Source organism: Pelobates fuscus, chromosome 2 (genome assembly GCF_036172605.1).
Source record: "Pelobates fuscus isolate aPelFus1 chromosome 2, aPelFus1.pri, whole genome shotgun sequence".
In the NCBI taxonomy this organism is placed as follows: Eukaryota; Metazoa; Chordata; class Amphibia; order Anura; family Pelobatidae; genus Pelobates; species Pelobates fuscus.
The window spans coordinates 86299333-86403191 of NC_086318.1; the positions used below are offsets into that span (position 1 = coordinate 86299333).

The following is a 103859-nucleotide window of genomic DNA, read 5'->3' on the forward strand; positions in this document are numbered from 1 at the left end:
CGGGAAGTCAGCCACAGACTTCAGGTTGCGCAGCCTCCCCGATCCCCCCTCCTGCTCCTGAAACGGAATAAAAAAACCGTCGCAAAACCCGCCAGGAGCACAGCGGCATCCGCCCTGTTATCGTAGCGGCTTAGCCACGGCTCCATCGCGCTTAGCCTCACTGGGGTTAAGCCCAGGGGAAGCGGATGCACCCCCTCCCCCGGCCGCGACAGCCGCACCGGCGCCACCGGACTTACCCTTCTTGAAGCAGCGGTTGAGCCCATGAGCGCCTCCGCAGCCGGAGCACTCGTGCTTGAAACGACAGGTGGCCCCCCATTTGCATTGGCCCTCATTATAGAGCCAACATAAGCCCTTTGGTAAGGTGGCCGACGAGGCGGACTGCCCCCTAGCGCCGGCCGAGTTCTGAAAGGGCTGTGCCTTTTGCGCCATCATTAGCTTCATCCAGAGCGGCAGGTCCATTTGGTCCCACCGCATACCCGGGTTAGCCGCCAGCCGCTGCCTAAACTGCTCGTCATACCGCCACCACCCCGTAAGTCCGGTACGCTTCCCAAATGCCATCCAAATAGCAAAACAGAGATGAGCATAACTCATAATTCTCGCCGAGCACGCTAGCCAGCACGCAAAAGGCCCTCAACCAATTACCAAAGGACTTCGGAATCTTGCGATACCGCTTCCTCTTCTCCTCCTCCTCCTTCTTCTCGTCCTTCTTATCCTCCTCTTTGAGGTCTATAAAGTCCTCTAATGGGAGGAGGGAGAAGATCTCACAGAACTCACCCTTCCATATCTTATCCTTTACGTCCTGTTTCAAATGAACCCCCAGCGGGCCCGCAAAAGATACATACGCGTGCTGTCTAGCCGCGTCGGGGATACCCCCAGTCAACTCAGCCCGCTCACTCCCAGCCTCCCCTACTTCCTGCGGCACCACCATGTCCCCGCCCGAACTAGGCCCTGTGGAATTCCCGACCCGAGAGCTCGTAGCCACAGCACCCGGAGCCCACACCTGACCAATGCCGCTAGTGTCACCCCCCGCCCCCAATGAGTGGAGTAGTGCCTGAAGTGTGGTAACTAAAGCGCTAGAGTGTAGTGACCCACTGGACTCACCGGCCAAGCCCCCCGACACCGGAACGGTGGGGGCTGCAGTGCAGATCGCCCGACGTCCAGGAAGAGGAACTTCCGCCGCTGTCTCGCCGACCGGGGAGCCCACCCGGTGACCAGCCTGCGAGGAGGCAGAACGGCTCCGAGATCTAGGACAAGGAGAAGAAGTCCTGGGTAGGGTGTAACAGACATCAATACCCCTCCCGTCACGACCCCGGGAGCGCCTGCTCTGCACCGAAGCCTCCCGCTGACCTCTACCACCACGTGGCACCTGGGAACCCCTGGGGCTACGACTCCTCCCGTCTCTACCAGCAGGCCGCCCCTGCCGACCATACCTAGGGGCTGCCGCACCTTCCCCTGCCGAGCTGTCCGAGGGGGAGCAGTGCCGACCCGACCTCCCCCGCGCATCCCGGGACCCCAGAGATCTAACGGGCGAGGGACTGCCGCTACTACTCCCAGAACCCGGGCCCCACCGCCGCCCAACCACTACGGAGGATCCCAGTCCCCGGCCTCCCCTATTCCTCTGCCTAACTACCTCCGGAACCCCCTTTCCCGCACCCACCGCCACTGCCCCCTTACCTTTTCCCCCATGCTTACCAGACCCCGTCGGCCCAGACCTACCCACCACCCCTTCGGGGGACCCGCTCTCTGACCTGGCCGCATCCCGAGAACCCCCACCGCCCTTGGAACTCACTCCTTTCGAACCACATTTACGCTTAGGGGCCCCAGGACCCTCCCCCCTTACGACCATGGCCTGGGCGCCCTCCACCGGCCTACTCCCGCCCCCCTCTGTGGCAGAGCTCCCCCTAGCGACCTTCCCGCCAAGAGGGCCCCGGCCGGAGCCCTCTGCACTTGCCTGTTGCCTCCTAGGCCGGCCATGCGGTCACCCGGATCCAGCCTCATCATCATCGTCACTCTCCGATGGGGGGGAAGCCCTCCTAGACCTCCCCTCCGTGGGTCCCGCACCACCAGGGGGCCGCCCGGCCACCTCTGACCCGAAAGCAGCAGTGCCCCCGTCCACGACATCCTTCTGCCGCCGAGTGCTCATCCGAAGCTCCGCCGCACGCGGGGAGGCAAGGCCTCGACCACGCGGCTCCCGGGCCTGCTGCCGGTCGCAACCGAAACTCCACTGCTTCCGGGGACAACTTCACCGGGCCCCGCGCCCGGGCTTAGCCTCCTCGGGGGCCTCCGGGCCCGGACCGGTCTCCCGCCATCGCCGTCCCGATCCGCCGCCTCCGCCAGGGCAGGGCCTAGCTGTGCCCGTAGCCAGTCCACACCCTGATGCCGTGCTGCCGACCTGATCCCCTCCAGCAAACGCTCCACGTCGTCCATTGGCCCTGCAGAGGAGACAAAAGAAATCCGACCAAGCAAGTCCGCGCACACCGAGGTGAACACAAACTCAACCAGGTAGAAAGTTAGAATGACTCACCTAAAATGGCTGCTCATTTAAATAGCCAATCCTACTTACCCATAATTCCAACCCTTGCTTACTTCCTCCTAAGCCCGCCTCCTAACCCCTGTCAAGGCCTTTTTCCGCTTAGCTGCGCTCTAGCTACATGGGGCTACACTATCAGTGGCTCTGGCATACATATTAAATCCCCAGCCTTCTTGTTACATAGATACGCCATTGCCCTTGTTGCTTAAAATGTATTATATATATATATATATTTAAAAAGTGCTGTATCATCATAATACTGAACAACTGTTTGGAAATTCTGTATACTACGGCTACACATGCTGTTGGGGCATTGTAAACCAATATGTTATGATTTCATGCACAATAAAATAAAGAATAAAAGAAAATTAAAAACACAGCTGACATAGAAACTTAGTAGAATAGGAGAATTTGTCCAGATCGGCTATTTTGGCCTAACATTTGAAATTCACAGGTCACTTCAAACCAATTCACAGTGATATTATGAAGGATTAATAAAGCCATTGAAAATGTTAGGCCAAAACTACTAAACTGAAAATATTCTCCCAGTTGGATAGTTTGGCCTTGAATTTGCATTCGCCGTGTCAACACATGAAGAGTGCTCCTGTTTGGTATGTATGATTCTTATGCTGCAGGAGAGTAATCAATTGGCTAATTATGGTCATTAATTTGGAATCCAACCTTGATCCTTCAATTAACTTCCCTCCAGGGCAGAACTTTTCACGGACTGAATATCACGGAAAACGGATTGTGTGATAGTGGACCTGGAAGCTTTACATAGCAACGGGTTAATCCATTGATATGTGATTAGCCTGATTGTCTGAGTGACTCGAATGATCTCCCCTTTTCCTGACACTAAGCAGTGTGACTAACTGAGCCTTTCAGTGTTGGTTCAATGTCTTTCTCTCCTTTATGATCAGGTAATCCTTCTCTTAAAAAAAATATTCATGTCAGAAGCATTGCAATGTGCCATATGTATGGTAATGTTTTAAAGGGCTGGTGTCTAAATTCCCCGTGTCTAGGAACAGCGTTGAAATCCTGTCAGTTGCGTAATGTTAGGATTTCATAATGCATGGAACTCCAGGATGTCAGATCCACGCATAAATTATACATTTCTCTGGGAGACATTTAGAGAGGGATAAGTCATTCTATCATTTCTACATAAGATTGCCAGAATTCTATTTAGAATGCACTTAACTTGGTAGTCCTAGAGAATTTACAGATTAAATTTTTTAGGCCAAAATTCGAATTTTCTCATTTAAAAATAAATACATTTGTGTGTAAATTTTTATTTTGCAAAGTCTCATCAAATCTCACTTAGTTTTCCGGGTTACACGTTGAAGGGCATCACACAAGATACTAAATAACACATAAAATTATTAAACAAAGTTATTTTGTAAAATCCTGAAACATTTGATTTCAAGTATTGTTTTTTTTTTACACTCTGCCAATCAAAATGAAAGTGATAAGACTGAGGCCTCGTTTAAGCAGAGTCCTCTTCAACCCATCGTTCCTATGTTTTCTTTAAATCTCCTATCTCATAATATTGTAAAGCGCTACGGAATCTGTTGGTGCTATATAAATGGCAATAATAATAATAATAAATGGAAATATAGAGGCTATGGCAATTCTATGTGCATTCCAAATGTCAGCTTAAATATCAGTCCAATGTCAGTTGTCATCCATTTTTCCCCATTAACTTTTATGAAACACTAAAAGTCAGACGCTGCTAACGATTCTTCCTTTAGTAGAGGTATCTCATAGCTATTACTGCTAATCAGAATCTGTGTTTTGCAGCATTTTGTGGTGAGCCCCTCCCTTCTGGGTTTTATTGGGTATTCCCCACGGTATCCCCCATTAGCGATGCTGTCAGTGTTAGCCAAGAAAGTAGAAAATAGTTTTAATTACTTACCATTATTTTCCTTTTCTGTCTTACCACGGCAACACCACTAATGGGTTAGCCCAGACTCTCAGGTGTCATGACAGGAACTCTAATAAAGCAATTAATTAAAATGGCACAGCTTTTTTTGTGTGTTTTTTTTCCTTTTGTCCTCTCTCTCTTTATTTTGGGAATGTAATATCATTTTGGAAACAGAGGAATTAGAGGTGGATAAATGGATTATTTTGGCACACTAGAGAAATGGTGGGAAAAAAGTCAATAATAACATTTTATAAATAAAAAAATAGTGCATATGCACAAAACTGGTGCAAATATAATTGCTGCAATTTTTATAAACCATCTATATTCTAATTAGTTTTTAATTTCAATTTAAATGTCTCGGCCTCTTATTTTAAATGTCCTGGTCTTTTCATGGTTTACTTAATAACTCCACTAGAAACTATGCTTGCCTATTCTAGCCTACGTTTTGCAGTTTGGTTTGCAATTCACCACAACTTGGTGTTTAATAAATAAACCCCATAGGGTTATTTACTCAAATGTGAATTCTCAGAAATTTAAAGTGAATTTCAAATTTTAGATAAAAATAACCAAATTGAAAACCTCCTCAGATCGGCTTTTTTTTTTCTTTTCTTTTTTCAGCTCAGTTTTATTGACATTTGTGTTGTATTGATGTGTAACTTAAAGTAAATACAATACCTCATAATTTGTGATATCAATCCTGCTTTTCCAAATTACTTTGGTGTTTCTTTTTTTTTTGTCAATCTTTCTTTTATTGAAGCATTTGTGATGGGGTACAGAAGAGAAGAGGGAAACGTATATTTTGATTACATTAGAGGGTGTAGACATTATCAGAGTTATACTAGTACATTTCTGAATAACAATGCTTCGTTTTTTTTTTTTATTATTAAATTATGAACTTGCCGATTGGGAACAACGTAATGTATTCAAGAGCACTGCATGACTTGTTAGAGAGTCAAAGGAATAGCAAAAGACAAGATGATTTCTAGACATGCAGTCAATAAACATAGCACGATTCAGGCTGGATTTACTCCAATTTAGGGGACATAAACACATGTGGGTTGTCGGTAGATTAAACTAAAAGTAGGTAGACATTAGACTAACGCAGCAAACGATAATATTAACGTGTTATGAGGGTTGCCATCGTAGTCTGTCATACAGTATATTTTAACTCAGGAGGTATAACCCTGTTCTGCTCTAGGAAACATACGTGGGTCACATAGTGTGTCCTGACATGCGCCAAGAGGCTAATGGAACAGTAAATGGACGCGTAGCGTGCATGCTAACGTTACAGTACGTGCTGGTAAAATTAACTGTGTGACTGTGTGGGTCAGGAATATAAACTTATCCACCACTCAGGGTGGGTAGTATTATGTAGAGGTAAAACTAATGCACCCCCTGTCTGCGGCCATATCACAACTGTAGTTGAAAGTACCCGATATAGGTCTGAGATTTATATTGGTAACATGCTACCTAAAAAAGTGACGTCTGGCTCAGCTAACGCCTCCACAAAATATTAAAACAACAGGTAAAACTTAGGTGCAGTGAGTAATAAAACAAAATATAAGGTTATGCATATCTCGCAAGTATATTGCCCAGGTAATATTGCGCCAGGTCGTGAGTGTCCGTCAGCTTGTGGTCTGGCCTTTTATGATCAGGGTCTAGGATTCATTCAGCCGATCCCTGTCGGTCTCATGGCTTGTGGTGAGCAAGGGAGTAGTCGATAGTTCATCAGCGGAGGTATCAGGTGGGTAAGCACGGAGGTGGTTGGAGTACGGCACGGAGCTTCACCCCAGCTCCAGGCTTGAAGTCGGGCCCACACCTTGTGTCCACAGACTCGGATACCTCTCGGGGCCGGGTCTTTCCCGTTGTGGGCGCTTTGGAGGGCCCTGGTGGTTCTCCGCCGCCGGCGGCGGGCGACCCTCCTGCGGTGTGGTCGGTGTTTGGGAGGAAATCTCCTGTTGGGCCCCTGCCTAGAAGGGCATTCCGCCTGTAGGCGTATGGCGGGTTTGCCCGGGGAACGCTCGCTCTGTCTCACGGCCTCCCGCCTTTCCCCTACCTCTTGTCGGTGAGGTGGTTGTTGTGCCGTCCGCTGCTCCAGTTTTTCCCAAAAGCTTTGCAGCAGGGCATCCAGACGTTCGTGGAGGGGCTGATAGAGAGCAGGCTCAGCTTTGAAGTTTGTGGGCGCCATTTTGTGGAGCACTGTTTGCTGGTTCGAAGCATGCTGTGGAGTCTTGTCCCCGTTTGCAGCATTTGTGGGTCGATGATAGCCGCTGATACGGACCGGGATAACCCCCACCGGTCCTGGGGGGGGGGGGGGGATGTCCGATACTGCGGGTGCGTCATGATTAGTCGTGCTGGGAGAGCGGCCGTCTCTCGCCAGCCCAGTGATGTGTAGGCCTCGGACCTCCGGTTCAGCGGTATGGCGGTCAAAGTGTCTCAGAAGGTGTCTCCCGGTACCTCTGCCCTAGTGTAACAAGGTAGGGTGAACCAGGGTGCAGGGTTTGCAGAGTGTACCGTTGAATTTCGCCGTTAACCGTGAGCAGAATCCGGAGCTCAGAGTAAGCACGTCTGTGCAGCTCCCCGGTCAGGCTCCGCCCCTTGGTGTTTCTTAAGGATCCGTGTGGAAAACTCTGAAAACCTCAGCACAACCTGCTCTGCTTATAGGTGTGTGTGTCCATTTTGTATTTTCAGCACTGATGTAAAGTGGGAATTCAAAGTTTAGCATCATTAGTTTTATATTTACAATTGCATAAGGATATTTCATGTAATTTAAGTGAAATAATTCACTTGCTCCTATTTCATTCAATGCAGTTTTAACATGTTTACTTATCATTTGTTTTCTTTAATGTATAATTGTCTTTTTTTTTTTTTTTACTTTTCTATTTCTAAAACTATAGCGCCATCTTGTGGCGTCTTACCTTCCAGTAGGTCCCCACCAACAGTTTATGGTTTAAGTTTAGAGTTTCTATTTCCAGAAATTACTGACCAAAGATGTGCACAAGGAGGAAAACAGGAAGTGGAGAAGAGGTTAAGCTCCTGCTGGACCATCAAGAAAGTCCACAATCCACCGATCCATTGGTAAGATAATATACCCTTTGTAGTTTGCCACACGTTCTTAAAACTCATGTGGGTTCCATGCTTTGCCTTAAACCCACCAAGAATTTAAAACTCTTCCATTTATCCACCTTACCCATAGAAGAATTTCATGTTTTTAGGATATCAAATAATCAAGCTATAGAAAATACAGATATTGGCATATTATTTTATTCGTCCTATTTTGGCCTGAAACGTGTGATTCTCTTATTAATTCATCACAATAAATATTTTTGTGGATATGGCCCATTTGTTTTAAAACACGTAGCCTTTACTGTTCCTAAATCATTCTATAATTGCTTTATTTTTAAACTGTCAGGCATGGCCTCCTGATCGTGGACAACACGATGATGATAGAGTGAATTTCTTTAGTGATGGGAAGACACAAATAGGTAAATATTTGCCTCTTTTTGATATTCTGTTTAAGTCATGGAATCGTAGAATCATTACTCAACTGAAACAGAAAGCAATAATAATCCACATTTTATCACGTAAAAAGACATTGAGCAATGCAACTTATTGGTACCACATAGAGTGGACAAAACAAGATTTAAATAAGCCAAGAGTTTGAAATACTAGTAAGCATAAGTACCACGCTAGAGCAATAGAGTGTATGTAAATAAATATATTTATATATATTTTTTAAATAATTTTTTAAAATCTGTGACTCTTTTTTATACATAATTGTACACGTTAACCATGATCTATTGAAAGGCCTTTAGATTTTTGTGGAACTATTTAGACATTTTACCACAACCGAGATTGTCCCTGGCTGCCTGGCACTTACCTCCTCAACATTAAATCTGTCGAACCTGAGAGCATTGGGATAACCCAGCCAATCCTTTTACTAGACTTATATTGTATCATGTCTGTCGTCATTTTAGTTATACAGTTGTAATCAAAATTATTCAACCCCCATTGAAAATCAGGTTTATTGTCAAACTGTACAGAACTTCCGCTGGTTGCAATGAACAAATCAAACAAAAGCATTTGAAAAAGCTTAACACAACCAAAATCAAACTTATGACGACTTCTCCAGTCTCTAAATTATTCTTATATAATCTAGCTAGGCTGCATCATGGAAGAATGATCAAATCCTCTTCTGTTCTGTTGCCATGTTTTTGCAGATTATGTGTTAGTTTGGGAGGCAAAGAAAGATGCAGTGGATGAAAAGCAGAAGAATTTGAGGAAAAAATTATTTGGTTACCTGAAAAAGCATGGACTCAGGATGGAGGAAGTAAGGCAATTCTGTGCTTCCGTCACGTAGCACGTACCATTTACTCGATTTACTCCACTTTTTCTTCGTGGAATTCGAAACTATACACACACACAGTTACATTTATATACATTTTAGTATCCATTTACTGATACAAATACATATAGATAGCTTTTATTTCATCCAGTTGTGTTCCATGCAACTTACCTAAGCTTGTTTCTAAATACCTTTGGGCCATATATGAATACACCAACAATATAACAATCAACAATCTAAAGTGAGAATTCAAAGTGACTTTTAAATTTAAGGTCAAAATAGCCAAAAGGTAAAAATTATCTAATTCAACCATGCTTTCAATTCTGCTTCTTTGTCCTTAAATTTGAAATTCATTTTTGAATTCTCACTTTAGTTGATAAACCTGCTAGAGTCTTCTGTGATGGACACTCACTAAATCTTCCATTTGGGACAAATGTGTCCACCTATTCTGTTGTATATGTCCATGGCCAACCTTCCTTGTAGTCTGGTATTGAAGCAATGTCTGTATTTCAGCTTGCACTGATCTCCTTTGTGTTTTCTCTTGGGTCTTTAAAAAGGCATCACTGGGACAACAACTCCCATTATTTGAATGTAAACATAATTTGAAAAAGTAATAACGTTGTGATAACGCAGTCTACAAATTGCAATAGTCGGGAGGAGTAGGGCCTGTTAAACCCAATGTATACCTGTAATCCTATAACCTAATATTCTGAGGACACTAGAGAACTCTGTGCTGGCTGTGGCCTAAACACGTGGGAGAAGCACGGGGGTGGAGGGTCTTGTGGACATCCTTTTAATCATCTTAACTGCATGCTTCTAACCAGTCTGTTCTTTCTATATAACTCTCGTTCTCCTACAGCACCACTTCCAGAAGAAAGATCTAACTATCCATTTCATGTTGCTCAATGCTCCTTGGGCAGTGCTGTGTTACTATGCTGAGGAGATGTCTATGAAGGTACCTCTAAAGGTATGACTCAGCACATATTATGCTTTCAATGATTAAAGCTTTGGTCTTTGGTGTCCTTGAGCCAGTTACAAACCTTTCCCCCGCTTGTCAAAAGTACCACTTGGACTTTAAGGTTGGCAGAACCAAATTACATTGGGCTCCAGAGCTGTTCTTCTGTTGATGCTAGAGATAAGTTGGTCTGGGTATCTGTGAATGCATTATAATCTTTAGGAATAACATAAAATATGGTGCTCAAAATATGCCTATACTCCCTCAAAGGCTTTAAGACAAAAACAACACCGGAACGACACAGATGATGTTTTTTGGCTTTCAAAAGTTGAAGCCCTTGAATGAGTATAAGTATATTTTGTACACCATATTTATTTTGTTTGGTTTGAGTTGACTTTATGCTACGTTCGTCTTCTTCTTCTATTTTTATTATTTTTTTATGGTTGCTACACTTTATAGAAATGTGTTTATTTTGTAGTCATGATGTGGACACTGCATGAAACAAAGCACTATATATACTGTCTGTATATCTGAACATAATTGAGTATATGCATGTTTGCCCTTGAACACTATTTGCACCAATAGCACAATATCTTTTGTTTTATAGCATGTATTAGAATTGTTTGTAGTTTTAGTACTTATTTGGTACACTTACATTTTCATTGTATTTTTATAATCATGCTACAGGATTAAGGCTGTCTTAACTGTATTATAGGCCCCCGGGCAAACCATTGCAATGGGGCCCTGCCTACACAATTACTCACAGTATTCAGAATGTAAATGATCAATATAATTAAGCTTATATTTACTGGTACCTCCAACAAAATCAGTGTTTAAACATTAAAAACCTGCTGTACAGCAGAAATTAATATACACAAACATTTGGACAATATAACATTAGCAACTGACATGGACTGTTAAGAATAGTAGAAGAACTTTGTTATAGCTTTACGGCTTCAAAACATTGTGTGTGCTGATTTTGTCTTGCTTATGTACGATTAGAACGTGTACGTTGTTTTCGTCAAGATATATATTCGCAACAGCAAGATCGCATGTACAGATAACTGCTGATACTAAACGTTTTAATAAAGAGGGTTTGAAGGTTCTGTATAAATCTCCTGGAATAATAGACTGAAAAATTGGCAAGACTCTGGGGTCCCTATGCTCGTGGGGCCCTCGGTCAACTGTCCAGCGTACCCATGCGTTACAACAATAGCCCTGTACAGGATGGCAGAGGGAAGTCAGATATTATTTAGAAGGCGTCAACAAATTCCACAGTGCCTTTCTAAAAGTGGGCAAACGTAGTGGCAACAAGACAAGTTGGATGTACAGGAATTGAAGGTGGTGGGGGTCCTGATCAAGCTTGCATATGAGTATGGATATAATCAGGGAATACTTCTGTGCATTAGACAGGATGAAGATGAATTAACAAGAGTATCCAGACATGTTCTGGTTTCCAAGTGCAAACGGATGAAGGGCTGAGTCAACCCTGCTGGGAATTAAACCTGCGACGCCCAAGGGTTGAACAAATTCTTCTGATGGAGCATTAGCCAACTGCGCTATCTCACCAACAATTAATAAGAGTATCTGTTATAAATAGTAAGGATAGGATATTCAGGCCACCAGTGCGTCCATTATCATTAGATGCACTAGGCTGCTTAGGCTCTCATTGTACTCCGTTTTTTTCTGTCAGGGTTTCTCATTGACAGGTGCGGAATCCAGCTGATGACGATTGGCTTCACAAGATGGAAGCTCAAATGAGGAGGACTAATGGAAAGACAGATTCAGAAAAGGTCTGGATGTTTTTTGGGACTTAACAGTTAATATTGACATTGTTGAAAGCCTATTGATCCAAGGACAAATCTGATTGATACATTGATTCAGGATTCCCCTTGTTCTGCAGAATTAAGTACATTGAAGTCAATGTAGACTCATCTCTGCAAACATAGTTCATTTTTCTGAGTTTTTGTATTTGTGATTTTAATGGACAGTAAATTAGCAAATATCCGCAAGTGATGAAGGACGATAGATGTGTTTTGTTTTTGTTTTTGTTTTGTTATCATTTGTGCAATAACTTTGGTTTTGTGGCTTATTTTTGTTTGTATGCTTCATTGGTTTTGTTTTGCTATGTATTTGTATTTAGAATGTGTTTTGTGTTTTGTTTTTGTTTTCTCTCATATTTTTGTTGTTGTGCGTTTCTTTCTTATTGTTTAAAAGACTGGCTAAACCTACTCATTCTCTGTTTTACAACTCTTAGAGGTAAGAACAGTGTAGGATGGATTTCAAAATATTACATTATTTCTATTCTGTGGTTAATAGTGATGGGAAAGGGAGGGAAGGCATGTACCTGCTATTGGAAGGTGGGTGTTAATGAAATGTTTGCTATGCTTTGTCAGTAGTCTTTTGAGGACACTCTGGTTCATTTTCATCTAAGTTAGCTGTGAAATGATTTGGGTGGGGGTGGGGGAGGAGGGGTGTAATTTGCCTAACTTTTCTGTTTACCGGCATCTCTAAGATTCAATATTTTATGGGAGCGCCATATTGTTGGTGTATCTGAGTGTACAACAGAGCTCTGCATCAGTAATTCCTAATAGTAATGTGTCTTTAAACTACAATACATGTGTTTTGAAACCAGTATGTGTTAATAAGATACTGTTCTTGTCCTAAATTAAATTTTAGTTGTAAATATTGTTAGCAAGTCACCTAATATCTCAAAATCTGTCCTTCCTGTCAATTTGAACTGTTGAGGGGGTACGATGGTGTTAGCATGTTTAAACTCCTGCTGTATGTCCATTGATAAGATTTCTGATCTACAACAAGTCTACTACAAGTTTTATAATAATTTTCATCTGTCAATCCAGTCTCATTCTTGCTAGTTCTTCTGCTGCAAACAGAGACTTGCTAACTTGGACAAACTATGGGAAGACCAGAAAAACGCAAACTTTTTGGAGCTATTTTGCCTGGTGTACTGTGAGGTCCATAAACTTGAGTAGAGCCATTATAAATGTATGCTAAATATACATGATAATAGGAATGCAATTGTTGACCATGCTCCATCTGTCCCATGTGTATAGCCGTGTTCTGAAAATTCTGCAAAGTCTCTGAAAAAAAAGACTACGGAATCAGTATTTTTCTATGACAACGTGCCCAGACACCCACCTGAGACGTTCAACTGTCATTTTAAACTTCGCAAACTAAACAGGTAAGAGCATGCATTGATCTGGACACCCTTGTGTGGTCTCTGCTGAATTGTACTTGTACTCAGTTTGTATCCTAGTGTGACTTATGTTATATTATTATAAATTAATTTGCACTTCTTTCTATTTGCATGTGTTATCTATTTCATTTGTATTTGACTCTATGACAAAATGTCATAAAATCACCAGTATGGTGTAGGTTGTTTTTAAAAAGCGGACAACAAATTGACCAAATATATCCCTGGCTTCCTAATTCTAAAGAGGATCTGTCATCATTCCAAATGTTTCCCTTCTGGGAGCAGTCACCAGGGATACTGCTTTATCGAATGTTAATATATTTTGCCAGCTTCAGAAGTAACCTTGAAAGGCAGGTGGGTGCTGAACCCATCCCCTCCCACCAGCTGTTGTCAAACTACATCACCCATAATTCTCTGCCACACTCTAAAACAACTTTAAAAAATAATAATAATAAACGGAGTTCAATCCATGATTTCTCCTCTTAAAGTTGGCAGTACATTTTACCTGATATCCTTATCTTCTGGATTATATTTCTTACTAATACAAAATATTTAATCTTTCTTATTGCAATAGTAGTTTAAATCGTATGTAGTATTTTATTTTATGTTTTTAATGTTTTTTATGCAGCTTCTTGGGAAGTGGAAACCAAGATGTGTTTTTTACAAACACCCAACGACACCAGATTGTACGTATACGGCAGTAGACACAGAGGTCATTATGTCTATTAAGAACCAATTTGCCCATGTAGTAACTACAACATTGAAAATGTTGGGGGGGAAGAGGGCATCTTCTGGCCTGGGGGCAGGCACAAGCAAATCGCCACTTTTTGGGGGTATGAAACTCGCATGTCTCAGTGGTGATGCTCCTCTGTGGGGCATGCAATATATAGGATTGATGAATAGAGGCTCCTGGAGTCGTGAGGTGTGACCCCATATATCTCTGTGACCTCCATCAGTATAACCTGTACAATGTGACAGATGATTCACAGAGATCTGCAAGTGCCTATGATACAAAGTTGCTATTTGACTCCATTGCCACCAAAGACAACAAGAGCATGTTATGGACATCACGTGCACAGTATAATCTCACCATAGAAGTCACTTGTAAGCACCAACATGGACATCCTACATACTTATTAGATGTTAGCAGCCTGATCAGCCCCATGTACTACTGTCCACTTGGTGATACCCCAGTGAGCCAGTCCATATCTAGAGAACATTGATACTGTGGGCCACAAGCCCAGGTACAAACCCAAATAGTGCCCAATTTGCCAGCCTGAAAAACCTTGTCTTGTTTGACTTTTTGGATAAACTAGGAAAAAAGATCATCTGAACTGCCAAATATATATTGGCCCTTCTATCATTAGCACTTAAAAACAAGAGTCTATAATGCTAAATTAAATCGCCACAGCATAAGCTCATATTTCCAGTCCGAGATTCATAGGATCATCCGTTTCTCCAACTGGAAACCTACATGGGAAAAAGTCTTTCAATCTCTGGTACCTTCTGGGTACCTTTCAAATACACGGGCATCCATGATTGTTAAAAAAAAGAATCCATCTATTCACCCCTGGGCCTTGAAGATACAAATATTTGTAATCACCTGATCTTAATAAAGAATTGCTTAAGGAGTATAAAACATGGTGATCGCTGATTTCTGAATGGAACTTTCTAGTATGTATACTATATAAATTAGTTTTTTTAACCTGTTAATGCTTTATTGCCGTTCTCTTTAAACAATGGAACATTAACGATGCACTGCTTTGGAATCCAAATAATACATCTCTGTTCTACAGTTGTATGAAATCCTGGCCAATGCCCAATATGGAGTCAGCTGCCGTGGTGAAGTTGGTGTGGAAAGATTATTGAAAGAAGGTGTTTTTAGTGATGCATATCCTCTGCACGATGTAAGAACATGCATAATCTAAATAACACAATATAAATCCAGATCCCCACAGTACCCTTACACAGATCATAGAGGAACAGTGACATGGGGCACACAAAAACATAGTAGGTCTACTGTGCACAAGGCCTACATATACAACACATTGAGGAATCATACGTTCTTATTCCATACTCCTATGTGTTCCAAGATATACAGTAATTGATTAACACTGTTTTGGGCAGGGCAGGGTTTTGTTTTGCCAGCAGACACTTGATCAACCATGATAGGAGTAGTATCTCTACAACAAATGATGAGTCCAGTAGAACACCTTTTCCTGGTTAGCTTATTAGGTGTCCATACAGGTAGTCTTGTTTTAGCTATAGAAATACCGAAGACAAGTTAGGTGGTACTTTACTGCATGGCTAAAAGGATTTTAGAGAGTAATCTTTCTCTTTATTTCATTTATTTATTCATTTCTTTATTTATTGCTGCATCTGAAGCAGAAGCCCATGTAGTCTCAAATGCTTTACCTTTACATTTATGTAAAAACGGAAGCGTCACATTTGCTCTATGTACTGGATCTCTGTAGCTTCTGTGGTACCCACTCTTTACCTGTATTGATATTTAATGTGATTAGAATAATTGTGTAAGACCACACACTAAGATTCATGAATGAAAACAAGAGGTAATTGAACATTTAATGGTAAGGTCTGATCATCGACATGCCATCTCTCTTTCATTCAGGGGGATTATACTTATGAATCAAAAGCTTCTCCAGATGAACTGACACACAGACAGATCCTGTCCAAATACTGGGCTCGCTGGAGTAAATGGTACAAATACCAGCCTCTGGACCATGTTAGGAAATACTTTGGTGAAAAGATAGCCCTCTATTTCGCATGGTTGGGTAAGCCACAGCAGAATTGTGCAGTAAAACTTTTTTTTTATAGATGGCAACAATGAAATATTATATTGGGAGATTTGTGCAAGATAATAGATGAATCTCTCCTGTACACACCATGTATAGGTAGAGTAGTGATGGGAGTTGGCAGAATAAAGGGGAGATGTCTGTAAGTTACTGCAGTTAGAGGTTTATTTTTGTTCAGTAATAATGGTGGAAAACCATTCTGGATAATTATCACTCATGTTATGGGTTTAATAGATCTTAAGGGACTGAGTGTTCCAGAACTGTTGATGGTCAAGTGAGCTGTTTATGTTTTATGCTGTGTGCTACAATCTTTACTCAGTAGCAATCGTGAGCCTCTTGGGTTATTCAATGTGTCCACCCCCAAGCTGTTTTTTTCATTAAACAGCGGTCCTCAAGAAGAGAAGGTTTTGTTGGTTAGATAATCCATTCTCTTACTATAACACTTTAACATGTGCTACATTTAGCTGGTAGAAATAGATCTCGATATTGGTCTTTTGGTCCATCACCAAAATTTAGCCCTAAATTATAAGAGCAAAAAACAAATCTAATATGGTTGTGTCTTAAAACCAGGGGATCTGCATTTATAAGCCAGTGGGGTTGCAGTGGCGAATCTTCTCCTGAGTCCTTGGGGTTCAATGAGGAATCTTCTCCTGAGTCCCTGGGGTCCAGAGGGGAATCTTCTCCTGAGTCCCTGGGGTCGAGAGGGGAATCTTCTCCTGAGTCCCTGGGGTCCAGTGGGGAATCTTCCCTGCATTTTACAGATAAGAAATTTGTAGTGTAAATGAGAACTAGAGCATTAGTTTGTTTACTCTCCAAAGCTGGCTGGAAACAATGTAATACTCGTATTGTGTCCATAGGGGTCACTGCTATCATTACGCCACATAGTGCGTTCTCCCCAAACTGTAGAACAAATGAGAACACTGAGATTAGCATAGATGGATAGCAATAATAGAATTCTACCAGTAGGGGTCTCCCTTCTATGCAAAAAAGTATTGATGCCAAAAGTCTAATTTAAAACACTAATCCTAAAGTCAAAGTGATAAGAAACATGGAGACTTTGAAAGGCTAATCTAAATCAAATTATATCTCATTGCTCCTCCAACTTCATCTAATGGGGGGATGAATGGCTTCCTATACGGATTTCACTGATGCTGGATGTCCTCATGCAGAGCATGAAGACGCCCAGCGTCGTTTAAGAGACCTCCTGGTGAATTCTGCTAGACAGCCACTGGCAGTAGTCTTGGTAGTGCAATGTTAACATTTCAGTTTCTTTAAAAAACAAAAAACAAAAAAAACTGCCATGCTTTACAGGACTAAGGGGAACAGGGACATTGCTTCCAGACCATTCAAAAAGAAGTGGTCCGGGTGCCTATATGGTCCCTTTAAGGGTGAAATGACAGGTTTGTTAATTTTGTTCTATTCAATTCTCTGACAAATGTGCAATATGCATTTTTAAGGTCTATCTATTTTCAAGTCTATTAAATGGAAACGGCCCATAAAATAGTAGCTGTGGCATGTGGAATATTAAAATGTTATTCTGAATTGTAACCACCTGTACAAGACTCCTAGTACTTAATGTTGGCAGTTTCACTTTTTGTCATTGTCTTGCTGAATGTCTTTGAATGAACCCCTCTATGTTTATATGACCATAAGCTATGTTTATGTAGTACTCTAACTCAATTCCGCAGGTTTCTACACTACTTGGCTTCTACCTGCTGCTGTGATTGGAACCATCGTGTTTATGTTCGGCTTTTATATTTCAGTCCATGACATTCCTACGTGAGTACGGTTTCAAAGTATACATGTGCTGTCTTGAATTGGGTATACATCTTCTTGGTATCCCAATTTAAGTATACGTACTAGTGTTACACTCTTCACCAAAAAAAAAAAAAAAAAAAGTATAGAGTGGTTTAAACAAATTAATGGACCATACAGTAGAAGTAACTCTTTAATTACACAAAGTCTGAAATGCTTCAGACTAATTTTACAAAAGTTATAATATCTCCAATAATGTCAAACCCCTCTATGCTTTATGCCTGAAAGTCACTACTGCTCAGGAATCTGCTGGGTATCACCAATTAGTAAACTTTATTTAATTTAAGTCTAAAATTAAAAATATTTTCAATGTCCATAATAAACAATATTCAGAACCACATATTGAAAGTTAAAGGAACACTCTGGGCATTTAACAATTTGATTGGAATGAAGTTGTTATGGTACCAGGAGGTCCCGGCTTACCTTTTAAAGGTTGAACAAGTCACAAACTGTTTAATCCAAAGGTCTTGAATCCAGCCCCATTTAGCTCTGCCTCTGTTCTTCCACTTCTCTGAGATTCTTGAAAGTAAATGGCCAGAGACAGAGGCCCCGCTGTTGTTGTTGTTGTTATTATTATTATTATTATTGCCATTTATATAGCGCCAACAGATTCCGTAGCGCTTTACAATATTATGAGAGGGGATTTAACTATAAATAGGACAATTACAAATAAACTTACAGGAACAATAGGTTGAAGAGGACCCTGCTCAATCGAGCTTGCATTCTATAGGAGGTAGGGTGTAAAACACATTAGGACAGGAATTTGCAATCAAATAAGGTGGGCTGCCCTTTAGGAGAGGGCAAGAGACAGGTATGTGAGGTAGGGGTTAGTCTTGGAGGCCATAAGCTTTCCTAAAGAGATGGGTTTTAAGGCACTTCTTAAAAGATGCAAGACTAGGGGAGAGTCTGATGGCGGTAGGCAGGCTATTCCATAGGAAGGGAGCCGCCCGCGAGAAGTCCTGCAAGCGTGAGTTGGCCGTACGGGTGTGGACAACGGACAGGAGGTGGTCACGGGCAGAGCGGAGAGACCGAGAAGGGACATACCTATGGATCTGTGAGGAGATAAGAGGGGCTAGAGTTGTTCAGTGCTTTATAGGTGTGAGTTAGTACCTTGAATTGACTCCTATAGCATACAGGAAGCCAATGTAAGGACTGGCAGAGGGGTGAGGTGTGAGAGAAACGTCTAATCAGTCTGGCAGCAGCGTTCATTACGGACTGTAGGGGTGCAGTACGGCTATTGGGAAGACCAATCAGGAGAGGGTTACAATAATCCATGCGGGAAATTACTAGAGCATGGACATTTTGGACTGTTTGGCTGAGAGCATCCGCTGGTGTAGCTCCCCATTCATAAAAGTGGTTTGAGAAAAATAAGCATGTTTCCTCTAATTTTGGAACCTTTCCTTAGCAGTTTCTCTCCAATACCCTATAACCACTACTATGTTTTATGATTTATGTGGTTTTAGTGACTGATTCTCTCATTGATATTCTTTTTATTTTTGTTTCATTTCACCCTTTTAATTTCTTTGCAGCTAATCTATATTGAGCCACTTGTGTACTTCAGCTTATACCTAAAATATAGTATTAATATATTATTAGTACAATTATCTGTACATTGCTGATGCTACAATACAGATTGACAGAATAAAAGAAGGTGTATGCTCTGTGACATGACGTTAATATTCAATGTTTCCTCTGGTTTAGGATGGAAGTTTGTCAGAGTGACAGTTTGTATGTCATGTGTCCCATTTGTAAACTCTGCCCGTACTGGAACTTATCAAGCATATGTAACTTGTACAAGGTGAGCATACGGCTAGTAATAGCTGATACTATAGTATTTATTAGACAAGGAAGAAGATTATTCTTATGGAATTTTGATGTTGCGAAGGTATGACCCAGGTTTCGATTGGAGTATAGGAGGATACATTTGTAATGTTGGTTCAGGTCCCACCGAAAACTGGTTTTCTAAATGTTAGGGGAAACACTTTCCAGTGAACTGAATTTGAACCTGATTTGGAGGAACTTCCTCCAATTTAAAAAAAAACAAAACAAAAAAACAACAACAATATGAACCAGATATGTCTCTCATATTTGATTATAATTAGTTGAGTATTTCAACCAAATCAGCACTTCTAATTCAGTACAATCAAGTGTATGCTTTAAAATCCGTAATTCTCATATGTGTATCGTATATAAATAGTTTTAAATGATTAATTGTTAAATCAAACAGTTTCGGTATTTAGATCCAGGGTTGGCAACCTTCAGCACTCAAAGATGTTGTGGACTACATCTCCCCTGATGCTTTGCCTATTTTGCCAGTTAGAGCTTTATGATAGATGTAGTAAACCACATCGGTTGTGCCAATGGTTGCCAATTCCTGGTATACACATCATACCTCTGCAGTCTAACTGCTCAATTCTCTGCCATTCAGAAGTTAAAGGGACATTAGAAGGACGTAAAGAGGTCTGGGAGCCTTGTCCCTCTAATTTTAACCCTGCAACTTAAAACTGCAGTGTTTTCATTCCAGGCTTTAAATGCCTCTAGTAGCTGTGATTCTCACAGCCACAAGAGGCTTTTCCGCAGAAATAGCCAAGTACAGCTTGGTTATGGGAAAGAACTGGATCGACTGAAACTCACCCTTTGAGTACTCACATGGCAGGGGAAACTTTAGTATTGTTAGATAAAAACTATAGCATTCGGAAATAATACATGTTAAGGTTATAGCATTCATTTAAATCATTTTTGTTTCTGGTTATGCAGCCCTTGCCACAACTCTCCTGGTTGTGACTCTCACAGCATGCATGAAAATAATGGCTTCATTTTTATTCCCATCTTACAGCACAGTGTGTTTACTTTTAATAGTTTGTATATTCTGCTGGTTTAATTGAATTTTAATCACACGCGAGGGTCATACAGGCTCTAGCAGGCAATTAACATTCTAAATTAAACCCACTGTGAAGTCTAACAATTAGATCTCACTTTACATGGAGTATGTAGGGAGATTGTAAGTCACAGACAGGGAAGGAGTGGCTATGGCTTCTTAAACAAAGTGATTTAAAAAAGAAAGTTATCCCTGGTGACACATACTAAGGATATAAAATATGCAATGAGTGTTACCCCTATTTTTAGAATTTGTTTTATCATTAGTGGAATGCAGATTAAGGCCACGATTTAGTATATACCTGAATTAAAATGCATGTGTAATAAACTAATAATGATAAACTGAAGGTAAAAAGAAAATTATATATGTATGCAATAGGCTCTCTGCATTTGACACCCCTATCCAAGGGGGCAGCAGAGGGGATCGAGACTATTCCATTTCAAATATGGCATTCTGAGCCAGACCAAACCAAGCACCTCGGTACGATAACGTTAAACACGGTTTAGCCGGTGATAAATATAATTAGTCGGGAGAACGTCATCTAATAATAAAAAAGCATGTGAAAAGTGAAAAGAAGATGGAAAAACTATTGTAAAACTATATATATATATATATATATATACAAGGAAACGATGTCAACTTCCACAGTATCCAACAGCCTAGTCATGTCCCTGTTTGTGTCCCCACCCCTCCTAGGCATAAAGGGTACTAAGTTGGTAGGGTTCTAGGTGTGGGTTTCAGGTTGACTTGCTGACTCTGTAGCAAAAGATGAAAGTCCCAAAGCCCTAAGAAAGGCAGGTGCCTCTGTATTTCAAGATATTTTGTGAACAGTCCCATTACGAGTCACCACCACCATCCACCGATACTCCACTCCAGCTAACTGGATTTGCATTTGAGAGATCGTCGCCACTGTAGAATGGACCTTGGTAGGTATTGATAAAAAATGAGGGTGTATTTCACAAAGGAGTAAGTTGTCCTGCCTTGTAACGTTGACATGATAATTAAGTCATGCACAGCAGAGGTTGGTGCCCTGGGTGACTTGGTTAAACTGTAAATACCAGCGATGGTAACATTCTTAGTCAAGCTTGGCGGTAGTATTGATGCCACAAGGCACCTGATGTAATGTGTAAGCTCCTCCATATTGATGGCGTGTGAAATACCTCTGATTTTGATATGATTCCGCCTAGATCTGTCGTCCATAGCAGTTAATTGCAATGAAAACATATGGTGGTTAGTGATGTACCGAACTGTTCGCCAGCGAATAGTTCCCGTCGAACATAGCGTGTTCGCATTTGCCACGGCGGGCGAACACATGCGCGGTTCGATCCACCCCCTATTTGTCATCATTGAGTAAACCTTGACCCTGTGCCTCACGGTCAGCAGACACATTCCAGAAAATTAGCAGCAGACCCTCCCTTCCAGACCCTCCCACCTCCTGTACAGCATCCATTTTAGATTCATTCGGAAGCTGCATTCTTAGATAGAGGAGGGAAAGTGTAGCTGCTGCTCATTTGATAGGGAAATTGATAGCTAGGCTAGGGTATTCAGTGTCCACTACAGTCCTGAAGGACTCATCTGATCTCTGCTGTAAGGACAGCACCCCATAAAGCCATTTTTAGGGCTAGAACATCAGTCTGCTTTTTTTTTTCTCTGTGTAATGTAATTGCAGTTGCCTGCCTGCCAGCTTCTGTCTCAGGCTCACAGTGGATACTGTGCCCACTTGCCCAGTGCCACCACTCATATCTGGTGTCACAATAAGCTTAAGCTTGCATTTAAAAACAAATTAATTGTTTTTCACTGTAATAGATTGAATAGCAGTTAGTTGTCTGCAAACGTCTGGGTGTCAGGCCTTCAGCGTGTACTCTGCCAACCTCTGCAAGTGCACTTTGCCACTCATATCTGGTGTCACAATAGCGTGCCTTTAAAAAGATAAAACATTTTTCACTGTAAGCTAATAGCAGTCAGTGTCCTTAAAGCGGGTGTCAGGCCTTCAGCGTGTACTCTGCCAACCTCTGCAAGTGCACTTTGCCACTCATATCTGGTGTCACAATAGCGTGCCTTTAAAAAGAAAAAACATTTTTCACTGTAAGCTAATAGCAGTCAGTGTCCTTAAAGCGGGTGTCAGGCCTTCAGCGTGTACTCTGCCAACCTCTGCAAGTGCACTTTGCCACTCATATCTGGTGTCACAATAGCGTGCCTTTAACCCCTTAAGGACACATGACATGTGTCACATGTCATGATTCCCTTTTATTCCAGAAGTTTGGTCCTTAAGGGGTTAAAAAGAAAAAAACATTTTTCACTGTAAGCTAATAGCAGTCAGTGTCCTTAAAGCGGGTGTCTGGCCTTCAGCGTGTACTCTGCCAACCTCTGCAAGTGCACTTTGCCACTCATATCTGGTGTCACAATAGCGTGCCTTTAAAAAGAAAAAACTTTATTTCACTGTAAGCTAATAGCAGTCAGTGTCCTTAAAGCGGGTGTCAGGCCTTCAGCGTGTACTCTGCCAACCTCTGCAAGTGCACTTTGCCACTCATATCTGGTGTCACAATAGCGTGCCTTTAAAAAGAAAAAAAGTTTTTCCCTGTAAGCTAATAGCAGTCAGTGTCCTTAAAGCTGGTGTCAGGCCTTCAGCGTGTACAATGCCAACCTCTGCAAGTGCACTTTGCCACTCATATCTGGTGTCACTATAGCGTGCCTTTAAAAAGAAAAACGTTTTTCACTGTAAGCTAATAGCAGTCAGTGTCCTTAAAGCAGGTGTCAGGCCTTTAGCGTGTACTTTGCCACTCATATCTGGTGTCACAATAGCGTGCCTTTAAAAAGAAAAAAAGTTTTTCACTGTAAGCTAATAGCAGTCAGTGTCCTTAAAGCTGGTGTCAGGCCTTCAGTGTGTACAATGTCAACCTCTGCAAGTTCACTTTGCCACTCATATCTGGTGTCACTATAGCGTGCCTTTAAAAAGAAAAACGTTTTTCACTGTAAGCTAATAGCAGTCAGTGTCCTTAAAGCTGGTGTCAGGCCTTCAGCGTGTACTCTGCCAACCTCTGCAAGTGCACTTTGCCACTCATATCTGGTGTCACAATAGCGTGCATTTAAAAGCAAAAAACTTTTTCCACAGTTATAGATTGAATAGCAGTTAGTTGTCTTCAAGCGGGTGTCAGGCCTACAGCGTGTACTCTGCCAACCTCCGCCAGTGCACATTGCCACTCATATCTGGTCTCACAGTAGCTTGCACGCATAGTACCACTAATCCAAAAAACAATGACAGGCAGGGGCCATCGTGGTCGTGGTGCTGTGATTCCCTTTTGCCCTAGAATAATGCCCAGTTTTCAGAGGCCACGTACCCTGAACTTGAAAAGTTCTGAGGACATAGTTGACTGGCTAACACAGGACACCCAATCTTCTACAGCTTCCGCTCGGAACCTTGACGCACCATTCTCCTCCAGCTTAGCTTCGGGCACCTCTCAAGATACCACTCACCCGCCTGCCGCCACCACCAACACTAGCACCACAGCCGCTTCACTTGGTATGTCAGAGGAGTTATTTACACATCCGTTTGAAGAAATGAGTGATGCGCAACCATTATTGCCAGAGGATGTAGATAACAGGGATATGTCTCAGGCAGGCAGCATTACACACATGGACGTACGGTGTGATGATGATGATGTTGTACCCGCTGCTGCTTCCTTTGCTGAGTTGTCAGATACAAGTGAAGCGGTTGATGATGACGATGCGTCCATGGATGTCACGTGGGTGCTCGCTCGACAAGAAGAAGAACAGTGCGAAAGTTCAAATGGGGAGACAGAGAGGAGGAGGAGGAGACGAGTTGGAAGCAGGGGGAGGTCGTCGCAAGGAGCTAGTGGCACATTCAGACAGCATGCATCGGCACCCGGGGTCAGCCCGACAGCACGCCAATCAACGCATGCTGTGTCCACCACCAGAATGCCGTCATTGCAGAGCTCAGCAGTGTGGCATTTTTTGTGTGTGTCTGCCTCTGACAACAGCGATGCCATTTGCAACCTGTGCCAAAAGAAACTGAGTCGTGGGAAGTCCAACACCCACCTAGGTACAACTGCTTTGCGTAGGCACATGATCGCACATCACAAACGCCTATGGGATCAACACATGAGTACAAGCAGCACACAAACTCAAAGCCGCCATCCTCCTCCTGGTCCAGCATCTTCAGCCACGTCAACCACTGCTGTCCTCCTTGCCCCCTCTCAACCATCCGCCACTCCGTCTCTCGCCTTGAGCAGTTCCCGCTCATCTGCCCACAGTCAGGTGTCTGTCAAGGACATGTTCGAGCGTAAGAAGCCAATGTCAGAAAGTCACCCCCTTGCCCAGCGTCTGACAACTGGCTTGTCTGAACTATTAGCCCGCCAGCTTTTACCATACAAGCTGGTGGAGTCTGAGGCGTTCAAAAAATGTGTGGCTATTGGGATACCGCAGTGGAAGGTACCCAGACGAAATTTCTTTGCACAAAAGGCAATCCCCAACCTGTACTCGATTGTGCAAAAGGTGATTTACCGAAGTGATTTTAACTTAAACGGCAGAGAATTCAACAGTGAGATTGTAGGGACATAATCTATACACCAAAAATACTCTATTAAACTAAAACATGTTTGGTGCTTGGAGTGTCTCTTTAAAGCATAGATACATAGAGTGTTACAGGAGTTAAAAATGAAAAATGTTACTTTACGTATGTAACTTGTATGTGTGCATACTAATATGGCAAAAAGACTGCAACAGGCTTTCAAATTAAACAATTTTTCAACTCTGTTTTCTGCAGGCCGGGGTGCTGTTTGACAATGTAGGGACTCTTCTATTCAGTTTCTTCATGTCCGTCTGGTCAGTTACATTCTTAGAATATTGGAAAAGATATAACGCTACATTGTCATATCGGTGGGACTGCTTGGAATTTACTGAAATCGAGGTGAGCTTTCCTATCATTTGGGCAAATTTCCCTTGTGAGTTAATGGTATTCTTAGTTTTTCTTTGTCCATAAAGATTCCATGGAGCCATCTAGCATTTGCTATTATTATTATTATTATTATAGCAATTTATATAGCGCCAACAGATTCCGTAGCGCTTTACAATATTATGAGAAGGGAAAATAGATACCTTGTAAAATGTCTGGGTTACACAGTCTGTTTCTCCACCACTCCAGATGTTTGACATATTAGTCGACTACTATCTTACTCCAGCCAAAAACTATCCAGCTTCAAAAAAAGGAGGATTTTATATGATTCTTGGCCTTTATTTGTTATTATTGATCAGTGTGCAGATAATACTTGAAGATGTGCACTGTGAGTTGGCCTGCTTGCTGTTCTTTTTCAATGAAATCATGTTAAATCGGCATCATCTTTCCTTAAAAGGTTACTCAATGTATCATGAAAACTACCGCCCGCTATTGCGGTTTTGATGCTAGGAGTACCCTAGCCTGGTTCCCCAGTAATCTGACAGCCGGTTTAGCAAAGGTCTGACCTCTTACCTGGGTCCCTGTTGGGCTCTGATACTCCTTGGTGGCCAAATGATGCTCTTAAAGTGGAACTGTCACGCCTTTCTTACCTTTACCTATCACTTCCTGTTCCCTTTCTGTTTTCTACTCTCTTTCTTTGATTTTTCACCTAACTCTAACTAAAAACACAAGACAACGTAGGGACTAATTTTTCTCAGTATTCCTTCTACGCCTGACACTTCTAGACACTGGATGGAGCTACCGCTGTCTAGAAGTGTCAATCCCCCTGCCATCACCAGCGGTCTCCTGGGATCCTCCATAGACCTCTCATGTGTAGTACATGCGCAGCTAGGGAGGACCTGCCAGAAGAAGAAGACGATGCCAACAAGGGAAAGGTTCCAGTAAGTAGAACTCACTTTAAAGGAACACTATAAGGTCAGGAGCACAAATGTGTTTTCCTAACCCTATAGTGTTGAAAATGCAGTTTAGGCCCCTGGCCTCTCTTTCCACCCTTAAATTTTTTTTAAACTCACCGCGTGGGTCCGCTGGTGCTTGCTTAGCCCCTGTGGTGAGAGCATCAGCTGAAGGCCTAGCTCAGGAGAGGTATAAAAGCGTCTTCTTAGGAACCTCTAGTTCTCCAACATTAGTATTTTAGATGGGGAGTGGCCCTAAGAAATATAACTGTCCAAACAGTTTTACTCTTTAAATGGGGGACAAGCACTACTGGCACCAAAACCACTACAGTGAGCAGTGATTCTGGTGCTTAGAGTGTTCCTTTAATTATAGGCGCAGTTTCTGTAGTGCTTTACAATTCTACATAGTGACAAATAACTGAGACACAGAATAAAGTTTATAGACACGAAAAGCAATAAAAGTGTGAATTGTCTAGGTTGAAAAAAATATATAAAAATAACTAAAGCCCATCAGGCTGAACCTTAACCCCTTAAGGACACATGACATGTGTGACATGTCATGATTCCCTTTTATTCCAGAAGTTTGGTCCTTAAGGGGTTAAACCCATTCTTTTATGCTGTTGATCCGATGAATGTTGAATTTCAGAGAATATTTTATAACTGATTAAAAAATCCTTTAATATACTTTATAGTTTTTGGCTTTTTTTGGTTTCTGCAAATATGTTCAGGGCCCTCTTTAACATTGATTAGACCCTAGGCAAGCATTTGCTTTGGCCCATTGGATCTTTCCCTTCCCCTGGCATGCATTCATGCCCTCCACCCCAACACAGTGGCAGAACTAATGTAGAGAAGGCCCTGGTGCAAGACAATTTTTGGGCCTCCCCTCTAGCACAAGAATGGAGAAAAGATAGAAATTCATCTGTTGTCCAATTCCCACGATGCTATGCCAGCTGGGGATGTACCATTTGGCCATTCTTGCAGGCTGTATTTGTGAGCAGTGTTTGTACATTTCAATGTGAGCATGTTGTTGTATAGAGTATGTGTGTGCATGTAGGGTGTAGTATTGGTGTTAGAGTGAAGGGGTGTGTTTATATATACTTTTTGAGTTTAATTCAGGGGTGTGTTTGTATGTAATGTTTGTGTTTGCAGGGATGTGTTTGCATGTTGTGTTTGATTGCTGGCATGTATGACATACATTCAGATATCCATTCACATTAGCACACTGAAACATGCACATATCTGGACACATGCACAGACTGACACAAAGCGATTGGTGTATAATCACACACACACAGATAAAAACACTGGCACATCCACACACAGAGATACACAATTACACACACTGACACAGATATGTACACACTAAGATACACACAGACACACTGGTACACATGCAGGGGTGTATTTGTGTGCAGTGTTGGTGTAGGAATGCTGGGATGTATGCATTGCCACACAGATGCACACTTACACAAACACTGAGATACATACAGGAACACAGATCCACATGCAGTGGTGTATTTGTGTGCAGTGTTAGCGTTAGAATGTAGTAGTGTGTATGTGTGCAGTGTTGGTACTGGAATGATGGAATGTATGCATTGCCACATGCATAGATACACACTTACACAAACTGACACTCATATACACACACAGGTACACATACAAAGACACGCAAGTTCACATACAAACTGATACACAAGTATTCATACACATAGATACACTGACACAAAGGTACACATACACTAACACGGAAGGCTGTTCAGTCCTGGTTGCGTGCAGGGGGCACATGGGGCAGCTGCTTTGGGCCCCCATGAGTTATTGGGCCCGGGGCAGTTTGCCCCTTGTTAAAGACTGCCCTGACTATGTTCAATGGCAGAAAAGGACAAGATTTATGACATAAAGCCAAGAGCCCAATTCTGGAATAGATGTGTGGATTTCTACATTTGAACCTCACAAAATTTTTTTTTAAACACAGGGAATAAGTAAAGATTATATTATAAATACTGGGTAGTAATAGTTCCCCTTTATGTCAGCTCAATGTCTAATTTATTGTTATGTAACCAGTTTTTAAGTTAACAGTCTTCTCTTGTTGTTTTGTTAGACACTCAGTCAGTGTTACTGATCCATTGTAGTTCTGTTCCAGGAACCACCACGGCCTGAGTTCACGGCATTAGCCCCTCTCACAATCCTGAATCCCATCACCAAGATGGAAGAGCCATATTTCCCAAAAACTCGACAACTGCGTAGAGTCTTGGCAGGATCCATGGTCATTGTGCTAATGGTGGGAACATATTTTTTCTTCTTCTCTAAAATCATTATCCATTTGTCTTGATTACTTACAATGTGAATCCAGTACTTTTCTCACTTCAAAATTATAAACAAATCAAGTGCAATAGTTGGGGTGTTAAAGTTAAGACTTTAACTTCTGGACCCGGACCAACACTATGTTGGTGAGACCCAAAGGATCAAGATTGAACAACTCATTCTTAGAATATAAAGCGGTGTTTTAAATAATGTTCCATCGCTAAGGGTGCCTGCAGAAATGCAGTTTGAAGTCTGACACACGATGCCTGCCTGTACTTTTTTTTTACGTCAAGCTGGAAAATTGTGGAAATGTGATTTCTCAGAATGACTTTGCCCAAGACAGACATTACCGAAGCTCCTGCTTGGATCATGTAGAATGTAGATGGTGTGGACAGTGAATTGCATATATTTTGTGAGAAATGTGTTGAAGTTAAGGCACTTTTAAATGGGTGATCTAACTTATCCATCCAATTATTTTTCTTCTTTTACAGATAGCCATTGTCATCATATTCCTAATATCTGTCATCTTATACCGTATCATCATCTTTTTGGTGGTGGTCAAATCAGGAATGATCTATTCATCTGTGAGTTCCTGCCATTTTATTAATATGTTTAACACAAGGTATTTAGCAGTAATTTAACTTTCTAAAGAGTTTAACACGTGTTCAGTGGGATTGTTGCCATTTTGATCATAACCGCATGGACCACCACTATCAAATGAATCACCAAATTCAGATTAGTGATTTAGGTTTAGGAATAAGACAAGGTGGTTAAAGATGGGGTGTGAGTTAAAGGTCTAAGATGAACTACAACCTAAAATACATACTAACACTATAGCTGGAGAGGAGAAACGAATAAGACACCAAAGCAGTCCACCAAATGTCCTTTAAACAACCATGTGTCCTCCCATGTCTGATGTTTTGAAGAAACTGATTTAATCCATTTCTGCCATCTCCTCTGAAAATCAAATTGACTCACAGTGATTTTTATACACTGATCTCAAATACCACAGTATGATTTTCACTAAGAACGTAGTATATGTGACTGTGTTGCTTTGAGATTTAAAAATTGCCTCACGTCCCATTAACCGTGTGCAATTTCACCAGAGAATTGCCAGTTATATAAATTAAATGAAAGTTTGGGTTTAAATTCCATTGTCCACATGTATAGCAAACTATATTTTGCTAGGCGTAAACAAGTAGCTACGATAACCGAAACATTGCGTTTTTGTTTCCTTTAACTAAAGCCACAAACCATCTTTATAGTGCCTGGTACCCTTCTATTTCTTCAATTCTCTAAATGGAGTTAATTACTGTTTTGGTCCCATGAGCACCCTTTGTTCTACAGAAGCCTAATCATCATATCATGAGTGCAACTTCCATATAGGTTTCTTGCTACTGACTGAGATACAGAAGCACAGAGAGTCACTGGCATAAGCACTAACATAAACAAAGACATTGACAGTGGCACACAAAGAATGACAAGGACACTGACATATAGACTGAAAGACACACACATACAATGGCAGAGATCATAGGCGTGCGCACGGGGTGTGCCGGGTGTGCCTAGGCACACCCTAATCCCCGCGGCACGCCTGTGAGTCCTGCAGGAACGCGTGGGAACAATGTTCCCACTATTCCTGCAGGCACTCTGCCACCCCCAAATGCCCTCAGAGTTCCCCCCGAGTTCCCTCTGTCTTTGTGGGGGGAGGGGGGGTGGGGGGAGGGGGGGAGGGGGGGTGGGGGAGGGGGAGGGGGGGTGGGAGGCTGAGGGGGGGTGGGGGGAGGGGGGGAGGGGGAGGGGGGGTGGGAGGCTGGGGGGGGGAGGGGAGAGGCAAGAGGTAATGGACCTCCCCCTGCCGGTCTCCATCTCAGCCGCGGCGAGAGAGCTGTGTGCTCTCTGCTCCCTCTCGCCGCGCGCTGTTTGCTTATGCCGGGAGCCGGAATATGACGTCATATTCCGGCTCCCAGCTACAGCAGACAGCCCGCGCGGCGAGAGGGAGCAGAGAGCACACAGCTCTCTCGCCGCGGCTGAGATGGAGACCGCCACCCGACCCACTGGACCCCAGGGACAAGTCCACGCCAGCACTCCAGGTAGGGAGGCTGGGTGGACAATTTTTAATAAAAAAAATTTATGAGTGTCTGTGTGTGTGTCTAAGTATGTCTGTGTGTCTGTGAGTGTGTGTGTGTGTGTCTAAGTATGTCTGTGTGTGTGTCTAAGTATGTCTGTGTGTGTGTGAGTGTGTGTGTGTGTGTCTAAGTATGTCTGAGTGTGTGTGTCTAAGTATGTCTGTGAGTGTGTGTGTGTGTCTAAGTATGTCTGTGTGTGTGTGTGTGTGTGTGTGTGTGTGTGTGTCTAAGTATGTCTGTGTGTGTGTGTGTGTGTGTGTGTGTCTGAGTATGTCTGTGTGTGTGTGTGTGTCTAAGTATGTCTGTGTGTGTGTGTCTAAGTATGTATGTGAGTGTGTGTCTGTGAGTGTATGTGTGTGTGTCTGAGTGTATGTGTGTGTGTGTGTGTATGTGTGCCTGTGAATGTATGTGTGTGTGTGTGTGTCAGTGTATGTGTATTTGTGAGTGTGTGTGTCTGTGAGTGTATGTGAATGTATGTGTGTGTGTGTGTGTGTGTCAGAGTATGGGTGTGTCTGTGAGTGTATGTGTGTGTACGCGTATATATATGTGTGTGTCAGTGTGTGTGTGCACTTATATATACACACACAAGTGTATATTATTTTTTTTGTGGGGTGGGAATCTTGGGAGAGTTCTTACACTTTATTCCCAGGACTTGACCCCTGCCGGCAGGAGAGATCTCCGGATCTCCCCTCTCGGCTCATGCAGAGCCGGCACTATTTGAGTGCCGGCTCTGCTCTAAGCCTCCATGGGCCGGCGGGGAGATCAAAGACCTACCACAGTAGCATGGAGGGAGGCAGGAGAGGACCCGGGAAGCTCTAGACAGAAGCTCTGCTCAGATCTCGCGAAAGTGAACTCTAGCCCCGCAGGCTAGAGTATACTCTACACTGGACCACCAGGGATGGCACATGGCAGCAAGGATCTCCCCTCCCTACATAAGGTAAGAAGGGAGGGAGGATATTTACTAATATGCCCCCACCTTCACAATCCCTCCAAACATACAGCACACACACACAAACAGCACCCACACACATAGCACACATACAGCACCCTCACACACACAGCACACATACAGCACCCTCACACACACACAGAACCCTCACAAACACACACACACACAGCACCCTTACAATCACACAACACTCTCACACACAGTACACTAACAGCACCCTCACACAAACAGCACACTCACAAATACACGACACAAACAGCACCCTCACACACACACATATCACACAAACAGCACCCTCACACAGCACACTAACAGGACCCTAACACACAGCACACTACCAGTACCCTCACACACAAACCGCACCCTCACACACTACACACTAACAACACCCTCACCCACATAGCACACTACCAGCACCCTCACACACACACACACACACACACAGCACCCTTACACACACAGCACCCTCACACAGCGCACTAAGAGCACACACACACACACACACACGCACACAAACAGCAGTGTATGTGTGTGTATGTATGTATGTATATATATATATATATATATATATATATATAATAAAAAAATAAATATATATATATATATATATATATATATACATACACATACATGCGGCGTGTGTTTGTGCTTTGGGGTGCACACCCTAATGCAATAGGCTGCGCACGCCTATGGCAGAGATCCTGACAGACACGGCAAAAGCAATTACATAGACACTAAAAGAGTCATTGACCAACGTTACACAGATGCCAAAATAGACACACACACCAAACCACCCAGTGACAAAGACACTGACAAAACATACACAAAGGCACAGATACACAGAGACCCTTCACTCACTGACACACACACACACTTACACAAACCTTCACCCCCCACACGTGCACTGACATACTCAGTGACACAGATCTTGACCGCCTTCCAAACACTGGCACACTCACACTGACACAGATCCTGAACACCCACAATCTAACACATATCTTGACCGACACACACATTTTGACACAGACTCTGCCCCCCTCCCACATACACACAAATTCTTGTGCATTGCTTACAGTGATGGTGTGGCTTTTCACTTTGCTGTAGGTCCAGGTGGCAAGTGGAGCTCATAATGTGGAGCCCTGGCTCTTTGATGCTGCTTTCCCTGTGTAGCCTAGTGCAGCAACATGTGGAGGCCAGGCAGCTTCCTATGTTCCCATGCTTCTCTTTGATAAAAATTTGGGGCGCTGGGCTTGCTCACCCTACAGAATGTCTTGCTACCAGACTGGCAGAGGGTCCTGTCAGAGTATTTTTATCGGCAGACATTTTGTGCTATGATAGAAATTAAGTGTATATTGCCTGAATCATTCTGAACAGAGCAGACTCCATTTTGTTATCTTCAAGCTAACAAAAGACACAAGATTTCTATCCCTTCTGTAAAACTAACCACTTTGCCAGAAGCTAAGGAATGCTTAGTATATACAAACCAAATTGATAAGAAATGAGAAGGGGAAATGGACAGACTGTCTAAATGCTAATGGAATATAATTAATTCTAAACCCAGACATTTATGACAGAGAAGATTAAATAATTTAATTTTACTTTCGATATTGTATAAGATCCCATTGTAAATTTAGAGGTCATACTTAGTTTACGAACTGTCATATTAGAAATTATAGCAGAATTGCCAGACACATAGTCTGAAGAAAGCCCAAAGAAACTCTTTGAACTGACAGAAAACTTAAATTATAAATAACCATAAAGATAAGGTAAATGACGTCAAAATAGCCACCAGGAAAAGTTAACTCTTTCCTGGATAGGAATGTTTAGTGGGACGAGACTGCCCTCTATAGACCAAATACTTAAATTGCGATCTGGAAGGTAACCACACCTCCAGTTTTCTATTGGTCTATCACCTAGTGAATTTTCCCTTTAAAAAAGTTAAGACAAAGGGAAGAGAGGTAAGCAAGAAGGTATGCAAAGGAAGCAAAGAGGTGAGCAGTCGGGGGCAATGCAGAGAAATCCATGACAGATATCCACTCCAGGGCACTCAGAATTTTTTACACACCATCAAACATCCATTCAGTTCCTGAGACTACCTACTCATATGATGAGAAAATCTACCTAACTGGTAATTATACTGGTTTCATTTAAATAATCTAAATTAATTAAAATTCTCTAATAGCATGATATATGACTGGATAAATCACGATCAGATTTCGATATTTAGAAATCTTAGTTAACTAAAGAATATATAGTTATAATATCCCAATCTGCTGATGGGAAAATAATAATTATGTATTTGTGATTAATCACATGTTAGCAAATCCATGTGTATTGATTTGCTCTAAAATAAGATTAAATATCTGTTTAGGCAAGTTAAAAATTCTGCTTATAGAGCATGGTAGATACTCTTATTGGATGGTTCCAGGAAATGACTAATGAGCTGGTTTAAATGTTATTTTATTTAAAATTACATGAGAATAGATCTTAATTACCTAGGAGGTCTAGCCAGCAGTGAAAGGGTTATTCTAACTGTTAGCCAAGTTTTATGGCCTTAAGCTGCAAGCTCTGTGTCTGTGTGTAAAGTTTCACTTTCTTTCTGTGAAGCCCATTGTCACGAACGCACCCTACTCCAAGAGTGTGCGTGACGTAGTTGTGGTGGTGAAAGGGTTAAAGTACACTATTTGTCTGCACTAGACCGGAAATAATGACAAAATCCCCCTTTTTAACACCACCCACACTTAAACATAATAATATAACTATTACTATCTTAACGCTGCCACCACCAAGACAATTTATAAATGGGGTGCCTTGGTCCCCCAGGTAAATCAACAATAAAAACCCACCAAATATTACTTAGCACAATATCTATGTAATTACAAAAATACTAACTAGTCTCTTCAGGTAACGTGATTCTTAACCAGACAAAGGTAGAACTTAATAAATGAATGTTTATTATGAGCAAAAATAGTCACAGTGCATATAACAATATATAATAACCAAATTATTTACACCAACAACAGATAAAAACAAAAAGGATAAAATAACAGAAGTCCTAATTACTCACTTAGGTTTTTCAAAGTACAACTTCCGTCCAGGGGGTCTCTGGCATGGAAGGATGATGGTGACTCACTCAAAATTAGATCTTGGCCCCAAGCAAGTACACCCCACCCTTCAGGATCACAGGAGATATACCCTGTGGAATTATCACACCCCACCCAGGGGCGTACCTATAGTGATTCCTAGTGACCACCTCCTTTGTTCCAGAAACAGCAAGCCAAATATAAACTTTTTGGTTTTATCTCCTCTACTGTACCTGCCACAGAAATAATAATTGCCTCTATGAATTTGTTATTGTTTTCCCATTCCATAGACATGTTGCACGCCCCACCTGCGATCCAATAGGACAGACATCCCAATTCCTGCCACACGGTTTAAGTTGTGCAACTCATGTTTAGGCTTAATTAAAAGATTGGGCTTGTCCCATTCCAAATATAATACAAATTAGGCTTTATTATTATTCTGTGGGGTAAATATGAATGTTTTTGTCCTTCCTTTGGGTATGATACTGGAGCAAAGCTAAAATGGTATTTACATTTCAAAGAGTTTTACTCAGCACTTAATGGTACAGGCCAAATGGATGAAGAGACATTCAGACTTTTCCCAAGTGTAGAACCTCACACCTTGCAGAGCCTTGATTACTTCACATCCATATTAGTAAAACCCTTTGAACCTTGCCATGCCATCCACACTTCCCCTTCTGTCATCCAACCTCTGTGGGGGTCCCAGCTTCAAAAGATGTAACCCCTGTTGACCTCAGCAATAGCATCCTTTTGTGCCATTTACTACACAAATGGCATTAAAGGATTATATTTCATAATGTAATACTAAATTATGCACCCTTGCCGTGACACCCATCATAAATCTTGTTTGACAATTGCTATGTTAGCCATCGGGAATGTATTGCCATTTGTATTGCATACTCATGTTATACTGAATATTCATTGATTATTATCACGCATGTTATATATTATTATTATTATTTAAATTGTCACAATAAATTGTATCTATTTTTATAACAAATTGTGATTTTATTTATATGGAATACATTCCACTTACACGATAACGATCTTTGGGATCTGAGAATTTAAATAGTGGGCAATTCTCAACTGTTTACTATTATTATCCCATAAATATCCCCACAGTCCCTAAATCTATTGGCACACCAAGTCACAGGGTGCCCAACACATTCTTTGACTTGGGCCAAATTCATGGGTTCCGTGAAACATATGTTTGACAACCCTGATCTATAGCTTGTCACTTTTACTGTTAATACTGATTTAACTTCTGATTAACATATTCTTATTATTGCTCCTTTTATCCCATAGGCCAGTCTTATAACCAGCGTCTCATCCTCTGTGCTTAGTTTGATCATAACCCTCATTCTCTCCAGAATTTATGTATCTCTGGCTCACTTTTTGACTCAATGGGGTGAGTGATCCAACGTGGGCAATACGATATGTATCATTACCCAACATTTCTATGATAACTCTGATTATTGGAAAGCATTTATATAGTGTTATGAATTCCTCAATACAGGTAGTGCAGAATTATTAGGCAAGTTGTATTTTTGAGGATTAATTGTATTATTGAACAACAACCATGTTCTCAATGAACCCAAAAAACTCATTAATATCAAAGCTGAATATTTTTGGAAGTAGTTTTTAGTTTGTTTTTAGTTATAGCTATTTTAGGGGGGTATCTGTGTGTGCAGGTGACTATTACTGTGCATAATTATTAGGCAACTTAACAAAAAACAAATATATACCCATTTCAATTATTTATTTTTACCAGTGAAACCAATATAACATCTCAACATTCACAAATATACATTTCTGACATTCAAAAACAAAACAAAAACAAATCAGTGACCAATATAGCCACCTTCCTTTGCAAGGACACTCAAAAGCCTGCCATCCATGGATTCTGTCAGTGTTTTGATCTGTTCACCATCAACATTGCGTGCAGCAGCAACCACAGCCTCCCAGACACTGTTCAGAGAGGTGTACTGTTTTCCCTCCTTGTAAATCTCACATTTGATGATGGACTACAGGTTCTCAATGGGGTTCAGATCAGGTGAACAAGGAGGCCATGTCATTAGATTTTCTTCTTTTATACCCTTTCTTGCCAGCCACGCTGTGGAGAACTTGGACGCGTGTGATGGAGCATTGTCCTGCATGAAAATCATGTTTTTCTTGAAGGATGCAGACTTCTTCCTGTACCACTGCTTGAAGAAGGTGTCTTACAGAAACTGGCAGTAGGACTGGGAGTTGAGCTTGACTCCATCCTCAACCCGAAAAGGCCTCACAAGCTCATCTTTGATGATACCAGCCCAAACCAGTACTCCACCTCCACCTTGCAGGCGTCTGAGCCGGACTGGAGCTCTCTGCCCTTTACCAATCCATCCATCTGGCCCATCAAGACTCACTCTCATTTCATCAGTCCATAAAACCTTAGAAAAATCAGTCTTGAGATATTTCTTGGCCCAGTCTTGACGTTTCAGCTTGTGTGTCTTGTTCAGTGGTGGTCGTCTTTCAGCCTTTCTTACCTTGGCCATGTCTCTGAGTATTGCACACCTTGTGCTTTTGGGCACTCCAGTGATGTTGCAGCTCTGAAATATGGCCAAACTGGTGGCAAGTGGCATCTTGGCAGCTGCACGCTTGACTTTTCTCAGTTCATGGGCAGTTATTTTGCGCCTTGGTTTCTCCACACGCTTCTTGCGACCCTGTTGACTATTTTGAATGAAACGCTTGATTGTTCGATGATCACGCTTCAGAAGCTTTGCAATTTTAAGAGTGCTGCATCCCTCTGCAAGATATCTCACTATTTTTGACTTTTCTGAGCCTGTCAAGTCCTTCTTTTGACCCATTTTACCAAAGGAAAGGAAGTTGCCTAATAATTATGCACACCTGATATAGGGTGTTGATGTCATTAGACCACACCCCTTCTCATTACAGAGATGCACATCACCTAATATGCTTAATTGGTAGTAGGCTTTCGAGCCTATACAGCTTGGAGTAAGACAACATGCATAAAGAGGATGATGTGGTCAAAATACTCATTTGCCTAATAATTCTGCACTCCCTGTATTTGTGAAAACAAAGCAGCCCATAGATTTATTCAGCAACTTGACAATTCGAATCCCATTTATTAGGCCAAAGTGTCCAACTCTGCTATTTTTCTATGTAAACTATTTGGCGTAAAATGTTCCTGATGAATTCCTGAAAACTTCTGGTTTAGGGAGTAACACAACATTATGACAGCCGGGGGGGCGTAGCCTGGCTGTGGAGCTGATCAGACGTGTGTAACACGAGCTCCAGCCTGAAATCCCTGTTTAAGCTAAATAAACTTGGTTCTCATGCTACAATCTCATCAAAAACGCATCACCCTGGTAGGGGATGCAGGCTGGATCGTACAGAAACAACTCCTATAACGCTGAGAACGTGGGCTGCATCACTGGGGCCTACCGCAGCAACAACAAGCCTGACTAGAGGCCTAAGTGGAGGTAAGGGTGCGGGTGAGGCGGCCGATCACCCAGCCTGGGACTCCCCAAAAGCCAATATTAACACTGCGGAGGACCACCCACAAGCCTTCCTCCCCCCCCGCCCCTGCCGGTGGGGGACATCCCGGCAACAGCAGCACACCCTCCACTGACACACATCCCAGGGACTACAAGCTTCTAGAGTTACCGACCCCAAAATGGCGGATGCAACGAGCAAGCCGGCAAACGGGGGGACTACGGGGAGCAGCTGAATAACACACTGATCAAGCTGGACGCTATCCTTGCTGCCTTCTGGGCCGGGATCTCGGAGAGGGCACTGACCACAGCTAACGTCAAGCGGTCAAATCCCGCGCCACTACCCCCGGCACCCACAGGCCCAAGGGGCGGACACAGACCAACAGTCACTAGAAGTCCCCTCAAAAGGCGCCGAAGGAGGGATCGGAGACACAAACGGACACGCAGAGCCGGCCTCAAGACAAGCACCCGCCTCCGCTTCAAGCCGCGTCAAAACCGCACCGGATATATGGCGCCCAGCCCACCGGGACGATGCCGGCCACCCGACGGAACAAACTTACCCCACCATAAGCCGGTAACCTGGTGCTTCGCAGGACACTTGCCTCTGATGTTACGTGTGATGGAGGCCCCCGGGGTATGTACCAGGCGCCCAGAAGGGATCGGATAAGCACAAGCAGGAGTGCGGAGTCTGCCAGGCATGTCTTGCTATAAATAGACTTCCACATTATGCCGTTACTCATATGAACTGCTCTCCACAAGCCAGCTATTCATAAAGTAACAATTGGTTTAAAAATGCTGTTATTTTACCTCCCGAAGAGTCTATAACCATGGTCCCTCATACATAGATCTACTATATTTACTATACCCGCTTATGTATCTTGTTATTGACCAGTCTTGTCTCATGGGACACCTTCAGTTTGAATTAACACTAGCAGTAGGGCTGCTGACATGTCGTAACCGTTGATAACGTGCAAATCACACCCTAACCACGACAGCTGTCGTTCTTAATAATGCAATGCCTTAGACTTACAAACCCCAGCGCTACTAGCCATGTTAAATGCACGTTCAGTCTCGCATGCTACACTATACTACCTTTATGTTTAACTGCCTGTATTCCTCATGTTATCCATAAAAAAAAATGTGCTGTCTAAACTGCAAAATGTTATGAAAATGCGTGCAGAAGCTGTCGTGGCTCTGCGCGCTTGTTGTGAATCTGAGCACATGAAAAATAAAGAGTTTAAAAAAAAAAAAAAACATTATGAAAGCCCTAAAATCTTAAACATATAGTCAAAAGGTGTCAGGGCACACCGACTCAGGTACTGACCTGCCTATAAATGTCTGTAATATTAACTTTTATTGTTAAGTGACTGAGCTTCCTGGGAAATGTAGTCAACTTTTAACCCCTTAAGGACGGAGGACGGTTCAGGACCGTCATCGGCATTTTTGCGTTGCCGACCGGTGACGGTCCTGAACCGTCCTAACCGTCCAATGTACTTACCCGATCGCCGTCGTTCCCCCGGCGGCGATCGGCGGTGCTCCCGGTGTGGGGAGACTGCCTGCAGCCCAGACAGTCTCCCCATGGCGGTTTAGGACCCCTGTGGCCATGTGATCGCCCAACAGGGCGACCACATGGTCACAATAGGTGTCCTAGTCTCTGCCTGCAGGGGGACTGTCTGTGCTGACAGGCAGTCTCCCTGCAACTGTAAAATCAGTGTAAAATCAAAAAAAAAATTTAAAGTTATAGTTAATAAAAAAAAAATATTATTATATATGTGTATATATATGATATATAGACATATATTATATTTATATTATATATGTCTATATATCATATATATAATGTCATGCTAAGTGTATTTTTATATTAATATGTACATATATTAATATAAAAATACACTTATAATTAATTTACACACGTATATATATAATATATATAATAACTATATATATTGTATATATATATTATAAAATACGAATAATAAATAATTTAAATTTAAAAAATTAAAAATAATAATAAAAATTAAAAAAAATTATATATCTATACGAAATTTTATTCTAACTGTATTTTGATATTAATATATATATATATTTATATCAAAATACACTTAGAATGAAATTGTATATATATCTATGTATATATAAATAAATAAAAAGAATGCGAACTATTCATATGTCCATATACAAAATTACATAAATAATTATATAAATATACACGTAGACTTCAAATATATAAATATGCATATATATTTAAATTCTACGTGCGTATTTATGTAATATTTTTACATAATTAAGTTATTTTATTGATTGCAATTTAAGGGACCTGCCTGCCAACCCAGGCCGAAAGTACAGAGAATTTAATTTGCTATCACTGTATTTTACCCTGTAACGTTCTACGACACCCTAAAACCTGTACATGGGGGGTACTGTTTTACTCGGGAGACTTCGCTGAACACAAATATTAGTGATTCAAAACAGTAAAACATATCACAGCGATGATATTGTCAGTGAAAGTGACTTTTTTTGCATTTTTCACACACAAACAGCACTTTTACTGATGATATAATTGTTGTGATACATTTTCCAGTTTTTAAACACTAATATTTGTGTTCAGCAAAGTCTCCTGAGTAGAACAGGACCCCCCATGTACAGGTTTTATAGCGTTTTTGAAAGTTACAGGGTCAAATATATGGGTCAAATATTTTTACATTGAAAATGGCCAGGTTGGTTACGTTGCCTTTGAGAGCGTATGGTAGCCCAGGAATGAGAATTACCCCCATGATGGCATACCATTTGCAAAAGAAGACAACCCAAGGTATTGCAAATGGGGTATGTCCAGTCTTTTTAGTAACCACTTAGTCACAAACACTGGCCAAAATTAGCGTTCAATTTAGTTTTTTACTTTTTTCACACACAAACAAATATGAACGCTAACTTTGGCCAGTGTTTGCGACTAAGTGGCTACTAAAAAAGTCTGGACATACCCCATATTGAATACCCTGGGTTGTCTACTTTTAAAAAAATATGTACATGTGGGGTGTTATTTAGCAATTTATGACAGATAATAGTGTTACAATGTCACTATTGATACATTTTAAAAATGTATGTTTTGAAACCGCAATATCCTACTTGTACTTATAGCCCTATAACATGCAAAAAAATAGCAAAAAGCATGTAAACACTGGGTATTTTTGAACTCAGGACAACATTTTGAATCTATTTAGCAGTTTTTTTCATTCGCTTTTGTAGATGAGTAAAAGATTTTTCACATAAAATTCAAAAAACGTGTATTTTTTTCAATTTTTCATCATATTTTTTCATTTTTTTAAAAATTAAATTACATGAGATTATATAACTAATGGTATGTAAAGAAAGCCCCTTTTGTCCTGAAAAAAACAATATATAATTTGTATGGGAACAGTAAATGAGAGAGCGGAAAATTACAGCTAAACACAAACACCACAAAAGTGTCAAAAAGATGCCTGGTCGCAAATGTACAACATCGCAAAAACAGTCCGGTCCTTAAGGGGTTAAAAGCAAACCCAAATTTTAACCATTACTGTGCCATGGCGTGCAGAATGGATTTCCTGATGCTTCTTCCTAATCGCTCTTTTTTACCTTCCAGAGATGCACCGAACTGAGACTCAATATGAAGACGCTTTCACCTTCAAAGTCTTCATATTTGAGTTTGTTAATTATTATTCCACTCCAATTTACATTGCATTTCTTAAAGGCAGGTAAGTTAACTAAAAGTCAAGGAGGCTGTACTTTGAAGCTTACACTCTGTACATGTAACATGCATGTGACAAAATGGCTTCCTTTCTGCTAAGAGGGATATTGTCAATGTTTACGTCCTTTTATAAAGGGACAATTTTATAGTAACTTATGTGCAAAGCCAGTCACTGATTTTTCAGATTGGCAGAGATAGATGGTTAACTACCAGCTAGGACAAGCCCCCCCAATTCTGCCCAGTATTCCAGTCTATTTTATGTGAGTTGTTCAATATAGAGAAAGGACATGAAGATTAATTACAAAGTGAGTTAGTGTTTTCTGTAGTGGGCAACATACCGAACCTTTTGTATTCATACGTGGTAGCAAGGGCTGATCCAGAACCCAATCTCGGGAGGGGCAATAGAGCAGAATTTAATATTCCTATCCTCACAGTGGAATTTATTGACTAAACTCTGTCTTGTAGTGAATTCAATTCAGCATGGCAAAATGTTGGCAAAATAGCTGATTTTGAGAGTTTCACAACTCTGCTACTGTCACAGCTTGGCTCTTTCAGCCTTGGTTTTGCCATCTGGATTTGAATTCACTAAAGTTTGGACCCTATGTGTGTATGTGAATGTAGGTATATATATATGTGTGGCATTTACGTGTATTAATGCAGGAGTGTATATGTGTGGAATGACCATGTAAAAATATAGACATGTGCTGCTGGTGTATTTTTCCACATCTACCCCTTTTTTATATCTCTCCATCTAACACTAGTCTTTATCTCTCCTTCACTTGTGTCTATTTCCTTCCACCACCTGTGTTCCTCTGCCTCTATTCCCCTTTCTCCCATTTGTATTACTAGTTACTAGTTCCTACTGCCAATAATTCTTCCCTTACTTGTGTCCATCTAACTATACCCGTACCCACCTGCCCATACCCACTTATTACGAGCCAAGAAATTGTCGAGACTGCCTTCAGCCAGATGGACACCCTTAGTGTTTCGACCCTTCCCCACTCCCCATTTCTTATTCCAATAGCTGCAACCAATCATTCACAGATAAATGGAAAGCTATGTAATTGAGGTGTTTCTTTGTCTTTTAAAAAATACTTAATCCTCACTGTCACTTTCTTAAAAAAATAAAAATAACATTTGTGGTGAAGTTATCATCAGGCTAGATTAAAGTGCTGTTTTTGTAATAGATGTTTAACAAAATGTCTCCACTTCTCCTAGTGGTCTCTTGTATCAAGATAGGATATGCTATATGGTTAGTATTTGTTCTTTGGCACATTTTATTTAATCCTGATCATGCAACGGACCTCAAAATTATTATTTTTTACAGTCAGCCTGTGTGTGAGGGTTAAGTAGAAATTGCCTTTACTCTACTAGTTGTTACAGTCTTATTTATTTTTATATACTTATATTTATATACTTATTATTTAACGTATTTATTTTCAGTGGACAGTGGTCATTGGAAGATAGGAAGTAACGGTTTATTGTGCCATGTATTATTATGGGGTGTTATATATTGTATCTGATGTTGTATTACTTTACACTGAAGTCCATTATTCAGTTGTGAATGCCTTTTCTCTGTAGATTTTTGGGGTACCCTGGTAATGAAACTACAATTTTTCGATATCGGAATGAAAATGTGAGTATTAAAGCATTAAAGGAACAGTTTTAGTCCCCTAAAGCACTTCAGGTTTTATTCTTTAGTCTTTTGATGTGGCCTTCAACCCTTCTTTTAACAAAACCAAACTGGGTGCAAGGTCATTCCTGTACATATTGCTGGGTACTATAGAAAAGGAACCCGGTAAAGTCTACTTTCCCAACTATTTTGAACTACAACTTACAAAAATCCAACAACCGTAGCCCGGCAGAATTATGTAGGTCAACATTAGTTGAAGTGGTTACAGTTTGACCCACCTGATGTAGTGATGATGTCCTTGTTAGCTAATGAAATACACATATTAGTTGAAAAGTTTGAGATTACTAACTTTTTGAAGAGTGCTCAGGCCATATCTTTCCTTCTGAATAGCAACTTCAATTTATGTCTCTGTTAGTCCTCTCTGTTTGTTATTCCCCTTTTGTGGGTGGTTGTTCTACTGTGTCTCTCCTGTCTCCCATTTAGGTCCTGACATGCATGACTTCTGAGTCTCTCCCATATCATGAAGGTAGTTAGATTAGCTTTCTTTCTCGGAGTCACGCATGCCAGAGAGTTAGGGGCTTTTAAGAAGTCTTCAGCAGACTCTTCTCATATGTTCAAACTCTACTTGGGAAATATATGGTTGCTTCGAAAAATCGAGCAATCGTAAATTAAATGTTAATGCTTTTTAATGTTAATGTTTTTCATGGTAATTGCCCCCCTTTTTTTTTAGAATGTTACCCCATGTTTGAGAACACAACAAAGAGATATATCTCATCAATTGCTTTGTACAAAGTAGGGAGATGATGAAATGGATATAAAATTCAGGCTAGAACTGCAGGTTTGTCCATTTCTCAACACCAGCCCTGTCTCTTTCACAGTGTAAACCTGGAGGGTGCCTCATTGAACTGGCTCAGCAGATGCTAATTATTATGGTTGGGAAACAAGTTCTTAACAACATTAAAGAATTTCTGTTTCCGTGAGTATACTGAGTTTATCATTAAATTTGCCTGAGGCCCTAAGTAACAACAGATCAGTGCCCTAAATGTCTTAAAACCTCTACATTGAGCATTCATAATGTTTCTTTTAAAATGGCTCTCTATGATGACACTTTGCATTGTAATAGGATAAGAAGATGGATTTACAAGTTTCATTTAATACTCTTCATAGTTCATTAAAACCAGAACCGCTACATATTTCTGAAAATCCCTCATTTGCTGGAAATGTAGGAGCGGACTCAGACCTCCATGACATTTCTAATTCTCCCATGTGTTTTTCTTCCCATTGGTCGATCTGTATTTTGGATCCATATGCAACCATATGAGAAAAGAAATGGGTACCCACTGAAGTGTCTATTATTTATTAGGAGTAAGTCTTTGTAGAATCTACTCCACAGCACTAGTAACCATAAAAAGTACAACACATACCACGTTTCCTAGTCCTTTCTCTTTCTTCCTATTGGAAAAGAGTGGCACAATTACAGGGCTTTTTTTTGCAAGTTGGGGGAAAACAAACAAACAAACAAACACACGTGCATCTGCCATCATGAGGAAAAAACATGATTCAATGAAACAGTCTTGTACATCTTGGGTACTTGGAGTTTCTCTTTATTAATTTCCATGATACTATAAATGGGGGAATCTACATGCATTGAAATATGGTGCCACAGATTCTTATGGCCAGGGATGTAGCATGACTCAGACATATCTTAACACTCATTCTTACATGGATGGTCATCGTAACCTGGACATGTCATAGAATGTGTGTGGAACATAATCAGGTCTCTGATCTCAAGGCTCCAAATTTTGTATTCCCACTGTATAATATATGACGTAGGTGGTTCTCTCATTTGTGTCCATAGCATTGCATATCATGTGTTGGGGGCATAGAACTGTTGCAATGCTGTGTCGTTGAAGGAGAAATTGCAAACTAACCAATCTGGAAAAGAGTTGAGTTGGAGAATGTTTTCAACTTGGCAACAATGTCTAAAATTTGCAATTCCGTTGTATAGCTACTACAATAGGGAATAACTGTTACCTCTAGTAACATAATCCACATTCCTCATTTCTCTTCCAGGAAGTTGGAACTCTGCTGGCATAGGATGACACTGAGCTCTAATAAGGGCCAGAAGAATGAGCAGATAAATCCATGGGAGAGGGATTACCAGATGATTACCTATCAAGGACTGTTTGATGAGTACTTGGAAATGGGTGAGAGGTTGCCCATATATCCTCACTGGATAATTACCCTTCTTTGGTCATTACTTTTAAACTAGACTTCTACTAATATATGTCTGAATATTACTTAGTATTTATAAAACTATAGAAGTGTTTGCATTAGAGTTGCCTAATAGTTACTCTTGCTTTGTGTGTATGCTAATTGCCTAGGTTCCTGGGATTGGCCATGCCCCAGAACCATGAATTGCATTTCCAGGGGTAGGCAACCTTCGGCACTCCAGATGTTGTGGACCACATTTCCAATAATGCTCTTATAGCCATAATGCTGGCAAAGCATCAGGAAAGATATATACAACACATAGATAGCAACACTGCTACACAATGAAGATAGTCCTAGCCAATCAAATCCTGATTTTCTGTCCAGTGACCCTTGAGTATGCAAAACCCAGGATGTGCACCATATACCTGTAGGTGTCACTGTTGTTTATGGAATTGTGTGTCCCAACCTCCTGTGTGCCCTTGAAGTATTGTTGCTTGTTAAAATCCTGTTTTTTTTTTTTTTTAATTCTTTATTTTAGTGTGCAGTATAAAAGAATAACAGACAGGCTTGCATTGCCACGACAGCGTCCGCAAGCTTATAATGGGCAAACATCTGCATACAGTGTCATGACATATGAAACAGTTGCACTTTTTTCATTTAAAGAAACAGGCTGAACCATAGATTGTTTAGTAAGACTTAGAACATTACAGGCTAGAGATCATACGTTAGTAAAAGGTAGGTTATACAAGCTTAGTACGATCATTAATTTACAGGCTTGTGTTAGAAACAGTCGGGTGCAGATTTCTCCACACTGCTTAAGATTGACCACCAGGGGGCAGCGAGTCACTGAGCTCGCCAGATTTAACTTCCATGTAAGTTTAAGAAATCAAGGAACAAGTATAGTAATACTAAATTATATTCAGTGCTCTGCTGAGGTTTTAAGTACACATATGTTTATATGTATATTCTGCTGCTTAGTTGCTCCTGCAGTGACGCTGGGTCGGTCGGCAAGTCCCTTATATTTCCCGCTGGTTGCTTAAGTGCTTCAGTGCTTGCTAGCCAGGGGTGTGTTCGCTTGTATTCTTCTGCCGGCATCAACCTTGGGTGCAAAATAAAGCCTGCTTACTGTGTTCGCTGCTCTTCTTTATATAGGCAGAGTAAGAGTGCAGTTAAAGTCCTCTTGGGTCCGCTGGTGGCGCTGGGAGTTGTAGCTTTCAATGGGAGCTCTCTCTCCGTCTGTTATTAGGCGCGGCGGCCATCTTTACTTTTGCCATGCGGTCCGAGATGTAACATGTCGCCGCTCAGGTTATGAATGTGGTCGCTGCCCCTCCGGTGGGGTCCGGGATAACCCCCCCCGGCCCACAGGGGGGGGGGGAAAACGGGGCCCTCAGTGAGCGTGTGAGAGGTCCTGCCGGACCAAGCGCGGGAGATCGGCCGTTTCTCCCGTCAGGGCCTCGCGGCAGGCCTCAATCTCAGCTGCCCAGCAGTCAGCCGCACCGGCGGTACGAGTTCCGATAGTGACATCCCCAGTGGGTGCTTGAGTTCCCTTTGCTGGCATATCGCTGTTGGATGTTCAATTCGAGGGAAAAGGTTAGTTTTTGCCAGGATTAGTGAGTTTCATTGTGGAGCCGAGGTGCCCCACGTCCGTCCGGCTCGGCGGTCAGGCCCGCCCCCTGTTTTGGTTTTTTTTCGTTGTTGTTTAGGAAAGATAAAACCTGCATTGTCCAGAAGGGCCTTTAATATAGATGCTGAGGGTCATTCATTGATTGTTGCGTTGCGCTGTAATATCCATCAGAACTGGTTTAGTTAAGAGATGTCAAGGAACAGAAGGCCAATTGATTTGCAACCTAACTCATTCTTTGCCATCAGCTAAACTTGTGAAATTAACTGACGAGTTATGTCTTCACCTTTTCTTTGACAGGGATCCAAATCATGTATTTGGCATTGGGCCAGTGACCCATTTCAAAGTGCAACGTAACTGACAATAAAATACATTTAATTGGAATGACTAGCCTGGGGTTGATGAATATATTGTACATATCCCTTCTAGTAGGGACCCAGTTAGGGCCGTTTTTAATAATTATTGGACCCTTGGCAAGCATTAGCTTGGACCCCCTAGACCCTGCCCACCCCACTCACTGGCATGCAATCACACCCTACACCCCAATGCAGTGACAATACTAAAGTAGAGAGTCACCTAGTAAAATGACAAGGGGACTTATTTTTGGATCCCAATCCAGGGGTAAGAAACCATTGGTTTGTAGTGATGTAGCTAAATTTGTATCATTCTAAACACTCTAGATGACAGACACATGAAGTGGTCAGACACGTCATGCACTCAAGGATAAGCTTTGTGTTTGCTTTACAATAAAACCGAGAAAGAGGCATGCTTTAAACTGCAACATAAGTGGTCATTTCCTACAAAAGTTGGGAATTGTGGGGGTTTGCTGAAGAATCCAAAATATTAGGAGTTCCTCTGATAGCTCTGTCCATGGCTTGAATCAAGCTCTGGATTGGAAAGTTACTCTTGGCATGATATGTCTGGATAAAGTCTGCTCTATTAGGACATAGAAAATACTTTTTTTCTTGTCTAAATTTAATGGTTGCTGTCTAACATCCTATGATAGTGGTGATCCCAGTCAAAAGTTAAAGTGACTATTTTGAGTATGTGCTTTCTTTGGTATCTCATAAATAATTGAAAGGTTACCATCTCATATTGTCAGTTTGTCCTTTCAACTTTTCTATCTCAGTCATACAGTTTGGATTCATAACCATATTTGTGGCTGCCTGTCCCCTGGCCCCGCTCTTTGCCTTGCTCAACAATTGGATTGAGGTGCGCCTGGATGCTAAGAAATTTGCGTGTGAATACCGTCGTCCAGTAGCTACACGTGCTCAAGACATCGGGATATGGATGTCAATTCTGGAGGCCATCACATCTATTGCAGTCATTGGCAACGTGAGTATCATTTATGGTTGGTTGTTTCTAATTGGAGACCAATAACCAGAGTGTTACCTAAAATTTCTGGGCATTGTCACCTGAATTTGTCACATGGTTTAAAGGCAATTTGACAAAAAAAAATAGGGCTCTCCACGGCACCCACAGACTGCCAACTTCTCTGACACATTGATAGCACAGTTTAATAGAAGTGTGAACAGTTTTGAGTGCACAGTAAATTTTTAAGTGAATTTCAATTTTTACAGCAATCTCACTGACCTGAAAGCATCATACTTAGAAAATGTTTCCATGTTGGCTATTTTGATGTTAATTTTCCTTTCAGTTGAATTTGAATACCTGACGGTTTACACGTTTATAAATAACCCTTAAACCCATTTGTGCCCACAGCACAGCTAACCATAGACCTATAATATATTGCAGGGAGGGACCTAAATGCCTACAGTGCAAATGGTTAAGTAGGAAGAAACCTCAAATTTAAGAAAGACTAAGGGGTGGAGGGGGGTATAACTATCCCCTTAATATTTTCTACATTTTATTTTAGACAAAAAAAAAATTATATTTTGGGTGCAAAGTGCTGAATATTTAGGTGCTTCATGGTTGCTATGGTGATGGCTGTTTGTCTTAGAAGAGCATCTGATTTTTTATATTTTTTGCTTTGATAAATCTCCACAATAGTGAGTCGTAAAATATACCTATGCACCAGATCCCAAAAAGGAAGAATGCCACAACTAAAGGGCCTAAAATACTGATAATGGTTGAATAAGACAAGCTTAAAACAAGTAGTTAAAACACTCTCAAACACTGTACCTACATGGCTCCCCCGACACTTTATACTTAGAGAGGTACACTTCTGTAACACCCACCTCCGATCTGCCCGTGCTCCTCATTAATGTTGGTCCTGCTTTGGGAAGGTTCCTCAAGCAGGGAACACCTCCTCCATGACACTATTCAGCTGCTTGTACACTGCTACTCCGTTACTATACTCCCAAGCCAGCGTCAGCTAGGGAGTATGCGCTGTGGTTGCTATGGGTGGAGCGCAGAAAGACCTCCATTAGGAGTGGTCCCCTCTGCGTTCTCTGCCAATCATTCTTTGACATAGTCTATTAAACCTATTTAAAAATAGCATTAGTTGTTTGGGGGTGACAGGTTCCCTTTAAGAGACTGATCAAGTCTTAGATTCAGGATTTTAATCTCTGTTACTCATACTTGGAACATTCATCATTAAGACAAACATACAGTGCACTTGTTCTGTTTAAGACTGCACAGTTAAACCCATACAATTGCCATGGCAGAATGACTGTATCAGTGCAGAGCATCACTAAGTACTGCAGAGATTGTGTTCATAAAGATTATAATGCAACAATTTTTTAATACAGGCATTTCTAGTGGCATTCACATCCGACATTCTGCCCCGTGCTTATTACCAGTACAAGATGAATGGAAATTTAACTGGATACATCAACTTTACTTTGGCTAACGCTCCTGAGGTGTATGTGAAGGACCATTCCCCCTGCAGGTAAGTGATTCCTCTTCCCAAACTAGAAATAACGGAGCTTTGAAATCTTAAAACAAGTCTTTATTTAAAAGTACCGTAGATTGGACTCTTTGCCAGAGATACATTTGAACACTGGTAGCTGAATAGCGATTATCCTATTAAAAGGACACTATAAGCACTGTTACTTATTGTAGTGGTTATAGTGCAAGGAGTCATTGGGTGCAGTCCCTCCAAATTTTGTCAAGCCACTTAAACGGGGCTGAAGTGGTCTGGGTGACTATAGTGTCCCTTTAAGGCACTAAGTTTAATTGGATACTGAGGAATTACTGTGAATACCATGTTTTACTCCAAGTTTGTGTTCCCCTTTTCAGGTATCAAGGATTCAGAGACTCGGAGGGGAATCTGTCCTTTGATTTTTGGGTACTCATGGTAATACGGTTAGCTTTTGTTATTGTGTTTGAGGTAAGTCTCTATTCCTTCATGTACCTCACTCATCACTGTTTGTCTTTGTTATTTCCCACCAGATTTAAGTGATTGTATGGATGTTTTTATACATGTGTAACAAGTCTAAATCTTTCATCCAAATTCAGAATGTCACTCTGTTATCCTCTAGAACAGTGGTTCCCAACCCAGTCCTCAGGTACCCCCTAACAGTGCAGGATTTAGGAATTACCCTGTTGTGTCTAAAGTGTTGTTTTTTTCTTTCTTTCTAAAAACACCTTAGACACAACTGGGTAATCCCTAAATCCTGGACTGTTAGGTGGTACTTGAGGACTGGGTTGGGAACCACTGCTCTAGAATGTAAGCTCGTTTGAGCAGAGCCCTCAACACCCTCTGTTTCTGTGCGTCCAACTCGTCTTGCTTCAAATACTTGTTTGTTAGTCCACCTATTGTACACTAATGCAGAATTTGTTGGCACTTTATAAACATTAATAATTATGGTAGATATCAGATGATGTACCTGCTCCTTCCCAGGGTAAGTAGTCAAAACATTTGTGAGAACGGTTTGACAACTTACATGAGGTGTGGCGGGCTCCTGCAGTTGTACGCGATGTATTGAGCTAAGCTTGGCAGTGCAGGGAGGTGCTCATTGGGTGATGCAATTTAGCTGATGTTCTCGGCCAATGAGCCATCCCTGCAAGGTTTAGCTCGGTAGAGCTAATAGAAGCTCTTGGGAGGAGGTTGGGTGCCCTGCAAACCTCATGCAAGTGGTCAAACTGTTCTCAAATGGTTTAACTGCTTATCCTAACAGTGTGGGGCAATCCTGGCCCCATACCCTCATGGAGCTAGGTATTTAGGACATCCTCCTTTGGTGTTTTTCATGTGAATTGCACTTATTTATTAACCAGTATTATAGGGCCAATACGTAACCCTATAAGACCCCAGAAGGGCAGAGCCGCTTTAAAGTTAAACTGAACTAGTTTTCTGATTTTCAAAGACCTCAATTGGTGACTGCTCCGGCTTGTATTTTGAGGTCATGGGGGGCAGGGAGAGGTAGTTTTACTTCCCTGAATCTGTTTCTCTTGTCAAGCGTAGGAAAAATACACAAGACATTGCAGTCCTTACTTTGACTTGTAATATATTTTGACTGGGTTGAAATTTCTACACAATCTTTATGAGCATTTCATAAAGAGGTTTTTTGCAACCAAATGCTCATTATGGGGGAGGGAAGGGCAGAGTCGTTTTAAATGTCTAGATTTTAAGCAGACAGGCAGAACGAACAGCTTCACTTGCACAATATGGCCCATAACAGCAATAACATCCTTGCTCTCTCAGCAATTTACAATTTACACTTTTCTGCAGAAAAGTGCTCTTTGCAACTGGAATCAGAGCAAACGCACAGCATTTCTTACAGCGTCTGGTCCTCTTGGCTGTGTCAATCTACAAGCCCTGTAGGGATGCTGGGATGAGCTATACCTGCGGTTTAATTAGCCTGTTCAGAACTTCATATGGCTAGATCAGAATTCTAGAATGCAGCTCTTTAAATTACAGCAGCCTCCCCGTTTGGGAGGAAGCAATTTTTCTTGACATAGGCACTGTCGTTATTCGGCAGGTGTTAGATTAAAATTACCTTAATAAGACTCGGACACCAGTTATTCTGTTGGAGTATAACGTCCACAGCTTTATTAAATCTCAAACAAATTAACAAATTTAGGGTCATTGTCATTTCTGACATTTTGTTACTATCCCCCCATACAATACCCCTGACAATGACCCTAGCACTTAAACAATAAATAACATTTCAATAACATTTAACTTATAACACACGGCCTACCAAAGAGGCCCCAACCAAACGTAACTGTAGGGGTGTACCCAGACACCCCTACCCCCTAGGTTCGTAGCCACCGAAGAGCTTCAACCTACCAACACTCTTATCCACCTGGCCTACTCCGGCCTAGGCCTTGGCCTATCCACTTCCAATTCCAGCCAACTTCCGACTTTACCATGCCCTGTTCCCGCCGCTGTGACCAAACGGGAACACAACCAAACCTAAAGGGAGGGTGGGTGGGACAAAGAACAGGTGAGTGAATTTCTGTTAAAATGGCTCCTCTCTAAGATGGCCGCTATTTAACTCGCTCTTAGACCACCCCCACGCTGCATTACCCTAAGCCCACCCCCAATTCTTAACCCTGCCCACTCTCTGGCCCTGTCAAGGCCCACTCCCCCTCTGCGTTGTTCCGTGGGCTTCATGACATAGGCACTGTCGTTATTCGGCAGGTGTTAGATTAAAATTACCTTAATAAGACTCGGACACCAGTTATTCTGTTGGAGTATAACGTCCACAGCTTTATTAAATCTCAAACAAATTAACAAATTTAGGGTCATTGTCATTTCTGACATTTTGTTACTATCCCCCCATACAATACCCCTGACAATGACCCTAGCACTTAAACAATAAATAACATTTCAATAACATTTAACTTATAACACACGGCCTACCAAAGAGGCCCCAACCAAACGTAACTGTAGGGGTGTACCCAGACACCCCTACCCCCTAGGTTCGTAGCCACCGAAGAGCTTGAACCTACCAACACTCTTATCCACCTGGCCTACTCCGGCCTAGGCCTTGGCCTATCCACTTCCAATTCCAGCCAACTTCCGACTTTACCATGCCCTGTTCCGCCATAGCACATGCCTTGACCCCTTAAGGACATGCGCGACCCCCACTACACAAAAACAGGGCCCTATCAATACCCTCCTGAAAACCCAGGTTCAGCAAGTCAGTCCCTACATCTGACAAATGAACCCCGTCTCTCCCGAAATAACCGGGCAACATGCCCTCCAACTCCCTGTGTCGGACAACTACTCCCCCCAAACGTCTAATAAATGCTGACATTGCCCTATTCACCTTGCCCCTGCAACGGGCTACCGCATCCAAGTCCCTAGCGTGCCTCCACGCAAATCGGGGGACCATCTCCGACCACACCACTACAACGCCAGGGACCAGCCCTACCAGCCGGTCCATGTCCCTCTTCATCCATCTCACTAACTCCCTCTGAGGGACAAGACCCAAATCATTCCCCCCGCCATGCAACACTACCACATCAGACTTTGCCCCCCCCCATACACTTTCCTGAACAAAACACTGCTCAAACCTTGCCAGCTAAATCCCCTAAAACCAAACCATGAGATCGCCACCCGCTCCCGAGGAAAGCCCAGCTGTGTTCCGCTCCTTCTAGCTGCAGCTCTCTTCTGTGCCCAATACACGAACGAATGGCCGATCACCCACACCGTCCAACCTGAAATGAAATAAAAGTTAGTACTTCATCATCCAAACCACCGTCCCGTCACCAACACCACCACTCAAAATACTTTCAAAATGCGTTTTATTTTTTTTTTATTTTTTTGAACTTACACCAGCCTGTCTGGCCTCACATACGATCGGAAACGCAAGGATTCCCACCTACCAATCCTTTTTATCCTCTCGTCACCCAGACCTAACCTCGCCGCCTCTGTCGCGGCCCCAATACGGAATGAATGAGTACCAAACTGCATGGGCTCCAGGCCCATCTTCCCCAGGCCTATCCGGAAGACCCTGGTAAACTGGAAACGTGACAACGCTGACCCGTCAGCGTGTATGAAAAAACAGCCCTTACCCTCTGGCCGGAGCGCTAAATAACTAGCACCCCGCAACACCGGGCACACTTTGGACCCCGGAAACCCGTACAATACCACCGTGCAGCCTTTTCCAAAAACATCCGTTTTTGACCTGCACAATCTGATACTCACCCTGTCAGCGCTGACCACCACGTCTTCCTGCTGCAGACCCCCAACCCCCGCCTTGTTCGCACTTACCAGCTCGCCGACTCGAAACGCCCCAAAAAAGGCCCACACAAATGCACCTGCAAATAATTCAACCTCGAAAGGCGAGCGGCATATCGAGGGTAGCAGCTCCACCAACTGTTGAAGCATCCCGAAAGACACCGGCCGCCTCGAGTCAGCCGTTTTCTTCCCTCTCCTGAAGCCCTTGATAGCCTGCCGAACCAAGAAATGTTTAGTAACATCTTCCCACCCGTTGAACTTAAATAAAAAAGCCAGAGCCGACATATGTCTGTCGACCATGGCCGGCGAGGCCTGCTTAACAAACAATTGGCAAAGAATCCACAACAAAACGTCCAGCCTCCTCTCCGCGGAAAGCTCCCCCCCTACCTGAAGCACCGTCTCCTCCCATACTTTCCAGACCTTAACATACGCCGACCAGGTGCTTGGCGCCAGCGACTTCCTTATGCACTCCCCAAGCAGGCCATCCCGAGTTGCCACATTTCGACTGGGCACACCTGCCCCACCTTCGCTGCACCAGGAGCCGCTTCCCAAAAACGTTCCCACTGTAAACGAGATAGAGCATCAGCCACCACATTCTTACACCCCGGAATGTGCCTAGCCTTAAACACAATGTTAGATGACATACAGAGCAAAACCAACCGCCGCAACAATCGCACCACCGGAGGCGAGCTAGCAGACAGGCTATTAATCGCCTGCACTACCGCCATGTTGTCTGAATGAAATGTGACCCTCTTGTTGGCAAGCTCCTTGCCCCAGAGTGACACCGCGACCACCACGGGAAACAGTTCCAGAAACGCCAGGTTTCTGATAAGCGGGGATGACAACCACGTGTCCAGCCACCCCTCCGCGCACCATTCTCCCGCCAAATAAGCACCAAAACCAATACTGCCCGACGCGTCCGTAAACAACCCTATAGCCTCAGACGACACAGACAGCTCCCTAAAAAACACTGTTCCATTAAAATTGGTCAGAAAATGATCCCACACCTCTAGATCTTCTCTCATGTCGGCGGACACTCTAATATAGTGAGACGGCCGCCGCGCCCCGCTGGTTGCCTGAGCCAACCTCCTACAGAATATCCTCCCCATAGGAATGACCCTGCATGCAAAGTTAAGGCTCCCTAGAAGAGATTGCAAGCCCCGTAACGTAACCTTCCTTGCCCTTTTTGCCGCGCCTACCACCTGTCGTAAAATCTGCAGCTTATCTACTGGCAACCTGCACTCACCAGCACACGAGTCAATCTCCAGACCCAAGAAACAAATGCACGTAGTGGGGCCCACTGTCTTATCCGCAGCTAAAGGCACCCCGAATGCATGCGACACCCACTGCAGAGTCCCCAGCAGCTGACCGCACCTATCCGAATCACGAGGGCCGACACATAGAAAATCATCGAGATAGTGCACCACCGATCCCCCCGCCGACTCTTTGCGCACCACCCATTCCAAGAACGTGCTAAACTTCTCGAAATAGGCGCATGACACGGAGCAACCCATAGGCAGGCACAAATCTACAAAGAACCCGTCCTCGAAATGACAACCCAAGAGGTGATGACAATCCGGATGGATGGGGAGCAGCCGAAACGCTGCCTCCACATCCACCTTCGCCATTAACGCCCCCCGACCCGCTCTCCGTACCAGCTCGACGGCTTTGTCGAATGATGTATAGGAGACCGAGCACAGGTCCGCGTCAATGTCATCATTCACCGAACCCCCTTTCGGGTGCGACAAATGATGAATCATACGGAATTTACCCGGTTCCTTCTTGGGAACCACACCCAAAGGGGATATCCGCAGATCCGCCAATGGCGGGGCCGCAAACGGGCCCGCCATCCTACCCAAGGAAACTTCTTTCAACAACTTCTCCCCAACCACCCCCGGATGTTCCATTACAGACTTAAGATTTGCGCTAACCCCACTCGGACCTTTTGCCTTGAAGGGGATCCGGAAGCCTTCCGTGAAACCCTTCCATAAAAACTCTGCATCTTGCTGACTATCGTATTGCCTTAGCCAAGGCAACATCACGTCGACCTTCACCGGGGACCGCCCCAGCGGTAGTCGCTGTAGCAGCGGTTCCTGTCGTACCTCCCCCTGTGCTACTCTTCCCTTTTTTAAAGCATCTACTGACCCCGTGGCTCCCGCCGCAACCGGAACACTCGTGTCTAAACCTACACGAAGCCCCCCATTTACACTGGCCCTCGTTAAACGCCCAGCAAAAACCTTTTTTCGGACCCGCCGACGCAGCGCTCCCAGTGGCCGCGCCGGCTGTCCCCGGAAAGGGAGCAGATTTCTGCGCCATCATCAGCCGCATCCATAGCAGCAGGTCCATCTGGTCCCACCGCATGGATGCATTCGCTGCTAGCCATTGACGAAACTGTTCGTCGTACTTCCACCATGCCAGCCCCCCATAAGTCCGGTACGCATCACCTATTCCGTCGAGATAGCAAAATAGCTGGGAACAGCAATCCGGACGCTTTTCGCCTATAATGCTGGCCAAAATACAAAATGCCCGCAGCCAATTCCCAAAAGTCTTCGGGATCTTCCTATACTTACGCCTCTTTTCCTCCTCCTCTTTCTTGGCGTCCTTTTTGTCCTCCTCCTTGAGGTCTAGGAACTCCTCTAGGGGAAGAAGGGAAAAGATTTCCACGAACTCACCTTTCCATATCTTTTCCTTCACCTCCCCTTTTAAATGACAGCCAAGGGGACCCGCGAAGGACACGTGCACGTTTTGCCGTGCGGCCTCCGAGATGTCCCCAAAACCTGCCTCCTGCTCAAACGCCCCTTCAGTCGATTCCACCAGCGGAAGCGCGGCATTCGCGTCCCCACTGGCAACCCCCCCCGATAACGAACCTCTACTAGTAACTACCTTACCTCGGTCCCCGTCTGTGGCCCATACTCTACCAAACTGCTGTGACTCCCTACCTTCCTCCCACGAGTCCAATAAAGATTTCAAACAGCCTATGAGTGTTCCTGGATGTAATGCAGAGCTCGACTCACCACTGTTGCCCCCGGCCGCCTCAGGCCCAGGGGATGCCGTCCTTCCACCGGCCCTGACAGGCCCCGGAGCTTCCGTAAATCGCCGACTCCTGCTCTCCCGGTCTCTCCTCGGAACCGCTGGCGTGTGACTCCGAGACCTGTAAGGAGACGATAACCTGGGCAGTCTGTTCGATCGGTCCCCTGCCCGCCCGTGCTCCCTACGCTCTTCCCTTCCGTCCCAGTCCCGGCTCTTCCTTGCCGCCCTACGGTCCCTGCTGACAGACCTCAGCCTCCGATCCCGGCCACTCCTATCCGAAGAACCGGATGCACTCAGCCGACTATTCCCCCTCCAATTCCTAGAAACGGACCTCCGCTGCCTAACTCCGCAACTGTGCCTGGAGTCGCTACGCCTGTCCCGCGACGGGCTCCTGTCCTCACTCATCCGACCTCTGTCCGTGCACCTACTTCTGCTGTGCCTGGCGCTAGTGCTGCGCCGCTCTTCGCTCCTTCCCCTCCAAACACTAGGCCTCCTATTCACACCCCCCTGGGAGCTGCCTGCCGGGCCCTCCCGCACTTCTCTGCCTCGCCTGCCTCCACCAGCTGTCATGGGCCCCGGCCCATCCCAACCCGGCTGGCCGCTACTCGTCGTCTCCTGTCCTCCGCTGACCACTACCGCCTGACTACCAGAAGCATCCCTGGCTGTTGCCGCTCTCTTCGAATTGTGGCTGAGCTCGCAGCGCCCCCTCCCTCCTCCCTCTGTCCTGCTCCCCGACCTGGCTCTCGATAAGGCCGCCCTCTGTCCACTGCTGACCTGATCCCCTTGCTCCTGAGACGGGACCGCTAGAGAAGAGCCTGCAGCAACACTCTCGCCCTGACTCCCCAAACCCCCCCTGGTGTTCGACTCACCGCTTCCCGACAATCTGGCCTCCCGGCCGCTTCCCGACCCACTCTTCTCGACAGCTGTCCCGGAAACCGGCTCCGTTCCCGCCTTCCTGCCAACCGCAGATCCGCGGGGCGCCATCTTCCCCCGCGCTCCCTTCGCCGTGGCCTTCCTCGCCTGGCTAGCCGTCCCAGTGACCGGCGCCGCCTGCTTCGACAAACCGCTGCCGGAACCAGTCGCCATTTCCCTATCCTCTACCGACGGGCTCCTCCGACGACGAGTTGCGGGTGCCACACCCGGGCTGAGACGCTGCGGCGGCCTCGTCCTCCGTGTAGGCCTCCGCTCCGACTCCCGGGAAGTTGCAGCAGCGCCGAGCTGCTGATGTAGCCACTCCATGCACCGGTCCCTGACAGCCGCTCGGACTCCCTCCAGGATTTCTTCTAACGACGCCATACCTGCAGAAACGAGAAAACAGAGGAAACCCACAGACCTGACAAAGAACAGGTGAGTGAATTTCTGTTAAAATGGCTCCTCTCTAAGATGGCCGCTATTTAACTCGCTCTTAGACCACCCCCACGCTGCATTACCCTAAGCCCACCCCCAATTCTTAACCCTGCCCACTCTCTGGCCCTGTCAAGGCCCACTCCCCCTCTGCGTTGTTCCGTGGGCTTCAATCTTTGCAGAGTATAATCTGGCAGCTTTGTATGGGTTTGTAACAGACTGCATTTCACGTTCTCCCAAGTACACTTAGCCAATGTTGGGTCAGTCATTCACATGATGCCTGCATATCCTATACATCTGTCTCTAGAATGCCTTCCCACCATTGAAACGGAACACCTGTAACTTTTCACGTTCAAACATGGTTGATAGTATTTTATCATAGGGATAACATGGAGAAATCTTCTTACAATCTACTGAACATCCTGGACCAGGACACCCCAACCAACCATAATCCTTACACTGACCTAATGACAGCAATAGCCTTACACCGGCTCCATTAAAGTGCAGATGTCTCTTCCCAAGCTTGATCTTTTTTTTTTTTTTTTGTAAATATAATTTTTATTATTTTTGGAATAAGTATTATCAAACGTAGAAATTTAACATGGAGACACGCAGGTCTCTAGCTCACATATGTATACATGGGCACGCAGGCCCGTTTATCGTCTGTTCTTAATTTTGGCTCGCAGGCCTCAAGTGATCTCCATAAGTAAAATGTTAATAGAGAGACAGACCGATCTCAGTAGGATGCTATTATATTCGACATATCTAGACGTTTCAGGTCTCTGGAACGGCAGCTCATAGGAAAACCTTTACTACCCCTGGTTTGGTTAACACTCTGTTTCATGATGTTTGTGGAACAGCTATTTTCGCGCGGCTTGGCCGTGCCTGTCCCAGTCCCATCTGTGCTCTCTCGGAGTGTCTGGTTAGAGGTGTCGGTTAGCGTCAGCCTGCCTATGGCAACCGTTACCTGTGCTAGCTTCTAGGTCGGTCCGCTACTCCCGTCAGGCCTGTCTGTTATTTCCAGGTTCGTGGACTTGGTCCTTCTTGGTCGGGGTGAGTGGGAGAGGTCGAGGATAGAGGGTTAGGGTCATGGAATAAGGGGGGGGGGGGGGTGTCGGGTGCGTCTGTAGTCCCTTATGGTTCGTTTCTGTCTATCAGTCTCAAGCGGTCCATAAAGTCTGGTTTCGAGGTCTGTAATATCCAGTGTGTCCATGTGTTAAAGTATGTCTGTTGTGTGTTTGCTGCTGTGTGTTGGAATTCCTCTAGGATTCGGAGGTCTTCCATGTGGGCGAACCAGGTGGTCAGTGGTGGGGTTGTGGTTTGTTTCCAATATTTGGGGATAATGGATTTGGCCGTGTTCAGTATTCGTATGGACAGTGATTTTTTGTATGCGGATCTTGGTACCTTAGTATGGTGCAGGAGCATTTCTGCAGGTTTAAGGGGGGGTGGGTCATCTGAGAACAGTTGCAGCATTTTGTGGATTCCCTGCCAGAACGGGATGATTCCCTTGCATTCCCACCAAATGTGCATGTGTGTGCCCCTTGCCTCTTCACATCTCCAGCATTGTGGAGAGTGTGTCGGGGAGATCGCGTGTAGAGTCGTTGGCGTGCGGTACCAGTGTGTCATGATTTTGTATGCCGTGTCCTGAGTCTTGCTATAGCTAGCGCAGTGGTGTGTGAGGTAGCAGATTTTTCCCCATGCCACTTCGTCCAGTGTGTGCCCTAGTGCCTCCTCCCATTTTCCCATGAAGCCTGGTGTGGTCGTTGGTGTGTGAGTCAGTAGTAGGTTGTATAGAAAAGAGACGCCATGTGCTAATGGTTGGGGTTCCAGGCATTCCCTTTCGAATGCTGTGGGGGTTCTCGTGAGCGATGTGCCCTGAGGGAGTGTGGCAATGTAATGGCATAGCTGTCGGTATTTGAATTGCGTCAGGAATGTGATTGGTGTCTCTCCTCTAAGCTCCCTTAGGGTTTTAACGCCGTCGTGTCTAAGGATATGTCTGAGCCTGGGTATGTGGTTTGGAATTATGTCCCTGAAAGCTTTCGGGTCTTGGCCTGGGGGGAACTCAGGGTTGTATGTCAGAGGTAGCATGGGTGAGGGGTGCGTTGACAGGTTGTGTTTACCCTTCGCCCTTTGCCATTCCTGGATGGTGGCCCTCATGTATTGTGATTGTGTGAGCGTCTTACTCCCTGATCCTGGTGGTATCCATGGTATTATTGCTGTCGGTATCCCTGCCTCCCCCTCCTCCGCCTGCTTCCAGAGCTTGTGCACCCCCTCCTTGGACCATTCCAGTATCCGCTGGAGATGGCAGGCTCTGTAATATAAGTGGAAATCCGGGAGAGCGAGACCGCCTCTGTTTTTGGGAAGGGTAAGTGTGTTGTGGCTAATCCTGGGTCTTTTCCCGTCCCACACGTATCTGCCCAGAGCGGAGCGTAATGTGGTGAAGAACTTGCGAGGAATTGTTATGGGGATGGTCTGGAACAGGTACAGCAGGCGTGGCAAGAAGTTCATCTTGACCACCTGTATTCTGCCCAGCCAGGATATGTGTGGGTATGCCCATTCCCTCATGTCTGCGTGTAGTTGGGCGTGCATCGGTGTGAAATTCTCCCCGTACATGTCCCCCGCCTTTCTAGTTAGCCAGATGCCCAGATAGCGGATCTTGTGTGCTGCCCACTTAAAGGTGTAGCTTTGTCGCATGTGTGTTGTCCTGTGTTCCGGTATGCTGATGTTAAGTATGGAAGATTTTGTGTTATTGATTTTTAAATTAGATATGGCCCCGAAGTCATGTAGTGCCTTCAAGATGTTGGGAAGAGAGACCTCCGGGTTCGATACATAAAACAGCATGTCGTCTGCATATGCCGCAATTTTGTGGTGGGTCTTTCCCACCGTCACCCCTGTGATGTCTGGGTTTGTCCTGATGGCCTGTAAGAGTGGTTCCAGTGCAAGGACAAAAAGTAATGGGGATAGGGGGCATCCTTGGCGGGTGCCATTTCGAATATCGAATGCCGTTGTCAGTGCCCCGTTCACCACTACCTGTGCGGATGGTTGCGTGTATAGGGCCTCTATCCAGCCTCTGATTCTGGGGCCCATGCCCGTTCTCGCTAGTGTTTGAAACATGTATGACCATCCGACTCTGTCAAAGGCCTTCTCCGCGTCCGTGGACAGCAGGAGGAGGCCCCCGTGAGCGTGTTTCTGGCTGTGTATCAGAGTGAGGGTGCGCATAGTGTTGTCCCGTGCCTCTCTCCCTGACACGAATCCCACCTGGTCCGGGTGTACCAGGTGGGGCACGTGTGGTTGCAGTCTGTTGGCCAGGATTTTGGCCAGAAATTTAAGGTCACAGTTGATGAGAGAGATGGGTCGGTAGTTTCCGCAGTGGTCCCCATCTCTACCTTCTTTCGGGAGGATGGTGATGTGAGCTGCGAGTGATTGTTTGGGGAAGTGGTGGCCTGCCCTGATAGCGTTGTATGTGTCGACTAGTGGGGTGTAAAGTATGTCCGCAAATGTTTTGTAGTAGCTCCGGGGTAAGCCGTCGGGGCCTGGGCTTTTGCCCGGTTTCGTCTGTTTTATTGCGAGGGCCAATTCCTCTAGCGTGATCTCCTCCTCTAGAAGGTCTGCGGTGTTTTTGTCTAGTGAGGGTAGGTCTTGTGTAGTGAGATAGTCATTTATTTTGTTCATCAGGCGTTCGTCGGCAGCCTGTGTCGGTGGGCGGGGCAGATCGTATAGGTTGGCATAGTATGTTCTAATTATGTCTTGGATCTTCATGGGTAGTCGGTGTAGTGTGCCTTTATCGTCTCTAATGCGCTCTATGTATGTCTGCTGTCTGCGTTTTGCTAGCATCCTAGCGAGTAGTTTGCCACTCTTGTCGCCATGCAGTGCAAAAAACGCTTTGTGTCGTAATGCGTCCCTGAGATGTCTCTTCAGTAGGAGTTGGGTCAGTGCCCTGCGGAGTGTAAGAAGTTTGTCTTGTAGTGCGTGTGTTTGGGTGCCCTTGTTTTGTGTGTCTATCTCCTGGATTTCGGTGAGTATTGCGGATATTTCCGCTTCCCTTCGCTTTTTCAGCAAGGCTCCTTTTTGGAGGAAGTGGCCTCTCACTACACTCTTGTGTGCCTCCCATAGTATGGTCGGTGTCGTTTGTTCGGGTGTGTTTAAGGTGAAGTATTCTCTTAGTGTGGTGCCAATGTCCGCCTTAATGTCCGGTTGTGTTAGCAAGTGTTCATTCAGGCGCCATTTGGTCACCCTTGGTCTGTGCATCGGGGATGTTATCGTGATGGAGATAGGTGCATGGTCCGACCACGTCACTGTGCCTAGCTCCGCTCGCTCCACTAAGGGGAGGTGGAAGTGAGTCATAAAGAAGTAGTCAATCCTGGTGTAGGTGTTGTGGGGGTGGGAGAAGAAAGTATAATCTCTTTCATCTGGGTGGTGCGCCCTCCAGCAGTCAATCAGTTTTTGTTTAGATAGGAGAGTTTTAAGTGCTGTTAAGTGTTGGGTCGGGATGTGAGATGTCCCCGATGAGGTGTCCCATCTTGGGTCCATAGCTACGTTAAAATCACCCCCTAGGATGAGTATTCCTTCCGCAAATTTCTGAAGTTTGCGCAACATGTGTGATAGGAACCTATAGTGTCTCTGGTTGGGGGCATAGATGTTAGCAAAAGTGTAAGTTTGGTCTACAATCTTCCCTTTCACGAATAAGTACCTGCCTTCCCTGTCCGTCAGTATCTCTTCTTCTATGAAGGGGACTCTTTTGTGCATGAGGATCGCGACCCCCCGTGCCTTTCCCCCCTGGAAATCGCTATAAAACCCCTTCGGGAATCTGTGGTCGTGGAAGCGGGGTCGTGCCCCTTCTCTAAAGTGGGTCTCCTGTATGTATGCTATGGACGCTTTTAGAGTGTGGAGTTCGCGTAGTGTAGTCGACCTCTTTTCAGGTTTATTAAGCCCTTTGGTATTGATGGACACTAATGTGAGGTTTGATGGTGTGAGTGACATGTTTGGTGCGTGGTAGTGTGTGTGTCTACGTCTGCAGTCGGTCGGTCTCGGGGCGTAGGATGGGAGGGGGGGGTGGGGAAGGTGGGGAGGGTGTCGGGGAGTAAGGGGGTAAGTAGGTGTAGGAAATAACCGTCACCTGGGTGACGTTAGGGTTACGGCGTCGAGGTGTATGTGTGGGCCCGGGCCGTTTTGCGCGCCCAGTGCCCCACTCACCTGGATGTGGCGCCTATCCCGTCGGGGTGTGGGAGGAACTCCGAGAAATGTCGTGACCACGTGGGAAACTCCTCCCCCAGGTGGTCCGGTTCTCGATCTCTTCCTAGTCTAGGTGGTCTGGGGATGTCTGCCTCCCATGCCTCCCTGTTCAGTGGCTCAAGTCGTGATCGTATGTGGTTGTCTCCGCCTTTGGACGTCTCTGTAGTCGAGTCGTCACCCTGGGCATATCTTCAAATAACATAAGAACAAGAAACAATAAATCATACATTAAACGATTCTATTTACCCTCAAGCTTGCAATGTCTATACAATAAGTAAAACCAATGCCGCGCTATAGAATTATGTCTATACAGAGCGTTATAGTTTGGTCAGAGAGGTAGCGCGTTCTGAAATGATTGGAGAATACAAATAACACAAGTAAACCTTCATAAACATTCAAGTTATTTCTGCGCGGCTTTATGGGCCGGCCGACCCCCCCGCTCACCCTCCCCTTCCACCTTAAGATAGTGGTGCCGTGATACAATAGTGTTGCTGCAGCTAATACCTACAAAGTTGGTTATAAATCACCCCCTGCCCCCAGTTATTCCCAGTGACCCTAGCTCGTGGTGAGAGGTGCCCCTGTGCCCTGTCAGCTCTTCCGTGCTCTGGAGGGGTATCTTGAGTGGTCTGGGCATGTGTTGGAGCCTATGTGTGAGGTGGTCCGCATGGGGTGACATGCGGTCCCCTTTCCTGTGTGTCCGCTCTCTAGGCTTCATGGAATGTCCCCCCCTCTTCCCTCCTCTATCCTCCTCCTCTACGGGTCGATAGCGGCCCTGTCAGTTCCCGAGTGAGCCGGGCCCACACCTCTCCTCTCCCGCCCGCTCCTGCTGGGTTCATCACGGGTCGGTGTAGGAGAAGCGTTTGCCCAGCCCAGTCGGCCCCATCTTGTGCCCGTCTCCCTCCCGGCCCTTGCGTAGTCTGTTACTTTCGGGCTTTACCTTCTTACCCTTCAACCCTCGCTCCCTCCCCAAGTGGTTGGGCTAGTCCCTTGCCAAAAGTCCAGCATATACTTGCGAGTCCCTCGGTATGGGCATCGTCTCGGTTGTGGCCGGGGGCGGCAGTCCTGTGATATATCGAATGGTTTGCAAAGTCCGGGCCGCACCCGGGGTTTCGTAGTTCCGAGGGCGGGTGTCTCCGGAGGAGGGGTGTCAAAGTTCTAGACAGAACATTAGGTATTATCTTCAAGGTGGGTATTCCTCGTGTCCAGGTATGGGGAGTCCATGTGAGTTGTGATAGTCCGTGTCTGGTTAGAGTTCTGCTATTGTGGTAGGGGAGTCTCTACTGGTGGTGGTCGGCCGATGTCGTCCGCCATCTTGGCGCGTGTCGTCGATCCCTTCAAAGTTGGGCCCCCAAGGGCCTCAGCGCCTGTTGCCGCGTAGTTCTCCGGGTCTGCGTACTCTGTGGTTGGGGTGGAGCCCCTCGAGCAGGCGTGTATGGTGCTAACGGGTCCGGCCACTGTAAGGGTGCCGGCGTGATTTGGAGTTCTGCTGCTAGGGCATTTAGGTCTTGTCTGTCCTTCATCAGGAAGGGGCCGTTTGGTGTTTGTACTTGTAGCCCCGTGGGGAAGCACCAGCGGTAGCGCAGCTTATTTGCTTGTAATTGTTTGGTGAAGGGGCGCAATGCTCGCCTGTAAGCCAGCGTGGCAGGTGCCAAGTCGGGAAAGAGTTGTACCTCGGTATCACCAAGGTGTACCGTTCCTGCGTCCCTGGCCTTTCTGAGTATGTCCTCCTTGAGTTGGTAGCTCATCAAGCAGCATATGATGTCGCGCGGTGGGGTCCCTTCCGGACCTTTGGGCCATAGAGCCCTATGTGCCCGTATAAAGTCAATGGGATCATGTTGTGTGCGGCCTAGTATGGAGTTAAAAAGACCGGTCAGCGTGGTCTGTACTGGGGCGGAGTTGTCCGCTTCCTCCGGGATCCCCCGGACTCTAATATTTTGCCTCCTGCCGCGATTGTCTAGGTCTTCCATGTGGCCCGCCATTTGTTGTAGTTGGAGGGTGTGGAGTCGTAGCGTGTCCGTGTTCGCAGATTGCGCCGCTGACATGTGGTCGCAATCCGCCTCCACTTGGGCGACTCGCTGGTGTAGGCCTCGGATTTCCTCCTTGAGCGTTTGGAGCTCCGTTGAGATGGAGGTGCGGAGTTCCGAGTTGGCCGCTTTTAAGTCGGCCTTTGTGGGCAGGTTGCGTAGCATTTCCATCCAGTCTGGGTGGTGGGCGGCTGGATCGGTAGGCAGGTTGTCCGCCATGGTCCCGTCTCCGCTTGGTGTAAGTGGGAGCGGGTCCTCTGGGGCCGTTTGGCTCGTGTAGGCCTGAGGGTCTGCGTCCGCTTGTGCGGTCAAGAAGTGCCTCATGGAGGGGTTTTGAGACCTCCTGGGGGTGTCCGCTTGTTTAGGGGGTTGAGAGGGTCTATTTGTTTTGCCCATTTTCAGGGTGAAAGTGTGCTTTAGGCGGTGATTTAGCGGAGCCTTGCAGGGAGCTCTAGGTCTATGCTGCCATCTTCCTCAGCGTCCAGGCCACGCCCCCCCAAGCTTGATCTTAATCCCTCTGTAAATCAATGCTGTCCAAAGTCTTTAATAAGGTGGGACAGATGTTTGTTTTTTGTTTTTTGGGGGGGTCCAGTGTAAATATTTTTAGCTTTTTTGCCATATAAATATGTGAAATTAACTCCTTTGAGCGAGACTCACCAATATTAATTTTAGTTTGACGGGGTCCTCCTTTTATATTTTAACCATTACTGTAATAATTCAACTCTAATGTTAATAAATGGCTAGCCAATTATTATTATAATTAAATTTTTTATGCCCACGGGCCATGGCTCTGCATGCATTTTTGTTTTCTATTTTCTTTGCACGGGGTAAATAATACATTGTGGAGTTCAGTTAATGTTTTCTGTCTGGAAAATTCTATTTCAGAAGTTTGCAGTTTATTTCCAAGTTAATCTATTGTGAGTCCCATTCACAATGAACCTTTTAAAAGGTAAGGGAAAATGTATTCATACTTACCGTAATTTGATGCTGGAACCTTTATCATAACTCCTCATTTTTGTAATGAGGAAATTAAGTCCTGAAGAGTAATTCTCTTCTATATGTCTACTGGCCATTTTTTGATTTGGAAGGATCTTAAAAGTGGCTTTCTGTAGAATTCCAGAAAATATCCTCTCCGGATGATTTCTAGAACCCAGTTGTCGCTTGTGGATTCCTCCCATGCCATTCGGAATTGAAGTAAACGGAAAAGAAAATTACTTTCCATGAAATGTATTCACCAAGAAATTACGTTTTGGCGCTTTAAAAATTCGCCTAATGTCATCGGACAATTACTGAACGCGCATGCGTGAACTTGTACCTCGCGCATGCGTGTTGTGTACATGTAGCAGGCCACCGTTCACGGGGAGAAATCAAATGCGCACGCGCTATTAGGCACGAACATCCCCTTCACACCCGTTAGTTAGGTTAGTTGGGCGTAGGATTCAATTGTGCTGTGTGTGGGTGTGTGTGGTGCCCCTTCCCATCTCTCGGAGAAAATTTGATTTTTAAGTATTATCCAAACTTGAAATTTTTTCTATTTTATTATTTATTTTGTTTTTCTTTTGTATATTTTTGCTAATACATCAGTCTTTTCAACACTTTTCCCCCCTCATTCTTTTTGGTTGTGTGTTTTACAAGAGACTGGGATGGCTCATAACTGCAACGTGTCTTTAGGCATTTCTATTTAGTGGCAGACCTAATGTAGGGAGGGCCCTGGTGCAGGAATGTTTTGGGTCCCTCTATTAAGCAGGAGTAGACAAAAAGGCTCAACTCCCACAATGCCTGGCTCGTTAAAGATCTACCATTTGTCCCATTTGAGGGTATTTGAATGGAGCGTATATATATGGGGTGTATTTGTGTGTAGTGTTGGTGACTTAATGCAGAGGCATACGTGTTCGGAATGTTGGCAATTGAATGTGAAGGTGTATATATGTGTGTAGTGTCAGTACATTTGAACCAAGGTATATTTTTGCATGACATATATGTGTGTGATTGCAAGTGTGTGTTTTTTTTTTTTTTTTTTTTTTTTAAGCTTACCATCCCAATACTTTATTTTTAAAATATAAACTTAAATAAACAGCAGAGTAGACAATAACCATATAAATCATGTTTCGTGCCTCAAGGTGATCAATCTCAGGTAGTCACTGGAATTTGTGTGTGTATATATATATATATATACCGGTATATTATTGTGACGTATTTATTAAATCCAAATAGTGGAGCTCGATGTTATTTGACAAAGTATGCTTCTTTTCTTTTATGTGCATAGTGTGTACCTGCTTAAAATATTTATGTTGTGAATTACTGAAAAAAAAACCAATATCTATATGACAGGATTTGTGGAAATGTATATGTCTAAGTGTTTTTTTTTTTTTTAATAAATCCCGCATGGAGATTTTTTTAATGTTCTTTTTTTTTTGTAATTCTTTATTTTGCGATGACACAAGACAAGACTAGCACAGTTTGGCTCATGCAAGAGCTCCACATTTCGTTGGGTTATGGTTACACAGTTTGCTGAAACATTAATACATGAGCCCAAAGAAGGGCAGCTCTCATTTGCGTACATGCGTCCTGTACCAAGCATCATCGTTTTAGTAACATAAAAACAAAACAAAACAGAACAAAACACGTGATATTTTGCAATGACACAAAGCGAGACATGCATGATTTGGCTCACGCAAGAGCCCCATATTTCGTTGGGTTATGGTTACACTGTTTGCTGAAACGTTAATACATGAGCCCAAAGAAGGGCAGCTCTCGTTTGCGTACATGTGTCCTGTACCAAGTATCATCGTTTTAGTAACATAAAAACAGAACACGTGTTATTTTGCAATGACACAAAGCCAGGCCTGCATGACCTGGCTCATGCAGGGGTCCCATGTACCGTTGGGACATGATTACGCAGCTTGCTGAAACATTAATACATGAGCCCCAGGTAGGGCAGCTCTCAATTGCGCGCCTGTGTCCCGTTCCAAGCGTCATCGTTTTGGTAACAAAGTGAAACAAGACAAAACACGTGATATTTTGCAAGAGGCTTGTATGATTTGGCTCATGCAAGAGCCCCATATACCGTTGGGTTATGGTTACACAGTTTGCTGATACATTAATACATGAGCCCAAAGTAGGGCAGCTCTCAATTGCGTGCCTGTGTCCTGTACCAAGTATCATCGTTTTAGTAACATAAAAATAAAACAAAACATGTGAAAACAGAACATAACTTTGTAAAAGACCTGGGCCGGGGTACCGGTATCCCGGACCCATGGTGGTCGAGTGGGATGGGGGGGGAGGGGAGGGGAGGGGTGAATCCTGGTCACCAGTCCGATCATGGCAGTAGATCAGTCTGGTTGTGGAACCTATCTATTTAGGTAGTCTTCCCATAGTTCCCATGTCTTGGCAAATGCTTTTGTGGAGCCACGTACTCTGGCCGTAAGGTCATCCATGAGATGACAGTCTTTGATTTTGGATATAACCGTGGATGTTGGGGGAGGGTCTGGCTTTAACCATGTTTGGGCCAGGGCCCTTCTGGCTGCTAGGGTCATTTTGTTGAGCAGGCGTTGGACCGACCTGGGCCAGTCATCTACAGGCCTGGCTAGGAGAAAGGTCCAAGGGTTTAATGCAATATGTCTGTCTATGACTTGAGAGATCAATGTTTGGATTGCCGTCCAATAGGGTTTTAGCTTGGGGCAAGTCCACCACATGTGGACATACGTCCCTTTTTCACCGCAATTGCGCCAGCAGAGGTCATTGGGTGTCTTTTTCATGTGGTAGAGTTGCACCGGGGTGGTGTACCACCGGAGCATTGTTTTATAGGACTGTTCCTGCATTGTAACACATATTGAGGTTTTAGTATTTGCCTCCCATGCAAGTGTGTGTGGTTTTTTGTGTAGTCTTGGCGTATAAATGCAGGCGGTATATTCACTTATGAACTCACAGATGTACACACACACAGTTACACTCACAGAGATACACAAAGAAAATACGTATTTACAGCCACACCCCTGTTTCCATAATTTTTAAGTACACCAGGATGGTTTCCCTGGGGTCTTTGAGGGCAGTCTGCAGCTAGTAACAGTAAGTTGGGGCTGGCTGCGGTTGATGGGAATAGACTGCTGCTGGCTCCATTTTCCCACCCCTACCCACTTCTGCAGCTTTTGGCACTGGGATCAAGTGAAGTGTAATCCCTTCTTCCCGGTGCAGAGATTGTGTGGGGGAACGGCAACGGACAGGAGGCTAAAACTTGGGACTGTCCTGGCAAAAACTGGACTATTGGCAATTCGTCCTTCCTACCGTCTATGTCCTATCTTTTTATTTTCTTAATTTCCTCATTTCCATTTTTAAATCTACTGCTCTAAAAACACAATTAATTTCATCATACCTCTTCTTCTTACCCACCCTACAGCACGTGGTATTTTTCCTTGGTCGAATGATTGATTTTCTAGTTCCTGATGTGCCTGAGTCAGTTGAGATCAAGCTGAAAAGGGAGCGTTTCCTTGCAAAGCAGGCATTGGCAGAGAATGAGGTATTGATATGGTTGGTGGTGGTTTCACATAGATAAACTGTGTATATGATCTTTTATTTATTAACACTGCATTGGCCCCCCCCCAAAAAAATAAAATAAATGACCCCTGTATATGTCATCATGACTTCCACAGTGGAAAGCTAACAATTGAACTACAACTCCCAGAAACCCTTAATATGTAAATAAAGATCTGCTTTGGGGTTAAGCTCAATAATGTTGACTTTCATTTAAAGAAATTTTGTATGTACCATGACCGGTATAATTTAAATGAATATTGCAGGCACTGTAACTGCCTTATCTCAATGAAGTGGTTATTGTGTCCAGAGTCCCCTGCTGCTGTAATTCCGTTCAGTGCGATACCATTTTTAATGTTTTAATACTAAAATGAGAGTCCCCAGTAGCCCATCCCCAGTGTGCTGCCTAGTCTTATGAGGAAGTGTTAGCCTGAGCAGCAATAAATGGCTGGGATAGGCTGAAAGCAGTCAGCTGACACTCTCAGCCAATCACAGTGCCAATTCCTGGTATAAATGGGTATGTCTAGAAGGAAGAGTGTAATCTCTGCCTTAGCCATACCTCCACTAGAGATCGGGTTGTGGATAATCAGATACCTGTATTAATATTTGAATTGCTTGAAAATGGCTCACCACTGACTTTAGCGACATTGCTAGGGGATTACAGTTAATATAAATGAAAGCTGGTTGTATGTAAATTCAGATAACCTACACAAAAAGAATCTTCCAAAGTCATCCATAGAAGTTTTTTTTTTTTTTTTAATTCTTTATTTTTGGAGTGCAGGTTATATAACATAGCAGGCAGTGCCACAACAGCAGCTGCGTAGCATAACATTCCGTACAATAATAGTAAAGCAGCATATTGTAGCAGACATTAGCACAAATTTTTTTTTTTTTTATATGACATCATCCTCAGTAGGTTGCCCCACCGTGTTAATCAAGGACATGAGTGCTCAGGTTGGAGTGTTTGAAACGTGACAAAATCCCTTATGTGGATGGCTGTGTGCGTCTGTGGATGAAGGTGTAACAGGAGTTAAATTTAAGTAATAATATAGTGTGAAAGAGTAGTGGAGACTAGACCCGTGGTCCCTAAGGAACCTATGGCGACGCGCAACCGGTAAATGAGGGTATCACGGGTCACGATCCTCTTGCGGTGCATGAGGGTATACTTGTGTGCGTATGGTGAGGCAAGAGGTTGGCACTCAATTCGGTTAAGTATTAGTGCTGCAAGTGGGTGTCAAGTGAGTGGAGGGGTTATGGAGGGAGTGAACTCCCTGTGCCAGCGCGTATATGTCTATGGGGACTAGAACGTGTCCCTAGGGGTATGGTATAGGCTTATGTAAAACTAAACATCAAATAATTAGAAAATTAAAAAGAACAACAAGAAGTATAGCATGGTGAACTACATTATAACAGTGGCCCATAAAAGGCATAGGCTCCGGTTGCAGTTCGTAGCCGTTCAGGGCACTGCAGTTGTGGCAGGGTCACCTCGCAGGGCGGCGGGAACAAACGGGCGGATCCTCTCAGGGTCCCAGGTTCTCTGCTGTGTATCCGGAGCGGAGATCAGTGCTACCTCTTGGGTGGTTGGTAGCCCAAGTTTCCGCAGAGCGTTGGGTATTTCTTCAGCCTCCATTACTTTCAATGTCCCGGATTCTTGGGTGATTATGAGGCTCCTCGGTGTGCCCCATTTGTAAGGCACCTGGAACTTTGCGAGTGTCGCCGTCAGGGGTTTCAAGGATCTCCTCCACTCTAAGGTTGCTCTCGAGAAGTCCGGAAAGAAAGTTAGTTGGTGCTCCTCGAAGGAGTAGGGCGATTTATCTCTCGTGGCTGCCATAAACGCCTGCTTGTCAGGGCCATTTCTGAAGCGGATTATAACATCCCTTTGCCCACCTGGGGTACCTGCGGGTGGCGCTGGGAGTCTGTAGCTGCCATCTAGCTGCATTATTTTAGCTTGTTTGGCTGAAAATAGGTGGGTCAGAAGCCTCCGGATTAAGTGAGGTAGTTCCGCTGCAGTGACTGTGTCCGATAGGCCGCGGATCTTCACATTTTTCCACCGCCTCCTGTCTTCTGCTGCGGCCATGCGGTGCTGTATTTTAGCTTGTTCGCCCTTCAGGGCAGTGAGTTCTCGCTCTAGTGCTGCGAGTCTCGTTTCGTGGCCCGTTGTAATGATCTCTGTGTCATGGAGGCGGGCAGAGACCCCTCTGATTTCGTCCCGGAATGTGGAGATATCTGTGGCAATGTTGCGCCGCAATTCGTCCAGGAGGGCATTTAGGGCGTTTTTGGTCACCAGTGCCCCATGTTGTCGATCGGCCCTTTTGTCAGTTCTGCTATTGTGCGCCGGTGCTTCCAGGTCTCTCAGGTCAGTGAGGGAGGTTTCGCTGGATGAACACGACGGCCCATCCATGAGAGGCGCCATGTCAGGCCTCATGGATCCCTGGGGCCTCCAAAGGAGATCGCCAATATCTGCGGTTGGCAGGGGCTTGTCCGTCAGGTATTTCTTGGACTTGCATCGTGGGTGCAAGCTGTAGCCTGGTTTTGGTCAGGTTTTTTTGGGTGAAAATAACGGTTTTGGTCTATTTAGACTGCTTGTGGTGTCGGAGCTCCCGCAGGACACGTCCGTTCGCTTAGGCAGCTCGTCATCCATAGAAGTTTAACAGCAATTCCTAGTCTCCTCACTTTTTTGGGCAGGAGTTGAGAGGAAAGATAGTGGCACTAAAGACAGCAGTTCAAAGATGGAAGTGTAATTAAATTGACAATGTAGGTTTGTGAATCTTTGCATAGTGAACATAACAAAAAAGGAATAAAGACAAACTTGAGGTAGATTATTGAATAATTACTCCAACCACCATGACCACTTCTGCTTTTAAGTCTAGTGACTGGCACGTGATGTAATGAGCTTCTATTTTGCAGGCAGCGCTGGGAGTACACCTGCAAGGGGAAGCTAGCTTATATATCACCTCCTTTTCTTTCATTTGAGCCCTACCCAAAATCGCTATAGTCTCAAGTAGGAGGTTGTTGTATAGGTTTGCATTGTCCTCCATCCCCTCCCAAGCTGAGAGTGCACACATGCTCTCTGACTAGAACGGTCAATCAAATGCTTCTCTGTTAGAAGCATTTGAGTGGACCTTGTGAAGGAAGTAATTTCATAGTTTCACCTGGTGCTGGGTTTCAGATAAATCTATGCTTTATTTTACAGATTTACTTTAACATTAAGTGAATAATGTTTAAAGTGAATAATGCACAATAAAGCATTCAAATAGGGGGTGGGGGAGAGAGTTTATTTAAAAAAAAAAAAAAAAAAAAAAGGGTAGCACTTTACTTTATTTTAGTCTTACCATATTACCATTTGCTCTGCAGTTTTTGGCTTGGACCCTGGACACTGAATGTGTGATAGAGAGGACTTTACCAGATATGGAACATGAAGATTCAAATCTAAGCATCGTGGTTTCGAATGAAGACTGACACTAAAACTGATCATCAGATCTATGGATCTAGTACACTTCTTGAAGCGACACATTGCATGAGGATATTGACCCCAACTTTACCAAAAAACTTGTGTACCCAGATATCAATTGGCTTTTCTTTCTCCAGTACTTACATTTTTAGCAGAGATCCTTCAAAGCCATTATTGAGTTGAACACTTTTTAAAAAAACATTTTTTGTAATTGTTGATACATAGAATATTTACACTGTATATTTAATCCCCTGATTACTATAATTAACTCTAAACGATTAAAATATCTTTAATATTTTTGCAAAAGTAACTTTAATAAAGGATTTTTGGAAATTTTATGCAGTGGTTTATGTGCTCATAAGACTACCTTACACAAGAATTTGCTGTTGTTGGTGAGTTTGTGTTTACTCTGGCCAATTCATAGAACCAAAAACATTTCTAATGTTCATACGGCTCAAGGCAAATATAATAGTGCGTGCAGTAAAGATGGTAAGAAGGAAGACCCTTCTGCCTCTTGCTGTAACAGGCAACGAAACATTCAAAAACGCAAAATAAATGCTGCTTGAGGAGCACCAGCCTGCTGGAGTTTTGAGTGCTAACAGAATAATTTAAGGGGAACCTGATATCACTTACCTGACCATCCTCTCCCCCGCTACAATCTCCTTACAGTGGTGGGTGTTACTTTTTTATGCATACCACCAGTCTGTCCTTGGGACCACAGTAATAGCTACGGGTGGAGAGCAGAAAGACCAACTGTAGGAGTTTTTCTCTGCTCTCCCTGTGAATTAATTCTTTGGCATAGAGTCTATGCAAAGAATTGACTGACATGTGGGAGGAATAAACAAATTTTAAATATTTTTTTTTCTCCCAATCTATACATTTGCTAGCAAAACTGCTAGCTGAATGTATAGATTATATTACACTTTTAAAAGAGCCAACTTATTTTTTTCGACATGACAGGTTTAATGAGTTACACACCAAAGAGGGATCAAACTCAAGTCCCTTTGTATCTAATAAATATCAAAAGCAGAGTAATTTAATTATTTGGGTAGGGCAGACCTGAATGAGGACATCATTGCTAATGCTGTGTTCAAGCCAATTTTCAAACACAACTTTCAGAGGCTCAGATAATGACATTGCTTTTATTTATTTTTTTTACAATTACTTTCATATCAAACTTTTCTTGATGCTGTGGCAAAAATCTCCTTTCTGCAAACTGCATTGATGAAAGAAGACTGCATTAAATACTGATGGAGTGAATAAAGGTCCAACTTGATATGAACTTCCACTTTTGCATACCTGCTCAGACAGGAAAATCAACAGGTGTGCAACGGACAGGTAAGTATCAAACCAATTAATTTCAGTTTTTACACTTTACCATTTGGTTGAACCAGTGGAACACCTTGCACCATAATCTCAGTGGTGCCTTTGATTCAGAGATTCAGTGGATATTACTCAAGGATATTTCTGGCACCCAGATCTACTGGAGGATGGAGACCTGTGGCAGATCTACACAATCTGAACAGATTTCTGCATTTCAAAATTAAATCAATGCATTCCATCACTGCACAAACAAAATCCCTGGGTCTAGCTTTTTTGCTGTAGCTGCCCAAAATGTAATGCTTGTAAAAAAAAAAAAAAAAAAAAAAAAATACTTAAAACCACACAATATTTTTGAGATTTTGCAGAGGATTTTAGCTCTATCAAACCCTTTATTCCTACCTGACTACAGTCTTTTTCACCTTCAAAGTTCTGGTGACATTTATTGTGGAGCTCAGAAATTTGGGACTGGATATATTCTACTACCGTGACATGATCCTAGCTACCACAAAGGATACCCATGTTTATTGTCAATTCTTGTTCCGTTGGGGATGGTAGGCCCATTACAGGAAGAACAATATGGTTCCATACGAACAGACCGTATATATTGTAAACCTTCCCTGTCCTTGGGTCAAATAAGTCTATATCACAAGAACAAGATTCAGAAGAAAAATGGAACAGTTCTTTTTGTCCAGTGTGGTCAGAGCAGGCCCAAGACGTTTAGGCATCCCGTGTGGAAAAGCTTCAGTGACCCTTTCTGACCACACTCCTTCATCAAACAACAATTTAAAATCATGCATGCAAACTACAATAAATAAATCTTATCCCATGGACATCTTACCAGGCTCCAGAGATCTGTTTCTGTGACTGGGCTTTAAAAAGAAAAGCAAGTGATGCCACCATCCTGATAAATGATGAAAAAGCTTTATTGGCACTTATTTTACATGTATAGAAATAGCATCAAAAGGGCAGCCAACAAAAAAAAAAACTTGTTTTCTTGTACCATTTAACCTGACATTCTTGTTAACCCCAAAACTCTGACCGTTCTGCAGCTACACAACTCCATACCCCGCAAACTGTGATGCACTGTGTGTTCTGACACCAGTCTATCATGACCAGCATTATGTTGCTTTAGTTTAGTGGGGTTTTTTGTTGTTGTTTTTTTTTTTTTAGCAATTTGAGCTACAGTAGCTCTTCTGTGTGATTTGACCAGATGGGCTAGTTTTCGCTCCCAACATGCATTTATGAGCCTTGGGCACCCTTGATCCTTACGCAGGTTCACTGCTTGTCCTTTTCTTGCACCACTTTTGGTAAGTACTGACCACTGCATGCCACAAGACTTGCCGTTTTGGAGATGCTCTGATCAAGTCATCTAGTCCTTAATAAAAGTCACTCAGATCTTTTTGCTCATCTATTTTTCCTTCTTTGAACACATAAAATTCAAGAACTGACTGTTCGCTTGCTGTCTAATATATCCCACCCATTGACAGGTGCCATTGTAATGGTATAATCAGTTATTCAATTCACCTGTCAGCTGTTGTAATGTTGTGGCGGATCAGTGTAAGTCTAATTATTAATTAAAACAGCAGTAAACAAACTAAAGTTGTAAACAATAATTGCAACACTAGTATACTAAGACATGACTGTTGAACCATAATACTATCCCACCGCTGCCCATACAAAAGACAGAAATTTATGTGGATAGGGTTGACTGCCACAGCTTTGATTAACATGCCAGTAACTTAACCACTTCGAGTGACTACTCAACAGACTGTTTCCATAACCTTTTCCCATGAGTCCAGTGCAGCCTGTATTCGCCATCAGCCTTCTACAGGTCGCAGTCTCCCAAAGTCAACTTGTCATCCAACCACTTAATGCCACCGCGATTCCCCCTTACCACAGCTCATGATGTGTCGGCATCGCAAACCACGCACCTTTAACTCCAGCTTGCAGCCCCAAAAATGTCCTGACCAAATAGGTTAAGGTGCACACCATCCTGTCTCATAACATCTGAACTATCACCTTCTAGTCCCACATGCCGTATCACTATGCCACACATGCACTGAATAAACCCGGCTATGGACCTGTTCAATTTGCAATTATGTATTTTGGACGCCTTAACTTGCCTTACCAGATGAGGTATTGGATCATATAAGGGCCACTTCTCTTAATTAGGAAACATTCCATACAATGCTTAATAGCATCAATAATGTTGTCCATCCTCCGATAGCAAACATTATTCCCAACCACGTGAAGTACTAGAATGACTGGCCCAGACACACACAGACTGAGTTGTATACACTCTGGGTATACCTGGTCCCAACATAAATCTCTTAGTCCCCTCCAACACACCCTCACAATTTCAAAGGGGAACCCAAGATTACAACCGTAGGCTCTATCCTCCACGTGTCTCTGGGCCCAATATATGTAGGAATGACCCAGGATTCAAACATACCGAGTAACTGAATCTGCAACAAAGGATAACAGGGAAAAGAAAGGGCGGGGAGGAAGATGGGGTGATAAATTAGAACATTCAGATGCACATACTGCTGAAAAAAAACCAAATCTCAACTCAAAGCCTTGGAATGAAGTCCCATCAAACTCACCTGGGTTGCAGCATCAATTTAAAAAGAGTGTGTAGAATTCTGACTAGGCAGGCTTGAGGGGGATTCGCATGGTCAAAATACTTTGACAGGCTTATATAGGTGTACTATTGTTATGGTACTTTTTAAAAGTAAACCAAAATGTTTAAATGTCTATCTGTTCCTGTCCAAATCAATAAAACTGAATTGCGTATATACGCTGAAGTAATTAAGTCTGACACACAAGGTTCAGGTTAAAATAACTTCGAGAAAGTTTATTGGCAAGTGAAGTAAAAGCGGGCGCGCAGGCCCTTTTAAGAGGCATTTTGCGTCATCATTGATTATTAGAATATCAGCAAATAAACATCATCAATTGGATTAATTGTTAGGTGTCGGGGTTAGTGTCTTACCTATTGGTTCGAAAAATTAAGAGGTTAGTCCCGTGCCCACCCACCAGAGGTGGGATTATTCTGGACACGGGTGGGGATAAGGGGGTCTTGAGCGTCATTTTACACGGTCAATGGTATCAGGCTCCATGTCCAGGTGCAAGGTCTCTTATGAATAGAACATTTCATTACTACTGTGTTCTCGTGGCCTTCAAACTATACTATCTTACAAGTTTTAAGGAGTAGCCAACAAGTTTTAAGGAGTAGCCAGCAACTCCTGGTGCTTGTCCTTGCAGGGAACACAGTCTTTGTCTACTATACTAATTGGGTTGAGAAGTTCAGTCACGTAAGGTAGTTTTAAAATGAACAAGTTAAGTCATGAGGACAAAATGGAGGACTGAAGAAGTCAGGTTAGGAGGACAAAATGGAGGATCATCACAGTATAAGGTTAAAATGGAGTTAGTACAATAATTCAATACAAGTAAAATAAAGATTTTTAATAATCCCACATCAGTCCCCCCTATGAAATGTTAGATTCTAAGAGATAAAACTTTATTTGTTAGTATCAGAAGACGTGTTAACCCAAAGGCACAGAAACCCCGTGGCCGCTAGCTAGGTGTTAATGCAAAGTGCAAGTCTGTCCCTAGAGCTGACCCTAGTAGGCTAACTCATCCGTCAGTATGGCTCTCGAACACTTCACACCCATGGGTGTCCCATGGCAGCTAACCCACCACTTCTCCACACGGGGCCTTTACCATTCACTGACAGATGCTGTCCCTAAGCTAGTCCCTTCCTAGAATTCCTGCACTTTATCAACAAAAGGGATTGTTTGCAGCGGCAGACAGGGTGAGTTGACGTCTTGGAAATTTTGGTCATCAACTTCGAGATGGGTGAAAGTGGGTGCCGCTTGGTCAACGGTCTTCATGAGGGATTTTCTCAGACATGGGAGGATACAACAAAAGAGAAGAGCAAAAATAAAAAGGAAAATTAGTATAGCCATACCAATCTGCATTAAAAACTTTTGCCATCCTGTCATCCAACCAAACCATCTTTCCCAGGGATCTTTTATCCCAGAATTCCTTTTTAACTCTTCAGACAGGTCATTTAATTTCTCTATGGCTAATGTAACTTTACCATTAGGGCCTGTGTTTTCTGGGATATAGGTACAACATGTCATGGTGTCGGGCAAAATTTTACAAACCCCTCCTTTTTCGGCTAAGATCATATCTAGGGCCATTCTATTCTGGAAAGCCATTTGGGATGTGGCCTGCAGCTGTTCGGCCAACCCCTGGAGGGCGTCTCTGGTGTAATTAACAAAACGCTGTTGATTATAATAAATGTAATTTATCCAATTTAAATTCTTGTTTGCGGTAACTATGGTAAAAATTGATTCGAATCCTGCAGCAACTTCATCCCTTGCTTTAAACTCATTGGGCACCCCCCTAGGCACTCCAATGGCATCAATATACACATGAGGATCAAAACTTCCTTTCACTGGGGCGTCACGCTTAACCTTAGTGTGTTTGGACCCATGGGTGACGAGGTGTGTGTCAGAGATGATATGTATAGGCATAATAGCTTTAGCCAGAGTACACTCCCCCCACCACTGCTTGTCCATTCTGGATCTTAGCTGTAAATCCCCACACAACCAGTAAATATCCCCTAATGACCTGGTGTGAAACTGCAACAAGTCCATAGAGACATTTCTGTAGGTAGCACAATATCCCTTAGAGAAGTTACCCAAGAATTTACCTATTCCATCGTAATTAGCATAACAAGTGTAATTACCTTTATACACGGTAATACCATCTGGGGGTTTGACATCCTGGGTTAGGAAAGGATACTCTTTTGTCCATGCAATACATATGGACCTGTTAAAAGTATAGTGATAGGCAAAAAGGCTTAAAACACATTCTTCTATATCTACTGGTAGGATTAAAGGCACGGTACCCAGGTGAGGCCGGGCACCGCCACACACATAGCATGCAGTTCTATTATGCTTATTAGCATTATATTTCATCCATTCTAACCATAGATTTACATCATTAAAACCTGTTTCAGCGGCCATGGTATCTTCAAAGGTGGGGTTAGCAATGGCCATCATGTCTTGAAAGGTCTGGATATGAGGTTTTAATGGGTTAGGGACCATATGGGTGGCCCCTTGCCACTCAGAAGAGTTGCACATATCTTTGAGGTAGAAATGCCCTAATTTTCGGTAGGAACCCTTTTTCCAATACATTCCCATCACATACTGGTCTGCATCTGTTGGGCTTGGATGCTCAATGTTAAGGATTAATTTCATTGGTGTACTCCCCCCAGGCTTTCTCAAAGTCATTCTCTGGAGAAGAGATCTACCATGATCATCTACTTTAGCTACGGCACTTTTTGGTTTGTAACCCCAGGCAGGCCCGGCATTCCATCCCGCCGCCCCCCAATGGTCACAATTGTGTCCCCATTGCTTGTCAACTACACAAACATATGGGTCTTTCGAATGAGGGATATCTCTATAGATGCTCTGGATTTGTGGTGTGGGAAATGGGCATTCTACAATATCACAGTAGTCAAAAGTATAAGTAGCCACCTGGGTGCACGATGAATTATACCAGAAGGTGTACCCACTAATATCTTTGGTAATGGCTACTTGCTGGGCCTTTATAAGGCTAATTAGGGACAAGGTGTACCAGAGATACATGTTTGTGCGGTATTCGCTTCCTCTGGGGCAGGAGATTTCTTGCAGTGGGAAGCGTGGATCCAATTTGGCCTACCGGCCAGTTTGACGGAGGTTGCAGTAATCAGGAGAACTTGGAATGGACCGTCAAATCTTGGTTCCAGGGTATTTTTCCGCACAAACTTCTTGACCAGGACCCAATCTCCGGGAAGCAGGTTATGGGAACCTGTATCCAATTCGGGATCTGGAATTGAAGAGAAAACTTGGGCATGTATCTTGTTTAAAACACTTGCAAGTTCAGTTACATAGTCTACTAGAACATCTGATTGGAGCTGCAACTGCTGTGGATAATAACAACCTAGTCTGGGTGCTGTCCCGAATAGAACCTCATATGGGGACAGTGAATGCTTCCCTCTAGGTGTGTGTCTAACACTAAATAAAGCTATTGGCAGGCTTTCTGGCCAGGGCATCTTTGTTTCTTGTGACATTTTTAACATTCTGGTTTTTAGGGTGCCATTCATACGCTCCACTTTACCACTACTTTGTGGGTGGTAAGGGGTGTGGAAGGCTAGAGTCACCCCTAGAGCAGTCCAAATTTCTTTAGTCACTGTTGCTGTAAAGGCTGGGCCTTGATCACTCTCAATGACTTCTGGGAGTCCAAATCTACATACAATATCTGTAAGTAGGCGCTTTGCGGTTGTTTTTGCAGTGATATTGGCCACTGGGTAGGCTTCTGGCCAGCCTGAGAACATGTCCACTATGACTAGTGCATATTCATGGGGCCCACTCTTGGGCATTTGAATGTGGTCAATTTGAATTCGCTGGAAGGGGTACATGGACTTCGCTAGGTGTTTTACAGGCACCTTGATTGGTTTTCCTGGATTACATTTTGCACAAATGACACAGGCCTTGCAGAAGCTATTGATCAATGTTGTGATTCCAGGTGCTTCATAATACTTCTGTATGAGGGCGGCCATCAATTCTTTTGACAGGTGTGCAGGCCCATGTGCCCATTGGACAACTGCTGGATACAAATTTCTGGGAAGACAAAATTTGAAGTTGTTGTAATATATTCCGTCCTTTTGGACAGCTCCTTTCTTTTTCCATTTCTGGATTTCTTCAGGAGTGACTGCAGCTTGCTGTTCTCGCAAAATTCGTAAATCAGTAGGAAGAGTTTGCAGAGCAAAAATAGGAACTTCTTCTTCTTCTTGTCCGGACACTTCTTCGTCCACTTCCTGCAGATCCCTGGCCGCTAGCTTAGCAGCCTGATCAGCTAAGTGGTTGCCCTTTGCTTCATCTGTATCCAATTTCCCATGGGCCTTGACTTTCAAAACGGCCACTTCTTTGGGGAGTAGGAGGGCATCCATTAGCTCCTTGATTGCAGTGCTGTGTTTGACTGGTGTACCGGCGGTGGTAAGGAATCCTCTTGTCTTCCAAATTAGGCCGAAGTCATGTGCCACACCCAGAGCATATCTTGAATCTGTATAGATGTTGGCACGTTTTCCTTCGGAGATTTTGCATGCTGAAGTCAGAGCCTGTAATTCAGCTTCTTGCGCAGACATTGCTGGCGGTAAGGATGATGATTTGATAACTTCATCTGTTGTGGTTACGGCATATCCTGTATGGTATCTTCCTTCTTCATCAGCATATCTTGAACCGTCCACAAACAGGGTAAAATCCGGATCTGATATTGGATTCTCATGCACAGTTGGTAAGTGCACTGTTTCCATTTTCATCTGTTCAAAACAGTCATGAGGTGTTTCTGGGTCATAATCATTCTTTATGACCAGATCTTGAAACTCCTTTTCTAGGAAATGGCGTGGCCATGCTTCTAGAAGGTCAGTTGTTGGGTATTTGGCAATACCATTTTCCTGTAGCTGTTCTTCATTCATGGTGGCCCATAGTTTTGCCATGGGTCCAAGATCATTCCATGACCTTGTCTTCAACTTGGTAACAGGAATATGTGGGATAGCGGTATCCCAATGGCGGTAAAGGTAGTTAAGTTGTTGAGGTAGCTGGACCAAGACCATGCTATTGCCTTCAGAATCACAATAGAAGTCTTGAGCAGTGAGCTTCACATCAGTCCAGTGGTAAAGCTCATCTTCATAGCAAGGTTCGGGAGAAATGTTTGGTTTGTACCACATGGTACAGAAGGCGTAATCTGGGCCTTCACAGAGATTCCCATTTTCTTGAAATGTCAAATGTGGGTGCATGATCTTCTTGATACACCCGCAGAGCAGGTAAATGTAGGTCTCATCCGTGATGAATCCATAGTAGATACCCCCCTCAGGGAGTGGAAGAAGAGTGGATGGATTAAGCACTTGACATCTCTGGATGGAAATGTTGTCAGGCAAAAGAAGATGACACTGTAGGCGCAGGTGTCTTGCTGGAGACACGTGCTTGAGCTGGACTTGGTTGATGATGGCAGAAATGTCATGAGGGGCCAAAACAACCAGAGGGTGGCCAAGGACCAGGTCTGAGGTTTTTTCTATGAGCTCTCTTGCAGCAAAAACGGCCCTGAGGCAGGAAGGGGTCCCTCTGGCCACAATGTCCAGTTGACATGAGAAATATCCAATAGGCCTCTGGCGGCCTCTTAAGTCGTTAGTTTGGGTGAGAACTCCTGTTGCATGGCCTTGTCTTTCAGAGACAAATAACTTGAAAGGTTTGGTGTAGTCAGGTAGGCCCAAAGCAGGAGCAGAAGCAATGGCACGTTTGAGAGCATTGAAATTGTCCAGAGCTTCATTGGTCAGACAGAATGGGTCAGACTTAAGTGCATCATAGAGAGGTTGCATAAGCAGAGAGGCTTCTGGGATCCATGCTCTGCAGTAGGAAATGAGGCCTAGGAAGGCATGGAGAGACTTTGAAGTCCTTGGAGGTGGAATGTCTAGTACAGCTCTTACCCGATCCCGAGTAAGGTGCCTGGTGCCTTGGGATAGGCAATGTCCAAGGAAAATCACTGAAGATTGGCAGAATTGCAGCTTGATGAGTGAAGCTTTGCATCCCTGTTCTGCCAAATAGGAAAGAAGACTAATTGAACACCTTTCAGTAGTGGGAATATCGTCTCCACAGAGCAGTAGATCATCCACATACTGGAGCAAGACAACTTCTGGGTGCTCAGCTTGCCATGGGTCAAGGATGGTACTCATGGCCTTTGCAAATTGACTTGGAGAATTTTGTGCCCCTTGGGGCATGACAGTCCAGGTATACTGTTGCATCTCATGAGTGAAAGCAAACAGGTATTGACAGGATGGGTCCAGTGGGACACTGAAAAAGGCATTGGCCAGGTCAATGACTGAAGAATTTTGCAGATGGTGGGACTCCAGAGAGCAGAGTATGGGGATTTGGTACAAGAGGGGTATCCAGGACAGTAGCTTCATTGACAGCACGGAGATCCTGGACCATCCTGTACTTCTCTGGCTCACCTTTTGGAGTTTTCTTTTTCACAGGAAATAATGGGGTGTTGCATTCAGATTTACATTTTACCAGGGCACCCTTCTCTAAGAGTGCCTTGATGTGGATAGAAATGGCAGCAGACTGTGCTGGTTTTAATGGATATTGTGGCTTTCTTGGTAACTTAGCTCCTGGGATAAGCTTTACCACCACAGGGGGAACATTTAGGTGACCTATGTCCTCTGGGCCTGAGAACCATAACTTGGTGGGCACCTGTGTTTTTAATTCCTCTGGGAATTTGGACTTTAATTCTGCTGCTTCCTCGCGGGGCTTTTCTAAATGCAGCATCAGAGGCAAGGAGCACAGGGCTGAGGTGTCTGATACAGATAGAGGTGTGAACATTTCTACCTGCCCGTCTGGGGTGAAGGTGATGGATGCTTGCAGGCGTGAGAGGACATCAGCACCTAACAGGTTAATTGGGCATGTGGAAGATACCACAAAGCGAGCAAGCAGGCTAGAGCCAACTCGCAGTGGAGTTGTTAAAGGGCTATGTCTTGGTTGGCCATCCACTCCAACACAAGAGACATCAATATTGGACAGGAAGGATGGATCTGGCAGGTCTTGTTCTCGTAGAACACTACGGGCTGCACCTGTGTCAACTAGAAATGTGGTAGGGTGGCCTTCAATGGGTAAAGTCACTGTGGCAAGTGGCCCCCCCTTATCCCCTGTAGACACTGCCATGACAGGGGTTACGGACACAGGCTTGCCAATCTCCTAGTCATCGGGTTCCTCAACTATTGGAACCTGTTTGGTGGCTTTGGGAGCCGGGGCAGGCTTGGGTGGTTTTCTGGATTCCCTCTGTTCCCTTTTTGGTTCTGGACAGTCATTTCTAAAGTGCCCCTTTGCTCCACAATTAAAGCAATGTCCCCCCTCCTCCGGTCTGGGACCTCTTGGGACTGGAGTGGAGCGGGATACCATGAGAGGAGCTGAAGTGGGTCTTCTTGGGGTCTGAACAGATTCCAAACCTCTAGCAACTAAAAGCAGGGTATCCAGGGGAACAACCTTATATTCAGGGCGTGCAGCAATGATTCCCTTACGTATAGAGTCTTTAACACCTTGGACAAACGCACCTGACAGCATTTGTGAATGAATTTTGTCAGTAAGATCAAATCCCAAATCTGTAAACATTTGATACAGTCTTGCATGGAACCTTTCCACCGATTCACCTTTATCTTGAATAACATCAGTAAGGCCAGCAGCCTGATCTGCAAGTTTGTCTTTAGCCCATTCTCTTAATTGGGTGCAAAAGGTTACCCCAGAGGGGTAATCAACATCACTGGAAAGCAGATCTGTACTGAGGTGACGGGCCATGCTCGGCCAATATGCATCCCCTGCTTTAATAGCACAAATGCTCAGTAAATCACGCCATGCGGCGGAATAGGTCTTTTGAATTTGAACTATCCCTCGGTAAAAAGGCATAGGCTGTTTTTCTGGGTCAGGGAGCGATTTCATTAATGCACTAGCTTGAGTGGGGTTAAAAGCAACATATTTAGGAGGGGTCCGTTCTCCCCGGCCCTTGTGTCCAAAGGGATCATCGATAGAACGATGAGTTGAGGCTCCTGCAGCGGCTCCTGCAGCCTCCAACGAGTCCTGGGATAACCTATCCTCTTCTCCCTCATCTAATTCTATGATCTGAGCTCTCTTACGTGCAGGGCCTGAGTAAGGTGACAGGACCGGAGGATGAGCGGGGGTCCCAGATGCGGGGGTGGCTAGCGAGTCATAACCTGGGGATAGGTAGTCACCGGGAATTACCGGCATCAGGGCTGTACTGGGGGCCGCCATATTGGTGGCCGGAAAAGGTACTGTATTAGGGTTAAGGGAAGAAGTGGCGGCCATGTTGGATGTGGGCACATCCGGAACGGACTGTGCCGGACTGGGCATGACCGGAACCTGGGGAGTGGCTTGGGGAAGGGGTAGTGGATACCCGGGATAGGGCAGGGCCATGGGATATGGGAAGGGGTAGGGCCAGGTTGGGGAGGGGAAGGAGGTGGGGTATTGGACTGGGGTGGAGATGGGAAGGGACGGAGAGGGATTGGTAGAGGTGGGTGTAGAGGGAGGAGCCGGGGCAAGGGTGGAAGAGGTGGTTAGCTGGGCGGATGACGAGGGGAGGGGATCATTAACGGAGAGAGAGTGTAGGGAAGGAATGGCAGATGAAATGTTAGGGGGAGGTATAGCAGGTAGCGTAGGGATGGATGAGGATGATGGGAATGTTAGAGACGGGGAAGGGGAAAAGAAAGATCCATCAGAATTCAGGACCGGGCAGACAGGGGAGGTGACGGGATGGGTGTTAGGAGGATTGGGAGTGGGGAACACAGTCAGCTGGCTATCACCTACGGCTGACTGAACCTTGGGGATAGATATCCCCTGGGCGCCATTTTGGGGCGCTGGCTGAGGATAAACCCCAGCAACACAGTTATTATGATACACAAACAATTTCACACCTTTGTGATTTATCTCTTCCTCAACCCAACCTTCTAGCTGAATAGCCTTCGCTACTCTGTACCATGCTTCAGCAGTCTTTAATAAACCATTATCTGTAAGCTTGCCTTTCATTTCTGCCAGTAACTTGCGCCAACTTTCTGGTTGCAATCTTCCACATGTCGGTACAGCAATTTTACATACTTTTGCAATCTTTTCAACACCTTTAACCATCTCCTCACCCTCTCTGTTTTCTACCAAATCACATGCTAACCAGCCCTTACTGGGCTTGCTTAAATCCTGCCCCATAATCCCTTTCCCCCTATACCAGCATCCTAGATATAGGGAGAGAGAAGGAAAACTGAACAAGAACGTCTACAATGCTCGACTGCCACCCGAGAACCGTGGGACTTTCTCTGGTGCGTCTTCCCAAAACGTAGACTAGTCACTGAATCCGCCTACCCGGGGTGGTAGACACGGATTGGAGCGAGGTGAGAAGTGTGTGACCAATCACTTCTCTTAACAGAGAAATAGGAGTGGATAGTATAATAATATAGGAAGTGTAGAAAAGATGAAAGGCAAGGAAAATCCTTAGAGACAGACAAAGGAGTTCATGAGACTCCTAATTAGACAAACAAGACAACAATACAATTGAAATACAGTGCATGCATCACAGTTCAAATGAAATCAACAATAATCCCTTTCCTTTACTCGTGTGCTTACTCCAAAGTCACCTCCCTCAACCCCGTAGTGTCTCCGCTCGGAGAACGACTTTCGTAAGTCTCACTACCAGCGGCCACGGAAAACAACTGACACCGGTCCGAGTTCCGTCAGCCTCCCTCTACACAGCAGTCCACAAGAATGTGGCCACCTCTATCCTCACTCCCGTAGTGCCCCTATAAAACCCACTTATAAGTCTCACTACCTCGTGATGCGGAAAACAAGCAATGCCTACTTGAATCCCCCCAGGAAACAGAGTCCCCTGCCACAAGACTAAGTCCCCTACCACAAATAAACAGAAAACTGGAATTCCACCAGCCCCAGCGCTCGGGGTTGTGGTTACCAAAAGAAAATTGGAATTCCCTCAGCCTCCACACTTGAAGCTGCGGGTTACCACGTGCACAAAGAAGCTAGCTAGGCTCTCAAAGTGACACAAGAAGGATCACAGGAAATTATGAGTCTACACAAAATCCACAGTTCCAACAATCCTCTTTTTCCTTACAGCCACAGCCACGAGGCTCCTAAAAGAGGTAAACAGGCAAAGAAGACCCCCAGGAACGCATCCGCAGGTCAACCCCCCTTTTTCCTTACAACCACAGCGCCGTGGTTCCTAAAAGAGGTAAACAGGCAACAGAAGACCCCCAGGAACGCATCCGCAGGTCCACCCCCCTTTTTCCTTACAACCACAGCGCCGTGGTTCCTAAAAGAGGTAAACAGGCAACAGAAGACCCCCAGGAACGCATCCGCAGGTCCACCCCCCTTTTTCCTTACAACCACTGCACCGTGGTTCCTAAAAGAGGTAAACAGGCAACAGAAGACCCCCAGGAACGCATCCGCAGGTCCACCCCCCTTTATCCCAAAAGGGGTAAAATACAAACAGATAGACAGACACACTGAAGACCCAGGCAAATCCCCTGCAGGTCCACCCCCCTTTATCTCAAAATGGGGAAACAGGCAAACAATTCAAACACACCCAGGCAACAGATAGACTAAAATGCAGGTAAACAAGTGAGTAACGAGACACCGGGCAAGATATTACCTGTCTTTGATGTCCTCCCGGGAAGCAGTCACAGACACGTGGACGGGTCAATCAAAGGGGCCGGAACATACCGGTGGCTCTGCAGAAGTCTCTACCGTGTACCTGGAGGTGATCAATCTCCTTTCCTTCCCCCCGGATTCCTCCGTCCACCCTTGTCTTCCTTAGGACGGCTCACCGGCCGGACATAGCCCGATGCCCCACGATGGGCGCCAAGTTGTTATGGTACTTTTTAAAAGTAAACCAAAATGTTTAAATGTCTATCTGTTCCTGTCCAAATCAATAAAACTGAATTGCGTATATACGCTGAAGTAATTAAGTCTGACACACAAGGTTCAGGTTAAAATAACTTCGAGAAAGTTTATTGGCAAGTGAAGTAAAAGCGGGCGCGCAGGCCCTTTTAAGAGGCATTTTGCGTCATCATTGATTATTAGAATATCAGCAAATAAACATCATCAATTGGATTAATTGTTAGGTGTCGGGGTTAGTGTCTTACCTATTGGTTCGAAAAATTAAGAGGTTAGTCCCGTGCCCACCCACCAGAGGTGGGATTATTCTGGACACGGGTGGGGATAAGGGGGTCTTGAGCGTCATTTTACACGGTCAATGGTATCAGGCTCCATGTCCAGGTGCAAGGTCTCTTATGAATAGAACATTTCATTACTACTGTGTTCTCGTGGCCTTCAAACTATACTATCTTACAAGTTTTAAGGAGTAGCCAACAAGTTTTAAGGAGTAGCCAGCAACTCCTGGTGCTTGTCCTTGCAGGGAACACAGTCTTTGTCTACTATACTAATTGGGTTGAGAAGTTCAGTCACGTAAGGTAGTTTTAAAATGAACAAGTTAAGTCATGAGGACAAAATGGAGGACTGAAGAAGTCAGGTTAGGAGGACAAAATGGAGGATCATCACAGTATAAGGTTAAAATGGAGTTAGTACAATAATTCAATACAAGTACAATAAAGATTTTTAATAATCCCACATCACTATCAAGCAGCGAAGTATTTAAAGAGTCAACTGTTAAAAATAGGCATATACCCACAATGATATGGTCTGCTGATCTTTGTTTGTACTGTATATACAATTCTGTACACCTGTATTGAAAGGAAAAACTGTAAATAAAAAAAATATATATATTTTGACAGGTTTTGATGGGATTACATACGATGTGGAGGGGCAAGAATTGCGCTGAGCAGTGCTGAAATTTTAGTAAGAGCTGTAGTACTGTTCAACTGCCTGGTTCTGCCTCTGCTGTTTTTCATGATAAATTTGAGGTTCAGTCTCTTCTTGATTCTCGTGTCTCCCATGGTTTGTTGAAGTATTTGGTCCATTGGAAAGGTTATGGTCCCGAGGACCATTCATGGTTATCTTCTTCTGATGGTCATGTGTTCCGCTTGGTTCGTGCCTTTTATGACCATTTTCCGCTCAAGTATTCTGCTCACAGTCTGTCAGGCGGTCCTTGACGCGGGGATTCATCCGGACAGTTTCCCCCCCCTCCCGGTCCACATGATGGGGGCTTTTTAACAAACACTTTAGTATAATACACATTAAGAAAAATGATATAGTATATTATATAGTACTCCCTTCCTCCAGTCATGGAGGAGGGGAGTGAATAACTGCATGCCAGCAGTGAGGTAGTGGATGTACCGAGTGTAATAGGAGGGTGGTTGATCGCCTGTCGTGCTCCCCCGTATCCACTTACTCATGGGCTTAGATACACAGGTTTCTTTTTGGTGGGGGTGGGGAGGGCTAGATGATGGTTTTAACACTATAGAGTCAGGAATACATGTTTGTGTGCCTGACCCTATAGTGTTCCTTTAAACACTCTTACTTGCATTCACCATCTATTTGATTATATCTCCCAAATACCAAGAGAATTGGTAAATATGATGGTTTAATTTAAATTTTTACTAAAACCAGAACTATACCTGGATAATGCTGATCAGATTTCAAAACTTTTGAAATCTTACCTGGCTGAGAGAATTATATATCATTAAAAATGCAGACTGCAGAAGAATGAAAATTATATATGATTTAATGGTAATTTGCCAAGTTTAGCATATCTGAAATAAATCAGGGATAGTTACATAGTTAGATAGCTGAAAAGAGACTTGCGTCCATCAAGTTCAGCCTTCCTCACACCTGTTTTTTGCTGTTGATCCAAAAGGCAAAAAAAAACAGAAAACAAAAAAAAAACCCAGTTTGAAGCACAATTTTGCAACAAGCTAGGACAAAAAATTCCTTCTTGACCCCAGAATGGCAGTCAGATTTATCCTTGAATCAAGCAGTTATTACCCTACATTGAAAGATTATATCCTTGAATATTCTGTCTTTGCAAGTATGCATCTAGTAGCTGTTTGAACATCTGTATGGACTCTGATAAAACCACTTCTTCAGGCAGAGAATTCCACATCCTGATTGTTCTTACAGTAAAAAAACCTTTCCTTTGCCTTAGACGAAATCTTCTTTCTTCCAGTCTAAACGCATGGCCTCGTGTCCTATGTAAAGTCCGGTTTGTGAATAGATTTCCACACAATGGTTTGTATTGGCCCCGAATATATTTGTATAATGTTATCATATCCCCTCTCAGGCGACGTTTTTCTAAACTAAATAGGTTTAAATTTGTTAACCTTTCTTCATAGCTGATATGTTCCATTCCTTTTATTAATTTTGTAGCCCGCCTCTGCACTTTTTCTAGTGCCATGATGTCCTTCTTTAGAACAGGTGACCAAAATTGCACAGCATATTCAATATGTGGTCTTACCAGTGATTTATAGAGAGGCAAAATGATATTCTCGTCCCGAGAATGAATGCCCTTTTTCATGCATGACAATACCTTACTGGCCTTGGCCACTGCTGATTGACATTGCACATTGTTGCATAGTTTGTTGTCTATAACAATTCCCAAGTCCTTTTCGTGTGTTGTTATCCCTAATTCACTTCCATTAAGGGTATACGTTGCTTGTGTATTCTTTACGCCGAAGTGCATAACTTTGCATTTTTCAACATTAAATTTCATCTGCCATTTGAGTGCCCAGTCCTCCAGTCTATCTAAATCCCTCTGCAGCAAAGTAATATCTTGCTCACATTGTATTATTTTACAAAGTTTTGTGTCATCTGCAAACACTGAAACATGACTTTCAATGCTGTCTTCAAGATCATGTATAAAAATGTTAAATAGAAGGGGTCCCAGAACAGACCCCTGAGGGACACCACTTGCCACCTCTGTCCAGCTTGAAAATTTACCATTAACAACAACTCTTTGTATTCTGTTTTTAAGCCAATGTTCTACCCAAGAACAAGCATTTTCATCGAGACCGATTTCCTTGAGTTTGAACACTAATCTTTTGTGTGGAACTGTATCAAATGCCTTGGCAAAATCCAAATAGATCACATCCACTGCAACACCCTGATCTATACTTCTGCTTACTTCTTCGTAGAACGCAATCAAGTTAGTTTGACATGACCTGTGCTTCATAAAACCATGCTGATTTTTGCTGATAACCATATTCTTCTCAAGGAATTCTTGAATATTATCCCTTAATAACCTTTCAAATATTTTACCAGCCACAGAAGTTAAGCTCACAGGTCTATAATTTCCAGGCAAGGATTTTGAACCCTTTTTGAATATAGGAACCACATCTGCCTTCCTCCAATCCTCCGGAACACTTCCTGAAAGAAAAGAATCTTGAAAGATTAAAAACAGAGGTTCACTTATTTCTACACTTAGTTCCTTAAGTACACGTGGATGGATACCGTCAGGCCCTGGAGCTTTGTTTATATTAACTTTCTTTAGTTGCTGCAGCACATTGTCTTGAGTTAACCAATTACAATTATTCTGCAAGTTTTTAGTAGCAATCATTTGCACATCTATTGCCATGGGTTCTTCTTTAATATATACGGAGGAGAAATAGTTATTTAGAATTCCTGCCTTTTCTTGGTCTTCATTAACTAACACCCCCGTTTCAGTTTTAAGTGTACCAATACTTTCATTTTTGGGTTTTTTGGAATTTATGTACTTAAAAAATGCTTTGGGGTTTGTTTTGCTCTCTTTAGCTATCATTTTTTCATTTTGAAGTTTAGCAAGTTTAATTGCCTTTTTGCACGCATTATTTGCTTTCTTATATCTTTTATAAGATGCATCTGATTTGTCTGATTTAAATGCTTTAAATGCCCTTTTCTTATTTTTAATCTCTTGTTTTACTTCTCTACTAAGCCACATTGGTTTTAATTTGTTTCTTTTATACTTCTTTCCCAATGGTACATACTGAGAAATGTACCTTTCTAATATTTGTTGGAAGATGATCCATTTATCCTCAGTGTTCTTTTCACTAAAGAGTTTATGCCAGTCAATATATTGTAAAGCTTCCCTTATCTTATTGAAATTAGCCTTTTTAAAATTATATGTTTTAGTATACCCCATGTGCTTTTGTTTTTTTGAGTTTATTTCAAAGGACACTATATTGTGATCACTATTTCCCAAGTGCTCACCTACTTGAATGTTGGTCAAAAGATCAACGTTGTTTGTTAAAACCAGGTCCAGACAAGACAATTCTAGTTGGTGCTTGTACAAGTTGTGACATGAAGTTGTCATTTAACAAGTTTAAAAACCTAATTCCCTTTGCTGAGCTACTAGTCCCTATGTCCCAATTTATGTCTGGGTAATTAAAATCTCCAATAATTAAAGTGTTACCAAGATTTGCAGCTTTCTCAATTTGCTCAAACAGCTGTTGTTCCTCGTCAATATTAACATTAGGTGGTTTATAACATATCCCAACCAATAGTTGGTTTCCCTTCTTTTCCCCCAAGCAGATATTTACCCATAAAGCTTCCACATTTTCCTCATCGCATTCAATTTGCTTAAGATTTGGCTTTAAATCATGGTTGACATACAAACATACCCCACCACCCTTCTTGTTTTTCCTATCCTTCCTAAATAATGTGTACCCATTTAAGTTAACTGCCCAGTCATGTGTCTCATCCCACCATGTTTCAGTTATGCCTATTATATCATATTGTTTAGTGTATGCTAATGCCTCTAGTTCCCCCATTTTGTTATTTAGGCTCCTTGCATTAGTAAGCATACATTTAATATCATGCGTCTCTTGTTTATTTTGTGAATTACCAACATTACATAGCTTCTCTGTTCTGAGCTTGCCCCTCCCCCCGTCTCCACCCTCCTTATACTGTTCTAAAGCCCATCTCCTTTCTGTCCTATCTCCATTTTGTAGATTGCTATGACCCTCCCCCCCTACTACTAGTTTAAAATCTCCTCCAACCTTCTAGCCATCCTATCCCCCAGCACTGCAGACCCCCTTCCGTTTAGGTGCAATCCATCACTACTATATAGGTTGTACCCAATCGCAAAGTCGGGCCAGTGCTCTAAAAACCCAAAACCCTCCTTCCTGCACCAAGACTTCAGCCACGCATTAACCTCTCTAATCTCCCGCTGCCTTTCCACTGTAGCACGTGGCACAGGTTATATCTCAGAGAATACCACCTTGGAGGTCCTATTCTTGAGTTTGCTACCTAATTCCCTGAAATCATTCTTTAGGACCTTCCATCTTCCTCTTACTTTGTCATTGGTACCAACATGGACCATGACCGCTGGGTCATCCCCAGCCCCTCCCAATAATCCATCCACTCTGTCAGCAACATGCCGGACCCGAGCACCCGGGAGACAGCAAACTGTTCGGTTGAGCCGATCAGAGTGGCAGATTGCCCTATCTGCTCTCCTAATGATAGAGTCCCCTACCACCACAACCTGTCTTGCCTTCCTTACATTTTGATCCCCACCCGTACTAGAGGGGCTGTCACCTCGGCTGTTAGAAGTAACAGCTTCCTCTAATACAGCTACTCCTGAGCTGATATATCCAATAGCAAAACCAACCCCAAAGCATTTTTTTTTTATATTTAATTCTTTATTTTTGTAGTGCGTACAATTATAACAATTGCTTAAGAGGTACCCCAAAGGCATTCCTCTAGCACGTTATGAAACAGTTTAAACTTAGGGGTAGACAGTAGATCTTGCACATTTTTTTGGTAAGGAAATAGACAATATAGGTTTACGTTGCTTAGATAGGTTCAAGATGCAGCATAAATTGTGTTTATATAAGACAGGAAGTGTTAACGAGATTTTCATGCCAGTGCAAAGTCTGGCAGTTTAAACAGTACCATTTTTTTGTTCAGGCCATGAAAAAGACAGGCTAGGAGACTTCCACAGTTGGCAATAAACATGCTTGGCTGGATATTTCTATGACAACATTATTTACGCTTAAGTTTAGAGCATGGTATTGAGAGAACAAGTTGCAAAAATAATAAATTAACGTTAATGGTACGTCTAGCCTGTAGTGCTGCATGACCTGTAACTTGGCTATTCTGGTAACGATACAAATAATGCAGGTTTACAACGCCATCTGTCTAGACATGTTAATACAGTTAGATTATACCATGATATTTATGCTAGGTCTGAAAATGTTGCTTTAATAGATAGTATTAGGTACTTGGAGTGTGGAGAGAGCTTGTTAGGTTGCATAGAGAGTGTGACAGTTTAAGTAGCACATTTTTATGTTACTTGAGAATATCAGACTGTTATACATCAGATTTATGGTATAGTGTACTAGGCTAGACATATATGGCATAGGACTATAGGCGTGTAGCTTGGGTGTAGTGTGATTTATAGGCCTGAGAGGCACAGTGATTCAATTGGCTAGCTGTGAGTCTAACCGAGGTAACGCTGTATTGTGTAGAGCGAGCTAGCTAGTTGTACATATGCCTACATAGCGCAGTGAAAATAAAAGGAAGAGAAATGTAAACGTTAAAAAAGATTTGCTTGACCTCATTGTTTTATAATACTACATGCTAGGTGGTATAGGTGTACGCCAATATTAATTTTGCTGACGAGTGTAGGTGTGTAGCTGTGCTTTGTTTAGAAGAGGTGTTTTTGCGCTAAAGGCATTCACTGTACGTTTATACTATGAGGGGGAATCCTCTGTGGTACCGCAGGTGTTACACAAGCTTAAATTTCTGCTTTTGATAGGCCCAGCCAGTACAGTAATGCAGACTATGTATTCACAGGTAGGCAACATCGTTAACAAAACTAAATGAACTATAAACACAAAACTTAAGGTGTCAAGGAGAAGTAGCATGGGGACCATCTTGGTCGCCGTCAGTCCTGGTCAGGGAGCCTCTCGGGGCTTCATGTGGTCGCTGTAGCACCCGTTTCGGCGGTGTGTCGTCGCGGTGTAAATGGAGTGATGTTGCTTGGGTCCCATGCGTGCGTGAGCCTGGTATCGGGTTGCGGCTGTGGTTTTATTAAAAGGTCCTGCGGTATTCCTAATTCTCTCATCAGTGTGGCTGCGTCTCGTAGTTCCTGGAGTTGATGTGTGTTCTCTCCGTGTGTGACCTGGAGCGTGCGGTGCAGGCGCCAGCGTTATGCTATGTTGCGCTGTCGGAGTAATGTGTTGAGGGGCTTGAATGACCTCCGCCAGGCTATTGTACTGCCGGACAGGTGGCTGTAAAATTCCAATGCCATATTTTCGAATTGGTAGTTCGGCTTACCCCTGATCGCCTTCAGGATTGCCATCTTGTCTGCTCCATGCCTGAATTGGATGATTAGGTCGCTTGATGCCGTTGGTGGGGTTTTGGTCAGCTTGGGGATTCTGAAAAGCCCGTCCAGGGGTGTTGCTTTGGCCTGCTTGAGTGGTAATAAGTCCCCCATCATTCTTCTCATTAGGTGTGGCAGCCCCGCGTCGGGTAACCCTGATTTTCAGGTTGTTCCGCCGGCGCTGGTCTTCCTGTGCCGCGAAGAGGCGTTCATGTGCCAGGTTTTGCCGCTGGAGGTCCTGCACCGCCCTCTCTAGTACCTGAATCCACTGGGAGTCCTGGCAAGTGGTAGTTTCCAGAGTGTTGATTCGGCCTGTTAGTCCCTGCAGCCCGCCACGTATCGTGGCAATGTCGGCCTGCAGTTCTACAAGGAGTCCCTTTAGGGCCCAGATTGTGACCGGGGATGCGTCCGGTTTTGTTGGTGGGGATTTCGCTGGTGTTAGTATATGTCTCTTCCTCCTCTGAGGCTAGGTCGTCCAAGAAGTCAGAAAAACCGCCCGACATCACGGCCATCTTGGGCCCGCTCGCGCCATGTGCTTGGCGCCACATGTCTCCAATGTTCATCCCCATATTAGGTCGGTCCTGTTTGGGTTTTTTTGTTTTGCGTCCCATGGTGGCAGCATGTGCAGGTACGATGTCTGGAAGCCCTATGCAGCAGATGAGCACCCGTAAAAACAAGATTTTGTCAATTTTTATTGCGGAGCTGTGGCAGCATGCGACTCCGCCCCCCCAAAGCATTTTTTAAGTACATAAATTCTAATAAACCAAAAAATTAAAGTGTAGGTACACTAAAAACTGAAACGGGGTGTTAGTTAATGAAGACCAGGAAAAGGCAGGAATTTTAAATAACTATTTCTCCTCCGTATATATTAAGGAAGAACCCATGGCAATGTGTAAATGATTACTACTAAAAACTTGCAGAATAATTGTAATTGGTTAACTCAAGACAAGGTGCTGCAGCAACTAAAGAAAGTTAATATAAACAAAGCTCCAGGGCCTGACGGTATCCTTCCACGAGTACTTAAGGTACTAAGTGTAGAAATAAGTGAACCTCTGTTTTTAATCTTTCAAGATTCTTTTCTTTCAGGAAGTGTTCCGGAGGAAATTATAGACCCATGAGCTTAACTTCTGTGACTGGGAAACTATTTGAAGGGCTATTAAGGGATAATATTGAGGAATTAATTGGGAAGAACTTATTAGCAATAATCAGCATGTTTTTTGAAACATCGGTCATGTCAAACTAACAGAATTGCATTCTACGAAGAAGTAGGTAGAAGTATAGATCAGGGTGTTGCAGTGGATGTGATTTACGTGGATTTTGCCAAGGCATTTGATACTTTCCTCACAATAGGTTAGTCTTCAAACGAAAAGAAATTGGTCTAGATGAATATCCTTGTTCTTGGGTAGAATATTGGTTTAAGGATAGAGTACAAATATTTGTCATTAATGGTAAATTTTCAAGCTGGACAGAGGTGGCAAGTGGTGTCCCTCAGTGGTCTGTTCTGGGACCCCTTCTATTTAACAGGTCTATAAATGATCTTGAAGACAGCATTGAAAGTCATGTTTCAGTGTTTGCAGATGACACAAAACTCTGTAACATAATACAATGTGAGCAAGATATTACTTTGCTGCAGCGGGATTTAGATAGATTGGGGGACTGAGCACTCAAATAGCAAATTGAATTTAATGTTGAAAAATGCAAAGTTATGCACTTCGGTGTAAAGAATACACAAGCAACGTATACCCTTAATGGAAGCGAATTAGGGATAACAACACACGAAAAGGACTTGGGAATTGTTATAGACAACAAACTATGCAACAATGTGCAATGTCAATCAGCAATGGCCAAGGCCAGTAAGGTATTGTCATGCATGAAAAAGGGCATTCATTCTCGAGAAGAGAATATAATTTTGCCTCTTTATAAATCACTGGTAAGACCACATATTGAATATGCTGTGCAATTTTGGGCACCTGTTCTAAAGCAGGATATTATGGCACTAAAAAAAAGTGCAGAGGCTGGCTACAAAATTAATAAAAGGAATGGAACATGAAAAAAGATTAACAAATGTAAACCCATTTAGTTTAGAAAAATGTCACCTGAGGGGATATGATAACATTATACAAATATATTTGGGGCCAATACAAACCATTGTGTGGAAATCTATTCACAAAGCAGACTTTACATAGGACACGAGGCCATGCGTTTAGACTGGAAGAAAGAAGATTTCGTCTAAGGCAAAGGAAAGGTTTTTTTTACTGTAAGAACAATCAGGATGTGGAATTATCTGCCTGAAGAAGTGGTTTTATCAGAGTTCATACAAATGTTCAAACAGCTACTAGATGCATACTTACAAAAACCGAATATTCAAGGATATAATCTTTCAATGTAGGGTAATAACTGCTTGATCCAAGGATAAATCTGACTGCCATTCTGGGGTCTAGAAGGAATTTATTTCCTAGTTTGTTGCAAAATTGGAAGTGCTTCAAACTGCTTTTTCTTTTCCTTCTTTTGGATCAACAGCAAAAAACAAATGAGGAGGCTGAACTTGATGGACGCAAGTCTCTTTTCAGCTATGTAACTGCAGTGAAGCAATTTTAAGGCTTAAGATTTTCTTATGGTTATTGGATGGTAAAGTATAGTTAGGTTGACGATTTGTGAGATGAAACCTTGTCTATTTAGTTTGCAATGCTTAAGTGTTTATTTTGTGAGAATTGTATCCAGCAGTGAGTTAATTCTCTATGTACTGACCCTGACTGTCAGCCTCTAGTTTTATGACCTTCGTCTGCGCTCTGTACATTCTGTGTGTGGTGTATTTCTAAAGCCAAGCTCTAAAAGATTTCTGTATCATTGCTATCATTTTATTGTCTATGTTAAAATATTGTTAATTAAATTCCAGAGGCATTATCCGTAATTTATACATGTAACGCCTTTGGAAATTGATTAAACTTTAGGTTGCTAACAGCCCATTTGATTATTTACTTGTACCGAGATCTGTACTAATACTTGTTAAGTATACTGACCCCTACTGGGGATCATTTCTATGTGGACTAACACACTCATCACTTCAAGACAAGTGATCTAGCAATTATCTTTGATGTAAATCATTGTTGCCATAGTTTATAACTATTGTTATACCAAATATTCACTGATTGTCATGCATTTTATATATCAATATATTTGTCACAATAAATTATTTTTTTTATAAATGTGTGAAATACAAATCCTCTAATAAACGTACTCCGGGGCCTATAAGAGTTAAAAGAGTGGGTAAAACATGCCAAGATATTGATTTTAATAAAAATAAATGGTGATAATTTGTAAAAAGTTTTCAGATTTATTACCCCATTAATATCCTCACAATCAGCTTTGTTTATAACACTGTCCAATTGCTCTTTCAGGTGGGAGGGTAGGCAGAGGACTTTGATGCTGGGAGATTTTTCCACATTACCCTTTTTGATCTGCCCCTTCTCTTCCTGTAGAAATTGTTCACCTCAATAGTTGTATTGTTATATAATGCCAACATGGCAATACCCGTATTACATAGCAATGGTGTGTAGACTCCGCACAAATTGGATGCCTAGTAAAAGGTTCTAAAGATCGCATTTGACAGCCGTATACATTCGGTGTTCTTACCAAGGGAATGATTGTGTCACACATTAGCTGATTGCATTTCAATGAATGACATGCTTTTCTGCTGTAATTTCAATTAAACAAAATAGTCCAATGTGAAAAAAAATTAAAAAAAGTCTCAAAATATAGTGTCCCACTGCTCAGCTCCTCCCCCACACAGTCATGAGAAGGTTAAAAAACAAACAAACGGGGCGGAGCCTAGCCGTCAAGCTGGATAGACGCACCGAGCCACAGCTCCGGCTCACAAGCACCGAAAAACGGGGTATTCACCCCAAAAATCCAGAGTAACACCAGTGAGAAGGCAGGCACATAATCAGGGAAGCCCGGGGACATCCACAGACACCCGACTCACGCTTTATAATGCCCGGGAACCCGAGCAAGCAGATGGGGCCTACTCACGGTCGAGCCGAGGAGAGGCGGCCGCTCTCTAGTACGGCGAACCCTGGAACAGGCACCTCAGCGAACCCCCTGCATACCCCCCCCCCTTTGGACCGGTGGGGGTTATCCCGGTCCACACTGGACATCTGGGGCACCCGACCGCACTGTCCCCGGCGATCCAACTCCACGTGGCTCAGGCAAAATGGCGAATGGCGGCATCACGCTTACCCAGCACAAGCCGCAGGAAACACTGGGACTACCGGACCTCTCTCAGCGCCTAGATGCCATCTTCGCTAGGTTCTGGGACAAGCTGCAGAGACGGCAACAGAGATCCCGTCCCGAGCCGACCCCACCACAGCCGGTCAGGGAGCGGAACCGCAGGTCACGGGAAGCCAAGGAGAAACCCTCGGGCGCACGACCGTTGCACAAGCTTCTTCACCCACACCCTGGCCCACCCGGGCGGCAGACCACAGGGCTGAGAGCCCAGAGGCATCGCCCACACGGGCGGAGGACCAAACCTACCAAGCGACAAGCAACTATCAAACCCTCCGTTCCTCCCACAAGTGGAGATTACTCGATCCCAAGGGGCAACCGAGTAAGTGGCCGAGAGATGCCGGACTGCACGCAAGCCCGGGGCTGGAGGGGCACTCTCCTTCGCGCCTACAACGCGGTAACCTGCAGGATCCCACCGGTGAACCCAAGCTGCCTCCTGAGAGAAGGCGTCGGATAATGGAAACACTAACCGACAAATCCTGACTGTGCCAAGAACCAGGCACTACACAGCATCGACTTTGCCACGTCACTTACCAAGCACATGGACTGTACCGGACAGCTGGACACTCGAGAGACACTTGAGCGAACCCCAGATAACAGTGACTATTTCTTATGTGGCTCATCTAAGGCTCACAAATCTCTAGATAACATATTGTCTGTTGAACATGTTAGCTAACCTCTATCCATAATGTCTACCTTGCTCTACCAGCACGCCATTTAAATACTTTAACTCTCATGCACTGTCATACGCCTATGGTAGCTATCTTACTGTTGCCTGAATATGCCTTTATTTCATAAATAGCAACTGCGTGAATTTTAAAGGGTAGTAAACAGTAACTAACGCATGCACAGCCGGTTAGAGACTCTCCAATCCCTGGGGTTGACATATTAGACCAGCCTTGTTTAATTCGTAACCTGTAAGAATGATGGATAGCAATGTTTTATTTTATTTTATTTTATTTCCTTGACCTAGATTGTCTATGTTCAGCAGGTAATGGCACTACTAATGCTGAACTAGCCAGACCTGCTTGCATAATGAAGCTAGCACATACCTAACATAGGTTATCAATGTTTTTCTCACCTATGTGTCACCTGACGCCTGACTAACATGACCAAGCGAGTTACCAACCCGGATCTTTTGATCCTTAGCTTGTATTTTCAAACTGGAGATTACCTACACTACATATAAAAAAAAATGAGGCATTGAAAATCTGGAAATGTATTCTAACCTTGCATATTGTTGTTCCGACCCTATGCTGTAAATCGCTTAAACGTTGTTTTCTCTTCTGTATCCCATACTATATGCCTTTAATAAAAATCAGATTGACAAAAAAAAAACACAAACAAAAAAAAACACATTACAGCAGTTGGGGAAAACCAACACGCATCTGCGGTGCGTGGCATGCGTGCATTAGGCATCTCTCCTAGGAAATGATGGAATCAATGCTTTCCTATGGGAGTACTCATGATGCTGGATATCCTCAGGCAAAGCGCAAGGACGTCCAGCATCGTTTCAAACTCCATGCCAATCTAAGAAACGCCTTAAGTGGCTGGAAGACCACCACTAGAGGCAATCCTAGCCATTTGGCTTCTGTTAAAAAAAGATATATAAACATTTTTTGACCATCACTCTTTGGTTAAATATGGGACTTTTTGATAAGTACTCTAAATATGGGACTTTTTGTAAATTGCGAATTATCATTATACCTAGCCACTATTTCCAGCTGACACTCACCTGCAGAATTTTTCATTCTAGTAGGTGGAGTGTCAACTATATTTGCTTCCAAGGCTTCCCTTGGATGAGGGATAACAAGTGATAAAACGCTTCATTTTCTCAAGGTACAAGTTTACTTCGATCATCCCCTCAGGCAACTGCCATTTCATCCAAACATAGCCGTAATGTATTACCTTAATATCTTCAGAATCCTATCAGTTTTGAGTTCTAGACATTTGTCTTTGACACACACAAAATTTATAATAAGAATAAAAATAAATTAAAGTATTGTTTTCTCTTGCAGTTTACATTTGGTGTGTGAACTGTCAATAATTCAATTACAAATTTTAGCTATAAAATAGTTAAATTTAGAAACATTCTATAAGACCGCCATTTCGGACTAATTTAAAGGGACATGCACCCCTTTGCGACAACTAATTCAGTAGCTTTATCGCTGAATTAGACTGAGTTCTCACTCTGCAGGCTAAAAAAAAAAATTGAAAAAAAAAAAGTTTGGGGGATGTTTACCGGCTTCTTTCTTACACCGACTCAGATCTAATCAGTGTCCAATCCATAGGAATGCTGGAAAAGCGCGTTGGGTATACTTGACAGATTTAAACATGTGCAGGTGGAAGATCTTTTCACCTTATAGTAACATCTGATGCATTATTCAGGGTTATTCACCTAGTGTGGAATTTAAAGGATGTGCATTTAGTTGTAATCTTGTATTGGATTAGATTTGGGTGGCAGTCTCAATTTCCTGGCATAGCTAGTCAACTGAATTAGCCAGTCATCTGCCAAAACACAGCTTCCCATTGCAAAAGAATATTAAACCTAAGCGAACATTCTTTAAGCATCCTCAATCTAAATATCCACATAGCAAGTTCATGTACTGCTTTAGTAAAATACGCTTTAAATCGGCTAATGAGGAATAGGATTAAACAGGCATATTATCTGCCAACAAGTCTGCAATGGTTTGATGGACTGTCAGTCCAACCACAAATATACAAGAACGTTATTAACCCCTTAAGGACCAAGCTTCTGGAATAAAAGGGAATCATGACAGGTCACAAATCATGTTTCCTTAAGGGGTTAATTTAGAACAGTGCAATAAACAAGCATGATATACCTGAATGCGTATAACACTTCCTTATAGGATAGTTCGTAAAATAATTACAGCAGATAATGAAATACATTTTATTTACAAGCTAGAGTAGAACATTACTCTGTCCTACCTTCCCACTTAAGCAAGTCCTCTACCTAATTGGGCAAACCAACTGAAAATCGCAACGGCTTTAAAACCAGATAGAAAACTCAATACCTACACATCCAGCTTATAATGGGCACAGGAGGCTTCATCTCAAACAGGGTTTAACTAAACTGAAAACAGAGGAAATTGGCCAGGGTGTTGGTAGTTTTTGCAATTTGATTATTTTAGTCCAAAACTTTAAATTCCCCAATCAAATCCTGACCCCATTTCAAAAACTC

At 43.6% G+C, this 103859-nt stretch overlaps 1 protein-coding gene across 1 annotated transcript; it reads left to right on the forward strand.

The window, feature by feature from the left end:
- Positions 1-3371: 3371 nt before the first annotated feature.
- Positions 3372-74437, forward strand: ANO7 (anoctamin 7). Its single transcript, XM_063440972.1, has 25 exons — positions 3372-3450; positions 7427-7529; positions 7864-7936; positions 8672-8781; positions 9656-9763; positions 11461-11544; positions 12826-12953; positions 13594-13651; positions 14762-14872; positions 15595-15757; positions 17467-17557; positions 19295-19391; positions 25255-25398; positions 28477-28614; positions 29129-29221; positions 36104-36206; positions 41915-42026; positions 43601-43655; positions 44531-44628; positions 45726-45859; positions 48617-48822; positions 50199-50338; positions 50689-50779; positions 70607-70726; positions 74095-74437. Exons 2-25 carry the CDS (start codon positions 7443-7445, stop codon positions 74197-74199), a joined length of 2649 nt encoding a protein of 882 aa, XP_063297042.1. The 5' UTR covers positions 3372-3450; positions 7427-7442; the 3' UTR covers positions 74200-74437.
- The last annotated feature ends 29422 nt before the right edge of the window (positions 74438-103859 follow it).

Excerpts from the sequence above, each read along its gene's own strand:
- ANO7 (XM_063440972.1), top strand. The coding sequence starts at position 7,443 with ATGTGCACAAGGAGGAAAACAGGAAGTGGAGAAGAGGTTAAGCTCCTG. Across the intron at positions 28,615-29,128 it reads CCATGGTCATTGTGCTAATG|ATAGCCATTGTCATCATATT; the intron begins GTGGGAACATAT and ends CTTCTTTTACAG. Across the intron at positions 42,027-43,600 it reads ATTGCATTTCTTAAAGGCAG|ATTTTTGGGGTACCCTGGTA; the intron begins GTAAGTTAACTA and ends TTTTCTCTGTAG.